Below are 119,662 nucleotides of genomic sequence, written 5' to 3'. Positions count from 1 at the left end.
TATGGTCCTTAAATTTTGTGTACGTATGTGTATAACTTATATACATAAATTGGTGCTTGGAAATGTCTGTTTCTCACAATTGTAAAGTCAGGACAGTATCTTAGAATGACATCTTACCCTTTGGAAAATGAATCTTTCTAGTATAGCTGTAAATTTGGATAACTAGAAATCTTAAGTAGTAGTTTAATTTTTGTTGGAGATGATTTATGGGACATTATTTTTACTATTTTCTTTTGCATTTGGGATGACAGGATAGGGTTTCATAATATTGCAAATCTCTGTAACTTGCTAAACACACTGCCTTCATGTGCATTACAAGTTTTGCAAAGATTTTCTGTAAAAAGTCACAGAAGGCAAAAATAAACTTTTTTAAAAACCTTTATTTTGTATAATATATTTAGATTTACAGAAAAATTGTGACGCCCGAACAGAGAGTTCTTATACACTACCATTATCAACATTTTACATCAGTATTGTGCGTTTGTAATGATTAATGGACCAACCAGATTTCCTTAGTTTTTACCTAGTGTCCTTTCTCTTTTCTACTCTAGGATACCACATTACATTTATTTGTCATGTCCCTTTTGGTTCCTCTTGGCTGTGACAATTTCTCAGACTTTCCTTGTTTTTGATGATCTTGACATTTTTGAGGAGGACTGGTCAGGTAATTTTGTAGACCATCCTTCAATTTGGATTTGTCTGATGTTTTTCTCATTAGACTGGGATTATGGCTTTTGGGGAGGACGACCACAGAGGTAAAGTACCATTTTCATCACAGTATATCAAGGGTACCTACTATCAATGTGACTTACCACTGTTGATGTTGAACAGGTGTTGATCGCCTGGCTGAAATAGTGTTTGTCAGCCTTCTCCACTGTAAAGTTACTCTTTCCTCCTCTTTCCATGTTGTATTCTTTGGAAGGAAGTCACCACATGCAGTCCTCTTAGGAATGTGTGTGTGTGCGTGTGTGTGTGCGTGTGTGTGTGTGGGGGTAGTTATGCTCCACCTCCATGAAGGTGAAGTATAACAAATTATTTGGAATTCTTCTGTGTGGGAGATTTGTAAAATGAACTTTAAAAAATATTAAAATTAATTAGATTAATTAAATTATATTGAATTAAATTATTTCTTACATTTAGGTGTAAACACCTCTTAGGTTTTTTCTTTAAAGAAAAAACTGATTATGGGGACTTCCCTAGTGGTCCAATGGTTAAGACTCCATGCTCCCAATGCGGGGGGCCCAGGTTCGATCCCTGGTCAGGGAACTAGATCCCGCATGTCGCAACTAAGAGTCCACATGCTGCAACTAAAGCTCCCGCATGCTGCAATGAAATATCCTGCACACTGTAGTGAAGATCCCGCACGCGGCAACGAAGATCCTGCGTGCCGCAACTAAGACCCGGCTCAGCGAAATAAATAAATAAATAAGCAAATAAATAAATAAATTTTTTTAAAAAAAAAGAACTTAAAAAAAACCTGATTATCTATAAATGGTACAGATGAACCGGTTTGCAAGGCAGAAATAGAGACACAGATGTAGAGAACAAATGTACGGACACCAAGGGGGGAAAGCGGGTGGTGGTGGGATGAATTGGGAGATTGGGATTGACATATATACACTAATATGTATAAAATAGATAACTAATAAGAACCTGCTGTATAAAAAAATAAATTCAAAAAAAGAAAAGAAAAACTGATTATCTATGTAATATATGCTCATTGCAGAACATTTAGAAAATGCAGAAAAGTGTAAAGCAACAGCAGAACTTCCCATAACTCCACCTCTCATCAGCATCCATTTCTAGCATCTGGACATATTTCCTTCTAGTCTTTTCTGCATAAAGTAACTATTTTTAAACAATACTTTAAATTGTTTCATATGAAATAAAAATATTTTATCTTTGAATATGACAAAGACAGTGGATTCACAGAAAAACAGAGCAGATCTTGGTTGTGTTTCCAACAGGATTTCAGAATATAAACTACCAACCTGATAATTTCTGAAAACAACACTTTAGACTTGATCCTTCTATTTATGAGATCCTCAAATGTTTTTGTATTCATTGTTAGGCCTCTTATTTCTTCTTTCTAATACCCTACTTTGTTCATTATTTTACTATTACATGATACACATTTTAATGGAATAAATAAAGTTTGAAGAAACTTAGGTGGCTAGTTAAAAACTCTGGCAATGATCTAGGCTTCAAATCTCCAACTTTCTTGTTGCATGGTGTGTTTGGATGCATGACAACTCTATTCTTCTTTCTGAGAGACTTTATTGATTTTGTAAAGGTGATACAGGCTTATTAAAAAAAAAAATCAAGCAATACAGAAAAGTACAAAGTAAAATCCCAAAATTCCATTACCTAGAAATAACCATTATTAACATCATTCTACAAAGTCTCACTTTGAATATATATAGGTAGGGACAAATTTACAAAAAAGGCTCATAATACATACCATACACACATTGTTACTTAAATTTAACATAAGAAATTGAAGCTGAAGCAAAATGAAGGAATTACTAAACTTTAGTTATATGTTCTTTTGCAAGATATATTAGTTCCTACAAATCCTTTTAAAGTTTTGCAAGAAGATTATGAAAAGCATAAGAAGCTGTAGGTTCTACATGGTTAACCCTTAAAAAGTAATTGAGACATGCAGGATCTACTTTTGTTTAGAAGCAGCTTTTATTTAGATACCAGACCTGCCTGATGGTCAGAAGTAAAGTATATTACTAGGTGTGTCTATATTAGTTGTAAGGGATCCTAGAGGACCTTGAATTCAATGCCTTATTCCTATTCCATTTTCTGCTGTGTATGGTGAAGGCACAGTTCAGAGTACAAGCTTTGGGGTTAGACTGTCTAGATTTGATACCTGCTCTGCCATTTAGGAAATGTGACCATAGGCCTGTTTCATCTTCTGCAAAAAATGGGTTAATAGTATCTTCCTTATGTGGTTGTTGATATGAATAAATGAGACAATACATGGAAGGCTCTTATGATAGTTCCTGAAATATAGTAAGTGCTCAATAAATATAAGCTATTATTATTATAAAGGAATAATGGTGTCTGAGCCAATGTATGACATTGAAAATTGTCATTCATAAAATAATCTCACTCTCTCTCATTCATCTCAGAATAATTCCCCTACTAAATCTGCCTTTAAAGTTAAAGGCTGGGGCCCTGAGGGTTTATCTAAGGGGCATGTGGGTGCAGGAGTACTGGATGTGGGAACACGCTCCTGTCTGAGATTGTCACCTGTTTATAAGAATGGATGGAACATACAATTCTAGCCTTTTCACAATCTTAAACATATATTATACATTACCTATAACAATAATCACTACTATGCATGTCAGTTACATGGACATACACAAAGAACTTTATATCTGTACTTAAAAATTCTCTCTAAAAGTAAACTAATGTTAGTATTTCTAAATTCCCAGTGTGAAATTCATATTGTCTCATATATCATACAGCATAGGGAATATAGGCAATATTTTATAATAACTTTATTTTTTTTTTAAAGTTTTTTTTTTTTAATTTAATTTTATTTATTTTTGGCTGCGTTGGGTCCTCCTTGCTGCACGCGAGCCTTCTCTAGTTGCGGCGAGCGGGGGCTACTCCTGGTTGCAGTGTGCGGGCTTCTCACTGTGGTGGCTTCTCTTGTTGGGGAGCCCAGGCTCTAGGGTCATGGGCTTCAGTAGTTGTGGCATGTGGGCTTAGTTGCTCTGAGGCATGTGGGATCTTCCCGGACCAGGGCTCGAACCTGTGTTCCCTGCACTGGCAGGCGGATTCTTAACCACTGTGCCACCAGGGAAGTTCTATAATAACTTTAAGTGGAATATAATCTATAAAAATATTGAATCACTACGCTGTACGTCTAAAACTAATATTGTAAATCAACTATACTTCAATGAAAAAAAAAGAAAAAAATTCATATTGAGTCTTACGTTTTAAAATATTATGAATTCTATGCTTTTGGCATTCTAAGTTAAAAGTAGTCCAATGTTTTCAGTTTACTTATTAGTATGCAAATTTTAAAAATTTAAAATAAAATGCCTTATAAAAACAAGGTAAATTTCACCCCCCTCCCCATATTATTTCACTATGATTGGTTCCTGGATTTGAACTTCAAGGGAGTTGATGACTTTTCTGAAAGATGTTCTTAAGTCCAGTGTACTCTTTCTATTTTCTTTTCTGGCTATTAACATATCTATTTTCTTTGATAATAAAACACTATTCAGGTTCTCCATGAAGATATGCATTTACTTTTGTTACAAACCATCTTTTCAGCCCCAGGTGATTTTTTATCCTTTTTTTTTGGCTATTCCATGAGGCTTGTGGGATCTTAGTTCCCCAACCAGGGATCAAACCCAGGCCCTTGGCAGTGAAAGCATGGAGTCCTAACCACTGGACCGCTAGGGAATTCCCATCCAGCTGGTTTTTTTAAATAATCTGTCTCCAAAAAGAATTTTAAAAGTGCTTTTTTGATGTAGTTTTTTCCAAGTTTGGTTTAAACCCCACATTGGATTTGTTTTGTTTTGTTTTGTGGGGGAGGGAGGGTTGATGAAAAATTCTAGCTGCTTCTCTGAGCTGAGACTAAACTGTAGGTTTTTTTTTTTTTTTTTTTAAGCTCAGGAATTTAGGGATACACATCACCACCAAATAATAGAATATATGCCAATTTTCCATTTTGGCTTTGCCTTTCCGCCTAGTGAGTACTTTGGCTTATTTTGTAAATCAGTAAACCATAAATTCTAGCTTAAACAGTTCACTTGACCTCTAGTTTGGGTGTGAAAGAGGGTGATTTGATAATTTTAAATGATGGTTTAATTTCTCCAACAATGAGGGCAACATGGGGTAAAGAATAAGTTGCATTTGTGTGATTGTGGATTTTAATACTGACTTATGTTGGGTTAATTAAATAATTTTCTGTGCCTTCAAGTCTTCCACTAAAAACTAGGTACAATGTGGATGAACTACTTAGTTTTACTCTGTGTAAAGGAACGGTTAAAAAATAGTCAAACAGTAAGAAATTACAAACGTGTTTAACACAAATATGAACACAAAATGTAGGAACCATATGCTATATTCATCTCTCTCTTCCTTTCAGAGTGGCTCACAGTACACAACTGTAGCAAAACCAATAAGTGTTGAGTTGATGATATTACCTCAATACTCAGCATTCCTACCTCAACAGCCTTCTAACAGTATGAAATCAGTAGATTTCTTTATAATGATTTCTAAGAGATGGTCTAAATTCTTTAGTTGTACTGAAATGTGTCAAATATTGCTTTTAATAAGTAAACCACTGGCTGGGGTTTGGAAATCTTTTTCTACACAAAGCCTTTGTTGTACCTTTTTTTTTTTTTTTCTTCCTTTTGTAGGGTATTTTTTGTAAAAGGATTTGACCTGTAACTATTATTGAGAATTTTCTTAGAGGAGTTCAAAGCATTTTACAGGGATCATCTCATTTATCCCTCGAAAGTAAGGCAGAGGCATTATCTCCACTACAGACTGAGAACACTAAAAGGCCAAGATAGGTGGGGTTTTTTGTTGTTGTTTTGCTAAGATCAAAAAGTAATTCTAGGGCAAAGCCAGATTCCGGTCTGACCTTGTTACATGATGCTTCTGCAGTGACATAATGCAATGTCGTTGCTCTCCTAAGTCTCTCCTTGCCTATGCTAGGTGTTGAATAATTTCCAGAGTTGATTTCTCATTCATTCTTGCTTCTGAAAATGGATCTTAAGATGTAAATACAAAATACAACCCTCAAATCCTTACTGTTAGGATTTCGGGTACAGGATACAGACGGGGATAGGCATATTCCTCCCCCACTTCCCAATCTTACTGCCTCCCCCAATGTTGTCCAGTAGAAAAAATAATGTGGGCCACAAATTCAAGTCACATGTATAATTTTAACCTTTCTAGCAGTTACATTAAAGTATATTTAGGCCAATGTATCAAAAATCTTATCACTTCAACATGTAATTAATATAAAACTATTAATAAGATAGTTCATTCTTTTTCTTTTCTAAGTCTTCAAAATCTGGTGGGTTTTTCACACTTACAGCACACCTCGATTTGGACTAGTCACATTTCCAATGCCCCAAAGCCATGTGTCACTAGAGGGGCCTGTGCAGGACAGCATGTCTAGACTTCAGTAGATTCATCTAAGCTCTATAGCTTCAAACTGGTGGCCTTGTGAATGGAATGGGTGGTGTGGGAAAGGGCTCCTGGAGGACCTTGGAGAATCCACTTGCCGTTGCGTGGTGACTAATAGCTTTACCACTTGCTGATACATGACTGGGGAGTTATGGATTCAGGATCTAGAGGATTGCAACCTCCCAAAACGTCTAAAATGCCAGCTCATTGCTAGGACTGTGGTTTACACCCCGTGTGAGAACCCGGCCTACTTCTAGGGATGCAGTTCGTGGGGCCCTGGTACGTGGCCTTTGGAAAGCAGGCATCAGCCGAAGTAGAGGAGGGCTACCGGAGGGGGAAGGCCACCCAAGTGGGTGCTTCTTGAGGGCAGGGGCTAGAACTAAGCGCTTCTTGAATGCCGAAGCTCCTCTTGGCGGCCTTAGCCAGGCGCTCGGCGGGCCTCGCATGCTAGATGAACGCAAGCTGCGCTTCCTGCACACGTTCCGGGCGGCCCGGGGCATGGGAGGGGGCATCTCCCCGGTCTCGGCCCGCACCCCAAAGCCGCTCCACGGCCGCGGGTGTGAGGGGCGGGCCCAGGCGTCGGCCCGCGCCGCCCCATGTGACCCGGTCCGACATGGTGTCGCCTCCTCCTGGGGCGGCGGCGGCGGCGGCGGCGGCTCGGGCTTGGCTCCGCGTCGGGCCGGCTCCGCGGCCGCTCATGGGCAGCCAGGGCGGCTTAGGGCCCCCCGGGGACGGCGGGCCCGGCGAGGGCGAGGGCGAGAGCGGGGAGACGAGGAAACTGCACGAAGGGAGAGCCGCGAGAGGAAAGCGGAGGAAAGGGAAGGGGAAGGGGAAAGCAGGAGCAGGGCAAGGCGGAAGAGGAAGCGGGGCGGAAGGGAAGCCGCAGCCGCCACAGGCGAAGGAGGCAGCGGGGCTGGGGGCCGAGGCGGGAGAGAGGGCAGGCCTGGGAAAGGTACGAGAGGGAGGCGGAAGCGTAGAGGAAGGGGCGAGAAGGATCTTCAGGGGAGATGAGGGGAGCGCAGGGGCGCGGAAGGAGGCCAAAGGAAGAGATGATGGGAAGAAGGAGGAGTGGAGGGTCAGAACTGGACAGCGGGAGGAGGCCAGGCCGGCGAGAGCACAGGGACGAGGGGCTCAGGCTTGGGGCCGCCTCGCTGGGACAGGGGCGGCCATGGCGGCGGCGGCTGAGGAAGAGGCGGGAGCCCGGGAGCCTGCCGGCCGCCCCGCCGCGGGGCCCGCGCTGCTGCGCCTGCCGGAGGAGCTGCTGCTGCTCATCTGTTCCTACCTGGACATGCAGGCCCTCGGCCGCCTGGCTCAGGTGTGCCGCTGGCTGCGGCGCTTCACCAACTGCGACCTGCTCTGGCGCCGGATAGCCCGGGCCTCGCTCAACTCCGGCTTCACGCGTCTCGGCACCGACCTGTAAGCGCCCGCTCGCCCACCCGCTCCCCGCCCCGGGCCGGCCCGCGTCCCGGGAAAGGGCGGGGCGCCGCGGCCTGGTCGGCCTGGGGCTGTGTCGCCCCCCGAATTCCGAGGCCCGGACCCGGCCTCCGCCGATCCCTCCCCGAGCACCCTGCTCCTCTCAGAGGCCCCCATCCGAGGAGGCCTCCCAACAGCATCCCTCAGTCAGCACCCTCCCCGTGGGCGGCTCCTCACAATTAGCCATCTTAAGCACTCCCTTCAGCTTTTGTGTCTTTTCGCAGACGTTGACCGCCTGGGTTCCTCAGCTCCAGAGGAGCCCGGCTGGTCTGTGGCTTTAGAGGCCTCCTCCCGTCCAGGTGTAGGACCCATATCCACTATGTGGCCTTTCAGGACGTTTTTGTGGACATTCACCCTCTCACCCCCTTCCAAGGGTTGTTAGGCTTCAGGGCGTGGATAAAATAGAATATGGAGAAAAGGGTTCACACCCCAAAAGAAGGCCCTTGGTCCAAGTGTCAACCATAGTTTATGACTTGATGGAGGCAGAATGACACAAAAAAGGGTGCCTGCTTATGGCAGGGGGTTGGATGAGTACAGTTAAGACTGTACACGAAGGCATGGTATTGTAATTTGGCCTGTACTTGGTAGGATCTGAGACCTGTGAATGAAAAACTTAACCATGTAAGCAGTTAATAGGGAGGGGGGAAAAAAAGTGTGGAATTGGGGGAGTAAAAGCTTTCAGATTGCACCCAACTCCATCCAATTTGGGTTAAAAAAGAAAAAAGGTAGTTCTGATACAGTATAGCAACATTAAAGAAAGTTGGTTTAAAACATAAAAAGCTATAATACCACCACCTCTAGATAACTATTCAGTTTTAAAAATTACTTTTCATTTGCACACTTCTTCTTCCTCCTCTTAGTTGCTATCCTACTGATCCTAACAGAATAGGTACATAATAAATGTTTGTGGGCTGTACCATGAGATTAAAAACATTCCTCTAATATTAGACTTTCAGGTTGTATGCAGCTTTTTGCTATCATAGATAATAAGGAAATGAATAATTTAATGCACTTTTTGGTAACAGCTTTATTGAGATATGTCACGTACTGTATAATACATATGTCTTTTTGAATTGGTTCCTTAGGCTAAATTCTCAATATTGGCATTACTGGATCAAAGGTTATGGTTTGTAAAAAGGTGTTGTACCAAGTTACAGTGACAATAGCAACAAATTATTAAGCCAATTTCATGTAAATTTAAAAAATCTTTGCTATGTTAGTGGACATATAATGGTATCTCAAAATTTTGTTATTTTGCATTCCTTTACCACTGACCAGCATAAATATTTTCCCCTGTGTTTGTTTCACCTGTGAGATTGTCTTTTCCTAGTCTTTGCGCATTTATTATTGGGGTCCTGAAGTTACTCTTATAAAGGATTCCAATTCTTGTGGGTCATAGATATTAGGCTCTAGTATGTCATCTTTGATGCAAATATTATATTTTTCCCAGTTTGTTCTTTTTACTTCACTGTTTTTAGCCTATAGAAGTTGTACATTTAAATATATCAGAATCTGTCAGTTTTTATGTGATTTTTAAATCCCCCCCCCCCCCCCCCGCCACAAACTGAGAAATTTATGATTTCTCCACAGACCTGATAAGTCTTCTCTGATATTCTGCTGGTCTTCCTAAAATTTGATTTTTAAAAATAGTTAACACTTTCATTAATATCACTTTTGTTTTGGTATAAGGGGTGAGTTCAACCTTCTTTTTTTCTAAACAGCTACCTAGTTACCACTACACTTTTTGTTAAATAATTCTTGTCTTTCCCTTTAGAAAGACAAAAACATTTTTAGAAAGCTTACTTTGCCAGATATTAAGTCTATATAGCTATGTGTATATACAGTCACACATACATACATATTATATATGTATATATATTGGATCTATATCTGAACTCTCCATTTTGTTCCACTGATGTATTTTTCCATTTCCATTCTATTTTAAATATTGCTGCCTTTTGACAGAGTCTAATATCTGTTAGGTTTAGATTATCCTTGTTGGATTTGTATGTGTGTGATGTCTTCACTCTCACTCAACGCCCAGCAAAAAAAAAAAAAATTCTGTGCCTTTTCAAAAGTTTCTGTGGTTTTCACTATAAAGTTTCTACATGTCTGTTGTTACACTTATTCCTAAGTATTCCTAAATATGCTATTCATTTTGTTTTTATTGCGAATGCAATCTCTTTTTCAGTATGTTTTCCAGCTGGGTATTATTAATGATGTCCAGGATTGCTACAATCTTTTGGAAATTTTGAACCTGATAATTTTGTTTAACTTTTATTATTTCTAGTACGATTTTGTTGTTGATGATAATGATTCTTTGGGATTTTGGGGGCATGCAAGTCTTATTACCTTCATTTTTTGTAAGAAAAACTCTTTCAAAGAACTTGTCAGTTGACCTAGAAGAGGAGTTGTCTAAAATGCCCGAAACCCAAGTCAGCCATGGCAAAATTTGGCTTTCTTGTTTATAGAGATTGAATGAACAAATGAAAGAATTTATGTTTATTTTTCTTTCCTTTTCAAATGCTCTAAAAGAGAGATAATGTGAATGAGTGTGCATTCTGTAAGTAATAATAACAAAATGAAAATGGGTTTATAGTATAAAGTGCTTTGAGACTGCCAAGTGATTTGGCTTTATTATTTATTAGCCATGTGTGTTTTGATTTCTTGCCTATGTCCTAGGATGTGGTATCTCCAACTTTCTAGGGAAGTTGTTTTACCCCAGCACTTGATAAAGAGCAGGGTCACTGCTCGCGTTTTCTGAGTTGAGGGGAAAAGCTATGCGTGTTACAGCAGGTGGAGAGAATGTTTACCAGTGTGGTCTGTTTTTGGACAGCTGCAGAGATGTGATAAGCCACCAAGAGAGGTGGTTGTCATCCCTGGAGGGAGATGGCACGTACCCCAGCTCTCTTAGGGCATCAGGGAGCTTGGGCCCAAAGTTCAATGAAAGTACGGCTGCTTGGATAGTGGCAGGGCTGTAGTTCATATTTTGGGCTAATTAACTGCACAGTGGACAGTAGGATAAGTTTTTATAAGCACAACACAAAACTGTATTTTATCAGAAGCCACACAACTTCACTGCCCCAGAGTTTTATCATCTATAAACAATGGGAATAACATATCCAGTAAAATGAGGCTTAAATGTTGTGATGTGTAAGTGATAGCACAGTGTTCAGCACATGGTAGGCACTCAATAAATTCGTGTAAAATGGAACGTTTTAATTGCTTGGCTTCTCCTCTAGTCAGTCTATATAGCAAAAGTGAAGATGGTTTGACTTGGAGGTGCTGCCTAAAGACAGGAGGTGGGGGAAAACACACACACACACTGCTTAGTTTCTCTCACCTGTCCTGAATGTTTTTGGAAACATGACAGCAGAACCTGTGGGCTTTAGGGTCTGCACTCCCTGCCGAAGAGCCTCATGAATTCTCAGAAACACAAAGTGAGGTTTACTGACCTTCCGGCCCAGGGCAAGTCCCATTCAGTTTGGCTGTTCCTAACTGATCATAGCTTTGTTGAGTAAGATGAACTGCTTTGGTTCCTTGTGATTTGTTAATGGTCTATACTTGTGCTTGAAGGCATTTTGGCCACTTTAAAACCACAAACAAATAATTTGCTTCCCTTTAGGCCTCTTGCCCAAACAGTGAACACTGGTAGGTATCCTGAACTTTTTTAAGTGGACACAAAGACAGCTTGAGTCAGTCATCTGGTTTAAAATCAGTTTTATTTGAAAGTTTTATGAAGCCTGGGGGAATAGAAATATCTTTAATATAAAAATCAAGGAAATGTTTCATATAGCAATCTTTTAAGTTTTTCCTGAACAGTAGGGGCAAAACTAAGCTAGTTCAGTCTTCAAGAACAAAACAGTGAAATTTAACTCCGTCAGTTTATAATGTAGGCTAAATGCAAGAAGTTAGAAAGTATGAGAGGTGGAAGAGCAAAGGTGCTATTTTTAAATTCTGATACTGTAAAATTAACAAGAGCAAAGAATGGAAAGAAAAAAGTATATCTATGTATGTAAATCTATTTTTAAAAATACTTTTGCAGTCTTATATTACAAACTTTTGCCAGTCTTGATCTTCTTCCTCCTAAATTAAGTCCTGTATGTTTTCAAACTTGAATTTTATTTTAAATATCCTTTGAGCGTTACCTGGGTGCTCTCTCGAATTTGCCTGTGATAGATTTGCCTAGAATTAACAATAGGTGTTTAGGGAGTCAGGCTCTGAGGTGTTTGCCCTGGCATGTACATTCATTCCTCAGCCAGGGTCTAGTAGGCTTGGAGCTCTTTGAGGCCAGGGGAATGGGGTATCTATTTCAGTGATGATTAACGTCCAGAGTGGTGAGATGGACACAGATAAGCAGAGTGTGTTTGTTTGTTTTAAAATGATTGCACCTAAGAGCATTTTTTTGACCCAGAAAGCATAAAGTTTCCTAACTCTGAACAGAGAAGGCATTGCTCACTGGTTACTTTTAGGGCCTAAACAGTGATTTTCAGAAAACAATTAGCAACTTAAAGTAGCTTTGGCTCTCTCCTTCACCTTTCTGCCTTACCTAGGAAGCAGTCACTTACTTGTTCTCTGGTTCATTGAAAGGTTTCTTATATGGATGTATTTATCTTCAACTGTTTTGGAAAGGCCTTATTTTTAATGGTTTTGTGAGTTAATAAAAGTGAGTTCAGTTTACATGTTTAAAATAAATGAAACAATACACCTGTGGAAGCAGGAAATGGTCTAGTACAGTCAGTACCTCCAAATGCAAACTGGAGGAATGCAAGAGGCCTTTTCCTCCAAGACTGTGAGAATATGGAAGCTGCTTATATCCTTTTCAGTCTTGTAAAACTTGAATAGTAGGGGATGAATTTCCTAGCTTTCAAGGCAGAATCATGGAGAAATCCAAAGTCCTCATAATCTACAAGATAAACAATTTATTTTGAATGAAACCTCTGAAAATACTTCAATACTCTCAGTTTGCTTAGTTTCAGTTTTCTGTGTCTAGCCGTTTCACCTTAGGTAGAGATTGTGCTTGAGCTGCTTGAAATCAAACTGGCAGTGAGGTTACTGATGAAGCATACACATTTTTTAAAAAATTATTTTTGAGTGTTTTACATAGAAAAGAATTACCTTTGTGTGACAACTTAACCTTAACTCTGGATTGACTCTGGCATTGGATTAGTTTCTGGTCCTAACTCATAACCATGGAATAGGGAGACTTTCAGGTAGACTCTTCTTGAGGCCAAGCTCCAATAAATTTTGAAAATTTAAGACGAGATTGACTGTTTGGAAAAATGAGGAAAAAGTTGAGTTTTGAATTTCCAGTGAAAATTGACATGCCCCCTACTCTGATCTACAGAAACAGATTTTTTATAAACTCCAGAATTTATCTCAGGTGTGTCAACCATCAGATGAGGTTGAGAATCCAAAGATTTGGTTTATCCTTGAGGAAAGTCCTTTCTATTCAGCAATCTTGCCCAGATTTGAACAGCTTTCAGATGGAACTCCAGGTGTAATCAGTAGAAGCAAGATGGTTGTGCTAATTAAGAATATGTTTATGAATCTTGAATCATGTAAAGGCTTGAACTGTATCTAAAACTGACTATGAGACTATCTGGAGAAAGAATTTATCTCTTGTTAGAGGTTTGGCTCCTTTGTCTCAACTTTGAGTTAGTTCTTCGTTATATCCAAATTGTCCACATTGCCCTCCCTGGGAGTCTGGGCCACCCAATGGGCCTTTGTGCCTGCCCCTCTTTAGCCAACAATTAATTGCCAGTACATTCTTTCTTCTTCTCCTTCTTTTTTGGTATTTGACATGAGCTCAAATTGTTGAGAAAGGTGACAACTGTGAAATGAAGACAGGGCTTGGAGACACCTTAAAAAATACATGCAAAGGCCACTAAATGACAAGAGCAGACTGCCAGGCTCTTTCAAAACATCACCACGTCTGTTGACTTTCCATTCCTTGTTCGCAGCACAAAATTGGAGGTCAAAGAATCATAGGAGTTAGAGATGGAAAAGACATTTGGGGTCAGCCAGTTCATGCCTCCGCCTCCTCCTGCCCCTGATTCCAAATCATTCCTTACATTATATTTTCTCCCCCAGCCCTTGTACAGTTTTCACAGTCTTCACTCGACCCTGGCTGTCACCTTTGGGGAATGATGCTGGAGGCTCTGTCCAGTTTCTCCTCGGCAAAGAGAGATACTGCCTGTGCCCCCAATTGACATTCGTGAACTTCTTTGTTGGTGGTCTCAGCTGAGAGGCTGAAGGCTAACTGGAAGTGTCTCTGCTGCCTGGCAAGGGGGTTTTCTAGACAGAACTGAGGTGCATTTAGTGTATGATGATGTTGGGGAAGGGGAAAAGGGCCGGGGTACAGTGCAACCAGTGCAATTTGTTCCTAGGCTTTTCTCTAGGAAGGCTTTTGACCTGAAAGGAGGTGTGTGTGTGTGTGTGTGTGTGTGTGCGTGCACGCTCACATGCGGAATATGGCATTGGGGAGGTGGACAGAGACAAGGAAATTACCTTGAATAGGAGTTTGGTAAGAACCCTAACTTGGATATTGGTGGGTTAAACAAACAAATAAAAAATGCTAGTCCTGTGAAGTAGTAGATGATTGTTTTAAGAAGTACATGTTAGGGGGACTTCCCTGGTGGCCCAGTGGTTATGAATCCGCCTGCCAATGCAGGGGACACGGGTCCGAGCCCTGGTCTGGGAAGATCGCACATGCTGCGGAGCAGCTAAGCCTGTGCGCCACAACTACTGAGCCTGTGCTCTAGAGCCCGCAAGCCACAACTACTGAGCCTGCGTGCCATAACTACTGAAGCCCTCATGCCTAAAGCCAGTGCTCCGCAACAAGAGAAGCCAGTGAAATGAGAAGCCCAAGCACTGCAACAAAGAGTAGCCCCCGCTCGCTGCAACTAGAGAAAGCCCGCGCGCAGCAGCGAAGACCCAATGCAGCCAAAAAAAAAAAAGTCCGCATGCTGCAACTAAGGTCTGGTGCAGCCAAAATAAATAAATAAATTAAAAAAAAAAAAAAAAGAAGTGCATGTTAGGGAAGAAATAGGTATTAGAAGTTTCAGCTTAGAGTCAAGTTGAGGAGAACAGAAAGGCTGGAGGCAAGTATTTTGGTCTAGGGGACACTGTTGCTTTTGGGGTCTCCCCTTTAAGAAAGTAGAAAAAGAGCTGTCTTATGTTCACTGGCTACATGGTTTGGCAGGGGGAATGGTCATTTTTAGAGGCAGCTTTGGAAGGTTACCCCCAGCTCCCCTTCTTGTTCCAGCAGCTGTTGGGAGCAGTCTGAAGGGGGTATTATATTTCTTCTGGTAACTCTGCCAAGAATGAGAGGAAATCCACAACCTGTGGGCTTTTGGGGGGGATGGGGATGGGGTGGCAGGTGATGGGACAGGGAAATTAAATTGTTTTATAGTAAATATGTTGAGATACTTTTCCTGGAAAGCTGTTTCACTGAAAGGAATGATATTTCCCCTGCTGACTAGCTCTGTAATTGGTACTTTCTCTGTGGAGAAAGGGAAATAGTCCTCTTCCAGTACTTCTTTTTCTTTCTTCCCTGTAGATCCAGCTTTGATCTCCTGTGTTTCTTAGAATTTCCTTTAGAAAGTCCACACTGAAAAGGTGAGTCAAGATTCAGATACAGGTGGTGTGTGTGATTAAAAGTGGCCTCCCTCCAGAAGTGAGTTACTAAAGGGGAACCTCTCATTCATCCCTTATCTTCACTATGGTTTGACTTTATCATAATGGCCTAGAAACCGGAGATTTCTGGAGAAACTGGAGTAAAAACTTTCTGGGTGGCGTCTGGTTCACGTTCTCTCCATCTCTTCATCCAGGCTGGAAGGGCACCAGGGATTTTTGAAGCCTGGCCACTTGGGCTGAGAACCTGTTTTGGTGATTAACATGAAACACAGTTGCAAGATTAAAAACAATAAAAAAACAACCCTGAGAAGCAGAGCAGTATAATTATTCCTCACATTTCAGATGGAGAGCCCAGGGAAAAGTCATTTGGAAGGTATGAGAACAAAATCCACTTCTGAGTCTGTGGTAGTGCCTGATTCATGACTCAGAAGATGGCCTGTTCACAAAAAACAGTGACATCTTTCTTGCTGTTGTTTATTCTCAGAAAGTGCTACATCAGCCTTTCTGAAAGCTGTATTGTGGGATTCTTGAAAAACTGATTCTGTGATTAAATGAGTGTGGGAAATGCTGTGTTCCACATCCCCTCTCTTGGGGATTCACAATGCCCATTGGTAAATTAAAGGCTCAGAGAAGTCCTGTGCTAGAGAGACCTGTTTAATTTTATTTCAGCATTGTCCAAAATGTTTTGACCATAAAATTCTTTTTTCTCCTGCTTAATATCTCTTAACCCCTTGCAGAATACACACACTGGTCAAGTGCCCTGCAAATATAGAACTTGACCAATAGCAGGAGGAAATGAATGTGAACATGGCCCTAAATCCTCAGCTCACATAAAGAATCAGGGTTATGCCCAGTGCTTCAGAAACTGCTTTGGACAGCTTTGACATGTGGGTGCCACATTAAGATACTTCATCTGCTCAGATTCCTTCCCTTGAGCCTCTCTAACATAAGAATTTGGAGGGCTTGGTTGAATTTCTGAAGATGTGGTATACTGTACATTTTTAGGAAGGGCCTTTGGAGCTTGAAGGTAGTGTGTCTAGGCTCCTGAAAATCTATAGGTATTGTTGAAAGTGTGACTTGCCAAAGGGGGAACTGTATTTCTGATAGATACCTAAGCAGTATCTATCAGAATACCTATTATGCTAGGACCACGGTTCTTACCTTTTTGTCTAAGACATATTTTTGTATGGTGTTAGAACTTTTGATAGTACATTAAAGGATTAAAAGATGAATGTCTTTTTTTAAAAAAAGCAGGTTTCAGAAAGTTGAAAAACCTGTCCATTTACTTGTTCACTGTTTGGTATGTTACTGTTTGAGTAGAACTGTTTACTGCCCCGACCTTGTTCTCTTATATCTTTTGAGGTAAAGTTTATATATGTTCCTCTGAACACGCAATCTTTCTCTTTTTCGCAGCAAATTGTGTCATGAGCCATATTGTGGCTCCGTGGTTTGTCTGACAGATAGCTTCATAAAAATGTGGATCTTTGGTTGAATGAAAATAAAGTCTATAAATCATTAAAAATTTTATGGTACACTTGTTCAGGGTTCCTGGTATACCACTGCTCTGCAGCATGCTGGTTGAGATACAGTTTTAGAAGTACTAAGAGTTTTAAGAGTCAATGCTGTGGAATTTATGACTGTATTGGACAAACAAGACATACAGCTGTGAAAAGCTAACAGTGCCTCAGTTTATGGTAGGTTCAGTCTAAGGGTTCACGTGAGAGAGAGAAGAATGTTTGGAGGAGTCAGGGAAGTAGAGGCTTAAACTGGATTTTGAAGAAAAATGGGTGAATTTGATTACTACCCAAAGGGGGAAGCATGCATTTGTCAGGGACAAAGGTAGGCTGGTTCTGGCAATATAGGAGAAGGTATTGGGATGGGAATGAATGTAAAAGAGAGATGGCTTGTCTGGAGTTCAGTTGCAGAGTGTGGAGCCATGGGAGGTGAGGTTGAATTGAGTAAAGGGAGCTGACATTTGGAGGCCTTTCAAGGGAGATGTGGGTTAGCTCCATGCTCTCCTTGCCTTTGGTCCTGTCCTCATGATGGGCATGTTCCCTGTAATCTCACTTCTCCTTGGGTGTTGAGGCTGTTCCCTATTCCCTGGCCAGAAGGATAGGCAGTTTAACACAATATATGATTTTTCATTGATTTATTTTGAACCTTAATTATAGACCTCTGCTCCTGAGGCCATTGGAGGATTTAGTCTAACACGTGTGTAAATGAAGAGTTAGAAGCTTCTTGTCTTGGGCTGTTTAAATACTTGTACATGCATTGGAGCCAGATTCTTAGTATTGGTAGCAGAGCTGGTGGGCACAGCCAATATGGGGGGAAATCTGCTTTCTGGTGAGCAAGAAGATCAAAGAAATCGAGACAGTGTTGAGTTAAAACTCCAAGCCCCCAAGCATCATTTTGCATAGCCCTGTCTCCCATCCTTAGCCCACTTCCCCTTGAGATGGCCTTGTTCTACACTTGTGGACAGATACGCTCCTTTACTGAATTCCCAAGGCAGCAGGAACTTATGCTTAATGGAAATCATGTCGGTCACGCAGGTAGGCAGCATTGGCGGTATCAAGGGGAATCAAACTTCAAGATGGGGCAAAGAGGGAAATTGATTTGTGATCCAGGAGGTTTCTGATCTCAGAGACTGTGCAGGTAAAGACCTCTCTAATATACTCACACTTCCCCTCCTTCATCCCCCAGCCATTTTTCTTCAAATTCGGTTTATTTATTTGCTTTTGGTTTGGGGTGTGAGTGAGGAGAGGTGAAATGAAAGGGGACTCTAGATAACTGCCTAGATTAATTTCTGTCCCTCTGGACTCACTGTTGCCAAGATTTTAAGGGGCCTGATAGCTTACCGTGGGTGCATGTTGTGTTGTTTTTGTTTAAAATAGGTCATGCACCCAGGAATGCAGTCAAACTATAATGGTGACAAAGTGCCGGAAAGCTGAGAGGGAGGGGGCCAAGTGGAAAAATGAGCCTGAGGCAAGAGAAAGAGGGCTGGGAAAATGGAAGTTCCACCAGGCCCACAGGCCAGGTTAGAGATTCCTCCATGCATTAATAGCTGTGCCAGAGGTTTATTTACAGGGCACTAATCATTTTGGGGGGGAGCACCCCCACTTTATACCAATAACTGTTGAAGAAACAGCCAAGCTGAGAGCATTTCAAGGATGGGAGCAAGAGTCCTTATTGAATTCCCAGGGGCACCTACTCCTGTCTTCTCAGGCACTTTGGACTTGTTCTACCGACTCCCTTTGACTAGGTTGTGATAGGTCCCTACAGGGAGGGAGGGATACCTGTCTTCAGAGAGAGGAGTTTTTTTATTCCTTCTGATTTTTCAAGTGTTGAAGCCAATAAGAATATAGATATGATTTGGCCACCAGCTAGGGAAACTAACCATCAGAAAGAACTGAACAAACAAAAGGGATTAAAAAAAAAAAAAAAAAAGCTGAGTTGTTAAGCTGCTTTTAACAAAGTGTAACTGTTTCTCAAGTGAAAGCCAAATGGAATGTTTTTAAAAAGTTGAAATTTGATTTGAAAGACCAGAGCCAAATATTTTGATTATGGTGTTGGTTGTGGGAGAGGATGCCTGCACCTGCTGCTTGGTAGCAGCATCTAAAGTTCAACTTTGAAAGTTTCTTGCTTCTGTGATCAGGCCCTCAGGGCAGTGCTTTGACCCTTAGTAAAGTGTCACCAAATGGCAGTTAAGTGACCAGGGAGATGAGAGAAGTATTGTCCTTATCCCAATTCAGGAAATATATTGATTCTTTCTCCCTTGTTTCCTTCCTGCTATGATCCAGAATATTCAATTTTTGGTTTCACCTCCACCTACTAACTTAGACCTAGCTCAAGAGGAGAGGTTTAACTATGAACAATCTCCTCTTTTATATCTGGGAGGGACTTGTAGATAAGATTTGATAGTGGGTCTAATCTTTTTCACTATGAGTTCAATTCTTTTGGTCCATCCTGTTGACTGTCTTTTATGGTCCTTGGTTTTCTAACCATCTAGTAGTGTAGGTCGCTCTCTAGAAATGTGAAACTGGGGACCACATTCACCCAGTGGAAGAATTCAATAATATATTTTAGCTTTAACATGTGTGTACCCAAATCCTAATCACTCAGCCTGAAAGAGGGCTAATGTTTGACATTAGAAAAACAATTTCTAAGAGTTATAATTAAATTAGTTAGAAGAAAAAGAAATGATTATTAGATTAGCTTTAGTGATGTCACTATTCATTGATATAAACTACTACTATATTTATATTTATGTAAAAATAATTAACCTTTTTCAAGTGATTTATAACTTATCCTGTATTTCGTTTTAGTTGTCATTTTAAAACACCATAATTGTATGAAATACTATCCTTATTTCATAGGTGCAGATATGGACAATTAGAGAAGCTAGGTAGCCAGGGTTGTATCATTAATAAGAGGCGGAACTGGGGCCCAGATCCCAGTTTCCTATGTCTGCATTCTGTGTTTTTCTCACAACTTCATTTAATCTATTATTTAAATGAAAGTAAATTAAAAGATTAAAGGTAAATGAAAAGACCAAAGTATCAGCAATTATGTGATACATATTTTAAAAAATACTTCCTAAACTCCATCTGTTTACCTCTTCTGAGCTATTTATGGAGACATAATTTTATGTAGTATCTCCTCACCTTTACCTTTATAAATTTGACTTTGTTTTAAAATTACCATTACTTGTTACAGTAATTTCCAAAATGTTTTGCAGTGCTCACATTTGTCGTTTCTAATAGCAATATGTTCCATTGTGTTAGTATACCGTTTTCCCCCACAGACAGACATCTGGGCTATTTCTAGATTTTAGCTCTAATATACAGCTGCAACTATAAATATCTTTGTAAAAAAATATTTTTCTTTTGAATTATTTCTTTCTGATATAGTGTTGGGAATGCTGGGTCAGAAGCTATCATTTAACTTCTTTTCTTGACAGAATGCCTTTCCGAAAGGCTGTACCAGAGTGCTACCAGCAATATATAAACAAACCCAAATCCTTTTATCAAACCAAAGCTAGTATGTGGTTCTTCCACTTAATAGATGTGAGGTGGTACTTTATATTAATTGTTTTAATGTGCATGTTTGTAAACTATTATTGTTTCGGGATGTTCCCCCAGTGTTTATCATGGGAACTCTGTGTGACTGTTCTTTTTTTTTTTTTTAAATAAATTTATTTATTTATTTTTGGCCGAGTTGGGTCTTTGTTGCTGCTCACGGGCTTTCTCTAGTTGCAGCTCTTCGTTGTGGTGCCTGGGCTTCTCATTGCGGTGGCTTCTCTTGTGGCAGAGCACAGGCTCTAGGCGTGCAGGCTTCAGTAGTTGTGGCTTGCGGGCTCTAGAGCGCAGGCTCAGTAGTTGTGGTGCACGGGCTTAGTTGCTCCACGGCATGTGGGATCTTCCCGGACCAGGGCTCAAACCCGTGTCCTCTGCATTGGCAAGTGGATCCTTAACCACTGCACCACCAGGGAAGCCCCTGTGTGACTGTTCTTATCTGCTATTTGATATGGATGACAGAGTGTTATCCTGATAGATTTTTATCAGTCCCCTAAAAGTTTTAGGGATAAAACTTTAGGGATAAAACCCATAGCATTCATTGTTAATTTTCCCCTGCTCTGTTGCTTTCTTTTTAATCTTTTTTAATCTCTTTCTTTCTTCTATGCAGTATTTAAAATTTAAATACTTTAAAACCTTTTAGTTAAAAGAACTATTTTAAATTTACTCTTTCATTTTGGGGGAATTTATTATACCTATTGTGATATGAAATGAAAATTTTTTGCTGTATTGATATCCAGTTTTATCAAAAGCATTACTTTATTTTAATGAGTATTTTTATCTTTACCAAAATATTACATTGTAGAAAAATTGGGAAATACATAAAAACACAAAGAAGAAAGTTAAAACACCCAAAGTTGGCTATCCACAGTTAACTATTTTAGAGTCTGGAAATCTTCTAGTGTTCTTTCTAGGCATGCATATTTTTCTTCCCTCCCTTCTTTCTAATAAAGCTGGGACATGTAATAGAAACCCAACAGCACTAATTAAGTAGTGATTTCTTTCCTAACTTTGAAATTTTACTTTGTATCTTTTAGAATCTTGAAAGCAGGACTTGCTTGCTGTCTTTTAGTAAAGGGTAGTAAATGTGAAGATACAGCAAATACTGGAAGAAATGTTTGTTTCTCTCATTTTCTCGGTAGACATGACAAGTTATTACTCTGTGTCCCAAGCAGTGTACCTTGTATTGTCCAGTGGAGCAAGCCAAGGAGACACAGGGGAGATATGGGGGCCTGAAATGGAATGTTCAAATTCTTGCCTCCAGTTTCAAAATTCCGTCCAAATGTGCACTTTCACGAGGGACTTCAGCTCTTCTCCCTACCCCCTACCACTCCAACCCACCCCAAAACTATGCCATTCTTTTTGCTGCTGAGCTCCCTCATCTCTTACTGCTCCAACTTTCTTCATCCAGAAAGTACTACTGAAACTTCCCCTTCAACATTTTTTGAATGAAAAATTTAAAACATAGAGAGAAGTTGAATGAATTGTATAATGAACACTCATACACCCGCCACCTAGATTCTACAGTGAACATTTTACTATGTTTGCCTTATCATGCATTTAAAGTGAGTTGCAGATAGCAGTACACTTCACCTCTAAACAGTTTTGCATGCATGCATATCATTGACTAGAGTATATTGGTTTATGGTTCTTTTTTTTTAAGAAAAATTTATATACAATGAAATGGTCAAATTTTAAGTTTATCATTTGATACATTTTTGACAAATGCATACACACTTGCATGACCCAAATTCCTTCAAGATTTAGATATAAAGTGTTACCCCAGAAAGCTTCTACATATTCTTTCCCAGTCAATTCCCATCTCCACCCTGGTGGTCAACACTGTTCTGATTTTTTCACCATTCATTAGTTATTCTTCTAATCAAACTTCACATAAATGGAATCATACAATATGAACTGTTTTGTGTAAGGTTTCTTTCATTCAGAATGTTTTTGAGATTCACCCACATCATTGTGTGTATCAATAATTCTTTCCTTTTTATTGCTGAGTAGTATTCCATTGTATGAATATGCACCGAAGTGTGTTTATCCATTCTCCTCTTGATGGATGCCTGGGCTGTTTACAACTTTTGGCTATTATGACTAAAGTTCCTATGAATAGTCTTCAGTAAGCCTTTTGTGGACATATGCTTTCATTTCTCTTGGGTAATTGCTAGGTCATAGAATAGGTATATGTTTGGATTTATAATAAACTGCCAGACCTTTTCCCAAAATGGCTGTACCATTTTCATCTCTCACAAGAATGTAGGAGAGTTCCTTATTCAAACACACACACACACACACACACACACACACACACACAATACACATACAGGGAGGATTTCTTCATATTTTTGGGCTTGTATATTCATTTTGATGAGCAGAAAATTTTAATTTTGATAAAATCGAATTTATTGGATTTTTCTTTTATGTTATTGCTTTCTATGTCTTAAGAAACTGTTGTCTACTTCCTGAGCCACAGAGATATTTTTATATTTTTTCTTCTAACAGCTTTATAGTTTTAGATTTTATGTTTAAATCTGTGATCTATTTTGAATTAATTTTTCTGTATGGTGTGAGGTAGGGATTTTTTTCCACATGGCTAACCAGTGGTCCCAGTACTCTTTGTCATCCCTTCTCTGTTAGATAGCTTTGGCATCACTATGGACACTCTAAAGGACAGGCTGTTCTCCTTGGCTTTCTTGATTATCCTAGTGTGGAGGGAGAAGAGTTCTTTCTTACCTGTCTCCTAACCTGTTCACTTATATTCAGATATTTTCTGGATGTTCTGAGTCCTGACTTGTAAAAAAGCCCAGGGAATTTTCTCTGGTTGGCAGTGAGTTGTAGTGATTGGATTATCTGCTCTGTCTGGACACAGGATGGCCAGTGTACCAGTGAAGGAACGGGTGAAGGTATCTCAGAACTGGAGGTTGGGGCGCTGCCGACAGGGGATTCTGCTGAAGTGGAAATGCAGGTAAGTAGCCTCTTGACTCTTTCAAAGCTACCTGGGACATTAAAGAATGCTGGGAAATGAAAAATCTAGTCCTAGCTGGAGTATAAATGTGCCTGTCTTGGGTGATGGGGCACTGGTGATCCTTTAAATACCACAAAAGGGGCATCAGAGGGACAACTTTTTTTCACATTTAAAAAAAGATTATAAAAAATGTGATTTATTTTAACAGATCCCATATTTTTATGATTAAAAAAATAATAAATGTTTATTGTAGAAATTTGAAAAAATAGAAGAGCTTAAAGAAGAAAATAAAACTTACCTATAATCCTACCACTCAGAGGTAACTTCTGTTAATGCACCTCATCAAAAGAAATAAATGAAGCCAATATTTCAACTCATCTTGTTTTACAATTTTTTTTTTTTTAATTTTCTACTCTAGAGAGTTACACCTTCACTCTTGGCTTCCTGTAGCCCTCTCCCCTACTTTTATTAAAAAGCAAAATAGGATCTGAAGGTTTGGATATGTATGTTACAGGAGGTAGAGCTTAGAAAAAAATGGCAGGAAATTTAGATAATGGCTTTGGCACTGCTAATGCCACAAATTTTATACTTCATTGATGCTGAATTATTTCATAGTTATTATTTGACTCCCTACCAAAAAAGTGCTCTTTGTTGATTGGTTGGAATGGATAGGGAACATCATGATTCCACATTCCAGCGGACCTGGACCTGTGCTGATAGGTTCAGGCAGGCTTCTTCATCTGATGACCTTTTCTCTTGCTTGTGTACAATTTCTGCTGCTTTCACTGACACGGGTTACTGCAAATTATGTGGTGGTGATGATGGTAAAGCAACTACAGGGGAGAAAGATGGATTTGTATGACAAGGGGCTTTACCCTCTGCTTCCCACTTTTGCCTTTTCTTACCAGAAAGAAGAGTTTATTTCTCTAACAAGGTTTTGTTCTTGACATCTATTTGGGCTGGTTTCAAGCAATTTGGCAAATAAATACACAAAATGGTTACCAGGCTGCCCTGCGATTCTCCACTGTTCACCTGGCATGAACCTGGTTTCTTGTCCTGGGCAAATGGCTGTTTACCAGATGGCTCTAAACACATGAATTCCAAACCCCTCTGTTTGCTGCCCACTTGAGTGTGCCACAAACTCATGCAAGGGGATGTTGAAGAGGAATGTGCATAATGAATGAGAGTGCAGGCATCTGTACACACTTTACACATGTTCCATATAATATTTGCACACACTTGTAAAAACCTCATGTGCAGAAACTAGTTACTACAAAGTCCAAGCTGCATTTAATGGTCCATCTTTGCAGAACTTTTCCACATTCCCATGACGCTTGTATTAAGGAGTCTGGGGAAGAAACACAGCCCAGTTTGCTCAGACAGGCTTGGCAGTGGGAGATGGTGTCTCTATAAATGGGGATGAATCATCTGCCCCTATGCTTTGCTTGGGACCTGGTAGCTCTAGGACCCCTATGTGGTGTAGGACAGGCTGCTGGGATGTACCTTGTGCAAGGGGCTTAGTCCCCACCAGAGAGCATGGTGTCTGGCAGAGTCTTCTTTCTTCTTAAGGCTCACTCTGTGCCATGGGACTGGCCTGTGGTTTCTAACCTTTCTTCCTCCTGCCAGTTTGTAGAGGGAATCTTTAACTATTTGTGGATTTCTCTTATCAGCTGCCTGTGAGAGCCAACTATTTCTCTGTAGTCTCTGAACTGTAGTAGACTGCTCTGGAGCTATGTTTTTCCATTGCCACACTTACCCTCTAATACAGAAATGTAGGTATCCTCTGTGAGGATCTAGGAATCTAATCAGTACATTAGCATCCTTTCCTAAATGGCTTTATTCCTTTTACTTAAAAATGGCCCTTTTGGGCTTCCCTGGTGGCGCAGTGGTTAGGAATCTGCCTGCCAATGCAGGGGACACGGGTTCAAGCCCTGGCCCAGGAAGATCCCACATGCTGCGCCACAACTACTGAGCCTGAGCTCTAGATCCCGCAAGCCACAACTACTGAGCCCACGTGCCACAACTACTGAAGCCTGCGCGCCTAGAGCCCGTGCTCTGCAACAAGAGAAGCCACGACAATGAGAAGCCTGTGCACTGCAACGAGGAGTAGCCTCCGCTCACCGCAACTGGAGAAAGCCCACACGCAGCAACGAAGACCCAACACAGCCAAAAAAAAAAAAAGGCCCTTTTGCTCTAGTAGGACAAGGGAATGGGGCTTCCCTGGGCTCACTCTTTTCTTTTCTCTATCACACCCTAACTGATCTATTGGGAAAGAGGTGTGTACGGAGGTCCTGGAACCTTGAAACTTATCACTTAAACTTCAGATCAGTGAGGACACAGAATGAAAAAATTACTTCATCTGGGTGGAAGGTTTCTTTTTGCCCTTCCCCACCCCTCAATCATTGCATTTTCGTTGCTCTGCCTACCCACAAGAAGTATAGGTAGCCAGTAATTCAAGTCTTAAGCATTCTCTATTTATTTATTTATTTAGGCCGCACCACGGGCAGCTTGCAGGATAGTTCCCTGGCCAGGGATTGAACCCAGGGCCATGGCAGTGAAAGCGCTGAGTCCTAACCACTGGACCGCCAGGGAACTCCCAAGCATTCTCCATTTAAAAGTGATATTTCATTGGTCTTTTATTCTGACTTTCTTTTAGAAAGTCCAAAGAAGATTAGATCACCACAAAGCTCAATCACTCTAGTTTTCTAAAGGTAGCCTAAGGGTAGGTAGTTTTGAAGGAGGGGGGTGAGGTATAGACTTAACCTTGCAGGTTATTGCTAAGTTGGGAATTGGTCAGCCTCTCCAAAGATTGAAGTTGAATTTTCATGCTATATCTTTTTTTTTTTTTGAGGAGGTTTCTTCTTTTTTTTAACATTAATTAATTAATTAATTAATTTTTGGCTGTGTTGGGTCTTCGTTGCTGCACGCGGGCTTTCTCTAGTTGCGGTGAGCAGGGGCTACTCTTCGTTGCGGTGCGTAGGCTTCTCATTGCAGTGGCTTCTCTTGTTGCAGAGCACGGGCTCTAGGTGCGTGGGCTTCAGTAGTAGTGGCACGCGAGCTCAGTAGTTGTAGCTTGTGGGCTCTAGGGTGCAGGCTCAGTAGTTGTGGCACACGGGCTTAGCTGCTCCGCGGCATGTGGGATCTTCCCAGACCAGGGCTCAAACCCGTGTCCCCTGCACTGGCAGGCGGATTCTTAACCACTGCGCCACCAAGGAAGTCCCTTCATGCTATATCTTGATGGTCCTTAAATTTTGTTTTCCATCTCTGCAGTCAGATGCCCTGGATGCAGCTAGAGGGTGATTCTCTGTACATATCCCAGGCTAATTTCATCCTGGCCTATCAGTTCCGCCCAGATGGTGCCAGCTTGAACCGGAGGCCCCTGGGAGTCTTTGCTGGGCATGATGAGGACGTTTGCCACTTCGTGCTGGCCAACTCACATATTATCAGTGCAGGAGGGTAAGTGCTGCAGGCTTCTCCTTCCTTCCTCCTCCTCAGTATTCTTCAGAGACCTTCTGCCTGCCTCTGACTTTTCTGTCTCAACTCCAAAGGGATGAGTAGGGAGACTAGTAGAAGGGGTAGTGTTTTTTTCCATTTAAAGCAGGTACTTCATAGGGTTAGCTGGAGAAGGAAAACAGGAAGAACCATTAATGAAAAGTGAAACTGGTTTTGATACTCTCAAGTGGGAAATTTGTTTTGTCTCTCAGCTCTGTTCAGCCCCAAGTATACTGAAGAAGTAAAGGTATCCGGCTGTTTCTTTTCCTACAGAGAGAATAACTGTCTCTTGGGGGTTGGCTTCTTATTTCTCTTGTAGAGATGGGAAGATTGGCGTTCATAAGATTCATAGCACCTTCACTGTCAAGTACTCAGCCCATGAACAGGAGGTGAACTGTGTGGATTGCAAAGGGGGCATCATTGTGAGTGGCTCCAGAGACAGGACGGCCAAGGTGAGGTGGTCTCCCCCTTATATACTGTTATTTCCTACTGTCTATAGGGAGTGGGGTGGGAGAGGGTGGATAGGACCTTGAGTCTCAGGATTGGCTGAGGGCACTGAGTTGGGGCAGGGGGGGAACGACACAATAAAGAACTCACTTATGTGCCTCTGGCATGCAGCTTGCCATGCCAGGCTATGTCCCTGCCAGCTGGCCTGGGAAAGGAGTGGACAGTGGCTGGGAAGCTTGCCACTCACTTGAAATGTGGTGTGAACTCAAAAACAGAGGGCCTGGCCAGCTTTTCCTCCCTGAGCTGAGTTTCCTCAAGTTTGTGGGTTGAGTTCTAACCCCAATATTTTATTTTAAAATCTCCCTCCTTTTGCTCGCTCTCTGTTTGAGAAGGTTAATTTTTTACCACCTTGTTTATAAGCAATCGGGCTGATAATTAAAATGTGTTTTTACTGCTTCTCTGGAGAGTGATGTGGTCAGCAAGCAGTGGAAAGACGACTAGAGGAGGGCATTGTTCGTTGTGTCATTGCCAAGTTGCCTGGTCTAAAGTCAGACATCTGCCAAGGCCCAACAGGATGAGACTGATAAAGTAGTGTAACCCCTGCTTTATGGACTCAGCTCCTCCACGTCTGCGTCAAATAGGCTTTCACCCATGAGGCAGAGAAGAACTTTCTCCATCCCTGTGTCCAGTAGCCCTTGCCAGGGCCCACACATGCCTGATCCTTTGGGACTGCTGTGGGAACTTTGCTGATAATTCAGTTAATGGTGCAGGAAGCTCGATAGGTTCTTGCTTGTGTGTTTCCCAGCATCTGGAGACTCCACAGTGCTAATAGGAGCAAAATGCTTGACCATGTCAGCAAATGGGACTCTAAGACACATAGGGAGGGGACTCAGGAGAGAGAAGTTGCAATCTTTACTAACTTTTCTGGCTCCATGTTCCCTCTAGTGATTACACCTTCATGTGAAAATGTTGCTAATTTATGTAAAAAGAAGGACTAAATATGTTCCTTTTTATTTATGGAAGTTTCTCCTCCCTTTGCTAATTTTTTCCTTACACTTTGTATTTTGTCAGAGAGATGTGTGCATCAGCACAGGGAGCCTGAGAAAAATTCAGAAAACCTTCTTCTTCTTTTTGTTTTTTAATTTAGAACAACAGAAATTTATTACCTCACAGTTCTAGAGGCCAGAAGTCTAAAATCAAGGTTTCTTCTTTTTAATTAATTTTTATTGGAGTATAGTTGCTTTACAATATTGCATTAAGCTGCTGCTCTACAGCAAAGTGAATCAGCTCTACGTATACACATATCCCCTCTTTTTTGGATTTCCTTCCCATTTAGGTCACCACAGAGCACTGAGTAGAGTTCCCTGTGCTGTACAGCAGGTTCTCATTATTTATCTATTTTATACATAGTAGTGTATATATGTCAATCCCAATCTCCCAATTCATCTCACCCCAGAAATTCTTTTGAACCAACATGGAAACTGAATTTCCTATCTCTTGCTTCCGAATCCCCCACCCCACACTTACTTCAGGTTTCTGATTGGTCACTGTCTTTGTACCATTCCTTGTAAAGAGACCAACCTTAACTTGCTATACTGCTCAGAAGTCAATTTGCGCAGAAACCTTTTGTGCATGTGGGACCTAGATATTCTCATCTCATTCTAGCATTTTCTTGTCACGGCTTCAAGCTTCCCCGTGAAGCCTTCAGTGACATCTCTTTCTTCTCTCCATTTCTCTGTGGTCTGACACCCAGAGCAGTGTACAGCTAAGCTTTATGACCACAGGTAGCAATTCAGGGCTATAGACTGCTTACAGTTGAAGATTGACAGCAATTTTATTTAGGATATTGGGTTAGTTTCATGTTTTAAGTACAATTATTTAGTGGTTTAGTATTTTTAAGCATTAAGATCGGTACTTTCTAATTCTAAAATTGTCACTGCAGTAGATCCTATTCCTTTTGAGGATTTCTTTTTAGGCAGTGACAGAATTCTCCCCCCTGGTTCTTCAACTCCAGGAAGCTAGTCAGCTGTTTTGCGGTTTCCCAGTGACCTCCAGGCCAGCTCATCTTTTCTGGCTTTCTGGATGCTGCTTCTGTTCTCTCCTTCTATTGTTGTCTTTGCATTTAGCCGTCTTCATCTTCCTGGACCATTTTCACATTATCCACATTTAGTCTTTTATAACTGACTTTCCATTTCTTTTTGGTGGCATCTGTAATTCTCCACCTGCTTCTACAGGTTTCTAATACCTGAACCTACATAAGAACTTAGTCATGTTTGTCTGTAAACATCTATAGCCTGTTTTTTGGGAGTTCCCCAAAATGGACTATGTTTTAGGAAAGAGATTTATTGAGGTGAAGGGAAACAAAACATTTTCTTTGCAAAACTTCTGAGCTAGGGACTGCCCAGAGAGCTTCCTTCCCCTGCCCCCAATCCTAGTTTCAGATTTACTGTGACTTAGCTTGGATTGCCTCTCTCGGCTTTGGTGAGGCTGGCCCCATCCTGAGATGTGATAGGATGGTAGCTTACATTCTTGCTGGGCCTGGGCCAGGTCTGATCATTCCTTCATTTTTTTCCGTTTTCTTTATTCTTTCTTTCATTCTGATAAGTGCTTACTGTATGCCCGGCTTCAAAGGGGAGGAAGATACAGCCTTTCCTTAAGGGGAGTTGAGACTGCATGCACTAGCTATGAAGCTATGAAGCTGGTTGGAAGTGGCCAGGACTATGAAGTTGTAAGGCTCTAGGGAAAGGGCCAGAAAGTTTGGAGGGTGGAGAGATCACATTTGACTTGGAAGGGGAGATTTTATGAAGGAGGGAACATTTGAACTGTTTTTTTTTTCTTTTAGGTGTTTTTCAGTGCATAGGTTTGCTTTTTTTGTTTTATAATAACATAGAATGTAACCAGGCACTGTGCTAATAAGCACTTTACATTTATTCATTTCCTCATTTTATCCTTTAGGGTAATTTTTCCCCAGATAGTTATGGTCATAATATATCTATTTTTAAATGAATTTTTATTGGAGTATAGTTGATTTACAATGTTGTGTTAGTTTCTGCTCTACGGCAAAGTGAATCAGTTATACATATACATATATCCACTCTTTTTTAGATTCTGTTCCCATATAGGTCATTACAGAGTATTGAGTAGAGTTCCCTGTGCTATACAGTAGGTTCTTATTAGTTATTTATTTTATATATAGTAGTGTGTATATGTCAATCTTAATCTCTTAATTTATCCCTCTCCCGCCTTCCCCCTTGGTAACCATAAGTTTTTTTCTATATCTGTGACTCTATTTCTGTTTTGTAAAGAGGTTCATTTGTACCATTTTTTTAGATTCCGCATACAAGCAATATCATATGATATTTGTCTTTCTCTGTCTGACTTACTTCACTCAGTATGACAATCTCTGGGTCCATCCATGTTGCTGCAAATGGCATTATTTTGTTCTTTTTTATGGCTGCGTAGTATTCCATTGTATATATGTACCACATCTTTATCAATTCCTCCATGAATGGATATTTAGGTTGCTTCCATATCCTGGCTATTGTAAATAGTGCCACAATGAACATTGGGGTACATGTATCTTTTAGAATTATGGTTTTCTCTGGATATATGCCCCAGGAGTGGGATTGTTGGATCATATGGTAGTTCCATTTTTAGTTTTCTAAGGAACCTCCATACTGTTCTGCATTGTGGCTGTACCAATTTACATTCCCACCAACAGTGCAGGAGGGTTCCCTTTTCTCCACACCCTTTCCAGCATTTATTGTTTGTAGATTTTTTTGATGATGGTCATTCTGACCTGTGTGAGGTGATATCTCATTGTAGTATTGATTCGCTTTCATAATATATCTTATATACCCAATATACCCTGCTGTGTCTACTTTATTTTATAAGGTTTTCCATTATTATTGCAAATTACTTGTGTCATCTTTAATGGCTTCACAATGGACTTACCATAATTTAGTTACTATTTTTCCTATTGGTGGACGTTTGTATCTATTTTTTTCCTATAGTAATAAGGACCACCATTATTGATGCCTAATGTCTGCCAAATACTGTGCTTCTGTGCCGGGTGCTTTACACTTATCTTCATTTTTCCACACTGCAACCCTAAAAGATAGGCATTATTTCCCATTTTATACATGAGGAAACTGAGGCTAAGAAGTTATAAAATATCCCTAACATCAGAGATAAATAAGTAGCAACTAGGGTTCAAACCCAGATTTGTCTAATTCTAAAGCCCATGTATTCTCTTTCTGCTATTGCGGGCTGCAGGGAATATTTTTATCATTTAGGTTTTTCTTCGTTTTAGGATTATTTTCTTAGGATAGAGTCTCAGCAATAGAATTACTGAGTCGAAGGCTTTGATTATTTTAAGGATCTTGATACACATTGCCAACTGCTTTTTAAAAGGACTGTATAAATGTCCACTCCCACTGAGTTATATCTGCTCCAGGGTTGGGTCTGTTTTGAATTTGATCACTGAGGGTTAAGATGTGATCAGCATACTCATGTTTTGGTGGATGGTGTGCTACTGGTGCAGGTCAGGAGGGCCGCTTTCCCCAGATCGTGCTTGGGAAATTGGCAGCATGCTTCCAGAGCCACCCCTGGAGACCAGGAACCTTGTTCTGCGGTTTTCACAGTCTAGGGATCCACCAGCCCATTCAGTGGAGGACACTAGTGAATTCAGGCCTAGGGCTGTCCCCAGAGATTTTGTAATCAGAGTCTCTAGTCACCCACACCAAACAAGAACCTGCCTCCTAGGTAGTTTGCATCAGGGAAAAGGCAAACTTCTCTTCCAAGCCAAGGCTGTCTGAAAGAGGACATTAGATGCATCTAATTACTACCAAAGTGACCTAATCCAGAAGAATGAGCCAGAATCCTGGCATTCCAGGAAAGTTGTGGTGTTTGCCTTTGTTTTCTGCCCTTCCTTATTCAGGATCTTCTTGTTAAATTTATTTTCTTTTCCCTGTGTTGGGAAAAGTAACTCACACCCTTCTCCCCCTATCACAGGCACACAAAATCTAAGAAACACTTTCTCCTTTTATAGAGAAGAGATATCATGTGATCCTAAGAAGTCAGGACCACCCCCACTCCATCACCTACCCCTTAAACTCAAGGAATGTTTCCTGAAAGTTCTTCCATCTAAGGTCCTGTCTGACTTTTTTGTGTTCCCCTTATAGCACTGCAGGGACCTTGAGAGGTCACTGATCATCTGGCCTCCTCAGGATCCCTCCTTGGCTGCTGTCTGGGGACAGCCCTGTACATTTGAGGTTTCCTCTCTGTTTGGTTAGAGGCTTAGTCCCCTGTGTGTGTCATCTGGGGTAGGGTGAGGTGAAGGGGCCTTGTGCTTAATGGGAGATTTCTAAATGCACTGACCGCTGAGAGGGCTCTGTGAGTGTTGATTAGAGTTAAGCCCAGAGTGGCTGCTAATGTACATTCCTGACTGATAGGGACCAGATAATGTGCTCCAAGCAATATTTTTAACCAGTAGGAGATATGGAAGCTTAAACGAGTTAAGCTTTTCTGCTACTTTTGGTGACACTAGGTGCTAAATTCCCTGCTGACATGAATAGCATTGGATTCTGGGCATTATCAACAAACAAACAACAACACACCACCTTCCCACTTTGAAGTCCTCTTCTTCCATTTTTCCTTCCCTTGGATCTTTCTTTTTACTCCTCTCTCCCTAATTCTAATCTAATTCTATCTCTGTCCTCTCATACTGGGCCTTGATCTTCCTCCCTCTCCCTACCTCCCCAAAGTAAAATCTTGGTGAGAGATAGGAAAAGGAAAATCCACAAACACGGGGAGGTTACTGAGAGAGGCAAGCCTCACCTGCTCACGCTTCTCAGTCAGGTCTCAGCTGAGGAACATGGAGCTTCTGATTCCCTGGTATAAAATTGGCTGCTGCGTAAGGGCTCTCAGGTGGACGTGAAAGGGTGGTTAGGACTGGGAGCCAGCGTCTATTTGGGCGGTAGGCAAGGCAGAAGCTGGAGAGGCCCCTCTGCTGCTACCCAGAGCTCTGTGTGTACAGGATAGAAAGGATTCTCCATTTCCCCACCCACCCTAGGAACAGTGACTCCACCTGGTGCATTTTCCAACCCTCATCCCGATCCCAGGCAACGCCAACGAGAGCATCTCCTCTCCTGTTTCCAGGTATGGCCTTTGGCCTCAGGCCGGCTGGGGCAGTGCTTACACACCATCCAGACTGAAGACCGAGTCTGGTCCATTGCTATCAGCCCATTGCACAGGTAAGGGAGATGTTTTGGGGTATGGTTTTATCCCATGTAATAATGCTTTTATGTCATGAGGTCAGGTGGGCGTCATCAGGAGAGACTTGGGGCCCATGTCCAGTTGGGCCCTCATGCAAAGTCATGTTTGTGGAGTAGATTCGTTGACAATTATAGCAGAAGTGCCAATTTTGATGACGGCTTTACCCTACCATTTGGTCTGACTGGTGTTTCTCTAGTTTTGCCTGTGACTGAATGAGCTTTGCATCCTGAATTCTGCTTTCTAGGCTCTCTTGAACCGAGGCAGGGCCTCTCTCCCCACCAGCAGGGTACATAGACACCCTCTCTGCACCTGCTCTGTCAGGGTGTTTATCTAGTGTCTTCTCCCACTTCCTTCACCCCTCACTCCCCACCAAATGATCAATGGGAAAGCTGTAGGGCTGCTACCCTCCAACATCGGGTTTGAGTCAGTCACTTGTTTTATGAGAGAGTTGATCCCCCCTCTTGGCTCAGCCCCCTTCAGCCTTTTTCTCCTCACCCCAAGGAGCCTGCACCCCTCCTCCTGCCCCTCCCACAATTCTCTTTCAAATTTTTTTCTTCCTAAAGAATTAGAGCCGATTAGCCACGTCATTAATTCTTCAATTTGACGGCTGATATAGCAGGACCTGAAACACATTGCTGACCTCAGAGAATGGAGACCCCGTTCCTTAGCATATTGACGATGGGAGAAGTTAATTAAAATTCCACAGAGCGGAGGTGTCGGCTAACCTATAAACCTGTCGCTGTTCAGAACAAATCATTCTAGCAATCCTAGGAAAAAGGGAAGGAAAGACCAGCAGGGAGTAGAGAGGCCTAAGTGTGTGGGAGCAGAGGGTGGAAAATGGAGCCATTGCGCTCTGGCCCCTCCTCAGTTTCTTCCTAATGCTGCCCCCTTTAAAGCCAGTTAGCCAAGCTTGGGTGTCTGTGGGCTGGATATGTGTAAGGGTGGGAGGTGACAGGTAGGCTGGTGACTTCATCTTGGTGGTTACCTGAGGACTCCTGCTGGCTTCAGGAGACTGGGGTGGCCTGGGGTGAGGTCGGTGGTGGAGGGATGCTGTTAAGGCTGGAGATGGTCCATGTGCTTCCTGCACATGGAATTAGGCTAAAGACACATACAGGCTCTCCCAGCATCCCCATCTTCATATTCCTCTACTCCAGCCACCTCCTCTGGAATACGTTAGACTACCTGTTAACAGAATAGAGCGTGGCAGCTGTTGAAGATGATGTCAATAAAAGGTTGAGGACAGTGTCTGCCTTCATCACTGAGAAGCAGTTTAGATCACAATAAACTGACTTTGGGGCTTTTTTGGCCACAACTTGGAAGCTGGCTTTGAGGAAGGACCTAGCTTCCTAATATTACTAGCACTGCTCTGTAACTACTACTGCTACCAGCAGCTAACATTTATTAGTCATATGTTCTATGCCAGACCCTCTGCTAAGTCCTTGATATGCCCCATCTTTGGTGAAAACCTAGGTCTCATGTTTTAACATTATCCTTAAATGTCTTCTTGGTGTACTTTCTTGCCCCTGGGATGATTCTTTCACTCCCTGTTGGCTGGCTGTTTAGCTCCATGACCCACAGTTATTTGAGGTGACCTTTTCCCCAAGTCCACAAATGATGTCTTGGACTGTTTTAAAAAAGTAGTTTGTATTTGGGATTCTGTCATTACACTAAATGACCAGAGTATATGTTGGTGTTCTCTCTGCTTCTTTTCCTCTTACCCCCAAAATATATTGGGATAGGAATCTTGTCATCTTATCATTAGATCCATTTCTTCTCACTGTGTCAATGAATTTGAACCTTTCAGTAAACTGAACCATTTTCCCAATCTTGGAAGACACTGCCTCCTAGCTGTAGGGTCTGTTCTGGGAAACTGGAGTTCTGCTTTGCCACCAACCAGCAGAGTGGCCTCGGGTAAGTCCTCGGAGCCGTGGTTTCCTCATCTGTTAAATTTGAATACTCTTTCTTTCATAGTCCTTACTAGGTTATTGTGAAGATGATCTGAAACAATGAATATGAAAATACTCTACAAAGCTAAAAGGGCTAGAATCTTGTGTCAGCCAGAATCTCTCCCAGCTGGTAAAGCATTTGTTTAGCTGCTTTAGCTGCTCTCACGTCTCCACCCTTCCCTGGGGCTTCTCCTGTCCCTCATGCAGTTACACTGCTCTTTTGCAGTCTTCTTGAGGTGGGGACTCAGCAGGAATCTCTTTCCTCTCCTTTTCCCCTGTGGTTTTCCTGCCCTCCATGGCTGCCTCTGTTCCCTTCCCTGCCACCTTTCTTGTTGAGTGTGGTCGTCAGTGTCACTAATGTGATGTGGCCGTGAACCCCTTGTGAAAAACACGAGGGTGGGTGGGCAGCAGCTGTCCTCCAGGGAACCTGGACAGTTGGGAGACCCAGCACATCTCAGTCTCTTTCTTCTATTTAAAATAATTTGTCAGAGCTATTCATCGTATTTATTTTTGATGCTGGGACTTATCTGCCTTCTTTTCATATGTGTGTACTTAGAAACTTGTAGTATGAAGCATGAAACCTCAAGCCCTAGGCTTAATCTGAGGTGTTCATGACTGGGAGAAAGCAGGTATTCTGTCCTGTGTCCAAATGTCACCTCTTCTTCCTTTCTTGACCTTGAGTTCTTGGTTTGTAAACACTCTTGGAGGATAATATTTAATACCAGTCATGTGCTCAGAGCCATGTTTAGGTACTCAAAAAACAGAAGGAAAACCAGTAGACTCCATGGGAAGGTGGCAGACAAGGACCTTTCCCTCTACCTCCTATGTGCCCTCCAACCCGTCTTCTTGTCCCAACACTAATAACTCTGCTTTTAGGATTTATGACTTATAGATGCAGCCTTCCTTCTGTAGAGGAGGCCCAACCTGGAGCTGTTTGATGAGTGAAAGGACTGGGTGAGATGGAACTGAGTTGAGATGCTGGAGGTGGAAGGGCACACGTCTGGGTGTAATTGTGGGTCCTAACTGGTCTCAGGATACGATCTCCTGAGGTCACATAGAGTTCTGAGCACTTTTCCATAAGTATCACAGAAAAGCAGAATTTTTAAAACATGCAGTACATTGTATTTCCATTAAAAGATTATTTCTAGCTGAATAAAGTTAGTAAATACTCAGAGTAAGGAAATGAAGAACTGTTAAAGACTCGATTTCATCCCTTCTATTTTCCATCTCTTTTTTTCTCACTCCCTTTCCTCTGTGCTCCCTGTGTATTGACTGAACACTTGCTGTCGGGTAGCTCTCCTGAGGATCTTATTCAGTGGTGGGGGAAAGATGGGGACACAACTGTAGTGGTTGCCAGATGATACTAAGTGCCTGAAACTAGTCTGTCTCTGGTTGAGGAAGGGAGAGGGTCATTCCCCTCCTGGCAGATGGAGAAATTGAGGCTCAGAGAAGGGCACATGTGGGATGGGGCAGAAGAGGCTCAGGTCTCCAGCTTATTGCCACATGCTGTGGTACTGAGGGAGGGCCACGAGGCAGGCCTCTACGTCACTGCAATGCCTTCATCCACCAGAATCTTGGACAGTAGCTGTGGCCCTTGAAAGCCTCTGTGGGGATCTGGGAATATTCTCTTTCTGGAGGCCAGAGTTGAGATAGCGAGGGGGAGGAGAGGAAGGCGGTATGTAATCAAGGCCTGGGCTCACTCGTGTAGCTGTGAATGCTTACACCATCCCAGGAGTGCCAGTGCACATAGATCTTCGGTTTGCAGGGCCCTTCCAAGCTGGCTGGGGGGTGCCTTGATGGTGAAATGAGTCTGGAGCCCCATTGCCCTGTTTGCCTTGGAGGGGAAGAGAGAGGAGCCCACAGTGCCTCCTTCCTCTGCAGACACCATATTTATTGCCCTCCAAGAAAAAGGGGGTGCTCAGAAGAATCCTTTCCCCATCTCCGAACAACACTTGCTATCATGTGAGTGAGTGTGGTCAGGAAGGCTTCCCAGGACCCTTGGGTTTTAATCCCTTCTCTCGTTTCTGTCATTAAGGAAACATATGAGTGGTATAGGTGTAGAAACTTGACTTAGCTGTGTTATTAAATATACAATACAATTTAGTGTAATTTTGCTCACTGTGGTGGCCTGTTTGTTTTGGGGGGGATTAGTCCAAGTCTGCCTGAAATGTACCGATTCAAATTTGTAAAGTGAGTTGTGGCCTCTGGGGGGTTTTGATGGAGGAGCTGCCCCTTCTTGCCTCATTTCTCCCAGAGGTGAGGGAGAGTCTGGAAGGAAAGCCATCACTGTGTACTGTTTGGTAAGGGGGTGGATTTCTGGGGAGAGTGGGTGTTTGTTCCCAGTGGCTACAGGGTTTACTGTGTGTTGTGTGTGTGGCAGACACATTCACCAGCCTTTTGAAATACGCCCTTCTTTAGTGAAAGGTAATTGCATCTGGAGTTTTCTCTGACAGAGGTTTGAAAGATTGGAAAAAAGGAGGCAGCCAACTTTTAGTTTAGATTCTTTTGGTTCCCAGTGGTTCAGCAACTCTTTGGCCCTGGGCTTCCTAACTCACTCAGTGCTTTTAGGGGAAGACAAATCAAAAGTAAATGTTGTGCCTCTGAGTTTTGCTTTTTCTAGTTGGTGATAAAGAGCTGGTTCCTGAAGGGGATCCCTAACCTTGATAACCTGAAGAAAGACTCTGATGGATGACTTTGTCGTGCTTCACATTGTAGCTGCTCATCCTGATGGTTTGGCCCACAGCTATCAAGATCTGTCTCTTCTCCCTTCCCAGGATCAGGGGCTTGTCTAGGGAAAGGACACCTTCTCTAGGCAAGGAGTGGCTCAGTGTCCCCTGTTGCCAGGCTGAAGACCACACTAGAGGGAGTCGCCTGCATGTGGTGGCCCTAGATGAGAGAGTCTGAGGCACAAAGACAGCATGGAAGGACCAGAGGCTGGCATGGCTGGAAGGGGCTGCATGATGCCTGGAGAGAGAAGGAAGCTCTGCATGATGCTAGGTGGGCCCACTGGTCCAGCCTAAAATGACCTAAGATTGGAAAGAGATCAGTGTAGAGATACAACTGAATCAGAGTCTGGTTCTGTTGAATATCAGGGCAGCGCCCGCCACCCTAGAGTTCATTGCTGGTGCTAAGTCAAGCCTCTCCGGCCAACATATCCATCAGTAGCAAGGACGAAATGCCACAGGGGTGGGTTTCACTTCCTCAAGACCCTGGATTTCTGCCACTACCCAGGGCATGTTGGGCACAGGGAATCTCATGTACTGGGCTGCTGGCCTGAGACCAGCAACCCAGCCAGCTCTGGCTGGCCCAGACCCCATCTGTGGGAGCGACTCCTTCCCTGGCCAGGAAGGTTGGCTAGTTGGGAAGAACTGACTTAAATAAAGCACTACAACTAGAAGCAGAGAGTGCTGCTGCGGAAGGCGGGATGCTGTGGATATAGAGTCCGTGCCTCAAGACCGTGCCCCCGCTACAGGGATACATTTCCATCCCTCAGTCTCTGTTTAAATTCTTTCTTTCTCCGCTCTGTCTCTGTTTCTGTATCTCTCCTCCCATCCCTATCTCTCTTTCTCTCTCCAGATACTTCTTAAGCATTACAGTGTGCTAGACCTTGGGGAAACAACAGTGAACTAGACAGCATAGTGTGATGGAGAGACAGACCAAACTTAGCAAATATGGTATGCTAAGTTCTCAGATGGGGAGCAGACACGTGGGAGGGATCAGGGTCTTCGTCCTCTTCCTGCTGTCTGCACCTCCCAGCTCCAGTCCCTACCTGCACCGCTATTTCTTCTACCCGTCCCACATCAGGAAGAGAGAAGGTAATTTTCCTGCCTTAGCTGCAGCTGACTTTTCTGGGTTGTGTGTGCAATGTGCCTGTGTTTTTCCACCTTTGATCAGTGTTCTGCCAACAGATAATTTAGCAATCACATCCCAAGGTGGAAGCATGGAGTTAATGTTAAAATTAGTTGTGTTTTTTTTTTTTTTTTTTTTTTTACACTCTTTAAACTTCACTGGGTGATGAGGCAGAGAGGGAGGCAGGAGGGTGAAGGGGAGCCATAAATTCTGTGGCTGGTGTAGCTATTCTCTGAGCAGCCAGGAAGCCTCTGATGTCTCCACAGCACTTTCATTAACATTTAAATTAAGGGTTTGTTTTCCAGTCTGTTTTATAGGCAGGGACCTTTCATGGCCTGTCACATACAGCATCCCCCCACCCCTCCACAAGCAAGTGTGTAATTGTAGCCACTGCTCTATCCTAACTCTGGGTTGCAGCCGGGAGTTCAAAGGGAATTCCTGGTGATGGAGCTCTGGAGGTACAAGGTGTAACAGTCAGGATGTGGGTGTTCCTCCTCAAATGAAGGCGCTGGGTAGGAGCTCTTTCTCCTCTTATCTGACCTGTGCTTTTCTCTGCTCTTTCAAGGGACACACACTTCAATCTGACTCGGACCCCTCCCACCCTTCCTTCCCTGGGGCATGAGGCAGGTGGAAAAGGGTGCATCCATCCGAGTGGTTTCTCCTTATATCACAAGTTAGTGCCTGGGACAGAGCGTTCTAAGATACAGATCTTCATGCTTATCTTCCTCCTTTTGATTTTTTTTTTTTGTCTCAAGAATACTTTCTCCTACTCTAGTAGACTTAGAGAAGCAACAATATAAAAGAAATTGCCATCTGAGAAGAATTTATAATAGGGTCCATTGGTCCTAAAGAGTGCATTCTAGCATGGAAAGACATGTGTACATGCACCATACATAGTCACTAGTTCTATGTGTACAGGTGTTTGAAATAGCTTACTGATGTAGATCATTTGAGGAAACTGTTCTCCAAGGTCCTGGCATTCAGAGGAAGCTCTTCTGCACCCTCACAGAGTGAATTTATGTCTAAGTTTCCTTCACACAGGCGTATTGGCAGCATTTGGGGGTGTTTTGAAAAGAAATCCCTGCTCTGGTCTCCCTCCTTCCTGTCAGCATCCAGTGGATCTGCAGCTGATGAGAATGTGTCCCAAACACTCACGGAGCATCTCATTAGTTCATAACCTCTGAGGGCTTAGTTCACTCACTGCTGGTCTTGAGCTAGATTTTCTCTCTAGACAGTGGTGACAGGGGCATTGAGGCCTTTCTCTCTTTCTTTCTGTTCAGAGGCTGAGAATTTTCCTTCTCATGGAGCCCTGGCTTCACTCCTTGAGTCACCATATCTTTCCACATTCTGCACTAACTCAAACCTCCTGTGACTTATCTGCGGGATTGAAGATGGCTAAGCGTCTGGCCTGCCTGTTCCAAGTAGCGTAGTCAACAGGTGGACACCCTCATGCCCTGGAGTCTTGCCCGAGGGAGTGAGGGAGGTGCCGGGGTGACCCCTGTGCAGGTGCTGCTGGGCTCAGATTGCAGCCTGGTGTCCAAGCCCCTCCTGGTGGTGATTAATCTGGGACACGGGCCGGCAGAGGCCCAGCCCGGGCAGCTTTGGTCCCTCACTGTGAAGACCTTTGGCTCGGAGACTGAACTGATCTCTGTAGCCTGCTTCGGCTTGAGTTTGATCTGTCAAGGCTAAAGAGGAACCTGATGGTGGGGCGGAAACTTCTAGCCCTGTCTGACTTATGGCACCGATCCGTTCCAGTGGTCTTGTCATGATAACACTCGTATGTTTAAGATTTCCCCACCTGTTAGCTGCAACACTCAGATCAGTCAAAGAGGGATCTTCATGAAATATCTGTGCTTTTAGTTTTTTGAGCCAATGGAGCTCACTCTTGTAAGTAGACTGGGGGGTGGAGAGGGCTTTGTACTGGGCCCGAGTGAAAAAGGCAATGTGTGGCTGGATTAGTAGCATAATGTGTTTTTGTATATTGGGGGGTCATGTCAGAGGTGGAAGGATCACCCCATCCTCCTGTCATTAGGTGGCTCTCAGGCCATTTGGGGCAGATTTCAGTACATCAGTTTAGAGTCAAGACTTAAGTTCCTTGTTTTCCTTTTCATTTCAAATGAAATTTTTTGAAATGGTGTCTTCTCCTCCCCACCACCTTTCCATCCACCAGAGTCCTGGTCCCTGGGACCTCCAGGTGGCAGTCCACAGAGTCAGCTGTATTTCTTCCCCTCTCTGAGTTCAGGACAGTCACATGTGGCTCACCTTGGTCATGGCCTTAAGACCCAAGAACAGGAATTCTCCTGTCCATGACAGTTACCCTGCATCCATGAGTGTTGTGAGTTTCATTATTGTAGTAGTTCCTTTTGGGGGGTTAGCAGCCTGGGATCCAAGAACTGGAACATTTTCCTCACACCATCAGGGAAGACAGTAGACATCCCTGTATACCACTAGCGGTGACAGATGTTGACACCATTGGTATGGAAAACTGCCTGTAAAGGTTCTATGAGAGACTTCCCTGGTGGCGAAATTTTTTTGAAGTTTCAGATTGTGAACTTTTGGGGGCAGGGGTTTTATTTCCTGTTTCGTATAAGTTATGAGCCTTGTACTACAGACAAACTGCTGTGCCTCTGGGGTGCTCTATTAAGCTGACTACCCCAAATCCTTCCCCTCTTTCCCAGCTGGTTCTTGCTCCTTTTTCTGTCCAGGGCATTTTCATAGGGGCTAGTTTGTGACACTGTCCGTAGTTCCCTGTCAGATAGTCTTGGCTCAGACAGAAGGTGCTGGCAAGGGAGGGAGGAGTGGGGGGAGGAGGAGGGCTGGCGGGAGGAGGGAAGGGAGTACGTGCATGCAGAATCCCTGGTAACTGCAAAAGGAGTATTAGTCCAAGAGCTGCTGGCCCAGGAAATTGCTTTCTGCGGAAGCTTTCCTTTTTCATAGTTTGCAATGCAAATTTAAAACATGAATGGGGCACAGAAAAGTATAGGAGGGGCAGGTGGGGTGCCAGTTGGGATGTGATAACATCCAAAATCTTCAGCAGGGCCTTAATTTGCAAAAGAGGATTTCAAGTATTGAGAGAGAACCTTTTAGGAGATTAAAATAACTATAACTCATATTGTTTTGCGATTCCCTCCTCCACCACACACACCTTTTCTATGTTATCGTGTTCACACTGGTCTCTAGCCCTGCTCATCGTGCACTGCTGTCTCCTCCTCTGCACCTTCCTACAGCAAAGCCATAATCCAGCTTCTCGAACAGTGGCCATGGTGGTCATGGTGTAGTATTTTGGTTTTCTCAGCAGGCTGGAAACAGCAGCCCTATCTAAAGCTGGTGCACTTTAGACAATGTGCACACCGGTGCTGGGGGTTAAAAAGCACGCCTCCCGAAGGCAGGAGCTTGCCTGCTTTGAGAAGGCATTAAGGCCAAGGCCCTTTATCTTCTGCTTTCTCTGATCCTCTTAATACCATGGGCAGGCTTGGTGAAGCAGAATGTGGGGTCACCAGGCCTTGTTCTTGATTTTCCATGCTTCGTCTGCCCCACCTAGAGAGGTGTGGCTTTTGGCTTCAGGCTGGAGACACTTAGGTCTATGTTGCTTCCGGAAGCTTCGGTGGTGGTGATGAGGATAGGCAGGGGATGGGCATCACTTTCATTATGCTGGCATAGCAAGTGGTCAGGTGTGAAGCTTCATACTGGCTTCTTTCTAGGAGCTGGGCTAGACAGGAAGACACAAAGAGAGGCCAGAAGGCCGTGTGGAGGATGAGCTTTCCAAGTATAAATATTCGCCAGTCGTAGAGGCCACCGTGCAATGGTGGGGGTCACTTCTCCTCCTTTGTGTGTGGCTTGTTGCACATGTGACATGTGCTGGCTGGACAGAGAGGGAGGGAAAGCTGAGATGTGCAAGGTAAAGTGAAATGGACCCCTTTCTGCTTGAGGCCACCATAAGTGTCCGTTCCTCCTTTCTTTGTTGACTGGGGAATTTTGAGAGAGATTAGCTTGAGTCTTGCCCTGGCTCAGTCCTGTGGTGCCTGATCAAAACTCTGTGGAGTCTCAGGAGCACAGTTTCCATATAGGACGCTGTCCAGATTCACTCCGCCGTCACTTAGCACATGCTCCTCTCCCTGAACTCACTGCACCGAGGCCTTCAGGGGCTACAGAGAGGGCCTAGCTCAGAGCATGTGACCCACCGTCTCTTTCTCCTGAGGGCTCTACTCTTGCAGAATGCTTCTTTTTCTCCTGTTATTTTCTGCTTTGTTGCAGTGGTAGCATTAGTTGTCCTGGCCAAGGCTGGGCCTCTTTCCTCCTGGGCCTGAGTGAGAAAAGACCAAGTGAGTGATTGGAGTGGGTCCTATGGTAAGTGACCCAAGAGAAGGGTCAGCTGGGCATGAAGGTGAGGTTTGTAACATCTGGCAGAGAGAGAGGGACACACGGGTTAATGTGTTTGAAGCACTCTACTTTCCTGGCCAATTTGAGTCTCACTAGCATCCACGGTAAGCTGTGGTTGAGAATAAAAACAAAAAATTAACACAAAAAATAAAGGTTATTCAAAGGATTCTTCACTTGTTAGAGATTTGTGGCCAGGAAAATCCTTCTTTGCAGGCTGGTAATGGTAAGTCTAGGAATAAGGAGAGGAAAAGTTAGTTTTAAAATTACATTAGTTTGGCAGTGAGTATCAAAACAAAAATGTAAAAACCTTTCGACACATAAATTCCTCTTCTAGAAATTTATCCTAAGGCAATAATCAGACAAGTGTGCAAGATGTATACATAAAGACTTATATTAAGAACACATAAATATCCATTAGTAGGAGTCTGGTTAAATATTTTACATTCACCCAATAGAATACTATGTAGCCATTAAAAGGATGCTATAGATGTACATATTTATTTACCCCCAAAGATGTCATAACATAGTGTTGAATAAAAAAAGGTCACAAAGCAGTATGATAGTTATTTGACTATCTTTTCAGTTATTTCTTATGTGGTAGATTTCTGCTGACATTTACTTTCTTCTTACTTTTTTGTATTTAAGTTTTTTTTATAATGAGCCTATTTTTATTAATAGAAAAAACATAAATTACATTTAAATGTCTATTTCAATATCAGGTAACTGTAGTGAGAACCCTTCCTTTTTCCCTTACAGTTATTTAAATTAAGGATACATGGACCTACATTTATTTATTATTTTATTTATTATTTTAAACAGTTTCATTGAAGTATAATTTACATACTGTAAAGTTCACCCACTTTAAGTGTACAATTCCATGAGTTTTAGCAAATTTACAGTGTTGTGCAACCATCACCACGATTCAGTTTAGAATATTTCCATCACCCTGAAAAGGTCCTTCCTTACATTTGCTTTTGCAGCATTAAACATGGTTTCATACTTGGGACCTTTTGTGGGAAAAGAAATAAGTTAAAATACTGAAATTTTTTTAAAAAGGCAAGGCAAACTCAGAACTATTTTTCTATGTAATGCATATCTCTGAGTGCCAGCCTTATAGATGTATCAAGAATACTGCTGTGTGCAAGGATACATGGGGAATATGAAGCACAAGAGACAGTTTTTACCATCCAGGGACTTATATTCCAGTTGGGAAAATAATGCATGTACTCAGACAACACTGTATATATGCAGTGTGAGTGCCATCAACTGTCAAGGTTATCGATAGGAAATCAGAGGAAAGCAGTAGCCTTTTTGTTAAATAAGGAGAGCTTCCTGGATGGCATGGAATTTGAAGTGGGACTTAAAAGATGGTTCTAGTTAAGTTGCAGACAGGAACTTGAGGCCAGAGGAGTGGTATGAGCAAAGACATACTAAGGGATAGGGAAGCTCAATGTAAGTTTGGAAGTTCAGAGCAGGTAAGTTTGGGAGTTCAGAGTAGACAAGTTTGTGTAAAGGAGTGGTGGGCAATGTGGCTGGAGGGGAGCTTTGGGGCCTGGTTTTGGAGGGCTTTGAAGAGCAGAGTTTGACTTTAATCTGAGAATAATAGGGAACCATGGAAGATTTTTGGCCAGATTGAAGCAGTTAAATGATTAATGTGGTGGCACAGTGTGTAGGATACTTTGGAGGGGGGGGAGACTGAAGCTGTTTGGATGCCTTTCCGGAGTACACTTTGTTAGCAGTTACGGACTGGATTCCTGAGGACAGCAGGAGAAACAGGAAAAAGTCTGTAGGTGGTCATGACTGCTTGTGGGGGAGAGAGGGGAGAGACCTGCATGAGTTCCTCTATGGGCCTGATGGCAGAAGGGGGCCCTCGCTTTGAGAAGACTGAGTTCTGTTTGAGGCAGTGAAGGGACAATGAGGTAGCCATGGCCAGAGACAGCCCAGAGTGGTGGCCTGGAGCTCAGACACAGGGTTGAGATGTGGAAGGCTTCGGCATGGAGACGACAGTTGAAATACCATGAGGGATTAGCACCAAAAGGAAGCTCAGAGAGAAGTAAAGACAGCTGGGCAGGGAGAAACCAAGAAGCAAAAGGTACCATCACAGAGGCAGGAGGAAAAGTAGGAGCAGAGAGAGAGAAAGAAGGAGAGAGACAGGTAAAGGGAGAGAGAGGCACCCCCAAGAGTAGACAGTAGACAAATGAGGATTTGGGGGCAACTTACATAAATTATCACTACCTTGCTTGTTATGCCTTCTCCCTATTCTAAGTGACAGATAAGATAGATAAGAGAAAAATGCATAGCTTGGTATTGATTGATGGAGATTGGCAAGCATTTTATTCTCCTTGCTTGATTTAAGCATTTTGTAGTTTTCAAACCACAAAAAATCCTAAGTTTTGCTTTCTCTCAAGTTCTTTCCTCTGACTCCTATTCTGTTCTTTGTTGTTCTACCTTATGGTTATTTTCTTTTTTTCTTGAGGGTTGCCTACTTCGGGCTTGGTAATTTTTTTCACCTCAGTTCCCAAAACCACTCAGTGTAAGCTGGGTTTTGGAGGGTCAGCAACCGAGCTAGAGATGCTAAGTGACAAGGTGAGGGAGTATCATTCATCCCAGTTTTTTTCTCCATGTATAATGGTATCCTGGGCAAAGCAAGAGAGGCTGATTTAGGAGAGAGAAAAAAGTCAGTCGACCACTTTGCCATCAGAGCCCAGAGACTGCCCAGGTTCTGGGCTTCCTTGGGCAACTATGCCTGTCCAAAAACTTTTTATTTAAAGAGAATTAAATAGAAACTTTCAAATCCTCCTTGGGTTTTTGAGGGTAGTAATTCCATGGGGCTTGTCAGTTGTGTTTGAAGCTAGTGGTGAAGAGGGCGGAGTGAAGAGAAGCGAAGGGGTGGAGATGGGAAGCAAAGAAGGAATCAGAGAGAGAAATTTTATTGAGGGAGAATTTGCTGGGTTTATGGGAGGGAATCTCTCCCCTCCTCCCCATTCGGGTTTGAAAGGGCCGGTGAATCTTTGATTAGGTGCAGGTCAAAAGAATTTACACATTGTGACCTTAATAACTAGAGGTGATTGGCAGGCGGGCTGTGGGGAGGGGGCTGCGGGCCCCTTTCATCTCACTTAGCACAGAGGAGAGACAATGGGCCCGCCGATTCTCCTTGTTGTCCCTTGTTTGAAAAGGTCTGGTGTCTCTACTAGGTACCTGTGACATGGGGGTCTTGATTGGGGTCTCATAAAGGCCCCTGTCAGTATGTCCAAAGGCCAAGAGTACAAAAGCAAGCAGTGGGTGGGGTCTCAGCTGACCACTGAAGAAGGGAGGGGAGGGCCCGGGAGGCAGTGGAGGGAGAAGCAACCCCCGATGGGAGCCCTTATAGAAGGAGGGGAGGAGGGGGGCAGAGAAGGGCCATTTTTGTCCCTAATTCATCAAGCACATCTGCAGAATTGTCCAAGCTGCTGCCTCCCAGTTTCAAAAGAAAAAAATGATCGTTTGATAAACCGTCTTCGATTCACCACTTTCTCACAAGGGTGGGAGACCCAGCCCTGACCTCTGTATGATTTCACATCAGGACCAGGCTTTCTTTCCCCCACCCCCAAATAGCTAGAGAAACTTTGAAATGTATCCTGTGGCTTTCTCTAACCCTTCTTCAAACCCCCCCCCCACCCCTGTTTCCCACCCTCTCCACCCCACTGGCTTCTGTTTTCTCCCTGGGCGCTCCAGAGTGTAGGCGAGTAATTAGTCCCCTCTTTCTGGGGCACAATGAAGCCAGGGTGTTTGGCGGGGCCCTCCCCACCGCTCACAGAGCCAGGGGCCTGGGGGGAAGGACCAGGTGGCATGTGCAGTGTGTTCCAAGCCTGTACAATTGCTGGGGCACAGGGTTGGGGGCTCAGGGACTAGTGTGCTCCTGCTTCTTGAAGGAATGTGCAGAGGCTCACGCGTTAATGGCTCCCACACAATGCTTGCATTTTTTTCCAGGCAGAGGCATCCTCCCCGTGAAAAGGCTGCCCAACCTGGAGCCCAGGCGGGAGCTTTGGCGGCCACGATGGCGTTATTTCCCACCCTGCGCTTAGTCACTTGGAGCTAACATGGGAGACCAACAGGCCGCGTCTCCCGAGAGCCCGATCTTTGTATCCGATGTGTGCTCCCCCTCTGCCTTGTCAGTTTTGTGTGTTCACGGAGTGTTGATTTTAATGCGGGCCTGTGTTGGGCTGGGAGGCCAGGCTGGGGGGCCTCAGGTCTTTGTCTTGCAGGGCCTCTTCTTCTTGGAGGGTCTTCGGCCCTGGAGGCTAGTGGCAGATTTGAGAGGTAGGGTGAGATGCCAACTCTGGCTGGCAGAGGATTCCCCCATCCGTGCGTCTGTCATAGACTACGACGGGGTGCCTGGAAAACAAGAGCACCTTGGGATGCTCAGGCACACGCTTGCTTGCCCCCCTCCCCACCCCCGAGGGGGGCGGTTAGTTCTACCACGTAAAGCTTGAAGTGAGTTATATCCCCCTTGTAACTGAGTACGGCAGGAGCACAGATTGTGAGTCTCAGGGAGCCAGGGCAGGGCCTTGTCTCCAGGGGTCGGAGGAGGTGGAGGCAAGCAGGAGCGGTGCTGGGAGAGCACAAGTCTGCTGCAGATGACTACCCAGCAATTGGTAAAGGTCAGGGGAGAACAGGACCAGGCAGAAAAGAGGCAAAGTGTCTGGGGGAGCATCGGCAAATCTCAGATGCTCATCTCCTGCAGTTAAGGGGAGAGGCCCTAGAAACCAGGGACAGAAGGGGAGGCATTTTCCCCAGTGAGAAGAACTGGGGCCTCGTAACAGGTAGACCCACTAGGGGTGGTCCAACAGGATGTCTTCGGTCTTTACCATTCGCCTCGCTGCAGTATAGCCATGTGCCGGGAGCTGGGGGAGAGGGTGTCTTTACCCATTCTGGGCCCCTAGCCTGGCTGGAGAGAAGATGCATATGCATGATTTGAAGAGAGGAAGACTCTGGGAGCATCAGCCTGGTTGTGGCCTGCTCTACTTCTGGGGAGAGGGAAACCTAAGGATACCTTTGAGTCAGGGAGGACCTGCCCACCCCACACCTATAGCCAGGCCATGGTCCTGGCATCTGGTGTGGTGCTGGGGGTGGGGCCTTCATCCTAGGAGTCAGGTTTTTAGAAAGGGACTGTGTCCTCACTTTCCATACAATCAGAAGACAGAGGTGCAGGTTGGCCACTGAGATGAGGTGGCCTGGGAGAGACATCCCGCCAGGGTTCCCCGAGCACAGGGGCTCCTCTGTGCTGCTGTTGGCACCCTTCAGACTGTCTCAGGAATTGGTGCCAGTCACACACCAGGCCTGATGAGGGGAAAGAAGCTGGAGCTCCAAGACCTTTGAGGGACCTGAGTTCCAAAGGGGCCCACCAGTAAGGAGCAGCTCCTGTTTTGGGTCACTCCGTGGCAAAGAACATTTCTTTCATTGAGAAATGGGCACTCACAGCAATACCCACCCCCTCTTTTTTTCTTTTACTCTTCTTTTCCCTTAACTTTTCCAAATGTTGTTTCTCCTTTCTGTTCTCTTCCATTTTGTGGACAACTCATAAAGAACCTGAAAGAGACAGATTATGTGTATGGATGTGATGATGAAGGGAAGGGGTATCAGGGATAGTCAAGCTGGGGCTCCAAGGTTATAGAAAACACTGTCTCTTCCCCCGGGTTGTCTTGCCAGGGCCTGGCTGGGAGGCATCAACAGATCATAACCTTTAAGTGCAAACTCGATGGAGGAGAGAGATGGAAGCATGGGAACAAATTAGACGTATCTATAGGGGGTGTTCAGCTGGAGAAAATGAGCATTTCTTACTAATTGGAGCACGGGGCATTTCATTATTAAGCTTCATTACAGGGGGGAAGAGTGCAGCAGGCCTCTTTGGGGATTCCCTGGGCTGTTTTTTTCCCTTTTAAAAGTATAATTGTATTTAGGTTGGAAGAAGAGGCAGGAATTGCTCTTGATAACGTTGTGGAGCGCCCAGGGATTTCAGGCAGAGTTTGGAGCAAGGTGGAGGGAGCGATGGACCAGTGGAGAGTGCTTAGAGTCCACCCTCATTCCTTGACAGTAAAAGGCGAAAAAGCCCTGGTGGGGGTGGGCACCTCAATTCTGGAACTAAGATTGAAGAATTTGGAATGACAAGAAAAATGTTGATCAGAAAGCCTGCCATCCTGGGAGACTTGATATTTGACCATCTTAACTTTTGTATTAAAATTACAAAATGGAGGAATTCAGATGCAGTGCAATGGTCTAACACAACTGCTGTTTCCTAGAAAGCATAGGCCCTTCTCCTTTGGGGCCAGGGAAGGGGTGGGCTGGGCTGGGCTGGCCTTTAACTGGGCCTGCTGGGATGCATATTAACTTCTGTCCAGGCAGGGGCTCCCTGGTCTTGTCCATGGATGATTATTTGAGTCAGTCAGATGAGCTTGGCCTTAAAGTTCTGACTCCTTTTCCTGCTGCTGCTTCCCTAGGGCTCATTGTCTAAAGTACAGTCAGTCCCCAAGAAAACTCTGATCTAGGGTGCTTGCTCAAAGATGCAACTTGTCTAGATTCTGTTTAGTCAGTCAGATTATCTGGTGTTCAGTGTTCTTAGGGAAGCTGAGAAAAGGTACTGTTTTGTCATGGGAGAGCTTTTCCCATGGCTGGGGTCCTAAGAGCAGGGGTACAAAAACTCATTTTTTTTTTTTATTTTATTTAAAAAAAAAATTTTTTTTAACATCTTTATTGGAGTATAATTGCTTTACAATGGTGTGTTAGTTTCTGCTTTATAACAAAGTGAATCAGCTATACATATACATATATCCCCATATCTCCTCCCTCTTGCATCTCCCTCCCATCCTCCCTATCCCACCCCTCTAGGTGGTCACAAATAACCGAGCTGATCTCCCTGTGCTATGCGGCTGCTTCCCACTAGCTATTTTACATTTGGTAGTGTATATATGTCCGTGCCACTCTCCCACTTCGTCCCAGCTTACCCTTCCCCCTCCCTGTGTCCCCAAGTCCATTCTCTATGTCTGCGTCTTTATTCCTGTCCTGCCCCTTGGTTCTTCAGAACAATTTTTTTTTTTTTTTAGATTCCATATATATGTGTTAGCATGTGGTATTTGTTTTTCTCTTTCTGACTTACTTCACTCTGTATGACAGATTCTAGGTCCATCCACCTCACTGCAAATAACTCAATTTCATTTCTTTTTCTGGCTGAGTAATATTCCATTGTATATATGTACCACATCTTCTTTATCCATTCGTCTGCGGATGCACACTTAGGTTGCTTCCATGTCCTGGCTATTGTAAATAGAACTGCAGTGAACATTGTGGTACATGACTCTTTTTGAATTATGATTTTCTCAGAGTATATGCCCAGTAGTGGGATTGCTGGGTCGTACGGTAGTTCTAAAAAATCTCATTTAGAATCAGTGCTGCTTGTGACTTCATCAAAGAACTAGAGTTTTTGCTTTTTCCCACTCAAACCATCCTTTGCTTTTAATCCACAGGTCTCTGACTTAGCTCAACCTCCTTGAGGTTCCTGGGACTTTAAATATACAGGATGTCTTCCTGTGGTGGGTAGACCTAATCCCTGATGGAGGCCTGATCCCTTTCTTCAGGTGATTGGGTGAGATTTACGAGCTCACTGAGCACCTTATTTCTCAGGTGCTTAAGAGGCAGCTTATTTCTATCTTCCTCTCTGCCCCCTCTCATTTTTCCCCATTCCTCCCCACAAAGAGGGAAAAGTATCCCTTTGTGCACTTTCTACCTCTCCAAAGAAAAGGAGAGGAGATGATCAGAGGAAGCAATTAGCACCTGATGAAAATTAACTGAATAATAGATAGCCAATGCTGGGTTTTTAATTTTCAGGCACAGGTTCTGTGCCCTTCTCTCCGCAGCTCTGTGTGTATGCATCTGTCACCTGTCTCTGAGCCCAGGCACCTGTAAAGTGTGTGTCAGGGTGTCAGGCAGGTTCCTTGGTCTCTGGGTGCCCCTCCCCCCAAGCAAGAACAACCTGAGATGATCCACATGGAATCCTCTGCCTTAACCTTCATTACTTTATGTTGATGTCACTGCTTCTCCTGGGACGGGGTCACCTCAAGAAGACAGCTCGACATAAGTGAGTGTACATATATGTGGATTCTTAAAGCCACTGGGTCTCATCATTTTCTCTTCCCTAGAGCATGGAGGAGGAGCTAGGGACCTGGTTATTGAGTTTCTGGCAATCACTGTGTTTCCTGAAGGTCTTATATTTTTCTCCAGATTATCTTTTGCCCAGTCTTCTTTTTGGGACTCCCCTTTTCTGTAAATTTTCCTCCTATTGGTGGTGGAGTGCAAGGAAATGTCGTTTTCTGGAAGAAGATGTGTGCTTCTCAAGCAAGTCACAGCGGGTAGTTGTGGTCATCTGGGAGAATGCAGGGCCTGAGCACAGAAGAGGCAGGAGCTGTTGAGGTGGCAGAGGCCCAGGCCTGTGCTGGTGGCAGCTGACCCGAGGGTTCTGAGGAGCTTTATCATGAGGGTCTAAACTCCTTGGCTTTTCCACAGAAGCAGCAGGGAGGTGGATGGGAAGTGGGTTCTCTAGAAACCTTTGACTTGAGGATACCTCAACTTAGCAGCAGCTAACAGTACCCAGTATGCGGCACAGGTACTGTGTAGCAATGAAAGCCTGAAGTGAAGTGGGTCACCCAGCCAGTAAATCAGGAACCCATAGCACTGTCAAGTGTGTTTGCAAATCTGTGTCATTTCTTTTATTCTTCTGAAAGGTTTGTATCCTATCCCAAGTGCCTTAGTGGGAAAGAAAGGAAACTTCCAATCAAATGAGCTTTTTGGTATCCGAATGTGTTTCCAAAGAGAAAAAACCATAGTTTTTATAGTTTGTGATTTCAAAAATGCGTGACAAAAACATGCCACCAGGAAAAAATCTGTTCCAAAGCAACTGTTGGGCATGTGGTGTGAGTGGGTTGAGCTAGACTTGAGGAATTGGATGGGATGGCAGGCAGCTGCTTAGGGAAGGGGTTCCCAGTCCCAACGTCTCCTTAAACTCCTGTGTGAAAAGCTCTCCTTTGTCAAAGACCCAGTGTGAATAATCCCTCCCCTCATTCTCTCTAAGGTAGTAGGACCAAGGAAGGTCTGGAGTCAGTGCTCTGGGGCCCAGTGGAAGAGAGCCAACAGAGGCAGAATGACCTGTGAGTGAGGGCTCCTTTCCTGGAAATAATGAAGGAAACAGATAAGTTAAGGTCCCCATTGGAATCTCCTCTGCCCATTGCCGAGGCCTGGGGCTAGGAGGACATGATTCTTAAGAATAAGTGGGCTCTGCAGCCTCTGGTGTCATACCTCCATTTGGAAAGCCATGCACACCCATGACTAGTGGGACTGCAGGGGTGTTTGTGGACCTGGGGAGCTGAAGGTCCCAGAGTTTTGTGGTGGGGTTGACTGAAGCCATGCTTGTGCCCCATCCCTAACCACTCCCATCCAGGAGGTAGAAAACGTCCCTCCTGGCCTCTTGGGACCAACTCTCGCTCCACTGGGACTTCAGGTCTCAGAAGAGGGATAATATGTGTTAGGTGCTGTGAGATCACTGTTGGCTATTTATGATCTGAATCCTGGGTTTGAAATTAATTGGGTTGCAGAAACAACTTCCTTTTATTATTTTTTAATACCACCTAAATACCCCAAAACCAAATTTTTAAACCCCCAAACCTTTCATCCTTCTCCTTCTCCCTGTGGTTTTATTTGCTGGGTAGTGAAAAGTGCTTTCCCCAGCCTCCTTTGGGTTGCCGTGCTGAACAAAGTGAGAAACCCAGGGAAGGAGGAAGCTGGTGCCAGAAGGGCTGGCCGATCCTCCCTGCCACACACACACCCTGCAGCCCTGCGTCCCCTGGCCTCCCCCAGCCGCCTCACCGTCTGGGCTGCAGCCCAAACAAGCAAAGGCGTCTTGACCAACAACAAGCCCCAGCTTTGTTGGGCCTGTGGGGGAAATGCTTTCTGGAGCTCAGGGATCTCCTCTGAGAACCACCTGTGCCTCCCGGCCTCCTGCCTAGCCTGAGCCTTCTGGCACAGGGGCCCCTGCATTCCAGCCAGCAGGCTGATGGGAGAGAGTGAGCGGGAGCGAGGGAGAGGGCTAAGGGGGCTGTGGTCAGTTTGAGGGGGCACAGATTCCAACCTGCCCCTTTAAGGCCCCCGGTTGGCTCAAGATCTCCTGCGTCCCTGGCCAGGTTAAATTCGTCATATCTGTCATCAGCATTGACAGTAGCTTTCTGAAGTAGTCTGCAGAATAGGGACAGGGAACCCGAGGTCTCTCTTCTTACCCAGTTCCTGGTGCTTCAGGAGGGGAATGATGCAGCCTCCTTTTACTAGGCCATTTCAGGATCAAGAGTCCCCGGTGCCTCTCTAGTGCCTAGCCGATGATGGCGATGATGATGAGGACGAGGATGACTGACACTTACGGGTGCCAGCTAAACGCCAAGCACTATGCCGAACACTTTATATCTCACTTAATCCTTCCAGATAGGTACCGTCACCATTGTCAATTTACAAGCAAGGAAACTGAGGCCTAAGAGAGGTTAATTAACATGCTCAAAGTCACATCTGGTAATTAACGTACCCAGGGTTTGAGTCCCGGCATCTGACCCCAGAGCTCGTGGTTTTTAACCACTGTGTTACCCTGTCTGCTTTCTCGGCCCACAGGGATCTTGCTCTCATTTGGGATTAGAACTTGTTGATTGTCTTGAATTGTTTCCAATTAAAAAAAAAAAATGAACTGAAGACTTAACTCTCTGGCTGGACCTTAAAGCTGAGTTTTGATTTTCTTGAACATCCTAGCTCCTAGCACAGGGCTGGCTTGGATAGCCTTCAGGTACTAGTTGAAAGAATGAGGCCCCTATCTCTGCCTGCCTCCAGCTCAGGAATTGCCCAGGCAAGGCCTTGTTCCATGAGACTGGCGGTCAGTCCCAGGGCAGGAGCATCCATTGGAAGGGGGGAGGGTGGCTGTGCAGGTGGGACACTAGGCTGATGCAGGGGCAGCAGAAGGTGGGAAGACAGAATCCAGGCCCGATGTGACTGGAGCCGAGCCAGCTGTTCTGCGCAACAGGCCTGCTTGTCCCCTGCAGGTCGTCAGCGTGGGCTGCTCCCAGAAGGAGGAGGCTGTCCCAGGGGTGGCAGGGTGTGTGTGGGGGGGTCCACTTTCACGTCTCTGAACCGTGGGTGTTTGGACTAGCCACCCTTTACTTTGTAGACTCCTCTGCAGGGAATCACTTTGCACCTCTTTTGGCAGGGCTGGAGGTGGGGTGAGGGCAGGAACAGTCGTTCCTAAGAGCTAGTCCAGGCCAGTGAGGGAGCGGGGTGGGGGGAGCATGTCATACTGTAGTAGTGTTTATGGCCAGATCTCAATGTTGGATAAAGAGGTTAAAAGTTTGACCTGACCACTGCCTATCAGCCACATGTGGAACTGCTCCAGGTGCCCCAGACATGATTGCCCCTGAATATAGTTCATCCGGGCTCTCGCAGACTGTCGTGTGTGGTGAGGTTGTTGATGGCAAATGGGGGCACGATCCCACTTCTGTTGGTGTGACTCGAGGGCAGCCGGGAGGCAGGGCCGTAGAGAGTGACCTGTGCTACGGGAAGCTCAGCTTTGTTCCTTTTCGTCAGTCCTGGGTTCTGCTGGGTCGTAATGTTCTTAGTGGAGTGTTAGTAGTACAGTAGTCCTGGATGGTTTCCGGTTCTGGGATTTCCCGGCAGGACTCTGAGGTCTGCATCAAAGGCAGGAAGGTTGGGGGCCACGTGGGTGTGGCTCGGCCCCCACCCCTCACCTGTGCTCAGCCGGATCAGCTCCTCTGCTTCCTGTTTTATAAATCTATTAGAGATGCTCACTCCCAAAAGTTTTCTGTTGCTTTTATAAAAAGTTAAAAGCAGTGCTCTGGTACAACTGTTTCCCATTGTACAGACAAGAAATGTGAGGCCCTGGGAGGTTACAGGCTTGCCCAAGGTCAGACAGCTTGTGAGCAGCCGATCTGGCACTGAAAGCTGGCCTGCTGAGTCCCAGCTCCGGGCCCTTTCCAGTGCCCACAGTGCTGCCTGCCTTGCTGCCCGCCCGGGCCTGTGTTCTTGCCTGGCACGGATCTCAACTCCTCATTCTCTCCCTCACCCATGCACAGCTCATTTGTCACCCAGCCCTTCTGTTTCTAGTTTTCATTTTTTCATTCGTTCAAGGAGAACTGCTTCTCTCTCTCCTGGGTCTGGGGTCAGGGCTCTCCTAGGGCTGGTAGTGAGAGGCTGGCAGGCCTGCTTGCTGCCGGCTCAGTGGCTACTTCCAGTGCTGGAGCCCATATTCGGATACCTTGGCACTGACCTCAGGTAAGCCACATGCTGCTTTCACCCTGTGCCTCCCTAGCCTCAGGGCCACCCCTAAGCAGAGGACTCGCTTTCCTCTGCTTAGCTGCGCAGTAGGGACTGCTGGGGCGGCAACAGTAGACCTAAGTGTTAGAGGAGCCCTGGGTCTCCTGTCTCTGCACTCCCAGGGGAGCCCATCTCTTTCCCTAAAGCTTCCTGATTTAGGGCTGTCCATGAAGGCCCAAACGTAATGTGAGCTCCAGCCCCAGGACCTCTGGAGAAAGCCGGACAGACACAGCACTGTGGCCCTCTGGCCCCCCTTGTCCCACCCCAGCTCAATCCACCACCTTTTCCTTCTTCTTTGCTTCATAAATGCAGATCTGTGGTGCCAGGTACAAGTCAACCGTCTTGCGTGCCTCTGCCTCCCAGAAAGCTATTTGGGCCACCGGCCCTGTTTGGAAGACACAGATTGGGTGGGTGACGATGTAGGTCCCTTGTCCAGGCCCCAGTCCCAGCTGCCCCCACCAGCCCTGGTCTGGCTCGCCACAGGGCCCAATTCAGAGGCCTCTTTTGTTTGACTTGCACCGAGCAGCCCCAGCTCACCGTTCCCACATGCCGAAGTTTCCCCACCATTCAAGGGGAAGGCTGAAAAGCCCTCAGCTAATTGCGTTGGGCTGAAAATTACCACTTCCCTGCGTTCCCCTGCTGCTGAGGACATTTGTGTCACTGCTGTATTTAGGGGGAACAAAGGCCCCATGCGGGGAGAGCCCAGGTACGAATGTGGGATGGGGGGAATAATTGCAGTCTCTCCAGGTGAAAGCCCCTGTTAAACTTCAGTAAGTCAATTAGGCTGGGGGGGTGCAGAGACACCCCCCCCCCCCAGTAAACTGGCCCACTGAGCAATTAAAGAAAATCATTTTAGCTTTGAGGAGAGAAACTGCTTATTAGAAATTTTGTGGGTCCCCCCTCCTCCCCTACCCCAGCCCCCCCTTAGTGATGAAACAACAAACCGCCTTCCTCAATAGAAGTGTTTCTCCTCCTCCCACTCATTGTGTGGCCTGAAAGCACTTACCGTGGGAGGGCAGAGGGAGGGACAGAGACAGGCCAAAGGGGGTAGAAAATGGCAGGGGCTTAACACCTGGGCTGACTAAAAATCACAAGTACCCAGGAAGATTGAGGAGAGAGACTCCTCCTGCAGGGCGCAGTGGGTACATAGGGGTTTATATGTGTGGGGCATGCGTGTGCCCACGGACTGCTCTCCTCTCCTCATCAGGAGTGGAAACACCAAGCAGTGGGTGTAGCTGTGTGATTATGTGTGCGGCGTCTTGGGTGCCCCCTTACCGAAAGGAGCAAACACAGGCTGTGTGTGTGTGTCTACTTATGTGTGCCTTCTCGGCAAAGGAGGGCAAGGCCAAGACAACCCAGCTGGGCATGCACCTCTTCCCAAGGCTGTGACTGGGCCCATGTTCTCTGTCCTCGCAGGAGCCAAATACCTACACCTGGGAGTCCAGCCACAGCATAGCTTTCCACCTCGGATAGTCTGAGGGCTGAATGGCCGGCAGCCACCTACTGGCCCTGGGCTAAGAATGGTCTGGGGGGAGGTGGTGAAGGATGGACCTGCTAATCTCCTCAGTGTTCTTCTTCATGTTGCTTGGGTAGGGGTGAGGTCTGGTGACTCAGCAGGAAAGGAATCAGTGGCCTGGGCTGGCACATGCTTTCTTGGTATCTGGCTTGGCTGATATGGCTTATGGTGGGACTCTCCAGTTGGCAAAACCCCTCCCCTCAAATTTCTTCTCCCCAAGGAGAAGCACAAGTTGGAAAGATAAGGTGATCTTATTTTATCTTATCTGGGGAGGGCAGTAGACTTATACGTCAAAAGCCTGTAATTTGGTAATTTATAGGTGTGTATGCACACGTGTCCCCACAGATCACAGGTGGCATAGGTAGGTAGGTACCGTACCCCATATCTTGGTACTTTAAGGGAGGTTCTGGTGGCGCTGATGGTGGGCATGACATTGAGTCAGGTACTGCCCTGGCCCCAGCGCTTCCCTGTGCCTCCTGATGTGTTTGGCCTTTATTCCAGTGTTCCAAAGAGGTGAAATGAAACATCGAGGGGCTGACTTTTCCCAGAAAACAAATATGCCAAGTTATTTGCCTAGTAAGGGGTGTTAGGAGGTAGAATTTGGTGCCTTCAGGCTGGCCGTGGGGAGATGAGGGCTGCTAACAAAGTCCTGAGCAGGAGCATGGAGGTGAGGTTTTACGGAGAGCAAGGACTGGGTGGAATTTGGCCGTCTTGGGTGGGTGTGGAATAGCTCGGAGAGAAGCAGGAACGGGGAGCTGCTCACTGTGTCTGGCTCCACACAGTAACTACCTGTAAGGAGATGGGTCTTTGGAGGAACCTGAAGCTCAAATGCTTGTCATGTTTTGCTTCAAATTTTTTATAGGTGTATGTAGATAGATACACATAAACACATGTACACATGTCTATTCATGCAATATATAGTGATATGTTTATAGTGTTTTTATACAACATCTGATATTATTTATTATTTTATGCTCCAGAATGTGGTTGTCCATGAATGGGCCCTGGTTTCCTCATACTTAATTTCTGATTTATGACTTCAAATGTCTTTCTGACCTAGGGCCAGCTTCATTTAAAAAAAAAAAAAGAGTAAGAGAGGGGAATTCCCTGGCAGTCCACTGGTTAGGACTCTGTGCTTCCACTGTAGGGGACACAGGTTCGATTCCTGGCTGGAGAACTAAGATCCCGCATGGCACACTGTGCGACCAGAAAGAAAAAAGAGTGAGAGAGTTTTTGGGGGGACTGCTTTAGGTATATGTGGGTTTTTTTTCACATTTTTATTGGAGTACAATTGCTTTACAATGTTGTGTTAGTTTCTGCTGTACACAAAGTGAATCAGCTATATGTATGCATATATCCCCATATCTCCTCCCTCTTGAACCTCCCTCCCATCCTCCCTATCCCACCCCTCTAGGTCATCACAAAGCATCGAGCTGATCTCCCTGTGCTGTGCAGCTGCTTCCCACGAGCCATCCATTTTACATTTGGTAGTGGATATATGTCAATACTACTCTCTCACTTCATCCCAGCTTCCCTTTCCCTGCCTGCCTTGTCCTCAAGTCCGTTCTCTATGTCTTTGTCTTTATTCCTGCCCCTGCCACTAGGTTCATCAGTACTGATTTTTTAGATTCCACATATATGCGTTAGCACACAGTATTTGTTTTTATCTTTCCTTTTTTTTTTTTTTTTAGAATTTTTCTCTGGCTTGTCATTTGTGTTTTTGTGTGTGTGTGTGTGTGTGTGTGTCTGTGTTTTTGTTTTGTTTTGTTTGTTTGTTTTTTGGCTGCATTGGGTCTCCGTTGCTGCACACGGGCTCTCTCTAGTTGCAGCGAGCGGGGGGCTACTCTTCGTTGCGACGCACAGGCCTCTCATTGTGGTGGCTTCTATTGTTGTGGAGCATAGGCTCTAGGCGTGTGGGCTTCAGTAGTCACAGCATGCGGGCTCAGTAGTTGCAGCACACAGGCTATCGGGTGCGCGGGCTTCAGTAGTTGTGGCGTGCGGGCTTAGTTGCTTTGCAGCGTGTGGGATCTTCCCGGATGAGGGATCGAACCCGTGTCCTCTGCATTGGCAGGTGGATTCTTAACCACTGCGCCACCAGGGAAGTCCCTGTTTTTCTCTTTCTGGCTTACTTCAGACATTCAGTATGACAGAATGTGGGTTTTTTGGTTTTATTTTTGTTTTTTGTTTTTTAAGAAAAACAAAATTTTACATCCTATGTATGAACTTTCTGCTTGGTTCCTTCTTCATTTTTTGGTATTAGTCACTCAGAGGGATTCAGCAGTGGAATATTTGAGATTGCTCATAGGGTCAGATTTATTTTTCCCTTGGTTTTGGTACCATTGGTACTGGGTCAAGATAGGAAAAAGATAAAAGAAGTTGTAACAAAGGAATTGCTTGGGGTTACAAAGTTTTAATTTTGGGTGTGTGTATTTTTAAACTTTTAATTTTGAAAAATTTCAAACATACACAAAGAGAAAATCGTAAAATTAACTCCTATGTTTTCATCACTATTTTAATTATTTTGTGTGTCTTTATTCAAGTCAGGTAAGTGCCTGGAAAGTATCATTAAACTGCCTATTTCTCAGATGCCTCGCACCATAGTTGTTGAAAATGGAAGGGTCTGAGAGTGGACCAAACTCTGTCCTGTCAGAGTGAGCCTTGTGGTTTCAGGCAGAACTTTCACTCTCATCAGTCTGTAAAAAGGAATCCCAGAGGTCAGATCTCTGAAGATCAGGGCCTTCTTCCTTAGAAACTGTAATCCCATCCCTCAAGCAGCATCCTTGTTATCTGATCTTGTACAGACCATCTTCCCCACCCACCGCTGTGTGGGAGAGTAGATTTTTTCCCCGGCGCTCTCCTTGGGCCTAAGTATAAGAGAACACCTCATGCCCCGTCTGAAGTTCCAGGCCAGATGGTGTTGCCCTGTTTATCTGCTCTCCTAGCAGACCCACCAGCTGTTGATTTCATGGTCGAGGTGTCGGTTCTTAGCCAGGCCTCAAGGTGTCCCATAGGTGCCTGGCAAGGCCCTTTGGTCATCTGTCAGTGAGGGCATTCAGGTGGGTGAGAAGCCCAGTGACTACTGAATAGAGGTTCTATAGTGGTCAGGACAAATTGGTTGGAAGTGACAGAAACCAAATTCACATTAACTTGAATAAAACTGGGAATGTTTGGCTCATAAATCCAAGGGCAAAGCTGAGCAACCAAGCCAAAGGAAGAGCACAAATGCAGCGGGGCTCAGGAATATCTGGACCCAGAGACAACAGTGGTGCCAGGACTTACCCTTCTGGGGTGCTCATCTCTGTTTCTTCTTTGATCTCAGCTCCTTCCTTTTTCTCTGCCAAGAGCTTCTGAGTTTGGCAGCTCGTAGATTAGGTCATGGAGAGTGACTGGCATCCAAAAACCCTAGGGCAGAGACTCACTGGCCCTGCTTGGGTCAGCTGCCCACCCCTTGACCAGTTAACTGTGGCCAGGGAGGGAGAGTATGTAAGAACATGGGAAGTCTCTCAGGAATCACCTGTATGGAGAGAGCGTATAGTGCAGACAGAGCAATCAGTGTCTACTATTTTCATAAAGGGCAAATTACTCCTTGACATCCAGTCCCAAAGTGTCTAGGTGGATGGTACTAGTATGTGGATGGTAACTGAGCTCAGAGCCTTGGCTGCCAGCTCTCAAAGTCAGTCAGTCTGGAGGGAACGGTGGCACTACAGCCTTTTACCTCCTCTTTCTCACTTCATTACTGCTCTGCTGCTCAGAGATTCCGCCTCTGTAAGCTGTTGATGGTGTCCTTAGTAAAACCTGCCACTTTCCTCACGTGACATGCATAGGGGAAAGAACCTGACTGTAGACACGGGAAGTTGGACAAATGAGCAATGGCCCAGGACCCTCCCAGTGGGGCAGAGAGAGACTGGAGCCAAGTCCTGGGATGGCACAGACCTGACCTGGCTGGGCCTCCTCCAGAGGAAAATGACTAGCAGGTGGCCTGCATTAGGGTCCAGGACTCCAGCAGAACAGGATGGAACACACAGACTCCTGCCTCTCTCCTCCTCAGTGCCATTGTCAAAAGGGCAGGAAATCTTGGGGAGGAACAAAGTTCAAGTTCAAAATTCCTGGTGCTGCCAGCTAATCTGGAAACAAGGAAGTTCCTTGGAACTTCGCCTTCCTGAGAAACCCTGTAATGGAAGTCTTGCAGGAAAGGACCTCAGTATTCTTACTTTTCTACTATCTCCAGCCGTATGATTTTTCCACTTCCCCCTGTACAGTAAGCCTCAGTCTGTGCCAGCATGAGGACTCTGGGGCCTTTGGTGTCTATCATCACAGGGAAGGAGTTGACACGAGAGTTATTGGTTGAATTTTCACACCAAGCTGGTGGTCCTCCTCTACGATAGAGACCTTCTTTCTTGAGGGCTCGGTTTTTCCCACTGTGTACATAGACATAGTCCTCTCCTTTCTTCTTTTTTCCTTTCTTCTTTTCATGGATCCCACTTTTATAGCCCTGTTGTGTATAATTTATGATGCATAGCAGGCCCTACTGGCCTATCAACTTCCATGACACCCCCTTCCCTCTCCTTGACCACCCCTCTACCACTAATAGCCTTCAGGGTAATGGAGGAAAATGCCACAGCAATCAGACCAGGTTGAGGAGTACAGAGCTTCATCTCCCCTTCTCCTCCCCCTGTTTTGATGGAAGACAGGTGATCCAGGGATGCACATGGTGGTGGTGAATCCATAGGTCAACACTCATACCCTCTGCCTCCCTTTTTTCAGCTTGCTTGATGGTCACTGTGGGCTTCTTTTTGGAAAGTCATCAGGGCCTCTTTCCCTTTAAGCCCTGTCAGAGTTACGAGGCCAGTGGATGAGGAAGGCCATGCAGTCAGGTGGTGGGTAGTGTGGGTGGGCTCTTCTGCCCTTTGATTCCTCAGAGAGAACCTCATTCTAGAAGGTCTTGATTATACTTTGATGCTTGCCACATGAAAATACCCTACATTGGTGCTTATGTAATGTTGAGAATAAAAATAAGAGCCAGGCCAGTCAATCTCTAGGGAACTCCATTGCTGGGCTTAAATGTGACAGTGGGTCAGGGACATAGGACCTCAGGATCGTAGGTCACACAGAGTCCTCTTTGGCCTGTCCTCATCTCTCTTCTCTATTTGTGTTATAAACACTTAATGCTCCTGCCCAAATCTGGCTCAAGTCTGAATCTCAGGGTCCCTCTGTGGTTTGTTAATGTGGGCATGTTTAGGAAGAATCAGATTTTAAAATTAATTGTTGAGTTGGTATCTGGGTTATCTGTGCATCTGTCCAGTTGAGCTCTACTTTCCTTTCTGTTTGTAGGGCCACAGTTGGTTCTAGTGGTTCTTGTCTTCCTTCCATCTCATGCGCCTATTCAAATGCCAGCCACTGATGTTCATCAAGAAACCTGAAAAAACACCAGAGCTTGTCAGGCCTCAGTCTCCCCGTAACACCAGACCATGTGGGCCACCCATGCCCAGGAGAAGACATTAGCAGCCTGATGACCCTGGCCTTGGGCGTGACCGCTACTATGATGACAAAATGGACTGTCTAAAAGGAAAACGTGGATTCGTTTTGAAGTTGGAAATACATTTTGTGCTTAGCTAGCCGGAGCAGCAGCAGTCATTTGAGTACCTAGTACAGGGCACCGTTGTGGGGTAAGCCGTGCCTTCGACCTCTGATGGGCTCCCAGCAGAGTTCAGTAGCTCACCTGTTTGAAGAAACTGGTTGTTAACCTCTTTACAGAGAGAGTGGTTGTGAAGCAGAAGTTTAGGGAGTACATACTACAAGAGCAGGGATGACACTGTGGAGTTTCAGGTGAAGGGTCTCTGTCAAAGGGCCTCCGCCAGGTTCAGGAGGGAACCATGAGACTGTGTGGTTTGTGTGCGATTCGGAATCACGTTGAATTCAGATGCCAGTGATATGCAACCCTTCTTTCTTTTTATTTTATTTAATTTATTTTTTTGTGGCTGCGTTGGGTCTTCGTTGCTGTGCGTGGGCTTTCTCTAGTTGCGTTGAGTGGATACTATTCTTGGTTGCGGTGCGCGGGCTTCTCATTGCAGTGGCTTCTCTTGTTGTGGAGCACGAGCTCTAAGCGCGCGGGCTTCAGTAGTTGTGGCACACGGGCTCAGTAGTTGTGGCTTGCAGGCTCTAGAACGCAGGCTCAGTAGTTGTGGCACACGGGCTTAGTTGCTCCGCGGCATGTGGGATCTTCCCGGACCAGGGCTCGAACCCATGTCCCCTGCATTGTCAGGCGGATTCTTAACCACTGCGCCACCAGGGAAGTCCCCAACCCTTCTTTCAGGCAACTTTAAAATGAAATTCTTATTACCATCCTCCTTTTAATTTCTCATTTTCTATTTTGTTTTGTTTTTTAGATAAGTAATATATAAATATGTTCCAATTGTAAAAAGTTCAGTTTAAAAATATATAAATTATATAGAATTATATAAATATATATAAGAGAATATAAAATTAAAATTCTCTTCAGCTTCCTGTGGCCCCTCCCCCCATCCTTCCCCCTTTTTGTAGGAAGTCTGTATATGTCACTCCAGATCTTTTAATTTGAAGCGAACATCAGACATCATATAATTTCATGAGTGTGTATGTGTATCTGTATACACACACAAATACGTGGTTTTGCTTTGTTTTAGGCTCACAATATGCATTGGTTCTGCAACTTGAATTCTTCCTATGGGACCCATGTGGCTTAGAGGTCCTTTGCTGTTAGAACACATTCTTTTTACTGCTGCATTCTAATTCAGAATAATATAGATGCACCGTCATGTACTTAGCCATCCTGCTGTTGATGGACACTTAGGCTGTTTTCAGTGGTTTGCTATTACCAACAGTGCCTCAGGAAGCATCTGTGTACTTGCCTATTTGTACATATAGTCAGATATTTTTCTAGGAAAGATACTTAGAAAAAACTTGCTGGATTGAGGGGTAGTACATTTAAAAGTTTTTAGATGCTGCCAAATTGCCCTCCAGTTGGATTATATCAGATTATATACCCCACAAACAGAGTATATAAATACCTATTTCCTCTTACACTTATCAGTACTGGATAATATCAGGTTTTTAAAAAAATTTTTTTTTGTTTCTCTAGAGGGTAAAAAATGATATCTAATTTTGGGAGTGAGTATAGAATAGTGATTAAGAACTGGACTCTAGAGCCCAACTGGCTGAGGTCAAATCATGAGTCTTCCCACATGCTAGTTTTGTGACCTTAGAGAGTTACTTAACCTCTCTATTCCTCAATTTCCTCATCTGTAAAAGGGGGATGATAGTGGTAGTACATACCTCATAGTGACTTAAAAATTTTTTTTTATTATGGAAAAATTCAAAATATGCGAAAGTAGAATAATTATTAACTCTTGGCCAATTTTGCTTCATCAGTACTGCCCACACACTCCCTTCCCATATTATGTTGTAGCAGATATCAGGCATATAAATAAATATTTCAGTGTATATTCTAAAAGATAGTGATGCTTTTAAAATGGAATTATAATACCATTATCATACCTAGAAAAATATCATCAAATATGTAGGATTTTTTTTTTTTTTTTGCCACCCTGCATGGCATGCAGGATCTTAGTTACCAGACCAGGGATTGAACCCGTGCTCCCTACAGTGGAAGCATGGTGTCTTAACCACTGGACCACCAGGGAAGTCCCTGTAGGAATGTTTTTTTAAATTTATTTATTTATTTATTTTTGGCTGTGTTGGTTCTTCGTTTCTGTGCGAGGGCCTTCTCCAGTTGTGGCGAGCGGGGGCCACTCTTCATCGCGGTGCGCGGGCCTCTCACTGTCGCGGCCTCTCTTTGCGGAGCACGGCTCCGGACGCACAGGCTCAGTAGTTGTGGCGCACGGGCCTAGTTGCTCCGCGGCATGTGGGATCTTCCCGGATCAGGGCTCGAACCCGTGTCCCCTGCATCGGCAGGCAGACTCTCAACCACTGCGCCACCAGGGAGGCCCTGTAGGAATGCTTTGAGGGTTAAATGAACTAATTATATAAAGTGATTAGAACAGTACCTGGTATGTGGTAAATGCTATATGTGTTTGCAGTTATTTTTCATTGTTTTCTGATTTGCAATTTTTTGATTACTAGGAGGTTTAACATTACTTCATGTGTTTTTTTTGGCCAGGTATATATTTTTTTCTATAAATTACTTACTGAAAATTTTTGCTCATTCATCTGTTTTTTTCCCCTGCGATTTATAGGATATCTTTCTATGTTCTGGGTATTAATCTTTTGACTACTACATATATTTGGTAATTCCTTTCAGCCTGTTGTTTACAGTGTCTGCTGTTGTGTGGAAGTTTTTGTAATTTGGAGGTTAGTTCTGTCATCTTTGCCCTATGGCTTCAGAGTTTTGTTTTGTCTTATGAATGTCTATCCTACTTCAAGATTGTAAAACTATTTTCCTGTATTTTCTTCTAACACGTTTATGGGTTTCTATGTAGTTTTTAAAAATGTTTATGTCCTTAATCTATCTGGAATTGATGTCTGCTCTGAGGTAGGGCTCTAATTTTATTTTTTCCAAATGTGTGTCCTATGGTTTCTGTACCATTTATTGATTAGTTCATCCTTCATCCACTGTCTTTATTATTTTTTTAAATAGATATTTATTTATTTGGCTGCGCCGGGTCTTAGTTGCAGCATGCGGGATCTTCAGTTGCGGCATGTGGGCTCTTCGTCGCGGCATGCGGGATCTAGTTCCCTGACCAGGGATCGAACCCCCGCCCTCTGCATTGGGAGCATGGAGTCTTAACCACTGGACCACCAGGGAGGTCCGTTCATCCACTGTCTTTAAATGCCACATTTAGGATCTGCTGATACCCTACAAATATATGGGTATGACTCTGGATTCTTTATTCTGATCCATTGATCTATTTGTCTATTCTAGCATTGATATCATGGTCAAGCGACTTGATTCTCATTGTTCTTGTAAAAATATTTCTTGGCTCTTCTTGTGCATTTTCTCTTCCAGGTGAATTTTAGAGTCAACTGATTAAGTAAAAAATCTTGTTTGGATGGGACTGTATGGAATTTATAGATTAATTAGGAGAGAACTGACAGTTATAATCTTGAGGCTTCCCATCCAGGAACATGATATATCTCTCCACTTATGCAGCAATTCTATGTCCATTAGTAAAGGGTATAGCAGAGTATTTTCATATGGGGCTCTCTTGGTTTTTTGTTTGTTTTTGTTTTGTTTCGTTAGATTTATTCTTGGCTATTTTACAAAGAAATTGTAAAGAAGTCATTCTTTTTTGTGAATGGATTTCTAATTTCATTTTGGTTGGTGATTGCTGGTGTATAGTAGCTCACATCTGTGGGTATTTGCTGTGTGCCGTACACTGATTTAAGCATCTTATCTCATATAATTTTCACAGTAAGCCTGTGCCTAGATCCTAATATTATTTCTGTTTTATAGGTAAAGAAACTGGGCTTTAGAGCCCAGTTAAATTGCTCATGCAAGATCACATGGTTACTGGGTGGCAGAGACAGCACCCCTGAGCCCACACTCCTTTCCACTATCATACACAGCATGCCATCCACCTCATCCTACTCTGGAATTTGTTGCAATAATTTTAGTTGAGTCTTTTGGATTTTCTAGGTAGACAGTTATAGTGTCTGCAATTAAAGACCATACGTATTTCTTCTTTTTCCATGCCTCTTGTTAGGTACATAGTTTTGTGAATCAATGTTCATCATTTCTCAGGAAGTCTGACCCGGTCAGTTTTTCCTTTAGCACTGGAACATATTGCCATTTCTTCTTCTTGGGAGTGGATGAAGCTTGTTTTTAGAGGCCATATAGATGGAAAATAGAGTGTAGAAACTCTTCTCCAACATATCTTGTTAAATGCAATAGATTGAATGAACATATGTTACTCCATTGTACTGTGAGTCTTTGTTTTTAATGTAGTTAATTTTTTCTCTTTATTAACTCTGCCCTTCCATTGCTCAAGTTTCTAAGTTTCTGATTTTTTTTTAAATGATTTATTTATTTTTATTTATCTATTTTTGGCTGTGCTGGGTCTTTGTTGTGGCATGCGGGCTTCTCTAGTTGCAGTGTGTCGGCTTCTCTAGTTGTGGCGTGTGGGCTTAGTTGCTCCGCGGCACGTGGGATCTTATTTCCCCAACCAGGGATCGAACCTGCATCCCCTGCATTGGAAGGCAGATTCTTAACCACTGGACCAGCAGGGAGGTCCTTAAGTTTCTGCTTCTTGAGTGGAATTGGTTTATTTGGGAAGAGCAGCCGCTACCTCAAGCCTCCACTTGTTTAGCCTGGGCCAGGGTCTTATATGCTTGGCCAGGCTGCCCTTTCACCACTGGTTAAAATGGAAAATGAACATTTTGTGTTTCTATAGAGGAATTTCCCAGCTGTTGAACTGTACTCCTCTGTGGGGCAGCAGAAAGCCTGCTTTGTTGCCCTTGTTTGTTAGAGTTGCAGTGGGAGGGTGAGCCTTGGGAGGCCCAGCCTCTGGACACTCTTTCCAGAGCCTGACCTTTTAGGTGGCTTACTTGCACCATCCTGTCCTGATGCACATGGGCTGAGAGGGGCCTGGGTTCTGTGTGTGTGTGTGTGTGTGTGTGTGTGTGTGTGTGTGTGTGTGTGACAGACAGACAGACAAAACAGGCAGGCAGACAGACGGACACTGGGACAGGTGTTCGAGGCCTCTGCCCGCTGTGGGAATCAGGAGTCAGTCTTGCTCTCTACTGGCTGGCACCTAATTGGGAGAAAGATCCCTCCCTTCTGATCTGGGGCTTCCTGGCCTAACCTCAGGCTACTGGTCCATCCCAAAGCTTCAGCCCAAGGTGTGCCAAGACCACCATTGCTGACACCTGCTCCAGCAGGCAGCTCATTATCGGGTCCACTTGTTCTTGGCCGTGAGTCAGTGGGCAGGAATGTCTGGTTATGTTGTGTTTTCTCTCACAAGATGTAAATAATATGCTTTTCCCTTTAAAAAGTAGCACATGCTCATTAAAGAAGATTTGGAAAATAAAATTTAAAAGGAGAAAGAATTGCTAATCACTCTGTTGCCCAAACACAGTCACTTAAAGCATTTTAGTGTGTTTCCTTCCACTCTTTCCTTTCCTACACACAGGCTATTTTTTTAATTGAGGTATAACATTATATTAGTTTCACATGTACAACACAATCATTTTATATTAGTATACAGTGCAAAATGATCACTACAATAAGTCTAGTTACCATCCGTCATCTCACATAGTTACAAGAATTTTTTTCTTGATGAGAACTTTTAAGGTTTACTCTCTTAGCAAGTTTCAAATATGCAACACAGTGTTATTAACTATAGTCACCATGCTGCACATTACCCCCCCATGACTTATTTTATAACTGGAAGTTTGTACCTTTTTGCCCCCTTCACCCATTTCTCCCATCCCCTACCTCCTCCCCTTTGGCAACTACCAGTCTGTTCCTTGTATCTATGAACATGGTTTTTCATTTTGTTTTGTTTTGATTTGATTCGTTTGTTTGCTTGTTTTTTATATATTCCACATATAAGTGAAATCATATAGTATTTGTCTTCCTCTGCCTGACGTATGTCACTTAGCATAATACCTCAAGACCCATCCATGTCACAAATGGCACGATTCCATATTTTTTTTATGGCTGAGTAGTATTCTGTTGTATATATGGATACCACATCTTCTTTATCCATTCATGCACCAAGGCACACTTAGGTTGTTTCTATGTCTTGGCTATTGTAAATAAGGCTTCAGTGAACATGGGGATGCATATATCTTTTCAAATTAGTATTTTTGGGTTTTTAAAAAATAAATACTCAGAAGGGAATTACTTGATCATATAGTAGTTCTATTTTTCATTTTTTTGAGAAAACTCCACACTGTTTTCCATAGTGGCTGCACCAATTTACATTCCCACGAACAGTGCACGAGGGTTCCCTTTTCTCCATACCCTCACCAGCACTGGTTATCTCTTGTCTTTTTGATAATAGCCATTCTAACAGGTGTGAGGTGATACCTCATTGTGGTTTGGATTTGCATTTCCCTGATGATTAGCGATGTTTAGGATCTTTTCATGTGCCTGTTGGCCGTCTCTATGTCTGCTTTGGAAAAATGTCTGTTCAGGTCCTCTGCCCATTTTCTAATCATACTTGGTTTTTTGCAATTGAGTTGTAAAACTGCAACTTTATATATATATATATCCAAAATTGCAACTTTATATATATGTGATATATATATAATATAAATATATATAATATAAATATATATCCAAAATTATATATTTTGGATATTAACCCCTTATTGGATTTATGCTTTGCAAATATTTTCTCCTATTCAGTAGGTTGCCTTTTCATTTTGTTGATGATTTCCTTTGCTGTGCAGAAGCTTGTTAGTTTGATGTGGTCCCACTTGTTTAGTTTTGCTTTTGTTGCTTTTGTTTTGGAGTCAGATCGAAAAAATCATTGCCAAGACTGGTGTCAAGGAGCTTATGGCCTATGTTTTCTTCTAGGAGTTTTATGGTTTCAGACCTCACATTCAAGTCTTTAATCCATTTTGAGTTAATTTTTGTGTATAGTATAGGATAGTCTAGTTTCATTCTTTTGCAAGTAGCTGTCCAGTTTTCTCAACACCATTTATTGAAGAGACTGTCCTTTCCCCCATTTCATATTCTTGCCTCCTTTGTAATTTAAAAAAATTGGTCTTATTATTCTTTAGTTTTATGAACAAAGTTGTGTTTACCTTCCCCTCACAAGCTATTTTTAAAATAGTTCTGTTAATGCTGTTTGTACCCTACTTTTTTTTCTTATAATAGTATCATAAACATCTTGTCTATATTCTTTGGGAAAATCGTTTTAAATGTTTGTGTAATATTCCATTAAGTAGATGGACCATCATTTATTCAACATGTTTTTGGTCTTGACCCCTTAAAGACAAGGCACATCCTTCTTTCCCTTTTAATCCATTTTGATTCAATCACCCGTGAAGTTGGCTAACCTTCTTTTGAATTTATATTTTCTGTCTGCACCATCTCTTTGAGGTAGTGGTATGCCAGTTGCTATGTGAAATGGAACTTCTTTTCATTTGCCTTAAACTTTACTCATTCAAGCTTCAGATAGGCTTCTTGGTCTTGTTATCCTTTAGTTTGATGAATGAAGTTGTGTTTACCTTCCCCTCCCTGCTCTTAAGCTTTAGTTCTGTGCGCTCCCTCCCCAGCCGTTACAGGCAGGCACTGCTGTAGATGGTAGGCCCCACAGTGTGCTCCTGCCCCCATCACTGATGTGACTCTCGGGTCTGTGGACAGCATTCAGGTGTATGTTTCCCCACTGCGAGGTAGGATGTTTGCTGGTAAGAACAACACTTCTTTGTCTTTCTTTTTTTTCCTTCCCAAGTACATCTATTTCCCTTCCCCTTGGGTGGCCTGGGGTGCCCTGTTGGCTGGATCTTAGGAACTGGCTGCCTCACCCTTCACCTGCCCTAGACTATGTCTCTCCTCTTCCTGACTTCTGTTGACCTCCTGTTCCCACTCCACTGGTCCCTCCCTCACAGTGCTGTCACTTGCGCTTCTGCTCCTGGCCTCTCCTCACCCAGTGAGTTTGTGTGACCTTCGCACTGCATTCATGCTTTGGGACTTAGCCGCTATAATGATGTCAATGGCGCAGGTTAGCAGATGGCGGCAACAGCGATGAGACCTGACATGTTCTAATGACTCTCTCCTTCCCACCCTTGCTGGCCGAGCCGATGGAGGGGCAGAGGTTTCCTTGAGGCATTTTAGGAGGGGGCCGAGGGAATTCGGGGGTCCCCAGGTGCCGATGAAGCCTGTGACCTTTGCTGCTATAATATCAGTGTTTCACAAGCAGGGCGGTTCGGGAGCCCACTTGCAGCCCATCAAAAATTGATTTAATTGCAATTTTTCCTCCAATTAGGAGCACTGGAGCCTGACTAATTGGAGTAATAGAGAGTAATAAGGCTCAGATAAAAAGCCTTCCTCGGCGGCCTTTGTATCTCGTGTCAGTGCCTGTCAGAGGTCAGAGAGCTTGCATATTCTATTAGGCAGCCCGGCCTTCATTTGTACAAATTAGTTTACCCAACAGTAATTAAAATGCCAATGCGGGTTGAAGAGAACTGAATACCCTTGATGGGCATGTTGGTGAATGATGTGACAGCTCTGGTGGCCTCCCTTGCCAAAGTGTGTCAGCCCCAGCTCAGAGGCGGCTGGGGCCTGGGCCAGCTGGGCAGCTCCAGGCCAGCCACGGGGCACAGCTGCCGAGCACGCCCCTTCTGCTGCCCCTCCTCAGAGCCCCACAGTCGCTCCTTTCTTCTTCCAGGTGGAGTCGTTTGTTCACTTGTCCATTTGTTCATTCAATAAGCATTTGAGTTTTCAATATGTGTCAGGCATGATACTAGGTGCTAGGGAGAGAACTTATGGGGCGCGGGGTGTAAAATCACCTGGGCTCTGGAATTAAGACTAACTGGGTTCAAATTCTAGTCCTACTAGTTGCTCCCTGTGTGAGCTAGAGCAAGTTACGTTACCTCTCTGTGTCTCAGTGTCCTTGTCTGTCAAATAGGGAAAGTGGTACCTGCTACATAGAGTTACAAGGATTAGACAGGGAAATGCTTTTGAAACACTTGCTCAGAACCTGGCACGCGGGCTTCCCTGGTGGCTCAGTGGTTAAGAATCCACCTGCCAATGCAGGGGACATGGGCTCGAGCCCTGGTCCAGGAAGATCCTACATGCCGAGGAGCAACTAAGTCCTTGTGCCACGACTACTGAGCCTGCGCTCTAGAGCCTGCATGCAACAACTACTGAGCCTGCGTGCCGCACTATTGAAGTCCGCGTGCCTAGACCCCGTGCTCCGTGACAGGAGAAGCCACCGCAGTGAGAAGCCTGCACACCGCCAGGAAGAGTAACCCCCGGTCGCCGCAACTAGAGAAAGCCCGCGCGCAGCAACGAAGATCCAACGCAGCCAAAAATAAATTAATTAAATAAGTTAAAAAAAAATTAAAAAAGTAAAATGGCTGAGAGCCTATTAAAAAAAAAAAAAAGAAGAACCTGGCACGCAGCAAGTGCTCAGTCAATTCCTAATGTAATTAAGAGGGTCTAAACTAAGGCAGAGGCAGCAGGGTCTACCTTCTTTTCACCCTGTCCACACCCAACTAATTTTCCTTCAAACTTTCCTCTCCTCTGTTCTGTATCTTGCTATTTTCTATTCCTCAACTTGAGTACCAGAACCCCTAACCTTCCTGGTCTCTCTCATGTGAGGGCTCCTACGTCTACTTCTTGGGCCTGATGATGATCTCTGTGATGCCAGGTTTGCCTGAGTTGGGGCCAGGAGGTCAGTATGGTAGGTTGGGGATCTGGGCAGGGTCTGGGACTGGATCCCAGACCAGAAATTGTAGAAGGCTGGCTTCTGATAAGGGCTTTCTGGTCCAAAAAGAGTAGAGTTTGTGGAGTCAGAATGACTTTTAGACGCTCAGGGTGAGAGAGTGCATGCACTTGTGTGAGAACATGTGTGTCTATGCGTGTGTGGACATTTTTAGGTATTGCTGGTACTTCTCATCTGTTATCTGGTTGCACTGCTTATGAGGGACTTCACCGTTCCAATGATGTATGGCTGTGTCATGTGTCATTCAGGTCTGAGTCTGGTGATTTGGGAATTACTCCTCTAAGAAGCAGAGGGACCCCCCTCACAGCTCGTGTGACTAGCTTGCCCAGCCTTGTTGGCTGTGAGCTCTGGAAGGCCCTTTCAGTTGAGGCCCCCAGGTTTGTTTGGGGCACCTCTTTGGGGCCAGGCGCCGTGCTGGGCACTGGAGTACACGAGAGCCACCAGACAGTCCATGATCTCAAAATGAAGATGGGAAGATAACCCCCCAAATACCATTTGTCTCATGAAGGCGAGATCAGGGTGTGGCAGGACTTAAGAGGAAGGCCAGTCAAGCCACCAAGCAGCCAGCAGCTCCTGCCTCTGCCTGTTCAGCACAGGTTTGTCATCCCTGTCCCTGGACAGTTCCTGTGGTTTGGATGTGAGACTTGGTGAACGTTCCAAGCAGGACCTGGCTCCAAATCTGCTTGACTGTTGCATACGTGGTTTTGTTTTTTTTTTTACTGAGTGTTATATTTGATTAAACTCTTAAGCCCTCATAAATGCCATGGAGACTCTCTACTCTCCCTCCTGCTCCTCCTCCCTGCTTCACATGGTTAAGCAAGGGAAAAGGGCAGCTTTTGGAAAGAAATGTTCATGGCCGTCATGTCCAGGCAATCAAGAAAGGCCCTTCTCCTGGAGGCAGAGGGCTGGGGCCGGGCCGGGGCTGGGCCGGGGCTGGGCCGGGTGGGCAGGGACAGAGGGCAGGAGTCCAGGGCCAGGTGTTCCCATCCCTGGCCCGGCCTGCTGGGGGTCAGAGCTGTGGGAGCAGCAGGGATTCAGCTTCCAGGTGCCTCCCATCTCTTTCCATTGACTTACCTTGACGCTAAGTTAGGCCTGTTGCCTGTCAGAGGCCTGCCATAGGCCTCCTTAAGAGATGTCTGTATGTCTGTGCTGGCGCCCCTCACCTGGCCCCCTACTCCTCAAAAGTCTGGAGAGCCCAATTGCCTGCTCGAATGATTTCTAAGTGGCTATTATGTTTCCAACCCAAAGTAATTGGCTTTACCAGTTATTAATGGATTACCCTCAAGAGAAAAATGTTGGTGGGGGAGGGAAGTGAGGATAACACCTGGCTTTGTAGTTTGGGGCTTCAGTGTCCAGTGGCTGCTTCCCAGGCTGGGAGTCACTTGGGGCATGATGGAGTGGCTGTTTTAGCATGTCACTCTAGTTTAGTGGCTGCTGGCATGCCTATGGGTTGAGAGGAAGCTGGGAAGACCGAGCATGTCCCTAGAGAAGTCTTGACTTGAGGCATGGATGCTCCAGGGTGGTTCATGTGGCCTTTTTGTCAGCCTGGGGTTGAAACATAGATCCCTGCCCTGCAATTTTGATTGTAAATCAGTGGCTTGGCCAATGCCTGCCCTAACATCTCCCCATCAGCAACTAGCAGGCCAACCCCCCGCCAAGCCAAAGCCATCGGCTTCTCATAGCCCCGACTGCGGAAATCCACCTCCCCACTGACGTGCTTGGGATCAGAGAGCCACAGGTGCTGGGCAAGGCCAGGGCCAATGGACTGCTGTCCCACATTGCTAACATGTCATTAGTATGTCCAGTTCCTCCCCCCATGCCCAGACGTGTAGGGACATGGCCCTTCCCTGCCCCAGGGCTCCTGAGTGACATAACTGCTTTCAGCTCTCTTGTTCCAGTTTAGATTTTCAAGCCCAGGGTTCCTGCAGGCTCCCCCTCCCAACCTCTTCCAAATCCTCTAACAAAAGAGTGGTCTGGCGTGTGGGTTCAAGTTCTAGTCCTAGCACTATGGCCAGCCTGGCTCATTGCACAGATTTCTTCTCACTGGGTTTGGGCCTCCACTTAAAATGAAACTCTGCAGATTGTATATGTTGAACTTTTTAGGGGTTTAAGAGAGACTCTGGGAAATACTGAGTGTTCCTTCTCTCCTGCCTCTTGGCAGTGTCTGTCATTATCCTTTAAACTCTGTCTGACTCCTGTCCCACTCCATAGCAGTCCTGCCTGCCTGGCCCCTCACATTCCCTACTTTCCCACCCTCACCTTTTCACATTGTTACCCACCTTTCATAGTTCGCCTTTTCTCAGTTTGGTGCCTTTATACGTGCCTGGTGCTTGTACCATGTTACCATATTCCCCCAGCTCTTAAAACCTTCGGTAAAGCCCCCCCAGCCTCCCTCACCTCTGACCAGGGAGGGCATCCCCTTCCGGCGCCCCGCAACCTATTCCCAGGAGACCATTTCTGTGGTGTGGCATTGTGAACTTGGTGTTCATACAACCGAAGCCCAACAGGCTTGCTCTCCCTTGGCCTCAGTTGCACATCTAGAGATCCATTTTTATGGTGGGCAGAGACCACCCAACCAGGTCTGAGCAGCAAACTCAGCTATTGAATCCATGGGTCCTCTGGCCAAGCAGCTCTGGGAGGTTACAGCCCTCACTGTGCTTCCATATGGTTTTCCCACAACTTCTCTGATGGCTCTCTTGGCTGCTTCTCTCATCCTGGCTTAACCCCATGATCCCCTGGAGAATGAGCACAGCACTTCCAATTGTATAGCCATTTCCGCCACAAGTTCTGACAAGCCAGACCTGACTGCTCTCCTTTTGTTTGGCAGCTCCTTTGTGACAGGGACAGCTTGTTGTGGGCACTTCTCACCCCTAAGAATCTGGGACCTCAACAGGTAAGAGATTCCTGAGCCCACCATGGCTTCCAGGATGGGCGGGGCTGGAGTGGCTGGGAAGCAGAGGAAAGCTGGCTGAGCCAGCCCCTGGTTCAGTTGGTCGAGTGGTCCAGGAGGATGCTGGAAGGACCCTGCCCCAAAACCCACTGACAGCCTCCGCTGTGGCCCCTTCGCACATGGAATCATTTGTTAGCTTGAGGAGACTGTTGAAGTGATTTATAATAGGTAAATAATGTCATGTAGAATTTATGATAACAACAACAACAGTTTGGATGTATGATACTTCTTCTCTAAGGAGTGCCTGACTGTGTGGCTATATAAAATCCCATCTATCCTCAGAGATGATTTTTCTAGAATAAAGAAGTTTTAGAAGTGGCTTACAGATCCGTAAGAAGAACAATACAGAACAGTTAAAATATATCCAGTTTTTATTCACAATTCTTTGCCTTGGCAGGCTTGACACATTCCCATCTGATTACCTGCCATTCTGTTGGGGTTTTTTTAATCTTTAATTTTGACCTAATTATAGATTCACAGGAAGTTACAAAAGTAGGAAGGCAAGGTACCTGTGTAACATCTTACATAATATCAAGTCTAGGAAGTTGACATTGGTACAGTCCACAGACCTTTATCTGATTGTACTTATTCGTGTGTGGGGGGTGTGCGCGTGTACGTATTTCTTTGCAGTTTTATCCCATGTGTAGAGTCATGTAACTGCTACCACAGTCAGGATAAAGAACTGTTTGTTCCATCAGCACAGAGACCCCTCATGTACCCCTTTATAGTTGCACCCATCGTCCTCCCCTCCTCCACTCCTTCTTGCCCCTAACCCCTGGCAACCTAACCTAAGTGAAGAGCACTTAGGTGCTCTTCATCTCTGTCATTTTGTCATTTTGAAAGTATTATATAAATCAAATAATATATCTAACATTTGGAGATTTGCTTTATTTTTATTTATTTTTTTAACTGAGCGTAATTCCCTTGAGATCCACAGAAGTTGTTTCATGTGTCAATCGTGCTTTATTTCTTATTGCTCAGTAGTATTCCCTGGTATGGATGTACCAAAGTTTCTTTCCCCATTGACCAGCTTTCACCCACTGAAGGACGTTTGGGTTGTTCTCAATTTTCTGACTATTGCAGATCAAGTATCATAATGTTCATATTATGAACATTTGTGTATAGGCTTTTGTGTGGACATACGTTTTCAGGTTTCTGGGATTAATGCGGGGGAATACAATTGCTGAGTCATTGGTAAGTGTGTGTTTAGTTTTTTACCTGCCAGACTACTTTGAGTATCTTTACCACTTTATATTCTGACCCCAGTGTCTGAGAGATCTAGTTTCTTCACATTCTCAACAGCATCTGGTAGTGTCACTGTTTTTTTTTGTTTGTTTGTTTGTTTTTTTAAATTTATTTATTTTTGGCTGTGTTTGGTCTTCATTGCTGCGCACGGGCTTTCTCTAGTTGGGGTGAGCGGGGGCTACTCTTCGTTGTGGTGCACGGGCTCTAGGCGCGCAGGCTTCAGTAGTTGTGGCACGCGGGCTTCAGTAGTTGTGGCTCGCGGGCTCTAGAGCGCAGGCTCATAAGTTGTGGCGAATGGGCTTAGTTGCTCCATGGCATGTGGGATCTTCCCGGACCAGGGCTCGAACCCGTGTGCCCTGCATTGGCAGGCGGATTCCTAACCACTGCGCCACCAGGGAAGTCCCTGTTTTTTATTTTAGCTATTTTCATGGATGTGTTATTTAATTGTGGTTTTAATTTGAATTTCTCTAATAGCTAGTGATGTTGAGCAAGTTTTCTTGTGCTTATTTGCCTTCTGTATATTCTCTTTGGTGAAATGTCTGCTCATGTTTTTTGCCCATTTCTAACTGGATTGTTTGCTTTTTCACCGTTGAGGTTGCAGAGATGGACATTTCTGCTGAAAGTCAGTTTTATTTAGTCACATAGCTGGACCTTATGCTTGGCATCAATATTGATCTGGGCCTGGGATGGCGGACAAGCTGGGGCAGGGAGGGTGTACACCACCCCACTGTGACCCAGCTTTATCTTGAAGGTTGAGTAGTCTTTGGCCTCTTCTGCCCGTGGTTGCCTTGGTAGGGATGCTTCTGGGCACAGATTTATGGTCAGGATGGCGTTCTAAGGCACCAGCTGCCTCAACAGTATTCTCTTATGAAATCCCTAGACCTCACCAACCCTAAACACTGGGTCTTTACAGAACTCAGAAAGGACCCAAATGAAAATGGGCACAAGACAGCTATGGCCTCAGTTCTCACTGAAGCCAGACAACAAATAGCCATTGCACCCTTACGCCAGCCTGAGGCAAGGCCGCCCTGGGCATCACTTGGCTTTCCCTCCTCTCTAGCTCCCAGACTCCCCTCCTCACCACTGAGGAGCCAGGCCTTGCTTAAACATCTCTTCCATTCCCAGGGAAGCCTGGAGGACCGGTGGTGCAGGGACCGAGGGAAAGATGCCCTGGTGGAGGCATCTGCTTTCGGTGGGAGGAAACGGATGGACAGGACGACTGTCTGTAGCTGTCTTTCCCAGAGAAGCCCGAGCAGATAATAAAGCCATGTAGAAAATAGGATTAAGGTAATGAACAGGCAGGACAGAGTTTGATCTTTCAATAACGCCAAAGCCTGACTGACAGGCCAATCTGGAAGGTGGAGCGGCATCGCCGGCAGGACTCAGTTGCGGGCGGTGTTTGGTGCTGGGTGGATTCTTTGCTTTTAACCTGTCACCGCTGAAACTTGAGGAGTTCTGGGATTTTCTCTTTTATGTGTGTGCTACAACTTGCGGGGGAGGAGTACCGGAGGGGCAGTTCTGCTCAGAGCATCGCCCCGCCAGGGGCTGCCCTCGGGATGATGGTGGGGGCTGGGACGCGGCTCAGAGGTGCAGGCAGCCTGCTGGGCACCAGCACACCCTCATCTGTGTCTCTCGGGTACTGGTCCTCAGGCAGCCTAGGCTGCTTTTCACAGTGCCTGGAGACCTCTTTCAAGGTCACCATGGCTCCCTCAGCCCTTTGTTCATCAGGATTCCTGGAGACTCTGTTCTCCCTCTGGGCTAGGGATGGGGAGGTGCTAGCTGGAGCACACAGGTCTGAGAGCAGCCGTGGGCACAAAGCCATTGCCTAGATGGTAAGGAACTTGGCTGTCCCCGTCTCCCTTCCTCCTTTCCTGCCCTTCTCTCTCCTAGAGCTGGGGACGGGCCCAAGGACAGGGGATTTCTAACCTGTCTAAATCAGATGGGAAGAAAGATGGAGTCCTTCACCCAATTTGGACGTGCTAGAGTGTTCCTGTTTCCGAGGATAGATGGCATTCGGGCCCAGTCCCTGGCCCCCAAGGGCCTTATCCTGAGAGACTGTACCGATAGCCAACCACTGAAGTATCCCTAGCTAGGCCCTGAGGAACTGTGCCAAAGCCATCCTGTTCCTGAGTTTGGGTCTGAGGAATTAAGGCCCATCTTGTGTTCTCCATCTGCATTTGATCAGGGCCCTTGGCTCAGCCCCAGGGAAGGTGTTATCTGTGTGGGGGCTGCTGGAAGACCCCGGGGGTGGGTGGCGGTTCTGACTGGCTTGACAACACATCAAGCCAGTGATCTTCCCCTGGGTTTGCCCTTGCTGTGGATTTTACCTTTTCTGCCAAGGTACATTTGAGCTGGATCTACCATTGGTGCCCTGAGATCAGGGCACAGTGGGCAACCCCAGTGGCAGTGGGGAGGCAGGCACCAGGATGGAGAGGCCTGTGATCTCAGCGTTAGAGATGTCACAGTGGGTCCAGCTGTGGTCCTAAGCCAGCCTGGGGACTGTTGGGTAAGGAAGTCGGTAGGGGTGGGTTTTGGTGACTTGGCTACTCCTAGGGCATTGAGGGTTTGAGTCCTTGGCTAGGTACTGCGCTGCTCTGTATGTGTGTGACCATACTCATGGCCCCTGCATAATCCCACCTCATCTCCCCTTCCCCTTCAGGCCCGCATCATCCCCAGTTCCCCATGACTCCTCCATTTCCATCCTTAGCCCTTAAATCTCCTCTTTCTCAGCAAAGGCAGGGGCAAAGAAGCTTCTCACATATTCTGACAGACACCCTATATTTTGCCCCTCTGAGCTTTTGCTCTAGCTGACCCCTGTGCCTGGGATACCCCCTCTCTGCCTACTGAAACCCTGCTCATTCGTCAGCATAAATAGCACCTCCACCATGAAGCCCTCCCTGAGCCTCACCCCTGTGGCTGGAATTGGTGACCCTTAGAGCATTCATAGGGCCCCCTTGATGGCCACCATGTGGCCTGGTATAGCTTCCCTTCAGGCTGGGAACTTATCTTGGAACCCTGGATTGAACACCGGAGACACATGTCATGGCATCCGATGGTGTTTGGAATGACAAGGGGCGCCTGGCTGCAACCCTTTCTGTCTGCAGAAAGAACTGGTGTCCTGAGCGCAGGCTGGGCCACTCTGAGGGCACCATTAGTGCCCATCCCACCCAGGTGTGGCTTTGTCTCTGCCCCCGCCCTCCACCTCCACCTGGGGCAGGGGGCCTGGCCCTCAGTCGGGGTGATTATGGGAATTGCCCCTCTTTAAAGTACCTGCCTTCTCCTTTGAAAGTATTATTGACAGCTTTTCTCATTTTCTTTTTTCTTTACCTCTTTGAGGAACCCTGTAATTTCTTTCTCTTTCTTTCTTTCTTTCTCCCCCGACCCCTTCCCTTTTTCTTTCTTGTCCCCTCTGTCATCCCCCCCCCCAACCAACTCTTTGAAATTGGCTCTCTGCCTGCTGACACCAAACTGATACTTTGCGTTTCACTTCTCCTTATCCCTTTATGGCAACAGATGTTGAAATTTTGTATCCTTTTATCTGCCCGGCTGCCCCTTCCTGTAATTACGGTCCTCTTGTTAGCAGTACAAAGTGGGCTGCCCGTCTGCCTGGCCTTTGAGCCACTGTGTCTGAACACGTGTGCATGTGTGGGTGCTGGGGCTGTGCACGCGCACATGCATGCGAGAGGCCTGTGCTTGGGGAGGGCCCTTCCCACTCACCTGATGGGACTGGGGCAGGCGAAGCTTCGGTGGGCTTCTCCTGGTCTCCATGGACTCTGTGGTTATCCTTGGGACCTGTCTGCCTCCTTGATTCCCTCCCCCTCCCCACCAGGGGTCTGGACGAGGACAACCACTCCCTGCTCTCCTGCCGGCTGAGCAGTGAGCACCCGGAGGCCCATCGTGGTCAGGAAGCCGGATCCCACCAGCTTGTGCCCCTCACATACCCACGCCTCCAGCCAAGCCAGGTGCCCCAGCCCTGCACCTCTGTTGTTGCTGGCCCTTCACCTGAGCCGTCCCCCATCTCCTGTCACTGCCTGTCACAATCCTGTCACTCACTGAAGAGATGTTCTTTTATCTGTCCCCTTATAAAACTCTCTTTCATCTCTCTTCTGCTACCCACCGAGCCACCCCTTGTATTGTTGGTTGGATAGATGACAGACTTCTCTTCCTCCCTGGACTGAAAACTCCTTGAAGAAGGGACAGTGTCTCCCTCAAAGTCTTATCTCACATCTCCCTGCAGTTTCTATTAGGCACAATGCCTCGTATACAGAAGGTGCTCAGTAAATGGTTATTGATCAAAGAAAGGAAGAAAGGGAAGGAGAGGGTGGAAAGAAAGAAGGGAGCAAAACCCTCCTATTTTCTTAGTGACCATGTTGGGTCCAGCTTATACCTTCAGGCCATCTGTCCCCTGGGGGCACAGAAGATGTAGGAAGGTGGAGTGTTTGTCACCCTTCCACCCTCTCACCAAAAGCCATCGTTGCATTTTTGCAGTTGCACGTGACAGATGGGGTATCCTCACACCCAAACAGATGCAGGAATGAACACCCACAGACTCTCCAAGGAGCATCATCAGGAGCCCAGTGTGTTAACAGTGGCTGTACATGGTGTGAGGGCCATGGGCATTCGTAGATGTGGGTGAGGAGGTAGAGCCAGGATTATCTTACCTCAGGGCAGTTTAGCACAGGAGGACTTTCTATGGGCCACGGCTTGTGCTGGGAGCTCAGGCGGGCCAGGCAAGGGAGGCGTGTGGAGGCCGGGATGAGGGAACTCAAGAGGGAGGAAGGCAGTGAAGCAGGTCACCCGGCTTCCCTGGCCTGCAGGACCCAGGCTGGGGGTAGGGTGGAGGGGGGCTTCCAGGGACTGACCCTCTGTGCCCAACTCCAGCCTGGTGCTTAGGGCCTCTCCCAGACAGGGCATCTGGGTCTTCAAGGCCAGTGCCTACCTCCAGTTAGCTGTCCCCACAAAGATGGTGATGGGGCGGGGTATAAGTATCTTATTTAAATTTCCTCCTCCCTGACTGTCAGGAAGTTCCTGTCATCCCACTTTCCTCCAGCTTCAGTGGAGTTGCCTGGGCAGCAGGTTGGGATGGGCCAGGGAGATCTGATTCCCTCACCTGATCCCCTCCTCAAGGGTCCCTGGGATGAGGCCACACTCTGCTTGCTTTTCCTGCCCAGGTACTCTGGGGACTCCTGGGGGAAGCCACACACAGCCAGGCCTCCCCGGCCTGTGTCTCATTCATCAGGCTCACAGGGGCAGCCCCATCTGTCTTTATCTTTCCCTGGGTCAAGAGAGAATTGCTGGAGTCAGGCTCCGGGGAGGCTGGGGTGGAGGCCCCCCAGCCCTCAGTGGCTCCTGGAGGCCCCCGGCTTTGTGCGCAGGAGTTGGAAGGGAATGGACTTTTTGTCTGGCTCTCTATAGTGACAGAGCTGGCCCTTGCTCCTGTCTTGGCCTGAGGCTCTAAGCGGCAGCCCCTTTCCCACACAAGTTGTGCGAGAGCCAAGGCTCTGCACGCCCCCCTTGCGCCCCCCACCGTGAGAGGCCGAGAGGCATTCTTAACATTCTTTCCAGAGAAAAGGGGTGAAACGTCTGAATTTGGGGGTCACCACGTTATACAAATTGCAATCTAATCGTTTTTACAAGAACACACTTGCAGTAAGAAAAGGAACCCGGAGGAGGGGCTGAGGAGACAAACAGCTTGTTTTGTCCCCCTTCCCCCCAAAGTTTGGGGCTATTGTTGAGCTCATCTTGCTTCCTCCACCAGAGCAGTTGAGCTAGAGTTTTCTAGTTAAATTGGTCCTGTGGTGGGGGCCACGAAGGGCCCACGGTGCCATTTCTGTTTGTTTTCCCAAATCAAAGCCCCAGCGGGGCTCCTATGGCACCGCTGGGCTGCTATTTGAAGAGACGGGCCATTTCCCAGAGCCTGGCGTGTCAGTTTATGCTCTGAACTTAACCTCACAGGCACTGCACAACAGAGCCTCGAGGGTCCCAGGCCCAGAGGCAAAAGAAACTGTATCTTTTTATTGGCCCATTTAAAGTGTGTGTGGCCCTTTCAGAGAATCAGAGAACTAACATGGCAGAAACTCCTCAGGCCCAGGCCAGGCTGGGCTGGCAGACAGGGGGCTTTGGGGACTTGTCCTGGCCTCCAGGGGCTGGTGCTCGCTCGGCCTTTGGGTCTCCCCAGAGGGTAGAGTTCTGTGTTTCTTATTGCACACGCTGGCATGACACTTTCCAGCGGTGGCTCAGATGCCACCCTGCCTGGGCAGGGGCCCAGGGTAGCAACTCGGTCTGGGTGTGGTCCTTCTGCTGCCGACCCTCAGTCCATGGGTGCCCAGCTCTCCTTCCTTCTGAACCCTGGGACCAGGGGTGGGCAGGTAGAGCCATGCTGGGCTTCACGCCCCCCAATCTCCACTGCCTTTCATCTTCTATTTCAAACAGACAAACATGAAATTACTTCTACAGATTAAAGGGGAGAGCTCCTCAGTCATTCCTGAAGGCCTCACTAATGGAGGGGGCAGGGCCCCTAAATCTGGAAGGAGGGAGAACTGTGGAGCAAAATAGCCCTGACCCAGTGGACGAGACAGACAGAGACAGACAGAAAGAATATGACCCCAGGCCCTCTCAGGGCTGTGGCTTGCCCAGGGGTGGTGAATCATGGCTGGTGGCCCATCTGGAAAGGTGGGCTTTCTTGGGAGCTGAGGTTAGTGATCTCTAGGAGATGCTGATCTGGGGAGAAGGCTTTCTGTCTGATCCCTCAGCACACAGAGGAAGAAGCGCTTCTCTTGGAAGGAGGCTGGGGACCTGGGTGCTGACTTAAGGCCTACCCACCCCCCCGCCCTGACTGGAGAGCAGCAGTGCTCTCGCTGGGGGTCACCGCACTGCCCGGGACTCGTGGGCAGAGTTGTGCAGAAAAGAACCCACAGCCTCCTCCTTTACTCCTTCAGGGAAGATGGCGGCTCCACTGAGGAGAAGGGAGGTTGAGGGTCAGAGAGTCTGTGTGAGGTAGAAGGACTGGAGCTAAGGTCCACGTTCACACACGTGGCTGGTGGCCTCGTCTGCCTCAGGCTCTCTGGTGAAACCTGCCTGGGCCGAAGCTGGGCTGGTGAGACCACAAAGTCCTCCCTAACCCGTGCCGGGGCCTCTCACCTGGGTGTCCCTATGAAGTGTCCACAGCCCAGTTTCTCCCGTCACGTCACGGGGGAGAGCCCAGCATCTCTTGGGTGAAGCTGAGGGATTTGGCTTGGAGCATGTCCCCTTCTTCATTCCCCCCAGTCATTCTGCAGAAACTCACCGCTTCTACCCGTCCCCTAGCCACAGGAATTAGCGGGTACACTTGATGTTGAGGGGTAGTTGCTAGGGCCAGGAGGCCCCCCTACGTGGTTGCTAGGGGTCTGGCATCGGGGCGAGGGGTCTGCCCACTGCCGCGGTCACGGAGGGAATTACACAGTCACAAAGAAATTGTTCTTCTCGGTAATCTGCTCTCGGCCACCGAGAGGGGCAAGGGTGGGGGGAGCAAGCTGGAGCCCAGCAGGCTGGTGGCTGTGATCACAGAGGCGTGCTAGCCCCGGGCGGGGGGCCAGCCGGGCCAGGAACACCAGGGACCAGCCTGCTAAGCTGCTTTCTCAGCGATTTCTCTCCCCAGACACAAAGGTGTTTACTTGTTTTAACATCTCCTGGGACTCCCCTTCTCCCTTTGTGTGGTCTTTATCCCCAGTGAGGTTTGAGCCCCAGATTACAGGCAGGAATTAAGGCATTGGACTCAGGCAGCGCAGAACCGCATGACCTGCGGGATCAAGGCATATAAAGTAACCAAGTGTGTGTGTGTGTGTGAGGGGGGCCGACCCCTTCAGCAAGGCCCATTCATCGTCCTGAGGAGGAGTGGCTGGGCGGCAGGCAGCCAGCGTGCAGGTGTGATGGAGGGGCTGCTGGTGGCTGACTGAGGCCTTCAGCTGGGGGAGAGGCAGGGACTGGGAAGTGGGGAGAGGGGTGGGAGTCTAGGGCATCTCCTCCTTTGGCCGCCCTCCTAAGGGAATCTAGCTCAGGAAGGAGAGCTGCATTTCCCCAGGAACTGATGCCATTTGAAGGTTAAAAGAATGTGTGTGGGCCAGGGTGGGACAAGCTCTCATCCTCTGCCCTGCCTCTCTTCCCAGTGGGCAGCTGATGACGCACCTGGGCGGTGACTTTCCCCCAGGGGCCGGGGTGCTGGACGTCATGTACGAGTCCCCTTCCACACTCCTGTCCTGTGGTTACGACACCTACGTTCGCTACTGGGACCTCCGAGCCAGTGTCCGGTGAGTGTGCCGGGCAGGAGGACAGGTGGTGAGAACCCCACGCCAGTCCTGGCCCTCCCTCCAGTCCTGGCGGGCCCAAAGGAGAGGGACAGAGACTCTGTATCAGGGGCTGGTAGAGAGCAGCTGACAAGGTCAGATCAAGCTTAGACTTCCCACCTTGGCGGCCCTGGTCCTGTGACCCGGGAGACCATAGCCACCAGGCCCTGATAAGAGCCTTGGGAGCCATCAGGGTGCTGTCCCTCAGCATTCTGTCCCAGCTTTCTTGAGGCCTTTCTTGCCTCTTAAGTCTGGTGACACACAGCAGCCATGTGATGCGCAAATGAGGCATAAACCTGCCTGGGGCCAGGGACTTGCTGAGAAAGAGATCTTTACTGAGGAGGCTTTCCCCCATTAAGTCTGGTTTTAAAGGAATTTGGTGATTCGGCATCTCTTTCTCCCAGCCAGAGTGGCTCCCTAAGGCCTCTGGGGAAGCTGGGGTGGAGGTGGAGGGCACCCCCAAACCTCCCCCTGCATCACCTCCTCCCGGATAGGAAGTGTGTCATGGAGTGGGAAGAGCCCCACGACAGCACCCTGTACTGCCTGCAGACGGATGGGAACCACCTGCTGGCCACTGGCTCCTCCTACTACGGTGTCGTGCGACTGTGGGACCGGCGCCAAAGGGCCTGCCTGCACGTAAGCGTCCTGCCCACCGCAGGCCTCCTGGATGCCAGGACTTGTTACTGGGGGCTGCGCTTGTAGTGGGTGTGCCTGGAGGGGGTGGGAGGAAGCCTACGGTGGCCCCTGTCCCCTGGCACTGGGCCTGGGAATCCTGGGTTTGGGCTCCCCCAGCTCCCGGTGGGGACGCTCTCGCCACTCCTGTCCCTCCCGTGCAGGCCTTCCCTCTGACGTCAACGCCCCTCAGCAGTCCTGTGTACTGCCTGCGCTTCACCACCAGGCATCTCTACGCTGCGCTGTCTTACAACCTCCATGGCCTGGACTTTCAAACCCCGTGACAGGGCCACGCCAGCCTGTGGGCCAGAGGAGCCAGCTACTCAGGGACCTCTGCTGCTTGCAGGGTGCAGTGATACCTCCTCCCCGGCCCTGCCTGGGTTCCTAGACCTGTGACCATGGTACTCAGGCACCTTAAGATAAAGGCTGCTGACTCCTGGGCACTGGGGTTACCCAGGGGTGCAATCCCTCTCAGGAACCAGTTGGGAAGAAGGGACCTGCTGCTGCTCAGCTGAACTTAGCCGGGCCTCGCTTCCCTGTTGGCCAGAGCAAGGATCTGGCCTGGGGAGAGAGGCCCACCCCTTCTTAGAGCCGGGCCAGCTCACCACAAGAGTGAGGTGAGGTGCTCCAGCCTTCCCAGTTGGTCCCTTCCTGCCCCTTCCCTGGAAAGAGAGGGGAGGCTGCCAATACCCTGTGACACCAGCCTCCACCTCAGTCAGACCCCACCCTTGACCAAGCTCTTGGGCTGGGGACTCATTCCTGGGGTACTGTGGCCTGGTCTTCCTTTGAAACCAAGAAAGGACAAAGGGAACCCCGAAATTCTGAATGAGTTCTGAGCCAGCCCAACCTCAGGCTAGCTGTTGAGACATGCTAAAATGTTCATTTTGTAGAAATAAAGCTTGATTGTTCACAGATCTGGTTCCTCACTGGCTGGCAAGACCCCAGGGAGAAGGAACAACAGATTTAAACTTGGGGTTGGGCATGCTAGGGAAGGGTAAGATCTCGTGGCTCAGTGTCTCAAAGAACAAACGTTTCTTTTCTTCAGGAAAACCTCTCATTACCCCCTCCACCCCTTTGGCCCTGGTGGTGGGGTGGGTGTCACCTGTGGGGTGTGGAGGGGGACTGTGGAAAGGCTCCTGGCTGCTAAGCTGCTGTCCGCCTACAGTGACCTCCTTCACCCTACTCCAGCGCTCCACAATGCTGCAACCCTTAGGCTGGCTTTACACCCACAGTGTCTTAATATCCTGGGCTGTTTCCAGGTTTTCTGCAGTTTAAAAACTTCTTCCTCACTCACCCTTCACTTAGGGTCTACAAGGTAAGGTAGCACAGGGGCCCTTCCAGCCTGGTTTTCCTCTGAGTTTATGCAAACAGGTTGGGGAAGACGCCCTGCCCTACTGGGGTCAGGGCTCCCTGATCCTCTTCTCCATCTAAGACCCACACCTCCCTTTATGTGGAAGGTTCTATATTGAAGGTCCCTAGGCTAGAGGAGAAGGAAATGTCATCAGCAGCACCCTCCCTGGGGGCAGAAGCATCAGAGGTGGACAAGAGGGCAGTGCACCCACAGTGACTCAGAATTACTTTACTCAGGAGAGAAGACCACAACTCAGGGGCTAGGAGTGCCCTGAGGCCCAGTTCTTACAGAGCCTGGACAGCTCCCGGGAGAAAAGAGGCTGCCCCTGTGCCGGAAAGGCCCAAGCCTCGAAGTCTCAGAGGCGTCTACAGGAAGAGCCTCACCCACACTCAGCACTGGAAGTGCAGGCCTCAGGGGTCCGCTACTGAGTCTTGCAGTCCCCATCACTGCTGTGGGCCGTCTTTACCTTCTTCAGCTCCTTCTGCAGCTCTGACTCAGCTACTAGGACCTCCTTTGGCTTCTGGTACTGTGGATGGAGCCAAGGAGAGGACATGATTCAGTCACATCACCCCTCCCTACACACACGCGCACACACACACACACTCTCTCTCTCTCTCTCTCTCTCTCTCAGGGCCCCTTCTACACCCTTTATTCAAAGATGAGGAAATTGAGGCCTACAAGGTTGAATGATTTGCTCAAGGTCACATGGCTGGGTAGGGGTAGGCCTCTGGACCGTCTAGAACCCCAGTTCTGTGTATTCCACCCCTCCCCATCACCCTCTATCCTCTTCCAGCTATGATTTTAAAATCAGGCTCCTCCTGAGCCCTCACCAGCTCATGCCATGCTGAGGCAGACAGGCCTGTTCTCTAGCAAGCACACCCCAGGAGTAGCTGGGGCTGGAACTGAGGACTCCAGTAGGATGGGAAGTGGGCAGGGGAAGAAGGAGCCTTTCCCTGACATAGTGGCCAAGAAGTCTGAATGACTCTTACGGAGATGACGAGGGTGCAGTTGGCATGAGCAGAGCTCAGCGAGGAATCATCCAGAGGTAGCTGATATCTGTCTAGGTCAGGTATTGCGAACTTCTTGTAGTACCTGTGGGGACACCAAGAGGCCATGAGAACACCCAACAAAGTGACCCCAACAGTTGGGCATCAGGCCCTCTGATGCCAAACTTCTATACAATTCCCCCCACACAGCCAAAGAGGAAGAAGGGAAGCCAGTTAGAACGCCAGTACTTTAGAACTTAGTAGTCCTGGAAGGAAAAGAATGAAAGGCCTTATGGCCAGTCCAGCAATGGAACAGGGCCAGTCATAATTCCTTGATTAGACCAGGGGTCAGAGTGACTCATACTTCAAGCTCAGTCCTCCCAAAGACACGTGGAAGAAGCCTCCTGGAATACACAATTGGCTCAGGCGAGCCCTACCTCCTCAGCACCCGAAGAAAATGGGATATGTGTGCTAACAAGAAACAGAATAAGGACATCTAGGGCTGTCCTCGAAAGCTGGGAACTGACAGATGGCACTTACATGGCACTTTACTGAGGACCTCAGCTACCTTTTTCCTCTTTTGGGGTCTTTCAAGGCCTTGTTAGCCTGACTCTACTTGTAGGCCAGAGAGGGGAGTACATCCACAAGGAGAAATATCCCTAAGAGAACAAGCCATGTGACTCATCAAGGAAGCTGGATCTCTGGGGCCCTGGATTACTTTGCTGGCCCTGAGACCCCACTCCTCCATTTTCACATACCACACTCGGTCCCCCTCGTCGGCAGGTGGCAGTCCAGAGATTGATGATCCCTTTTAGTAAAAAAACAAAACAACCCTGGGACCTCCCTGGCCGTCCAGTGGTTATACTGCTCGCTTCCGATACAGGGGGCATGGGTTCGATCCCTGGTCAGGGGACTAAGATCCCACATGCCGCGCGGCACAGCCAAAAAACTAAAAAACAAAACAAAACAAAAAACAAACCCAGATAGCAACATCCAACCCATAATGTCTATAATTTGACCTCCTTTGCCAAAGAGGAAACTCAGGTTCAGAGAGGTGAAATACCTCGCCTGGCTTCACAGCCAGTTGTCAGTAGAGTCAGGATTAAAGTTCCCTGATCCTGGTCTGGTGCTTATTACACTGGAGCACAAGCAATGGCCTCCTCACCTCTAGCAATAGGACTGTTTGGCATTTTCCTTGGTGGAAGTATGACCTAGTCTCTGGCCAGTGGTTACCAGACCTGTCACCCAGGCATGGCATCACTGCTGCTGCAAGGTTATGTGGGCTGGGCAGGGAAATGCTGCAGACACGTACAGACAAACTCAAGTGAGGGGCCTGGAGAGCATAGGGCTTTTAATATGTCAGAGGGGCCTGGTCGTTGTGGCAGGTACCCCCAGTCCACTTCAAAAGCCCTGATGCCCTGGGGACTCAAGAGAGTTGACATCAATGCAGCACTTCTGCCCTGCTCTCCCTGCCCAAATCCCTCAGTTTAGTGAAGGCTCTCAGGGCCCCTATCCTCCAGGTTCCTCACTCCCCGCCAAGGTGCTGGGACCCGTGGCAGGAAAAGAATGTTTACTTAAAGGCTGACAGTTCAAAAGGAGTGGGGGCTGGGGGATCCTAATGGCACCACAAGTTTGCTTTATTTTCCAAACTCTGCCCCAGGGAAAGGTGATCCATCTGCCTACAAACCGGGGTGGAATGTCGGCTTCATCCTCTTCCTAGCCAGCCCAGGCTGAGGGCTCTTTCTGGGGCCTCTGGTCTGGCCAGCAAAGGTGGCAGACACTGATAATAGGGAGGGAGTCAAAGGTTAAACAGCAGAGATTAGATGAACACAAAGGCTTGTTAGGAAGTGTTAACATCTTCCCTGCAAACATACACAAGAAGCAGAACCGGGAGAGAAGCAGCCTGGCACACACAGCTCAGCCGAACCCAGGGGGACTGTGTAAGGCCTTGCTGCGCAGAACGTGGGGACATCCTTTCTGCCTACCTGGCTGTGTGCCGGGGAGGGGGGACAGGGACACACCTGTGTACTCTCAGAGGGGCACTGTCAAGGCACATTCCCCAGGCAGGGGTAGTAGGACTGGAAAAAGAGTCCCAGGGCTTGGTCTCAACAGCAATGACAAGATCAAAGGGAACTTGAGTTGCATGACTTACCCCAGCTTCCCTGTTCTACTCCCGTCACCTCTCACGAGGTGGGGGGACGGAGGCAGAGTAGGTCTGGAGGCTCAGCTCTGTTATGAGTCCATTCTAATGGATTTAGTTTATTGGCTGAGGTTAAACCATTTTCCTCAGGGGCTCCTGATGGGCAGTCTTCAAGGGAGTATGGCACATCTGCTTTCTCTCCTCAGGGAGCAGCCCACACTCCCTTATCTCCATCCCTGGCCTTGGGGTTTGCCCTGAGAAGAACCATGCTTCACTTTCTCACCAGCACCTGGACTGGAGAGGGACCCACTGTGCTTCTGGAAAAGCCCAAATGCTCAGCCTCAGGCAGCCCTAGGTAGGCAGCAAACATTTCCTAGGCGTCAACTGTGTCCCAGACCTTGAGCTATGAGCTGGGGATTTAAGGATGAAGAAGAAACAGGCCATATCGCTGCCCGAGGAGACCCTGTGTTTCTGCTGAAAGCTAAGCCTTTATAGTGTGGTGGTTCCTGGACTTCTCGCTGATGCACAACAACCCCCATTCTCACCTGCCGCCTTCACTGTCCTTGGTCTCAGCCACACAGTGAAAGGTGACATTTATGAATGCTAAATCTGTGCCAGGCCCTGTTCAACACACATTGAATCCTCAAAACAACCCTCTCAGGTTGGTTGCGTCTGTTATCCTCTTTTACAGAAGAGTAAACTGAGGCACAGGGAAGTTAGGTATCTTGCCCAAGTCATAAAACTGGTAAACGGAGATACCCTTATTACAGTGATAATCCCCCCAATCTCCTGACCGCCCCCACCCCCGCCATCGCTCTACATTCTCACCTCAAAGTAACAGACCACCTGGTCTAGGTTCCCTGTGTCTGTCCAAGGATGGGGCAGATATGGGGGGTGGTCTCCCCCAGGACCCAGCCACCCTGCAGGTCTCCTGGGCACTCCCTCTAACACAGAGTGGGCTTCCTTTCTGAATGTAAAAGTGTCCAAAAGATGTACATGCAAGCAAAGGCTCTCAGGAGGACTCCTGGCCCTGTCCTGTGACTCTGGACAGGCCACTTAACTTCCGGGCCTCAGTTTCTTCCTCCAAATTCCTTTCTAAAAATAAAGGAGCTGCCCTAGATGAACTTTCAGTCACTGTCAAAGGGACCGGAACAGGCCAACTCTGTACCTCTCTCAAAACTGTGCCAAAAGGACAGCTCCTTCACTTTGGCTATTTCAGAAATGATCCACTGCACCCTATCACTCTCTCTCTGCTGTCTCCCCTTCCCAATTCCCAGTCCTTTCCCAACCCATTCTCCCTTTTAGTGAACTGAGAAAGGGCACAAGAGGCCAGGCCTTTAGAGAGAGACTCTGGAGGAGGCTGAAAGTAGAAGCAGGATGGCTGTGGAGTCACATGGGCCACGCCCCACACACCTCCAGTGGGTGCTCTGCACACCTGCACACAGGCTCGGCCAGAGTGGTCGAGAGCAGCCTCTAGCCAGTCCGTCCCTTAGAGAATCAGTCGGCAAATCTCCCCTTCTTTCTTAAACATCAACACTCCAGGTAAACTGGTCACCCCTGCCTACAGTAGCCCCTTGTAGAGAGTCACAGCGCACATTCACATACTAAAGGCACTCAGAAGTCCCACCAAAGTGAGTTTCCTAAACTTATTTGCCCACAGAATCCTCTTTTCTAGAGATGCCTATTAACACTCCCACAGTGTTAGTATTACCGATGTCAAATCAGCCAAGCTCTCCTCAGGTTCTAATTTTCAAAGAATTGTTGAGGGCCTGCTTCAGGCCGGGCATGGGGCTGAGTGTTTGTACATATACGATTTCATAATTCCCCAAACAATCTGTGACGTACGTATGAGTATTCTCCTATGATATACGAGGAACCCTTGCCCAAAATGCTACGGGTAATACGTGGCAGAGGCCAGATTCAAGCTGACATCTTCCTACTCCACATCCTAGTTCATTCCACTTATAGCTGCCAGCTTCTAGGCTGAGGCTAAGAACCTTCTTTCTGCACAAACACTCTTATTGGGAATAGATGGTGCCACAATGGGATCCTGGAAAAGCACTTTCTTCCTTCCCTGATTCATCCCTTGCTATTACCTGGGGCCAAGGACATAATACACTGGAATCAATTCCTTCAAGAGAAATGGCCAACCCAGTTATTCAGAGACAAGGCAGGTATAGACAAAGGAACTCTGGCTTTTACTGGTAACCATAATCCAGAATATCAGAATCGGGGCAGGCATGGAACCTCCAGGTGAAGGAAGTCAAATCAGAAAAGCCACAGTGTGATGGAAACTGAAGAGGCCTGGGCACTGAAACCATCACTAACTATCCCTTCAGTAAGTCAGTTCATCATGCTGACTTTATAGATACATAATCATTCATATATAGCACAAGACTAAAAATACATACCCTGGGGCTTCCCTGGTGGTACAGTGGTTGAGAATCTGCCTGCCAATGCAGGGGACACGGGTTCGAGCCCTGGTCTGGGAAGACCCCACATGCCGCGGAGCAACTAGGCCCGTGAGCCACAATTACTGAGCCTGTGCGTCTGGAGCCTGTGCTCCGCAACAAGAGAGGCCGCGATAGTGAGAGGCCCGTGCACCGCGATGAAGAGTGGCCCCCACTTGCCGCAACTAGAGAAAGCCCTCGCACAGAAACGAAGACCCAACACAGCCATAAATAAATAGATAAATAAATAAATAAAATTTAAAAAAACATACCCTGTCCACCACTGGATGGTGTGATGATCAGAAAACAGATTTTTAAAGTATCTTGAAAAAGCTAAACACTGCTCAAAGGAATAGCTATTGAGTTCTGTATATTTAGGGGTAGTAAAGGTATAGGACATCTACTCCAGGTAGAAGATGAAAATGCCACTAGGCTCAGGAAGAGCCTGTTAGGGGTTTAGCAGCCTCTCACCTTCCTCCCAGCAGAGGATCCTGAGGAAGGCTGTGCTGAGCCAGGCTGGGCCACTGAACCTGAGATCTCATTGTAGGCTCTGAGGTGGGCACTCACATACTCCTCTCCCCTCTTTGGGAATCCAATCCCGGCCCTGCTCCCTCTGGGGCACTACTCCCATCCCACCTGGCCTTACCCATCAGTTCAAAAATGTCTCCCCCTGCCTTGGGCGCCGGAGTGGGCCTCTGGTCATGGAGCGCCTGGCCAAGAGCGCCACCTATGGCTGAATACGCACAGGAGATGGGACCCAGAGGATCTGCCTGCAGATGAATTTTTTGGTGAGCTAGCTAGCCTCACTTTTCTCACTCCCTGGTAATCACATTTCTGCTTGGTATCTGTATTCGACAGTGACCTCTGGGGGACAAAAGGGAGGCAGCAGCCAGCTCCACAAACTGCTGGGCTGCAGATTCAAGTGCTATCAGAAGCACTTTTGTTCCTAGTCTGGACCCAGGGCCTCTTACGCCAGGGAATGTTTGCTGAAGCACGGAGTTTGTTTTCCTAAAGGCAATTTCTCTGTTGTCTGAAATTACTAAATCCCACTTTAGGCACTGACTGCTGTTAATGATGAGAACAATAACAGGAATAAACTGCCTTTTATCTGAGGGCTTCGAAGTGCTTTATAAACGCAAATCCTTATTATTATGACTTTGTATTTATAGACAAGGCCCACTTCAGGGGCTGCTGGCTGCGTGTACAGCAATAATCCTGAAATTAATTCATTCATCTCTACCCCTTCCCCACCCCTTAACCCTGCCAAAGTGAGACGGTGTGGGGGTCATAGAGGAGGGCAGAACCCAGGGCTGCACCAGGGGAGCCTGAGAGGCACACTGCTTCCCCGTGGGCATCATGGACCTTGAGGGAGATGGGACGGGAGGCTGGCACCACACCACCTGAGAAGACGGACAAATAGCTGGGTCTTCCTTACTGCTTGTAAACCAGTGGATGGATGGGACACCTCTGGCCTAAGCTTAGCACCCCATGAGACATGTTGGGTGGCTTCACAGTCTGTGGACCAGTAACTCATAAAACCTCCCATCTCACTGCCCCAAATCTATTTCATGAGAGTTGGTCCTATTCTGAAATCCCTCTGACTCAGGTCATGACCGAGTCATCACAGGGCTCTTCTCTTCTCCTGTGATCAGTCAGAGCTCCAGAAACCCAAACGAGATCAATGCATTTCCAAGATGATCAGCCCAGAAGCAGCTCTGCCAGGATCAGATCTCCACCTTGGTCACCTTCTGTCCCCTCAACCCCACATTTTGCCTTCCCCTAGCAGACCATGAGAAGAGGAGCAAAAGGAAGTCTAGTACCCCCTTTGAAACATAATGCAAGAGACTTCATGCAAGAGACTTCCAAGAGGCCAAAGCACCGGCTCACTGTCCCTCAGTTCAGGGAGGGATAGGTTTGCTGCTCCCAGACCAGTACTTGAAAGTTCAGTAACTGCCACCTCAGACAGGTGCACCTTCCAGGCCATGGCCCCCTGCCAGCTCCAAAAGTGATGTTACCAGGCCAAGTTCATCATGGACTGGATCCAGCCAGAGGTCAAGGCACAATAACCTTACAGCAGAACCACTTAAGATCACAAGGCAATGGCCAGGTGATTCCCTCATCCTCTCATTCATCCAGCAAATATTTATTGAGCCCCAGTATGTGCCAAGTACTGGGCCAGATACTCATTGTTCAAATTTCCCTGCCCTGGTGGAACTGATTACAATATTCAAGCTGGTCCTGCAGAGAGAAAGCCCTTCAGCTTTTAGCACCTCCTACAGGACTTTAGTGAAGCTCTCCTGCCTCCCTCAGAGCTGGACAGCAGGCTTCTCTGCCCTCTGAGGTGGGGAGCCGTCTGAGCCCTAACCCCAGGTCAAACCGCACCCCCACCTCGCGCATACACAAGCAGGCAGGTGCCCACCATGCCACTTACTTTTTGTTGGTTGTTCTGACGACAACACAGCGCTCCTTCTGGTCCACACAGACACTGTAGACATCCTTAGGGTATGGGAGGTTTCGAATTCGCCACTGGAAACTCATCTTGGTGTCCTTGCGCATGAAGATGGGCTGCAGAAGGCAAAGCCAACTTGAGGACTATTCTTGGAGGGGGGTGGGAAAGGATGGCTCCCCCCTCCACAAAGCTCTATCAAGGGGCACAGTGGGAGACCCTCAGCTCTTCCCCACAGCTCCCCTCTGATACTGCCATTGCTGTGACATTCTAGGCCTGGAGCCCTCGCCCTGGGATGACTAAGCCAAAACACTTTGGGTACTCATTGAAGCAAACATTTCTAGAGCACTGTGTCCAGGTGGGTACACTGGAGATGAGGAGGTGAACAAGACATGGCGCCTGCCCCCGAGGGCCAGCAGCCCACTCCCCCAGCCTCCCCAAGACACCTGACAGACAGACATACATTGGAATTGCTTTCCGTGATGAGTTCAGGCCCCAGGCTCCCTGCTGCTGGGAGTGCTGGCTCTCCCACCTCAATCTGCCACTGGCCCAAGGCGCCCAGGGCACTCTTCACACGCCATTTCCTCACTGAGGAGAGAAGGAAGCAGTGGGATTATGGGGAAGAAAGGTACCCTGCTTCTTTCTGCTGAATCATCAATATCACATTAGGTAACTGGAACAGGATAAAAGTGGGAGCTACCGGCTTTTACACTGGCTTTATCCATCTGAGCAGGGACCTCACAACCTCTGAAATTTCAGGAGAGTATTTCAATATTAGACAACTTGTAAAGCCCATATCATGGGTGCTCAGACAAAAGGAATTAGAACAAAGCTCTGAAAGGCGCCAAGTGGAGTTCAGAAACCCCCAGGTGTGACTTCATGCAAAGGGAAGATGTGAATGTTAGGAAAAGTGTAGCTACGAGTAACAGGGAAAATGTGGATCCCCAAAAGTGTGAGCTGACATGCATTTTTCCCTCTAAAAATGGGCAGAGGAAAAATGAATTAAGAGGGTGAAAGCTGATAGGCAGATTTGTCTCATGATTCAGAAAGTCCAAATATAGAAATTCACTCATCTCAGGTGTACATGGCTTAAAACAAAAGCCCCGGAGTTGTATTTACAGGAAATTTTAGGCACACACCATATTTTAAATGCATTATTTATAAAAGATCTAATGTACATTTTTTATAGAGTGGAATCATCCTTTTATAATGCAAATAATCATCTCTATTTTACAACCCAGATGTTTGCATAAAAGTGAAAAGACTAATGCAGTAGACACTAACTGAAAGCCCCTGCTGGGATGCTCAGGAACCCCGCTCAGCCCTGTCACAGTGACTACCGTCAGCACACCATGGCCACGGGGGGCTTTCCCGAGCGCGAACCCTCTGTTCCTTCCCTGCCCGCAGCAATGGGGGTCTTCCAGGTGGCAGTCCCAGTGTTGCTCCAGGCCAGCAGCCTTCCTGAAGCTGCTGTGAGGAACCAAACAACTCAGAAAGTGCCTGGCGTCCTGTCGCAGTTGCTCCTTTTTCTGGGCCGGGGGGTGAGAGCTGCAATGCGATTCTCAGGATGGGTTTCTTTGAGACCTTCTGGGCAGCGGTGCCAAACCCAAACACCCTCATGCTCTAAGTAAGGCACACAAGCTGAACACAAAAGTATGCGGCACAATTTGAATTTTCCCTTTAATATGTGCTTTTATAAGGTCTGGTGCATTCTGCAGTGCGATTTTATTACGTCTCAGGGCCAAAAACTCTCCCTAGAAACACATTTCCAAGTTTACAATGAAAATTAATAAGGAAGAGTAAGACTTGGAAATATGCTTTAAAGGCAACTTTTTTCTTTTTCTCACAAATACTTCTTCTCTCTTAAGTGAATGTACTGTGACCAGAAGTATATCCAAATCTATTCATGTAATACTTCGCTTAACTGGAAGCCAGCCTTCTGGGCTGCAGTGTTCACAGTTGCAAATTCAGAAGCGACAAATGCCTCTAAGTGGCGGTTTCCTGTGACAAGACCCATGTATCTCACGCTTTATTGTAGGAAAGATCACTCCCAGATTCTCACTCAGACATGTATAAAATGCTATGTGTAGAATAAGGCAGGAAATTAATTTTTTCCCAGGCAAACTGACAACAGCATGACGGGATAGCTCACATCAAGGGCAGCGACAGAACTAAAAAGGATGTGGTACCATTTGGTGTGAGGACAAACAAGCATCCTTAGACCCTGACGGGATCACGATATAATAGAACACAGTCATCACAGAGTTTAAAGGTGGAGGTTCCTTTAGAAAGCATCTAGTCCAGTACCTGTATTTTTCAAACGGGAAACAGCATTTCTTCCCTGCCTGCTCTCCTTCAACCCTTGCCACCACTCTCCAGGGGAGAGTATGAAGAATTACCAAGGCTCAGAGAGATACACTAGGGCTTCCCTGGTGGCGCAGTGGTTGAGAATCTGCCTGCCAATGCAGGGGAGATGGGTTCGAGCCAAGGTCTGGGAAGATCCCACATGCTGCGGAGCAACTGGGCCCGTGAGCCACAACTACTGAGCCTGCGCGTCTGGAGCCCGTACTCCGCAACAAGAGAGGCCGCGATAGTGAGAGGCCCGCGCACCGCGATGAAGAGTGGCCCCCACTTGCTGCAACTAGAGGAAGCCCTCGCACAGAAACGAAGACCCAACACAGCCATAAATAAATAAATAAATAAATAAATAAATAAAAAGAAAGAAAGAAAGAAAGAAGAAAAAAAAAAGAAAGATACACTAACTTGCAAAAACCACAGCTAAAATTCAGGTCTCCTAACTTCAAGACCAGAATTTGAATCATTAGTAAAAGGCTAACTTGTATTCTATAAACATTCAATAAGCATATATGATATTTTAAAAGGTTCACTTTAAAAAAAAAAAAGTAGCTCTATTTGTTTTTTGTATTTTAGCATTTAAAGGAAAAGCTTCAATTATTTGAAAATGTATTGATAATTTATGAAAAACACCTAACTATCTGGGGCTGGATAAGTGAGGCGTCCTGTAATCATGGAGCCTGTTAAATCATGTGTCCTGAGGCATGATGCCAGTGTGGCCAGGAGAGGCAATTCCGATACCAGGATTTCCTGTCTACTCTTTTATCCATGGAATACTGGGTTTGGAACAGAAACCTTCCCAAGGAGTACCCTAAGGAGGAGGAAAGTCAGCTACTGGTTTCCTTACTGCTGACCTTGAAAGCCACTCAGGTCACAGAAATTTGGACCCTTGGCTGTTTCGCTTTTTTTTTTTTTTTAACACCTTGGAATTAAGTTCTTTGTTAGAATATGAAGAAAGTCTCCGTATTCATTCCCTTGTGAGATAAGATCCAACAAATGAATCAGTGAAGTCCTTGTTATTTCTCCCATGGACGTGGACATGAATGCACACATGCAAATACACATTTTGTCTTGTCTTTCTTGTCCTGTCTTTGTTCCTGAACTCAAGGACAGCTCCTGCGGCAACAGAAGACTGTTTCCACCTGCTGTCACTCTGATTTGATTATATGTTAAACCCAAACTGGTGTGTGCAAGGCAGCTCCCTGGGACGCTGTCATATCTTCCCGGCTGAGCCAGGGCCAGTCCTTGGAAAGGAGACTTTCAATGACCCTGTAAAGGGTCTGATGGGGAATATATGAAGGAGGCAGCGCCTGGGGCCTTTTTCCTAAGTCAGCAGGAAGCAGGCTGATGTCCCAGACTGCTGAAAGGAGGCCCCATCTTTCAGGTGGGCTGGAAAGTGGAGGTCCTAAAGGCCTCTTTCCCCAGAGCTCCAAGCCCTGGCCCACTTCCAATGTGGATAATTACATTCCCCTTTCCTAAATACTCCCTGCAGCTTAAACTGGATGCAGGATTCTTCTTTTCTGCCCTAAAACACTGCAACATTGCTATGTGGCTATTAAACAGCTGCCACGTCCCATCCCTGAGGAGGCTGAAGGGAATCGAGTGGGTCATTTATAAAGCCGGTGAAGTGCTTGGGGATGAAAGTGCTCAATATCCTCCAAATGCAGCCTGGGGTGGTTAGGCTGGCGGTCAAATACCAAAGCAGATTAAGCCGGTAATCCGAATGTAATCGCTGGGGGATGGCCTGCCCTTCAGCCGCTGCCCCCCTGGACATGCTGTGTTCTTCTAGGGCTGGTTTGATGTTCCGATCATTGTTATGGGGCCCTTCAGTTTTTTCCTCTATGAATACACATACAGCATTCACTGTTGGGGGTGGGAATGAATAGCACTGAGAGGGTAGAAAAAAAATATGACACTACTATGCTTATTAACACCGACCGGAAGAGCTCCGACCCAGACAGATGTCCTATTGGTAATTCTCTCTGTAAATTACTTTCTGGGTTTTTCGGACAGAAAACCAGTTTGGCCAATTATCAAATTTGTATAATTAGCTGAGAAAATGAAAGTATTACCATTTACACCCACAAAAACCCTGTCCATATTTTGCTTCAAAGAATGCACAAATGGAAGCCAGTTCAGGCCCTGGGATTATTTATACTTAAAAATGAAAAAAAAACAGTACTTTGCAAGCTGGCGGAGGTGGGGTGGGGTGGTTGGAGATGGGTGAGAAAAGGATCAGCTGTTCAAAGGGCCCAGTGGTTTGAGCGGGGTGTTCCTTGCCGCCCATCTCTGTCCTGCTCCCTCCAGCCCCTACCCGGGTCATTGTGGGGAGAACAAGATTTAGTAAGAAAAGAAAACGGGATTAAATAATCTCAACTCCCAACAGAATGTTCTTGTGGATTAAAGCATGGGTTCTTCATCAGATAGACCTAGGCTTAAATCCTAGCTCTGTAACTAACCAGCTGTGTGATTCTGAGCAAGGTGCTTATCCTCTTGAAGCTTCCATTTTTCCCGACTGTTAAATGAAGACAGCAGTAACCTACCACACTGGGCTGTAATGTGGTTGGTTCGTGTAAACCACTTAGCATGGCGCCCAATAAAAGTTACGGCATTGCTATCATTAGGTAAACTTTAGTCAGACAACATTCTCCTATGAACCTCCATTTCTACTTTTAAGAAAAAGGAGTTTGGAGGCCACTGTCTATTCTCCACCTGCCAAGAGGGAAAATGACAAGTTCATGTGGGATGCTACAAATGAAGGGACCTGGACTTTTTTTCATTTTAATTTCATGTCCAAGCACAACTAAGAGGCCTTGGGTTTTATTTGTTTGTTTGTTTTTACAGCCACAGCGCCGACAGCTGTATTATTTGCTCTGTGTGGAGAAGAGAGGTGACGCTGGGGGCTGGGGGAGAAGAGCTGCCGCTAGTCCCCGGCCTGGTGATGGTGGTGGTCAGCCCACGTGACCTCTGCTTTCATAAGCTCACCCCTGTTAGGCATTCCAAGGCTGTCACCCCTTGGGAGCACTATAAATTACAATGGTTTGTGAGGATATTACTACTGTATTGGTTTCCACCAAATCAGTGTCATATGCTAAACACATCAAGATTTTTAATAGCACCAGACTAAACCAATTGGGGCTGGAACCCAAGCAGCTCATAATAAGGAGGGATCAACACTTCACTCTGCGGCTGAACATGCACAGGACACATATTTTAAGACTGGAGACTAAGAGAATGCAAACCAGTGTAATCCGTGTTGTCGGTTCTAGACATTTATGAGCTGTCAGAAAAAGGGAAAAAGAAATTCCCTCGCCAATACTACCTGTCGATCAGGCCCAGGAAGAAATTAAAGTCAAGAATAATGACAAGAAAATAACCCAGCCCATGATTCTATCATTGGTCTTAGCATTTCAGGTGAAATTTAATAAAGAGACCAACTCCCACTGCTGACAGCCTCAGGCCCTGGGTCAAAGAACCAGCCACCTAGCTCTGGGAAGTCGGTTAATGCTGATGTGCATACCTGAGAACAGAGAATGAACAAATCAAATAATTCCCAGAAATCTGAGCTACGGCCCCTATTCATGAGCGTATTCTTAGAGGAAAAGGGCTGCAGGAATGAAAGTGACAATGCTGCAAAATCACCATTTCTACCTCCTACTCCCTTTGATTCAGACCTTCTCCAAATTGAGGGACATATTTAATAGAGCCACTTCTGAGGCAAGGTCAAAAGCTGTGCCTCTGATTCTTGTTTGTTCCCGATGTGGCTTCAGAAAACAAAACAAAAAAATAGGCAAAAAAACTGCAGGGAAAGCCTGCCCTTACCACTACTCAGCCTTCAAGGCTTACTTCCAATTCCACCTTCTCTGTAAAGCTTTTTCCCAATGGTTTCTTTACATGCCCATTCCCACCTTAGAAGAATTACTCACTCTCTCATTTGTCTGGGGGTGGAGTGAGGTTTACTGGTCAAGCAGACGCCCACTCCATCTCTGGTGTCCAGCCCTGACCTCAGATTATTTTCAGGAACAATCTTGCCTCAAGGGCTTCAGTCTCCCTGAGCTTCCACATGCGGTGCTGGGATCCTCCCTGAAGCCTCAGCTATGCGTGTTTACCTCTGCTTAGGTCACCCCAAGTGTTCCTAAGGGCCCGCTGGGGGCCCCGTCACTTACCAAGTAGTTCACTTGTCTTCTCATCATATTCTTCGGCCATTTCCTTCCCATCTGGGAACAAATAGTGCACCTTCCTTCTCCCTAGGCACAAAACAGAGAGTGCCTTACCTCTGAGCCTCCTCTTGCCTTGGGCCTTGCAGGTCAAGAGATCTACCTGGGGGCTTCCCTAGTGGCGCAGTGGTTGAGAATCTGCCTGCCAATGCAGGGGACACGGGTTCGAGCCCTGGTCTGGGAAGATCCCACATGCCGCGGAGCAACTGGGCCCGTGAGCCACAACTACTGAGCCTGCGCGTCTGGAGCCTGTGCTCCGCAACAGGAGAGGCCGCGATAGTGAGAGGCCCGCGCACCGCGATGAAGAGTGGCCCCCGCTTGCCGCAACTAGAGAAAGCCCTCACAAAGAAACGAAGACCCAACACAGCCAAAAATAAAATAAATAAATAAATAAATTAATTAATTAAAAAAAAAAAAAAAAAAAAGAGATCTACCTGGGAAACACTAACAGCCTTGGGCATGTTAAAAAACCTTCCCAGAGCCTCCCACGAACTCCTTGCCAACCATCGCCCACCACTACTTTAGGACATGTCCTGGGACTCATTTCCTTTCTAAGCTTTCTCTGAACATGTCTTTACTCTGCTGATTCTTCTACCAGAAACAGCTCCAAACTTCTTCCCAACTGCTGAACTCCTCCTTGCCCTTCAAAATCCAGCTCAAATGTCACTTCCACTGTGCAATCTTCCTAAACTATCACCCCTAACCACCTTGGCAAAATTCATCACTTGTTTGTTTATGCCTCCCTGGTGCTTTATTCATATCCACAGTGGAGCATTTATCACATACTATGCTTTTAAAAGCATCTGTTTCAGAATGATATCATATTTATCTTTCTCTCCCTAGTTCCTAAAACCAAGCCTATGTGCTCAGGATATTGAACTGGGTTTCCCGACCAAGGCCTCCCTCCAGCCGTGCCCTCGCTCTGCCTTCTTCTGTACATGTCTAGGCCATCCCTATCACACAGCCACACGATGTTAGTCCCCGTGTGTTTTCCTTACAGCATTTACCTTGGTATGATTTTACAAGTATTTGTGTGATTTTTGGATTATTGCCTGTCTCTTCTACTAAGGTAAGAGGGGTTTTATCCCCCCTACCTATGGTTTCCCTATCACTTAGTATAGTATTTGGCATATTTTAGGAGCTCAACTAAATACTGATTGAGAGAGTGAATGAACATTGCTTCACCTTTCATTGAAAGAACAGAAGAACCCAATGGCGTCTCTTAGACCAGCTCTTCCACCTATGTAATATAATACTAAGCATTTTCTTAAAAGTGGCTATATAATTTCCCCTATATTTACAGATAGGTAAGTAGATATAGGTAGGCTCCTCAGTGAGACTAATAACAGTACCAATGCCCAGTAGACAGGTACCTAACGTATGCTTGATGAATAGAGCCCCAAGGCCCTTAACCAGCTAAAGGAGTCACTAGCCAAAACTTGCAACTGTTATCTGATCTACCAAGCCTTTTCACTGTCCATTCACTCCTCTGAGACATAGTTCCCTTGAGTCATTCCGAATTTGTATTCTGGGGAAACTCACCCCCAAATTTGCAGGGCCTCTCAGTAGGCCCCTAGGTTACACCACCTTTACTCATTTGTTTGGCTCATAGAGCTGTAAGAGGTTGTCCTATCAGGAGTGGGGTATAAGGTGCCCCCTGTGAGTAGCTGAGGGTGTCTGGCCTGACTCTCTTCTCCCCTGGAGTCCAGTCTTAAGTGCAGGCAGGATGCAGTGCTTACTATGGGCCAGGCACTTTACATGTTTTATTGCATTTATTCTCACAATAATCCTATGTGCCTCCAGTACTTGTATTTCACAAGTAAGGAAAATTGAGGATTAAAGGTCATGTAACTTGTCCAAGGTCATAAAGCTAGGAAATGACAGCCCAGGCTTAAACTCACTTGAGGCCAAAGTTGATCCTGTAACAACCATACTAGTATATCTGTATGGCTTTAAGGTTATAAGGATGAACAATGTTCCAAGGGTTTATTGTTCATGTTTCTAGTGAATTACCTGTTTAGGCCTTAGCCTATTTTATTTGGGTATTTATCTTTTTCTTACTAATCTGATTGAACTTTGTATATATTAAGCACGTGTCATATATGTTGCAAATGTTCTCAGTTTTAATTGCCCTTTAACTTTGTTTAACGTGGGTTTTCCCAAACAAGTGTTTAATTTTTATATAGTCAATTGTTTTTTCCTTTGTGGTTATTATCCAGAAGTTGTGCTTAGAATATCCTCCCGTACCCAAGATCATATAATATTTATCTATACTTTATTCTAATACATATTTATTCTATGTGTACATATGCATCTGAATATAAAAAATCTTAAGTTTATTACTATGATATTTTGGTGAAAGAAAAAAATATATGAGTTTGTATGCATAGAAAAAATATGGAAGTTTCTGTATGAAAATGTCAATTGTGATTATCTCTGCATGGTAGGATTACCAGTGACTTGTTTATTAATTTTTCTTATTTCCACAATGAACATAAATTATTTATGAAGAAGTGTATTGGGTTCTCATTAGCAACAGAAGTGATTCTTGGCGGGAAGTTAGTAGCATCCTACACCCACTCACATACACATTAGGAGGGTAAATCTACAGGAGAGGTTTGACAAGGCATATACACACATTTGGCTTTTTTTGTTTGTTTTCTTTCTTTTGGTTTTGGTTTGGTGGGGGGACTAACAATGTTGTTTTGTGATGTTACTCACAAAAAAACTTAACGAAGTCCTGACTGATGAAATATTTGTTTAACACTGTCCTTTGACCAAAGGAAGTGAAAGCAGGGACTAGAATAGATATTTTGTACACCCATGTTCACAGCAGTAATTATTCACAATAAAAAAAGTGGAAGCAACCCAAGTGTCCATCGACACACCAGTGGATAAACAAAATATGGTATATACATACAATGGAAGAATGTTATTCAGACCTTAAAAAGGGAGGAAATCAAAATTTCCTCAAGCGACATGCGACATTTCCTCATTTCCACATGCGACAACATGGATGAACTTTGAAGACATTATGCTAAGTGAAATAAGCCAGTCACAAAAGAACAAATATTGTATACTCCACTTATATGAGGTTCTTGCTGTAATCAAATTCATAAAGACAGAAAGTAGAATGGTGATTACCAGGGGCTGAGGATAAGGGACTGGGGAGTTAGTGTTTAATGAGTATAGAGTTTCAGCTGAAGATGAAAACGTTTTGGAGATGGATGGTGGTGATGGTGGCATAACAATGTGAATGTACTTAATGCCACAAAACTGTACACTTAAAAAAGGCTAAAATGGTAAATTTATGTTATGTACGTCTTACAATAAAAACAAAACCCACTGTCCTATGAGATAATGTTCAGAATCTTTGGTTTGGCATAGGAGATCTATCACAACATACCTCAATTTATCTGCAATCTCTCTTCATTTTCCACCATTTCCCCTCATCGCTTGAGAAAAGCGTCCTTTTATTCACTATTGCATCCTAGCACCTAGTACCTGACACAGTGTAGGGAGATATTATGACTGGGTGAATGCTTCAGCCTCACTAAATGTTTTGTTATGCCCCTAGTAATCAGCCATATACTTTCACACCTCTGTGCCTTTACACGTGAGTCATTCTTCCTGGAATAACTATCCCCTCTTCTCCACTTAGCAAACACCTACTCATCCTTTAGGACCCATAAACATCACCTCTTCTGTCAGGTCCTCCTTCAAAGAGATAATCATTTTCACCTCTGTGCTCTCATAGCATTTTATAGAAGAGTCCAACCTCTATTTAACACACACGCTTTTGTTTATTTACATTTTTTTCCTGACCACTATGTGAACTCCTGGGACATGTCTTTTTCTTTCTATCTGCTCTAGCACACAACCTGACACACAGTAAAAATCATCCCTAAATACTGCATGAATAAATGAGCAAATGACCAGCTGACTTCAATTTCCCCGCTTTCTTGACTGGCCTCTGCCTGTGGATGTCAGCCCCTGCTGGTTTCCTGAAAGCTACAGGAATTCAGACCGAATTCATTCTGGCTGCCAAGTGAGTCCAGGAAGGGACCCTGAAGCACTGGCCAGTCCTAGGGTGGAAGAAAGTCAGAACTCCATCCATACCTCTGTGCCCACCTCTTCCAGGACCAGCACGAGGTGGGGGTAGGGGGTTGCTTTGTCTCCTCTAAAGACCCAGGAAACATTTAGAGGTTCACTTACAAACATAACATTACAGCTGGAAAGGACCTCAGAGACAACACAGGTAATCCATCCACCTCATTTTACAGATGAGGAAAATGACGTTCAAACAAGTAAAGAGGCCGACTGGGGAGCCCACGGTAAATTAAAGGCAGAGTCGTTAACTAGAGCCCAGGTGTCCTGCCTCTCTATGATACCAGGCTGCTTTCAGCAACAGAACCTCCAGACTGAGGTTCATGGGATCCCAGGTCAAGATCCAGTTGTACCACTGACTGACTGGGGGAGCTGGGGCCGATCTAAAATCCTGGATTTCAGTTTCCTCTTCTGTAAAATGGGGTCAAAACTAACCACCTCTCGGGACAGCGGTGAGGCGCAAATAACAGTGAACGTGAAAAGAATTATTATTTATTAGTAACAGAACTCAGAGCGGAGTGAGGTGGTGTCCAGGAAACTAGGGTGTCCAGAGACGTGTGTTCCAGTCACCTCATCTCTCTGGGCCTCAGTTTCCTCATCTGCAAATGCAGTAACGGCCCTAGGGGGAGGCCGCGACCTCCCAGCCCTGCCGTCCTGGGCTGAGGCCCTTCCCGGAGGCGCCAGAGCAGAGGGCCGGACCCTGGGGGAAAGGACGAGGGTGCTCGCGGGGTGCCTCAAGTTACCGTCCTGCAGCAGCGCCGTCTTCTCTGCCGCCCGCAGACTCTCCAGCCAACCCGTCACCGCCATCTTCCCTCAGCCCAGCCGCGTGCCCGGCCGCTGCCATGGCAACCGTTCCGCCTAGGGTCACTTCCGGACGACCCGGAAGATGTTCTGGACATTTGCTTGTTCCCACCCCGCAACCCCTCACGCCCTTCGTCTGCTCTCATTGGCTGCTCTGGTAAGTAATTTACTCCTGCCCACCGCCGGTGACCCGTCCGGCCTGAAGTTGACCCCATCCGGCACCGAACCTGGGGAGTGCGGAGGAGCCCTCAGGGCAGGATCCAGACCATCCAGCCCTCGCCTGGCCCCCAGCTGGGAGTCCCTGGCGCGCACCAGCTGCGTACGCGGCGGGTGCCTCACACCTGCCAGCGTCTTCTTCACCCCCAGCTGTGAGGCCGAGACTCCCCCAGTCCGGGAAGGCGCCCCACACCTGCTGCAGTCGTGCATCTCCCTGCAGCTGCGGGCCTGCGCGCCCCCCGTGCTGAGAGGTCCGAGACCAGGGCAGGTGCAGGGCGTTCCCCCACCCCGCCTCCTAACCTCCACCTGCCATCCCCCACCCCGGTTTTCCTCTGCGGGTGTGTGATGGGGGTAGAGAAAGATTATATACAGGTCCCCCCAAGTCCCCACTCATTTTGGGAGCCCAAGTCCTTCCTAAAGATGGAGCTCCATTCCTAGCCTGGCATCTCGTTTTGGTAAAGCCTTTTGGAAGTGGGATGCAGCAGGAGCAGACACTGCACACTTAATCTTCAGAGCACCTCCCTGAGGAATGATATCGTTTGGTACCCATCAAAAGTTCCCCCAATAGTTCCACTCTTCCCCTTATTTTCCCCAGTACTCTGACTTTGAAAGTGGTGAGTGTAGAGCTAGGCTAAACCACCCAAGTTCAGTTGGGTTTTGGGAGACTCCTGGGAACTTGGCTACTGTCCCCAAGGCCTGGTCAGTAGAGACCCCACCTTCATAGTCAAAGGGGTTGGGGGGCCTCAGTTCTGGGTTTCCACATGACAGCTGCCCTGATCAACCCTCCAACAGAAAGGCCAGGCTCCAGCCATACCTCAATGGACCCCAGGGGCATCTTGAAGGCATTTCCCAAGAGGAAGAAAATTCATACCAATCCATCATTAAAAGCACTTGCAAAGATTCCCAAGAGGGAAGACGGAGAAGAAGCAGGAGGTGAGTGGACCCAGCCTCAGAACCCTCATGTGTTTGAGCCTGAGGCTTCTTACATCATTCATGCCCAGAATCAGATATTGCAGTTGACTCTGCCCGCCCAGAGCCTGCAGGTTTGTTTTTACCTGCCTTGTCCTAGGCTTGCTCCCCAGTCTTTGACAGGCGACTTGCTGTTTTATCTTCTACCCCACCCTGAGACCTCCATAAATCAGAAAATACTCCCTGGCCCCTAAGGAAATGACTGGTAGAATCCTTTGCTCTCTAGGAGGTTGCCTGCTGCTGCAGGGAGGGAATCCTTCTCAGGTCCCCAGACTTATATTTTACAGCCAAACTGACAAATAGATGGCAAAAGCTTACATGGTGGGCTGGGTTGGGGGAGGTGAATCTATTAGACTGTGAGGCTTATAGTGGCAAAACATGTGCATTGTGCCTGATAATAAGTGTCTACTAATATGTGTTGAAAGAATAAATGATCAAATGAAGTGATTTACAGGGTAACTACAAGGTGCCAAACACTGTTCTAGGTTATATCAGGGAACAGGATGTATCAGAATCCTTGCGCCTTACATCAAGTGATGGCCCACAGGAAATTAACTGTATGCCTGTGGTGGAATCCCCAGAAGGCAGGCTGTCTGGGTGGAGGAAAACGAGTGGGGGGAGGGGACTGTGAAGGGTTCATTGGGATCATGTCTGAAAGTATGACAGTAGGCATCTGGATGTCCCCTTCACAGAGTGGCTGAGCTCCGTGCGGGCGCATGTTGTACCCACTGGCATTGGGCGAGCCCGGGCAGAACTCTTTGAGAAGCAGATTGTCCAGCATGGTGGCCAGATATGCCCTGCCCAGGCCCCAGGGGTCACTCACATTGTGGTGGATGAAGGCATGGACTGTGAGCGAGCCCTCCGCCTCCTTAGACTGCCCTGGCTGCCCCCAGGTGCTCAGCTGGTGAAGTCAGCCTGGCTGAGCTCGTGCCTACAGGAGAGAAGCCTCGTGGACACAGCAGGATTCAGCATCTTCATCCCCAAGAGGTAGGCTGGTCCTAGTCTTTCCTCAGATGTTTTCTTGAGCTGTTAAACTCTCATCGTCTTAATTGGACACATTAAAAAAACACGATTTCAGGGCTTCCCTGGTGGCGCAGTGGTTAACAATCCGCCTGCCAATGCAGGGGACACGGGTTCGATCCCTGGTCCAGGAAGATCCCACATGCCGCGGAGCAACTAAGCCCGTGCGCCACAACAACTGAGCCTGCACTCTAGAGCCCACCCATGAGCCACAACTGCTGAGCCCGCGAGCCACAACTACTGAGCCTGTGCTCTAGAGCCCGTGAGCCACAACTACTGAGCCTGCATGCCACAGCTACTGAGCCCGTGCGCCTAGAGCCCGTGCTCCGCAACAAGAGAAGCCACCGCAATGAGAAGCCCGCGCACCACAATGAAGAGCAGCCCCCGCTCGCCGCAACTAGAGAAAGCCTGCACGCAACAAAGACCCAACGCAGCCAAAAATAAACAAACAAATAAAAAACAAAAAAACCCCACGATTTCAGAGTAGAGAAGGATTGGGAACAGAGGTAGCGTGAGACTTTGGTGTCTTAACCTCCCATCACCATCCTGCAGGTACCTGGATCAAGCACAGCTCAGCAAGGCAGACCAAGACTCTTCTACTCCTGGAGCTAGTGAGGCTCAGCTCAGGACAACCCTCTCTCCTTCCCCTCCTCCCACCAGACCTGTATCTCCTTCCTGGAGGGCAAAGGAAGTCACAAGCCTCCCAGCACAGGTGAGGAGCCTCCCAGGCCCCACAGCTCTCTTCTCCTGGGAACTAGATCACAGAAACAGGGAGAGCCTGGTGGTTGTTCAGAATGTCCCAGGCTCCTGAGAGAGGAGGGCTCTCTTTACTGTGAAGCCATTTAACTCTTCCCAACACTCATCACTACTGCATTTGCCCAGGCCATATCCACCACATATCACTGGGGATCCTAGGGCTGGGCCCTAGGGGAAGCCACGTGGAACCCAAATCTGCTGCAGAAGACCCAGCATCCTTCTTGGGTCTGACTAGGAAACTCAGCCCCCACCTCTGAGGAGCCCTCCTCATGGGGGGCATGAACTTATTGTCTCTTCTCCTTCCCTATGTCCAGCCCGGCTCTGGTGGTGAAACCAGTGATGGGGAAGAGACCCAGGTTAGCGCAGCTGATCTGGAAGCCCTGATCAGCGGCCGCTACTCAACCCCTCTTGAGGGAGATGGTGAGCCTAGCCCAGCCCCTGAGGGCCTGGATAAGTGGGTCTGTGCACAGCCTTCGAGCCAGAAGGCGACCAACCACAACCACCACATCACAGAGAAGCTGGAAGTGCTGGCCAAAGCCTACACTGTTCAGGGGGACAAGTGGAGGGCCCTGGGCTATGCCAAGGCCATTAATGCCCTCAAGAGCTTCCACAAGCCTGTCACCTCCTACCAGGTACCTGGGGGTCAGGGGAGGGTATGTGGGGGTTTGGGGGGGTCTTCTCTTTACTGGCCAGAGGTCGGTGGAAGCACCAGTCACAAGTGGTGATCAGGTGGAGTGATTAAGATTCTCTGATGTTTGGGACTTGCAGAAAAGAAAAAAAAATGGGGAGATTAATGAAAGCGGCTTGTCAAAATCTTGATAATTATAAAAGCTGGGTGATGGGTACTTGGGATCCAGTATACTGTTCTCTCTACTTTGGAATTTTTTCCATAATAAAAAGTTTTTTAAAAGTTCAGGCTCTGAAGGTCAACAGACCAGAGTTTGAATTCTGGTTCCCATCATTCACTAACTGTAACTTGCCTAAAGCAAGTTACTTAAACCCTCTGAGCATCTGTTTCCTCAAAAGTAAAAAGGGACTTAGTAACAGACACAGTATTCCCATGAGGACTTAATGAGATGACCCCTGTAATGCAGGACCTGATACAGGGTAAAGCCTCATAAGTGTTAGCTCCACTGTTATGATGGCAGTGGTGACTAGTATCGTCATTATTGCCTTTCCTCTGCTTCCTGTGCTGATCTCCATCCCTCTGGGAACCAGCAGATAAGTTTCCCAGCCCATTCCATCCAAACTTCTCATCTTCAACTCTGCCCAAGCTTTATACAGCTATCAGTTGCCCACCGGCCATACTGGCTTTTACTCAGACATCTGCTAAAGGAGTCAGTTTCCTTCCTGCCTCTGCCTCCCCTTCCTCTAGGAGGCCTTCAGTATCCCCGGAATTGGAAAGCGGATGGCTGAGAAGATTGTAGAGATCCTGGAGAGTGGGCATCTGCGGAAGCTGGACCACATCAGTGAAAGCGTGCCTGTCTTAGAGCTCTTCTCCAACATCTGGGGAGCTGGAACCAAGACTGCCCAGATGTGGTACCATCAGGTCACACCCTGTCCCAGCCCCCACTTCAGTTTTACTATATCTTAGAGCTCCTGTCCCACAGTCCTGTTACCCTGTGCTTTGATGAGAATGAACCCAGACTATAGAGAGACCACTTCTCAAAGGGACCAGGGCCCATGCAGATCCCTCTCTTGGCTCTCAGAACTGCCCTGTTGCTTGGTATCGTTGAGGCTTAATCTGTGGTGTAGGCAGAGACAAGAAGTATACTTCTCTGTCCCCCAGACCAGCAAGGGCCTTCCTGAGGAGACCAGGCCTCTGGGCTGAGTATCCAGAACAGTGGTTCCCAAACCCAGCCATGCCCAGAATCACCCCCAGATCGATGGAGTCATGAACCAGTGTTTTAGGATTGTGGCAGGGCTGGACTGAGGTGTGTCTTCCATGCCCCCTGCATTTCCCAAGTCCCACTGATTACAGACCCAACCGCTCCTGGGGTTGGTCCTGCCTCAGGCTTTCCTTGGAGTCTGGGGGTGATGAGTCTGGGGGTGATGGAAGCCTTGTGTGTGTGCTTATTCACTGCCTCTTCATTGGTCCTGGATCCTCATAGCCTTCCCATCTGGCTTTTTTTTCAGGGTTTCCGGAGCCTAGAAGACATCCGAAACCAGGCCTCTCTGACTACCCAGCAGGCCATTGGCCTGAAGCATTATGATGACTTCCTGGACCGCATGCCCAGGGAGGAGGCTGCAGAGATTGAGCAGACAGTAAGCAGGTGTCCCAGACCAGCAAGGAGAGCCAGGTCCTACTATAACGTCAGGGCCTGGCTCAAAGCCAAGAACTCGTGATCCCTCAGCAGGGGAGCCCAGCAGGCAGAGGAAGCTATGGGGGGCCAGAGATTGGGACTAGTGGGGAAAGAGCAATTGGCTTAGGTAGGGAAGGGCTGCAATACTAGCTCTCTGCGGTAGGGTTCTCAGTATCGGGCAGAGTTAGCACTGGCTTACGTGCTAGAATGGTGTTAGGACTGGGTTAATGTTAGGGCTAGATTAGAGATGGATTATGGTCAGAACTACTCGAGGATACTGGGATTTGAACTGGGCTATGTTACGGTGATCAGGGCAGAGATTCTTAACATTTTTTGATTCACAAACTTCTTTGAGAACCTAATGAAAACCATGGGCTCTTTCTCGCCACAATTTTTTTAAATGTACAAAGTTTTATATCTCCAGAAGTACACACCTTCTACAGGTCACCCAAGGCTGGTTCAGGGTTTGGGTTAGGGTTGGTGTAGAAGCACAGTGCCAGTAGGACTAGGTTTGGGGTTAGAGGAAAGCTAGATCAAGAGTTAAGGTTAGGGGCTTCCCTGTGGCGCAGTGGTTAAGAACCCGCCTGCCAATGCAGGGGACACAGGTTCGAGCCCTGGTCCGGGAAGATCCCACATGCCACGGAGCAACTAAGCCCGTGCGCCACAACTACTGAGCCTGCGAGCCACAACTACTGAGCCTGCGTGGCACACCTACTGAAGCCTGTGTATCTAGAGCCTGCAACAAGAGAAGCCACCACAATGAGAACCCCACGCACTGCAATGAAGAGTAGCCCCTGCTCGCCGCAACTAGAGAAAGCCCGCGCGCAGCAGCAAAGACCCAACGAAGTCAAAGATAAATTTAAAAAAAAAAAGAGTTAAGGTTAGGCCTGAATTAGGAGTAGGGTTTTCTTAGTGTTGGATGCTTTTAGTTAAAATTTGTGATTGTCCTGGAAATAAGGTTCGGCCAAGATTAGTGTTTGGTGTAGAGTTGGGTTAGGGATTCAGTTCATATAAAACCTAGATTAGAGGGAGACTAGGGCACATTTGTTCAGTTGGCCTTAGGAGTAGGGGCTGATTTGCTCCTACTTTGGTCTACGATTCTGATAGGGTAGGACTCCCTGGTGACTCTGGCCCAGCTTAGTTGAAATCAGCCTCCCGCTGTACTCCCAGACACAGGACTCTGACGCTAGTGTGGGAGGGACAGGCAAGCCCCTTTGTCCACCCATCACCAGGCCTTGGTGCTAGTGATGACCTGTCACTCAGCCACGGTATCTGGGCATAGAGAATGCCCCAGCGAGCCTCCAGCCCTGACCCACTGGAACAGAAGTGGCTCCCCACCTGGCCCACTCTCCCCATTTAAGGTCTCCAGCGAGGTTTTGATGGGATTACTCATCCTAGGCCTCCTCCATCCTCTTGGGAGGCTCAAGGAGGGAATTGAGGGGATTAGCAGAGCCTGCCTGTCAGGAGAATTGAGGTATCCAGGGCCCCAGAAATCTCAGTGTCCCGGGGTGGAAGCGGGGGTGTGTGTGTGTGTGTGTGTGTGTGTGTGTGTGTGTGTGTGTGTGTGTGTGTGTGTGTGTGTGTGTGTGTGTGTGTGTGTGTGTGTGTGTGTGTGTGTGTGTGTGTGTGTGTGTGTGTGTGTGTGTGTGTGTGTGTGTGTGTGTGTGTGTGTGTGTGTGTGTGAGATATCCGCATATGAAAGACCTCAGTGTTTCTGGGGTGGAGGCTGATGGGCTTACCCCCCCTCAGTGAGGGATGATCCCTCAGCTGACAGTTCCCTCTGTCTCAGCTCCCTCCCCATCGCGCCCCATTCCTCCAAGTAAGGATGTGGGCATTGGCTCAGAAGTGCTTCCCTTTTGCTTTCCCTCCTTTCCTTTGTTACACGTGCAGCTGTATTTCTGGGCTCCGTCTCCTCCGAGGCCTGGGCCCGGGGCACCCTGCCAGCCACCTGTCAGGCCTCAAGCCCCAACTCACACACTCTGCCTTTAGCTTCAAATCCAAAGATACCTGGGGCTGTGGAGACCTGGCTGAGGGCTTCTCGGCACCTGGCTCTTTGTCCTCAGTGGAGTTTCACAGACCTGGGTGCATGGGTTGGGACAGAAGCCCCACGAAGAGAAGATATGTCTCTCTGCTCTTGAAGAGCGGTGCCTTCCCTCAGAATCCGAGCACATATTCTCATCTTCTCATCTCTCTCCTCAGGCCACCCCCGGTGATGTGAGCATGTTTTCTCCTCTTCTGTCCTAGCCAAGCTGGAGAACTGCCACTCTCCAGGGTGGAGCTCTGCCTCTGTTCCTTGGGGCTCTCTCCCTCAGGCTGGATCATGCATCCAGGGATTGGCTTGGGGCACAAGGGGGCGTGTGGGCTCCTGGGTCAGGGAAGGCCCTTGCGCTGCTGTGGAGATGAATTCCTGGCACGGCTTGAGGCCCACAGCCCTCACCCCCCTCGCTGTCCTTTTTCAGGTCCGGGAAGCAGCTCAGGCCTTCAACCCTGGGCTGCTGTGCGTGGCATGTGGTTCGTACCGACGGGGGAAGGCAACCTGCGGTGACGTGGACGTGCTGGTCACCCACCCGGACGGCCGGTCTCACCAGGGCATCTTCAGCCGCCTCCTGGACAGCCTCCGGCAGCGAGGTATAAACCCCACCCCTGGGTGAGCAGGGGGACAGGGGAGGAGTGGCCCCCAGGAGGGAGAACCTCAAAGTGGCAATCTCTAGGCAGGAAGCAGGGGAAGGCTGCTTCATGAAAATTCCACCTCTCTCCAGTGGCCAGAGCCACTTCAGGGAAGAGATGAATCAGCTCCCCCTACCTCCCAAGAGGTGCTCAGTAATAGCTGCAGTTTGAGTGCCTCCTCTGATCGTTCTGTGCCCCTGTGGGGGACTTGGAGAGGAATTACTATGCATGTTTTACAGAAAAGGACACAGACCTGGAGAGGGCAAGGTCGCCCAGCAAATAAGTAGATGAGCTGGGAATAGAGGACCCAAGGATCATCAGGAGAGGCCTGGGAGGTTAGGCGGCCCAGGGCTGGGCAGCCCAGGGCCTGGCTCCCTGCCCTCCCAACAGCCCTCCTGTATTGGGCCAGGGTTCCTGACGGATGACTTGGTGAGCCAGGAGGAGAACGGCCAGCAGCAGAAGTACTTGGGTGTATGCCAGCTCCCAGGACCAGGGCGGCGGCACCGACGGCTGGACATCATTGTAGTTCCCTACAGCGAGTTTGCCTGTGCCCTGCTCTACTTTACTGGCTCTGCCCACTTCAACCGCTCCATGCGGGCTCTGGCCAAGACCAAGGCCATGAGCTTGTCGGAGCATGCGCTCAGCACAGCTGTGGTCCGGGACACCCAAGGCCTCAAGGTGGGGCCTGGCCGAGTACTGCCCACCCCCACTGAGAAGGATGTCTTCAGGCTCTTAGGCCTGCCCTACCGAGAACCAGCTGAGCGGGACTGGTGACCCACGGCTGGGGGAGGAGGTGCCAAGCTGGACTGGCTGGCCCTCCTGGCCATTCCTCCAGCCTCAGCTGGCTGAACCTCACTCTTTCAACCACCAGGTCCTCTGGGCCTGATGGAAAAGGCCAGCCTGGCTCCCAGGGCTACCCAGCCCTCTCCCTGACAGGAACAGGGTGCTGCCCCCTCTACCTCACCATTGCCCCTGGGAGAGTTTAGCACATGGCCCCCTGCCCCATTTTAAGCAGGAACTGGTGCCTGGTTTGAGGCCAGCTTCCTGTGCTGAAGGCCCAGGCATCCCCCTCCTCTACCCCAAGGAGGGTCTAGCATGGGATGGGGGCTGCAGGGGAGAGGCGCACAGCTGAGGCCCAACATCACCCAAGACCCTTCAGAGCAGGAGAATGAGCCATTCCATGTGTGCTCCCTCCGCCCACCCCACTTCCTGTGCAGCTGGCAGTGTAGGGAAGGGGCACCCCAGGCGCGACGAGGATAGCATTGGAATGCCCAGGGACCCAGTAAAGTGCACTTGACATTCAACCTGCCTGGTGTGTCTGTGAGCTGCTGCAGCCTCTGCCTGCCTTTCTTCTCCCAGGCGGGGACAGAGATAGGAGGTGAATGGGAACCCAGAGAGGCCAGTTAACTGTTCTCCAAACAGGCCGGGCCTGAGTCAGCTCCTGAACAACTCAGAAGGGGGCAGGGGTGGACATTAAAAGGGAGAATTCGTGGAGTCAGGAATTAGGAGTGCCTGTCTACCCATCAGCATATCCTGTGGACCCTGCCCTAGAACAGGTTATCTGAGGACATGAACAAAGGTGGCAAGGCTCATTAGGAAGAACTAAATGGTGACCTGTGTGCCACTGACAGGGCTGAGGCAGTCATGGAAGGCTGCCTGGAGGAGGCGAGGGGCAGCCTGGCAGGAAATAGCCTATTTGAGAGTGGTAAGCAGCTCTGTTTGGGGACAACTAAGGAACCTGCTTTAGAGGGGATGCTACGTGCTGGGGGTTGGGAGAAGGCCAGGCTGGTACAGGACTGAAAGTCAAGCTGAGGGGCTTAGTTTGGTAGAGCAGCTAGGAGGGTCCAGCTAGTGGCATCAGGATGGTTTCGTAGACTGGACCTTGCAGGACAGGAAACATTTGGTAAGGGGAGAGGAGCAGTGGGAAGGTTGGGCATACCAAGTACAATATAAAGAATATCGGGCTCAGAGGCTGGAGAAGGTGGCTGCGTTGGAGGAGCACCAAGGAGCCCGGGCCGCAGAGATGGGCTCCACCTGAGTGTGCTGGCTGTGAGGCAGGGAGGGGGCGGGTGCCAAGCCCTGCATCTGTTGGTAACTTGCAGAGTCCCAGAGCTGGCTTTTGTTGGCCTGGTCTCAGTCAGGAGATCCCAGCAACCTTAGAATGGGCCCCTCAGCTCTAGTTCAGAACCTTGAAGTCCAAGCCGTGGGGCCTTGCCTGCATGGGTCATGCCAGGAAAGGAATCAAAAGCCATGGGAGGGGGCTTCCCTGGTGGCACAGTGGTTAAGAATACGCCTGCCAATGCAGGGGACACGGGTTCAGGCCCTGGTCTGGGAAGATCCCACATGCCGCGGAGCAACTAAGCCCGTGAGCCACAACTACTGAGCCTGCGTGTCTGGAGCTTGTGCTCAGCAACAAGAGAGGCCGCGACAGTGAGAGGCCCGCGCACCGCGATGAAGAGTGGCCCCCGCTCGCCACAACTAGAGAAAGCCCGCACACAGCAACGAAGACCCAACACAGCCAAAAATAAATAAATAAATAAATAAAAATTTTAAAAGCTTTTAAAAAAAAAAAAGCCGCGGGAGTCTGGAGGGCCCCTTTCACAGCTCAGTACCAGAGAAGCCACATCAAAGGGCCAGAAGCTTTCGTGAGGGGCGAGCCTCTCCTCGGAGCTTCTACTCCCAGGGAGGTGTGGCTGCCCGGGGCCTGGAGTGGAAAAGAGGAGCTGGGACATCTCTGGGCCCCCCAGGTGTTAGGGCTGCTTTCAGCCCCCCTTAGGAGCTCTGCTAGTCTACTCAACTGGGCCCTCCGTGCCCGCCACCATCCCCAGTAAGGGGTGGAGTTGACAGAAGCCCAAAGCCTGGAGTGTCCGTGTCCAAACGTCGCTGCTCCTCTCTTTTCGCATCCCACTTGAGTGCCCCAGCCTGCTCAGCAGCCTCTCCAGACCCAGAGGAGCAGGGCCTCCAGGGCTAGGAGAAGAGGGAACCAGTGGGTCACAGGATAACTTGGCCAATTAACCCCTTCCTACACACAGGAAGTCTTCAGAACCATAGGGAGGGATAGTGCTGACTTCTGGATCTGGTACCAGGGGCCTGGACCCCATTCCTGCCATCTCTTGTGGGAAGGAGGGGGAGGACCCCCCCAGGAGACTCAGAATTCTGGAGACCACCTTCAAACCGTACAAATTCCTGGTCCCACATCCTGGTAAGGGCAACAGGAAATCATGGGTTAAAAAGGAGAGTGCCCATACCCTCCAGAGAGACCCATCCTGCGGGTGGTGTCTTCTGGGCAGCTCAATGTGGCACAGGAGCCCGGGAGAAGAGCTAATGGAGGGATTCTGTGTCTTGAGAAGGCTGCCCAGTATGGCAGAGGGGGCGGTCCTCTGAGTCCAAACTAAGCAAAGGGTGTGTTGGGGGGTTCCCCAGCCACTTGAGAGCGGAGCCTGGTTCCTGGGCAGGCTTTCAACCCAGTGCCCCATCCTGCTAAAAGGGAGACTGAATTTTGGAGCCCTGGTGGGAATCGGCACCCTATCTAGCAACTGAGCACCCCAAAACTACCACCCACTCATCACCTGGTCCTAACAAAGAGGAAGGGCCCCACAGGCCTACTTCCTGCCCCTAGCTCAGCTCATCGTCACGCTCTCCCTGAGCCACAGTGGTCTCTGGCCAGACCACAGGTGTGGTGGGCAGGGTAACGGTCTCCCAAAGATGTCCACAGCCTAATCCCTGCAACCTGTGAATATGTTACCCTACTTGGTAAGAAAGGGACATTGCAGATGTGATTAAAGTTAAGGATTTTGAGATGAGGAGATTAGCCAGTGGGCCCAATCTAATCATGAGTCCTTAAAAGTGGAGAACTTTTCCTGGCTACAATCAGAGAGAGAGCTGACAAAGGAAGGAAGGTTAGAGAGATGTGATGTTTCTGCCTTTGAAGACAGAGAAAGGGGACTACCAGCCAAGGAATGTGGGCATCCTCTATAAACCGGAAGAGGCAAGGAAACAGATTCTACTCTAGAGCCTCTGTAACAGAACGCAGCCCTGCCAACACCTCAGTTTTATTCCAGGGAGACCTGTGTCAGACTTCTAAACAATAGAACTGTTTAGTAATAACTGCATTGTTTTAAGCCACTAAGTGTATGGAAATTTGTTACTGCAGCGATAGAGGACCAATAGACAGGGTGTGTCTTGTTCTTTCCCTGTACAAAGTGAGCAGAGGGATGGTGGGTGTGAGCAGGCCCTGCTGTGAGGTGGAGGATGTCCCTGGAAGTGCAGTGGGGTGTGGGGAAAGGGAGGGGCCTCCTTATATGGCTGCAGTAGGGGAGGGGCAGGTGGTAGGCAAAGCTGGGAGCCCAGTCCTCATGGGCTGGCTGCCCCGTGCTCAGTCTGAGCCTCCCAGTTTCCCTCTGCACTTTGTGCCTAAGGTACGATCCTCTCCAGGCTGCTCAGCCCCAGCCCTGCCAACCCGGGAGCCTCATCTTTTCCCAGGGCCTGGATTGATAACACTGGCCCAAGACTTGCACTGAAAGGGGAACGAGACCAGGCCAAACTTTCCTCCTGGCTTCTGGCTGCTCCTGGGGGAGCAGGTGTGGGCACAGGGCCAGGGTTTCCCAGGCCTGGAGTGGGCGCTGCAAGGTGGACAGGCCCAGCCATGTCCTGCCCTGCAGGACCCAAGGGCTGGGAATG

The 119,662-nt window shown here is 47.0% G+C and overlaps 3 protein-coding genes across 13 annotated transcripts; 2 read left to right on the top strand and 1 right to left on the bottom strand.

The window, feature by feature from the left end:
• Positions 1–6,431: 6,431 nt before the first annotated feature.
• On the top strand, positions 6,432–87,110 carry FBXW4 (F-box and WD repeat domain containing 4). 6 transcript variants are annotated; one of them, XM_068548422.1, is made up of 9 exons: positions 6,432–6,450; positions 23,233–23,328; positions 26,599–26,784; positions 27,140–27,272; positions 33,427–33,521; positions 75,838–75,903; positions 85,350–85,490; positions 86,021–86,162; positions 86,363–87,110. In XM_068548422.1, exons 2-9 carry the CDS (start codon positions 23,234–23,236, stop codon positions 86,480–86,482), a joined length of 978 nt encoding a protein of 325 aa, XP_068404523.1. In that variant the 5' UTR covers positions 6,432–6,450; position 23,233; the 3' UTR covers positions 86,483–87,110. The 6 variants fall into 6 exon arrangements, with proteins under 6 accessions (XP_068404523.1, XP_068404521.1, XP_068404520.1 ...); XM_068548419.1 differs by lacking the exon at positions 6,432–6,450 and adding an exon at positions 6,786–7,587 and having other exon boundaries at positions 86,076–86,162; XM_068548417.1 differs by lacking the exon at positions 6,432–6,450 and adding an exon at positions 6,791–7,587.
• Positions 87,111–87,762: 652 nt separating this feature from the next.
• On the bottom strand, positions 87,763–107,094 carry DPCD (deleted in primary ciliary dyskinesia homolog (mouse)). Of its 3 annotated transcripts, XM_068548415.1 has the most exons (6): positions 106,994–107,094; positions 102,093–102,173; positions 96,035–96,159; positions 95,557–95,690; positions 88,539–88,641; positions 87,763–88,075 (listed from the first exon to the last, which is right to left on the bottom strand). In XM_068548415.1, the coding sequence occupies exons 1-6, from the start codon at positions 107,055–107,057 to the stop codon at positions 87,971–87,973; spliced, it is 612 nt and encodes a 203-aa protein (XP_068404516.1). In that variant the 5' UTR covers positions 107,058–107,094; the 3' UTR covers positions 87,763–87,970. The 3 variants fall into 3 exon arrangements, with proteins under 3 accessions (XP_068404516.1, XP_068404517.1, XP_068404515.1); XM_068548416.1 differs by lacking the exon at positions 102,093–102,173; XM_068548414.1 differs by lacking the exon at positions 87,763–88,075 and having other exon boundaries at positions 88,416–88,641.
• A 70-nt stretch (positions 107,095–107,164) lies between these two features.
• On the top strand, positions 107,165–117,467 carry POLL (DNA polymerase lambda). 4 transcript variants are annotated; one of them, XM_068548412.1, is made up of 9 exons: positions 107,165–107,208; positions 108,060–108,200; positions 108,929–109,223; positions 109,809–109,968; positions 110,327–110,644; positions 111,388–111,561; positions 112,149–112,277; positions 114,775–114,943; positions 117,288–117,467. In XM_068548412.1, exons 2-9 carry the CDS (start codon positions 108,086–108,088, stop codon positions 117,341–117,343), a joined length of 1,416 nt encoding a protein of 471 aa, XP_068404513.1. In that variant the 5' UTR covers positions 107,165–107,208; positions 108,060–108,085; the 3' UTR covers positions 117,344–117,467. The 4 variants fall into 4 exon arrangements, with proteins under 4 accessions (XP_068404513.1, XP_068404511.1, XP_068404514.1 ...); XM_068548410.1 differs by lacking the exon at positions 117,288–117,467 and adding an exon at positions 115,392–116,286; XM_068548413.1 differs by lacking the exon at positions 117,288–117,467 and adding an exon at positions 115,222–115,288.
• Positions 117,468–119,662: the final 2,195 nt, after the last annotated feature.

This window comes from Eschrichtius robustus, chromosome 7, assembly GCF_028021215.1.
Source record: "Eschrichtius robustus isolate mEscRob2 chromosome 7, mEscRob2.pri, whole genome shotgun sequence".
NCBI classification, from domain to species: domain Eukaryota; kingdom Metazoa; phylum Chordata; class Mammalia; order Artiodactyla; family Eschrichtiidae; genus Eschrichtius; species Eschrichtius robustus.
The sequence above is the reverse complement of the archived record's forward strand: the minus strand, read 5'-3'. Positions and strand labels throughout refer to the sequence as shown.

What these genes read in the sequence shown, in the direction of transcription:
- POLL (XM_068548410.1), top strand. Translation starts at nt 108,086, where the DNA reads ATGGACCCCAGGGGCATCTTGAAGGCATTTCCCAAGAGGAAGAAAATT. An exon ending in AGACGGAGAAGAAGCAGGAG is followed by an intron (nt 108,201 to 108,928) that starts GTGAGTGGACCC and finishes TCCCCTTCACAG; the next exon opens with AGTGGCTGAGCTCCGTGCGG. An exon ending in CCCAGATGTGGTACCATCAG is followed by an intron (nt 111,562 to 112,148) that starts GTCACACCCTGT and finishes CTTTTTTTTCAG; the next exon opens with GGTTTCCGGAGCCTAGAAGA.
- FBXW4 (XM_068548417.1), top strand. Translation starts at nt 6,869, where the DNA reads ATGGGCAGCCAGGGCGGCTTAGGGCCCCCCGGGGACGGCGGGCCCGGC. An exon ending in ACGCGTCTCGGCACCGACCT is followed by an intron (nt 7,588 to 23,232) that starts GTAAGCGCCCGC and finishes GTCTGGACACAG; the next exon opens with GATGGCCAGTGTACCAGTGA. An exon ending in AGAATCTGGGACCTCAACAG is followed by an intron (nt 75,904 to 85,349) that starts GTAAGAGATTCC and finishes CTCTCTTCCCAG; the next exon opens with TGGGCAGCTGATGACGCACC.
- DPCD (XM_068548414.1), bottom strand. Translation starts at nt 107,057, where the DNA reads ATGGCGGTGACGGGTTGGCTGGAGAGTCTGCGGGCGGCAGAGAAGACG. An exon ending in GAAGACAAGTGAACTACTTG is followed by an intron (nt 96,160 to 102,092) that starts GTAAGTGACGGG and finishes TTCTCTCCTCAG; the next exon opens with TGAGGAAATGGCGTGTGAAG. An exon ending in TCACGGAAAGCAATTCCAAT is followed by an intron (nt 95,691 to 96,034) that starts GTATGTCTGTCT and finishes TGCCTTCTGCAG; the next exon opens with CCCATCTTCATGCGCAAGGA.